Source organism: Hyperoodon ampullatus, assembly GCF_949752795.1.
Source record: "Hyperoodon ampullatus genome assembly, chromosome: 1".
Classification (NCBI taxonomy): Eukaryota; Metazoa; Chordata; class Mammalia; order Artiodactyla; family Ziphiidae; genus Hyperoodon; species Hyperoodon ampullatus.
The window spans coordinates 125,419,558-125,553,005 of record NC_136914.1 but is presented as its reverse complement, the minus strand read 5'-3'; the positions used below and the strand labels follow the sequence as shown (position 1 = coordinate 125,553,005).

The 133,448-nt window shown below is 50.6% G+C and overlaps 2 protein-coding genes, 1 long non-coding RNA gene and 1 pseudogene across 6 annotated transcripts; 2 read left to right on the top strand and 2 right to left on the bottom strand.

The window, feature by feature from the left end:
- Positions 1–15,107: 15,107 nt before the first annotated feature.
- LOC307048537 lies at positions 15,108–15,695 on the bottom strand. The gene is made up of 2 exons (XR_013810709.1): positions 15,629–15,695; positions 15,108–15,418 (listed from the first exon to the last, which is right to left on the bottom strand). It is a non-coding gene; the product is annotated as an uncharacterized lncRNA (long non-coding RNA).
- Positions 15,696–17,519: 1,824 nt separating this feature from the next.
- On the top strand, positions 17,520–42,543 carry NELFA (negative elongation factor complex member A; the record flags this gene model as incomplete). 2 transcript variants are annotated; one of them, XM_079709007.1, is made up of 11 exons in its annotated part: positions 17,520–17,737; positions 34,403–34,574; positions 35,916–36,077; positions 37,510–37,599; positions 39,086–39,216; positions 39,306–39,375; positions 39,560–39,648; positions 40,457–40,568; positions 41,337–41,620; positions 41,730–41,829; positions 41,940–42,543. In XM_079709007.1, the coding sequence occupies 11 exons, from the start codon at positions 17,528–17,530 to the stop codon at positions 42,122–42,124; spliced, it is 1,605 nt and encodes a 534-aa protein (XP_079565133.1). In that variant the 3' UTR covers positions 42,125–42,543. The 2 variants fall into 2 exon arrangements, with proteins under 2 accessions (XP_079565133.1, XP_079565132.1); XM_079709006.1 differs by lacking the exon at positions 35,916–36,077 and having other exon boundaries at positions 17,528–17,737.
- Positions 42,544–46,468: 3,925 nt separating this feature from the next.
- Positions 46,469–96,694, bottom strand: NSD2 (nuclear receptor binding SET domain protein 2; the record flags this gene model as incomplete). 2 transcript variants are annotated; one of them, XM_079707595.1, is made up of 21 exons in its annotated part: positions 46,469–46,722; positions 47,459–47,663; positions 48,460–48,566; positions 48,855–48,996; positions 54,369–54,485; positions 55,370–55,639; positions 57,021–57,124; positions 58,069–58,274; positions 58,406–58,562; positions 58,942–59,121; positions 59,948–60,148; positions 60,555–60,678; positions 60,834–60,965; positions 70,813–70,937; positions 72,047–72,128; positions 74,320–74,438; positions 76,775–76,919; positions 85,085–85,567; positions 86,067–86,233; positions 93,618–93,780; positions 96,104–96,694. In XM_079707595.1, the coding sequence occupies 21 exons, from the start codon at positions 96,692–96,694 to the stop codon at positions 46,469–46,471; spliced, it is 4,074 nt and encodes a 1,357-aa protein (XP_079563721.1). The 2 variants fall into 2 exon arrangements, with proteins under 2 accessions (XP_079563721.1, XP_079563722.1); XM_079707596.1 differs by lacking the exons at positions 46,469–46,722; positions 47,459–47,663; positions 48,460–48,566; ... (8 more) ...; positions 60,555–60,678; positions 60,834–60,965 and adding an exon at positions 68,361–68,423.
- A 32,158-nt stretch (positions 96,695–128,852) lies between these two features.
- Positions 128,853–129,334, top strand: LOC307053005 (small ribosomal subunit protein uS12-like; annotated as a pseudogene). Its single transcript has one exon. The product of its transcript is annotated as a small ribosomal subunit protein uS12-like (transcript).
- Positions 129,335–133,448: the final 4,114 nt, after the last annotated feature.

Genomic DNA, 133,448 nt, shown 5'->3' with positions numbered 1-133,448 from the left:
AAATATTTCCTGACTCATTCCGTAAAGCCAACATTACCTGATACCAAGGCCGGAGAAGCACTAGAAGAAAACTGAAGACCAACAGTCCTCACGAACATCGATGCAAAAATCCTCAACAAAATACAAGCAAACTGAGCAGCAGCATGTTAAAAGGATTATACTGGGAGGGGTGCAGGGGTGACTCCAAGGCGTGGGTAATGCTCTGGTTCTTGACTCAGATGTTGGAGACACAGTGTGTTTACTTTGTGGAAGTTCAACTGTATATTTATGATTTCTGCACATTTCTGTATGTATTTACTAAAAAAAGATTACTTATATTTTTAAACAAAGAATGAGACAAAATAAACACACGTTTACTCAGAGACAGAATGTCCTTAGGAAGGAAATTCTAAAGGATGTAGCTCAGGCTGAGATAAAGAGCTCCTAGATAGAAGATCTGGAACTAACTGGGGGGCAAAGTAAGAGGAAAATCTGGGGGTAAATACAGTATAAAGAAGCCATGACTCCACTAAACAACAATAAAAAGATAGAATTAAAATATGTGGCAACATAAATCAGGAAGAGGTTAATAGAGTTAAAGTGCTCTGGATAAAATACCCAAAGGGTCTGTATTTCTGGTAGGAGGGTGAAAGTATTATTAAATATATTTTGTCACCCTTTTACAGGTTCATTCAGGTGTGATTGACATGCAATACACAATTAGATCGATTTTGATGTATACATGTGAAAATTAATAAAGGGAAACCTCACTGAAATGGAGTCAGGAGGCCAGAAGGGGGAGCTCTCATGCAGTACCACTCAAAGTTGGTCACAGGAAGAATCATCAATTACAGGTCTCCACAGGAAAAGATGTACAGGGCATCTCCTACAAGAAATCCACTTCCCCAGAAACTCAACCAGAATCCATCACCACTCTGAACTCTCACTTTTCTCCAATGGACTTTGGTTCAAAACAACCCCTCCCAACTTCCTCCTTTTTCTCTGTGAAATAATGTTCCTCTCCTTTGTTAGACTTGCCTTTGGCCTTTGTGTAGCATGCTTGTCCCAAGTCGCAATTCTCTGCTATTCCCGAGTAAACCCATTTTTGCTGGTAAAACTACTGTTTCATTTTGAAGGTCAGCATGCACCTGTGATGCCATTACCACCATGAAGCTAAGGAACATACCCACTGCCACCCAAACACCCTCATCTCTCTTTGCAATCTCCCCTCCTGCCTCTCACTGGCACCTCTCCTCAAGATAACCAAAATGCTAGTTTGCATTTTCTACAATTTTATGTAAGTGGAATCATACAATATATTCTACTTTTTGTCTGTCTTCCTTAAATTAGTAAAATTATTTTGAGATTTGTCTATGTCATTGGGTGCATCAATAGTGCGTTCTTTTCATTGGTGAGCAGTGTTCCACTGTGTGGAAAAACCACAATTTGTTTGTGCATTCACTTGTTGATAGACATTTGGATAATTTCCAGTATTTGGCTATTACAAATAAAGCTGTTCTGAATATTCACATACAAGTCTGTGTATGGACATGTATTTTCTATTTTATTATTTATTTGTTTATTTTTGGCTGCTTTGGCTCTTCGTTGCTGCGTGTGGGCTTTCTCTAGTTGTGGCGAGCAGGGGCTACTCTTCATTGCAGCGCTTGGGTTTCTCATTGCAGTGGCTTCTCTTGTTGTGGAGCATGGTTTCTAGGCATGCGGGCTTCAGCAGTTACGGTGCTCAGGCTTAGTAATTGTAGCTCACGGGCCCTGGAGTGCAGGTTCAGTAGTTGTGGTACACGGGCTTAGTTGCTCCTCGACATGTGGACCAGGGCTCGAACACGTGTCCCCTGCATTGGCAGGCAGATTCTTAACCACTGTGCCACCAGGGAAGTCCCTGGACATGTATTTTCATTTGAGGTCTTTTATAGCCCTACTTAACACCTTTTAATCTTTCTCCTACTTTCCTGGATATTTCAGATAGTTATAATAAACTTTAATGCCCTTGTCTACTGATTCTATTATCTGTTTCATTTCTGATTCTGTTCCAATTGATTGATTTTTTCCCCTTTATTATGAGTTGTATTTTCCTGCTCCTTTACGTTTATGGTAATTTTTATCGGATGCCAGATATTGTAATTTTTATAGTGTTGGGTCATTGGGATTTTTTTCTTTTTTATATGTTTTTGAGCTTTGTTCTGGAATGCAGTTAGTTACTTAGAAATAATTTGATCCTTTTGGGTCTTCCTTTTAGGTTTCGTTAGGTTGCCTCAGAAAACTCCTTCGTCTGAGCCAGTTTGACCTTAATACTAAGCAACAGCTTTCTGAGCGCTCTACTCAATGCCCCGTGGCCATTGGGAACCTCTTTCTGGCCCGTGTGAACTCTGAGGATTGTTCCACTTTCCCTACTCCAGGGTCTTTCCCAGCCTCGGGGCACTTCTGTACATGCTGAGAACTGGAAGGGACACACTGCAGAGCCCCAGAGCCTTGCCTTTTCCCTCTGCAACCCTGCCTGAAAAGTTCTAGTCACCTTGGGATCCTCAGATGCTGAACTCTGTCTCTTCAAGCCACGGGCATACCCAGCTTTATTTGGGTTCTTCCTCCGTGTCCTGCAGCCTGGGAAATTCCTCCAGGGGCAGGCTGGCCAACCATGGAACTCACCTTGCTGTTTCCCTTCTCCCAAGGATCACTGTTCTGCAGTGCCTGTCGTCTACTGCCTGAAAACCTTTGTTTCATATTTTGTCCAGTATTTTTAGAAATTTAAAGTGATAGGCTGCCATGTGGGAGCCCTCCAGGTGACCAAAGCCACATAATGTCAATAGCTCGTTCATCTGTCCATGCCAAGTGCTGTCATGGGACAGCAATGCAAAAAACTGCTAAAGTGAGAGTGACCAGAGTTGTTCTGGATCCCTGTTTATTAAAGGTTGCTGAAGGAGAGCATTCTTGATTACATAAGACATTTGAGCTGAATCTACGAAAGGATTTTATCCAGAGGACCAGTATCATAATAAGCAAAAAACCTACTTTGCCCACGATGCTCTCCAGCAGTGCACCGTGGGGGTATTGTGCTTCTCAGAGCTCTACCTGTCCCGCGAACAAAGCATGTGGAGTGTGAACTGGCTGAGACCATTTTCAAGGTTGGACAAGTCATAGATCCAGTGACCGGAAAGCGCTGTGCAGGAACCACCTAGACCTGGAGAGTCTGGTCAGTCTGGAAACCACCCACCTAAGCAAAAACCTGGAAGAACTTGATCTCTCTTCAACACAGTGAAGGGGGATCAGAAAACGGAGCCAAAAGGGAAGGATTTCTAAATTTGCTTTATGGAAAACTTTTTCTCTTTCCTCACAAACCATCCAGTTTCTCTTCTGGTATTTATGACATAGCTAAAAGTAAATGAAATAAAGACCTTATTATAATTTCTCATAAAGGTTTATGGTCATGTTTCAAAAATTAAAAATAAAGTGGTAGGCCATATGACCATACATGGAAATTGGTATTATTCATTTCATTTTATTTATTTTTCTAAGATTTATTTATTTATTATTTTAAAAAATATATATATTTATTTATCATTTATTTATTTATTTTGGCTGTGCCTGGTCTTAGTTGCAGCACACGGGATCTTCAGCTGCGACATGCGGACTATTTAGCTGTGGCACGCGAACTCTTAGTTGCTGCATGCATGCAGGATCGAGTTCCTTGATCAGGGATCGAACCCAGGCCCCCTGCATTGGGAGCGCGGAGTCCCACCCGCTGGACAGCAGGGAAGTCCCTTATTTATTTATTTTTATTTTCTTATTTTTGGCTGCATTGGGTCTTAGTTGCGGCACGCAGGATCTTCGTTGAGGCATGCAAGATCTTTCGTTGCGGTGGGTAGGCTTCTCTCTAGTTGTGGCACACGGGTTCCAGAGCATGCGGGCTCTGTACTTTGCGGCACGCAGGCTCTTTAGTTGAGGCACACGAGCTCAGTGTAGTTGTGGTGCATGGGCTTAGTTGCCCTAAGGCATGTGGGATCTTAGTTCCCTGACCAGGGATCCAACCCACGTCCCCTGCATTATAAGGAGGATTCTTTACCACTGGACCACCAGGGAAGACCCAGTGTTATTCATTTTAGACTGTAATAAGTGAAACAGACCCATTGTGACTGCTGGTGAAACTACTCAAAATATATATATATATATATAAACAGAATGAATAACTTTTAAACTAATGTGTATGATAAAATGAATGGTAAAGAATAATCAATCCAGGGGCTTCCCTGGTGGTCCAGTGGTTAAGATGCCATGCTTCCAATGCATGGAGCATGGGTTCGATCCCTGGTCAGAGAAGACCCCACATGCCACGTGGTGCAGCCAAAATAAATAAATAAGTAAAAATTTAAAAAAAAAGAATAATCAGGGACTTTCCTGGTGGCACAGTGGTTAAGAATCTGCCTGCCAATGCAGGGGACACGGGTTCGAGCTCTGGGCTGGGAAGAGCCCACATGCCGTGGAGCAACTAAGCCCATGCGCCACAACTACTGAGCCTGTGCTCTAGAGTCCACGAGACACAACTACTGAGCCCACGAGACACAACTACTGAGCCTGTGCACGTAGAGCCCATGCTCTGCAACAGAGTAGCCCCCACTCTCTGCAACTAGAGAAAGCCCATGCACAACAATGAAGACCCAATGCAGCCAAAAATAAATTTAAAAAAAAGAAGAATCAATCCAAAAGAAGACACAAAAAGAGAGAACCAACATATTAATGATTTTTATTCAACGATAATGGACAAAATGTTCCACTTAACAGACAAAGATTGTCACCCTAAAAAACAACAACAAAACCAACACAACTATATGCTGTTTATATGGGACACAACTACATCATAAGGATACAGAAAGGTTGAAAGTAAAAGAATGGACAGAAGGTATATTATGTAAATACTCATTAAAAACAAGCCCAGGAGAAAAACCATATGATCATCTCAATAGATGCAGGGAAAGCTTTCGACAAAATTCAACACCCATTTATGATAAAAACCCTGCAGAAAGTAGGCATAGAGGGAACTTTCCTCAACATAATAAAGGCCATATATGACAAACCCACAGCCAACATTGTCCTCAATGGTGAAAAACTGAAACCATTTCCACTAAGATCAGGAACAAGACAAGGCTGCCCACTCTCACCACTCTTATTCAACATAGTTTTGGAAGTTTTAGCCACAGCAATCAGAGAAGAAAAGGAAATAAAAGGAATCCAAATTGGAAAAGAAGAAGTAAAGCTGTCACTGTTTGCGGATGACATGATACTATACATAGAGAATCCTAAAGATGCTACCGAAAAACTACTAGAGCTAATCAATGAATTTGGTAAAGTAGCAGGATACAAAATTAATGCACAGAAATCTCTGGCATTCCTGTACACTAATGATGAAAAATCTGAAAATGAAATCAAGAAAACACTCCCATTTACCATTGCAACAAAAAGAATAAAATATCTAGGAATAAACCTACCTAAGGAGACAAAAGACCTGTATGCAGAAAATTATAAGACACTGATGAAAGAAATTAAAGATGATATAAATAGATGGAGAGATATACCATGCTCCTGGATTGGAAGAATCAATATTGTGAAAATGACTCTACTACCCAAAGCAATCTATAGATTCAATGCAATCCCTATCAAACTACCACTGGCATTTTTCACAGAAGTAGAACAAAAAATTTCAAAATTTGTTTGGAAAAACAAAAGACCCCGAAGAGCCAAAGCAATCTTGAGAACGAAAAACGGAGCTGGAGGAATCAGGCTGCCTGACTTCAGACTATACTACAAAGCTACAGTAATTAAGACAGTGTGGTACTGGCATAAAAACAGAAAGATAGATCAGTGGATCAGGATAGAAAGCCCAGAGATAAACCCACGCACATATGGCCAACTTATCTTTGATAAAGGAGGCAGGAATGTACAGTGGAGAAAGGACAGCCTCTTCAATAAGTGGTGCTGGGAAAACTGGACAGGGACATGTAAAAGTATGAGATTAGATCATTCCCTAACACCATACACAAAAATAAGCTCAAAATGGATTAAAGACCTAAATGTAAGGCCAGAAACTATCAAACTCTTAGAGGAAAACATAGGTAGAACACTCTATGACATAAATCACAGCAAGATCCTTTTGGACCCACCTCCTAGAGAAATGGAAATAAAAACAAAGATAAACAAATGGGACCTAATGAAACTTCAAAGCTTTTGCACAGCAAAGGAAACCATAAACAAGACCAAAAGACAACCCTCAGAATGGGAGAAAATATTTGCAAATGAAGCAACTGACAAAGGATTAATCTCCAAAATTTATAAACAGCTCATGCAGCTCAATAGCAAAAAAACAAACAACCCAATCCAAAAATGGGCAGAAGACTTAAATAGGCATTTCTCCAAAGAAGATATACAGACTGCCAACAAACACATGAAAGAATGCTCAACATCATTAATCATTAGAGAAATGCAAATCAAAACTACAATGAGATATCATCTCACACCAGTCAGAATGGCCATCATCAAGAAATCTAGAAACAATAAATGCTGGAGAGGGTGTGGAGAAAAGGGAACACTCTTGCACTGCTGGTGGGAATGTGAATTGGTACAGCCACTATGGAGAACAGTATGGAGGTTCCTTAAAAAACTACAAATAGAACTACCATATGACCCAGCAATCCCACTACTAGGCATATACCCTGAGAAAACCATAATTCAAAAAGAGACATGTACCAAAATGTTCATTGCAGCTCTATTCACAATAGCCCGGAGCTGGAAACAACCTAAGTGTCCATCATCGGATGAATGGATAAAGAAGATGTGGCACATATATACAATGGAATATTACTCAGCCATAAAAAGAAACGAAACTGAGCTATTTGTAATGAGGTGGATAGACCTAGAGTCTGTCATACAGAGTGAAGTAAGTCAGAAAGAGAAAGACAAATACCGTATGCTAACACACATATATGGAATTAAAAAAAAAAAATGTCATGAAGAACCTAGGGGTAAAACGGGAATAAAGACACAGACCTACTTGAGAATGGACTTGAGGATATGGGGAAGGGGAAGGGTAAGCTGTGACAAAGGGAAAGAGAGGCATGGACATATATACACTACCAAACGTAAGGTAGATAGATAGTGGGAAGCAGCTGCAGAGCACAGGGAGATCAGCTCGGTGCTTTGTGACCGCCTGGAGGGGTGGGATGGGGAGGGTGGGAGGGAGGGAGATGCATGAGGGAGGGGATGTGGGAACAGATGTATATGTATGACTGATTCACTTTGTTATAAAGCAGAAACTAATAAAAAAAAAAAAAAAAAACAAGCCCAGTATCACTATGTTAATATCAGATAAAATAGATTTTAAGGCAAGAACAAAAGAAACATAGATGAATCCACTATAATGGTTGGAGACTTCGATACCCCTCTATCAGAAACAGGCAGATCCAGCAGGCAGAGGTCAGTAAGGACGTGGTGACGTCAGCAGCACTATCAATGAACTGCATGACAGGGACATCTATAGACTGCGTCATCCAACAACAGCAGGATACACATTCTTCTCAAAGTCACTGGAAACAATCATCAAGACAGACCACATTCAGGACCATAACACACTCCTTGACAAATGTAAAAGTATAGAAATCATACAGTGTCTGTTCTCAGACCACAGTGGAATTAAACTGGAAATCAGTAAGAGAAAGATAGCTGGAAAATCTCCAAAAACTTGGAGATTTAAAAACACACTTCTATGGATGCAACTAGAGATGATCATACTGAGTGAAGTAAGTCAGAAGGAGAGAGACAAGTACCATATGATATCACTTACATGCAGAATCTAAAATATTGCATGAATGAACCTATCTATGAAACAGAAACAGACTCATAGACGTAGAGAACAGACTTGTGGTTGCCGAGGGGGAGGGGGGAAGGAGAGGGATGAACTTGGAGTTTGGGGTTGGTAGATGCAAGCTATTATATAGAGAATGGATAAACAACAAGGTCTTACTGTATAGCACTGGGAAATATATTCAATATCCTGTAATAAACCATAATGCAAAAGAATATAAAAAAAAGATTGTCTATATGTGTATATCTGAGTCACTTTGCTGTACAGCAGAAATTAACACAGCATTGTAAATCAACTGTACTTCAATAAAAAACAAACAAATAAAAGAAACCCCACACATTTCTAAATAACACATGAATCAAAGAAGAAATCTCAAGAGAAATTAAAAATAATTTGAACTAAATGAAAATAAAACAACTTATCAAAATTTGTGAGATTCAGCAAAAGCAGTGCTTAGAGGGAAATTTATAGCATTGATTGCATATATTGGAAAAGAAGAAAGCTCTATAATCAACAATCTAAGCTTCTTCCTTGGGAAACTAGAAAATGAAGAGCAATCCAAAGTAAGCAAAAGAGGGGCTTCGGGCCTCCCTGGTGGCGCAGTGGTTGAGAGTCCGCCTGCCGATGCAGGGGATACGGGTTCGTGCCCCGGTCTGGGAGGATCCCATGTGCCGCGGAGCGGCTGGGCCCGTGAGCCATGGCCGCTGGGCCTGCGCGTCCGGAGCCTGTGCTCCACAACGGGAGAGGCCACAACAGTGAGAGGCCCGCATACCGCAAAAAAAAAAAAAAAAAAAAAAAAAAAAAAAAAAAAAAAAAAAAAGAGGGGCTTCCCTGGTGGTGCAGTGGTTAAGAATCCGCCTGCCAAGGCAGGGGACATGGGTTTGAGCTCTGGTCCGGGCGATCCCACATGCCGCAGAGCAACTAAGCCCATGCGCCACTACCACTGAGCCTGCGCTCTAGAGCTGATGAACCACAACTACTGAGCACACGAGCCGCAACTACTGAGCCCGCGTGCCACAACTACTGAAGCCCATGCACCTAGAGCCCGTGCTCCACAACAAGAGAAGCCACCGCAATGAGAAGGCCGTGCACTGCAATGAAGAGTAGCCCCCGCTCGCCGCAACTAGAGAAAGCCCGCGTGCAGCAACGAAGACCCAATGCAGCCATAAATAAATAAATAAATAAATAAATAACTTTAAAAAGCAAAAGAAAACAAATAATAAAAATTAGAGCAGAAATTAATGAAATTGAAAAGAGAAAATAATAGATAAAATCAATGTGACAAAATAAAATTTGTATTTTATGACAAAACAAGAAATATTTATTTATTTTTAGCTTTTTTTTGTTGTTGAAGTATAGTTGATTTACAGTGTTATGTTAATTACTGCTGTACAGCAAAGTGATTCCGTTATACATATATATATTTTTAATATTCTTTTCCATTATGTCTTATCATAGGATATTGATATGTGCTATACAGTAGGACCTTATTGTTTATTCATTCTATATATACATAAAAGCTTACATCTGCTAACCCCGACCTCCCACTCCATTCCCCCTTGGCAACCACCAGTCTGTTCTCTCTGTCCGTGATTCTGGATGAAACAAGAAATATCTAAACATAAAAATTTTCTCTGCCTATTTGGGCCTCCTCCCTCCCCTTGAGCGTGGGTTGAGCGTCTGTGTTAACCAAACGTCCTCAAGAGAGAACCTTTCTTCTTACTGTAGTAAGGAGTCACGATGACCCACTATTCGCTTTGTATGTGCAGACCTGGATTGTGTAACCTGTCAGTATGTTATCTGACGTACAGCCCTTTGTCTCAAAAACTTATATACCTGTGCTTTGACCTCTAATGGGCGAAACAGTGCTGAGAACTTTCTGAAAGACTGTCTCCCAAGTTATAGTTGTCAGGTTGGCTCAATTTCCCTTTCTTTCTTAGATCAACTATTGATGAATTTTTTTGTCAACATTAGTATGGTGTATCAGAGACACCCACCAGAGGACACATGGAGTCTCCCCCCAAACCCGTGCTCAGTACCAGCTTGAGCCCATGGACCCCACTGGCTTCTCCATACTCTTCAGGTGTTCTGGTGAGTTCTCCTGATATCCAGATCTCACTGCTTTTAAGGGATGATCCTAAAAATTTTATTCAAGCTATTTCTACTTGACTTGGAGCCTTAAGGGACACCAGTACATTTCCCAGGCAGGGACCTAGGAGGATCTGGAAGGGAGGTCCAGGGAAACATAGGTGGCTGGGTTTTTGTTAAATTTGGCTTAAAACAAACAAAAAACCATGTTGATATATGGTCTGAATAAACCCTTTGGTAGAGAAAGGAGAGGCTGAATTAATCCAGCTCCCAAGAACAAGGGACATCTGCTCCGTGAGGCCACAAGGTATTCCCAGGTGACTGAGAACCTCGAGGAAGTGTCTGAGGATCCATCCTCCAGATGTGTATCGGTCCCACAGGGGGTCCCACGACAGCCATTAGGTAAGTACTGCTCGGCCAGGGACACTCAATATAGACTGATCACCGAGTGGCCCGAGCACCCACGGCAGTTTCTGCCAGAGGGAGAAACCCAGACACATAAGATGGTCAACCGACCCAAGGGTCACTCCTTGGGGAGCTGGGCTCAGAAGCAGCACACATGCAATCCACAACACTGTCCTCAGAAAGTTGTTCAGGTCACATCTCATCTCTGTATTAGGCGACCAAATTGGACATGGGAAGTTGTGACTCAAAGGCCAAACAGCTCTTGTGCAGACAGCCACCTGTGGGGATGCCAGCTGGGCTTACAGATGCTTGCATTTGTATGTATGCCTGCATCCTTGACCAGGAATTAAAGGAAATCGGGCCCTGAAGTGGCCAAGCTGGGGCTCTTTTGGCATTCCAAAACTGATTTTTGCATGCACAGAGAAAGCCAGCAGAGGGTAAGTCCTCTCCCTGTCAATCAGTGGACCGCTGCCCACAGCATCTACTGGAAACAAGGGTGATAAGAGCTTTTCTCTTTTCTAAAATTAGATGAGCAGGAGAAAATGCTTGTAGGGCTAGCTTCTTGGATCTTTTGAATTGGAAAGACTTCTAAATTGTTAAAAAATTTAGAGGGCTCTCAATTTATTATTGTACCTATTTTAATTGGTATGCAAAAGCCCCAAAAGCCTTCAAAATTCCAAAATAGCTCCATTAAAGGATGTTGTAGAAGACTAATGAAAGGTTAATGATATAAAACGTGCCTACAACAAACAAACAAAAACCCTCTGACTCTGGCTGGCTACTGGTCCCCTCCGTGCTCCTTTGAGTGCTCATTTTCATCCTCTGTCTGAATTGCTTTCCACTCTGAAGACGCTATTCAGTGGTCACCTTTAGAAATGGGACCACCTGAGGCTGTAGGCAAGCCTCTTTGAGTCAAAGGTGGAACTGAGGGCCACAGTTAAAGAATTTCTTAAACCCAGGTAGGATCCTCCAAAGTTTTTGTAAATGGATTATCAAGATTAAAGGCCACTGGTCTGACGAAACTAAACATAGCTGATATTCAGAGCCTGGTAGGATTTTTTTTTTTTTTTTGACTTCTCCCCTAAGCTAGATGAAGGAAAGTAAAACATTCCAACAGGTGAATGGGTATGTCAGTCCTTTGATATTATTGTCATGGAGTTGGCACCCAATTCTTTGAGGAATTGAAAACAGCTGTCCTTGTTTCACAAATCTAGTCTTTACATGACCAGAGGTGTGGCTTCAGAAACAACCCAAAGTCCACTAATCCTTTTAACGCTCCCCAAACCTCCCCTATTTATCTTGAGGCTTATAAGAACATATATATTTTAAAAAATCTGGCCTTAAGGAAACAGAAATTCCTCCTAGGAGAACTTGCCTTTCTCCTCCTATGCTTTTGAGATGTAAATGTTCTACCTGGTCTTCTCCAGGAATACTTATCTAGGCCATCTTTTGAAATTGCAAATTTCAGGAAGGTAACTCTTATCAAAAGGAAAAACAGGGCTTCCCTGGTGGCGCAGTGGTTGAGAGTCCGCCTGCCGATGCAGGGGACACAGGTTCGTGACCCGGTCTGGGAAGATCCCACATGCCGCAGAGCGGCTGGGCCCGCGAGCCATGGCCGCTGAGCCTGTGTGTCCGGAGCCTGTGCTCCACAATGGGAGAGGCCACAACAGTGAGAGGCCCGCATATAGCAAAAAAAAAATAATAATAAAGGAAAAACAAAAGGAAGCTAGGTAATTTGGAACTTGTTAAGGACAGGACAAATCTTAAGTGTCTTCTCCATAAGTATTAGTAAAAAGCGTTTAGCCATCTAAACAGGTGACCTTGATTTGTTCCATTGGCCAGAAAACCAATTTGAATCCAACCTCTTTTGTTGGCCGCACCGTGTGGCTTGCGGGATCTCAGTTCCCTGACCCAGGATTGAACCTGGGCCACAGCAGTGAAAGCCCAGAATCCTAACCACTAGGCCACCAGGGAACTCCCCTGAATCCAACCTCTTCTGTAACTGATGGGTTTTGTATTACTGTACCTGATTCATGGCTGAAATTTTGGGATGAGAAGTGATGCCAAAACTCGGTCTCTGTGCACCGGAACTGAACTGAATCTCGGAGACATAGTTTTGGGTGAAGTAGAAAAGAATAGCTTTATTGCTTTGCCAGGCAAAGGGGGCCACGGTGGGCTAATGCCTTCAAAACTGTGAGTCCCATCCCTGGGGGGGTTTGTGAGGCATCTTATAGTCAAGGGGTGGGATTGCTGATAAGGATCAGGGTGCGTGCAGGGCCTGCATTCCTTCAATCCAGAGACCATCTGGCATCAGGGGGTCTCATGATGGGCTTCTGTGGATCTCGAGTTTATTGAACTGTGACCTTCTCTCTGGAATGAAGAATGCTTCATCAGGTAGTTAACATCTTCCATTTGTTGGGGGGTTTAGTTCTGTAATAAGCTCAAAGATATTGTTATGTGTATCCATTGAGGGGGAACCAGGACCCTGCCCCAAGGCTGCACTATTGTTTCCTGACTGCTCCTCCCTTGTCTCTGCATCCCCTCCCTTCCCTGATTAGCAACTGTTTGGACCTGCCTTTTAGGATTCAGGGAAGGTGGTGGAGGCTAAAGTCTATTTCCTACAAACAAGAAATGGGGGACACAGAAAGGCTTTCATGCCCAGGAGCCTCACAGGGTCCTGCTTGGTTTCAGAAGCACAGGGTCTCTGTTTGTATGTATCTATGCATGTGTGTTTTGTAGGTGTGTGGTATTGCCAAAACTAATTTGTAAAAGAGCTCTATTTAATTGGCTTAAGGGAAATTAAGTGCTTATGTAGATACTCAGAAATATAAGACTAACCTAAATGAATTTCAGGATCATATCATCTAGGATTAATTTTTAATGAATGAAAACAAGTTTGGTTTAATTAATACAGACATGTCTTTAGATGCATCAGCATTAAGTGTAATACTTTTATTGTACTTAGCTTTATTACAAGTCAAATTAAGATCTGATTATTCCTGTTACAAAACTTGTCAGCAAGAAAAATAACTTGATATGATAAAACTGAAACAGAGCAAGACCCTGTGAGACTCCTGGGCATGCAAACCTTTCTTTGTCCCCCATTTCTTGTTTGTAGCGATCAGACTCCAGCCCCCATGACCTTCCCTGAGTCCCAAGGGGAAGATTTGAACAGTTGCTAATCAGGGAAGGGAAGGGATGCAGAGACAAGGGAGGAGCGGCCAAGAAACAATGGTGCAGCCTTGGGGCAGGGTTCTGGTTCCCCCTCAAGGGATACACATAATATCTTTGAGCTCTTTACAGAACTAAAACCCCCAACAAACGGAAGATGTTAGCATTCTTCATTCCAGAGAAGCTCATCAAGAGACCACCTGAGGCCAGATTAAAGGAACCAGAGAAGCTCATCAGGAGACCACCTGAGGCCAGATTAAAGGAGCGCAGGCCCTGCACACACTCTGATCCTTATCAGCAACCTGCCCTTGAACCATTGCTATAAAACTCACCAAATCCTCCCAGGTTGGGACAGTTTTGAGGGGCACGAGCCCCTGTGTCCCCCTTTGCCTGGCAAAGCAATAAAGCCATTCTTTTCTACTTCACCCAAAACTCTATCTCCAAGATTTGATTTGGCACTGGTGCACAGAGGCCAAGTCAAAACTTTTTTTTCTTTTTTTTTTATTTAGTCAAAACTTTTAAGTAAATTAAATGTACATGAGGTAAGAGTTTTTAGATGAACTCTTTAGGAATAATTATGTTCTAGGACTGTCTTCTTAAAATGGTTCCTCCAGATTTTTAGTAACTTGGAACTGCTAAATTAAGTTAGATGGTGTAGACTGAAAAAAAAAAAAGCACATCCTAAAAGTTGAGTTGTTTTATTTGGTGGACAAAACTGAGGACTTAAGTCCAGGACACAGCATCTCAGATAAGGCAGAGACTGCTCTGAAGAGGTGAGGGAGGGGCCAGGATGCAGAGGGGTTTTTGCAACAAAGACCAGGTAGTCGGAGCTTCAAAGGATCACTGTTAATGAAATCATTCCTTTGCTACGCATCGTAGCCATCTGGGGCCAGTATCCCATGCTCTGGCAGCCTGAGTTTCCTCTGGGCGCACTGTGCAGGGCGGGGCAGATGCAGCGGCTGAGTTTGATGGTGGCGTCCTGTCTCCATCCTGAGCTCCCTTGTGGCTCACCGTCCGGGATGCGGCTGTAGTGACTGATGGCTACAACATCCTTTGTTTACTGACATGAAATATTGATAGGCAATGTCTTCCATTCACAGCGGGAATTCCTCGAGTACCCAGGTCATTCCCAAATAAGACACTGGAACATTAACTGCTAAACAAGCCTAAGTTTTGCTACTTTTGCTTTTCATTAGAGAAAAACTAAAGATGTTTGGGTTCACTGGACATGTACTCCACTGAGGAAAGAAATTAGGTTACAGAATATGTTTATATATCGTGTGTGTGCTATTTACAATGTAATGACTACAGACACAACATACTTTTAAGTTTAATCTTCATTGTTAGCATTCTATCACTTTAAGTCTAGACAATCAAGAAGACAATCAGCCCTGATCAGTGGCATTTGCCAATATCTGTGGTGTAAGTATTCCCACTTTTGCTGTGTTCGAGCTGCCAGTGTGTTATCTGTGAAAGTGGGGTTGGATGAGAAGTGCGGTATACAACGTTATACAGACCTCCGCCATCCCAGTCAGTTACAACAGACAGACAGAAATGGGTAATAGTGAATGAATACAATAAAATGAAGTTACATTTAAAATTTTTTTTATTTTATTTATTTATTTTTGGCGGCGTTGGGTCTTTGTTGCTGCGTGTGGGCTTTCTCTAGTTGCGGCAAGCGGGGGCTACTCTTCGTTGTGGTGCATGGGCTTCTCATTGTGGTGGCTTCTCTTGTTGTGGCGCACGGGCTCTAGGTGCACAGGCTTCAGTAGTTGTGGCACAGAGGCCCAGTAGTTGTGGCACACGGGCTTAGTTGCTCTGCGGCATGCGGGATCTTCCCGGACCAGGGCTTGAACCCGTGTCCCCTGCACTGGCAGGCGGATTCTCAACCACTGCACCACCAGGGAAGCCCTGAAGTTACATTTTTAACAATGGCAGTGTTTAATGACAAGCTTATAAAATTCCTGAAAATTCAGCAATTGGCTCTCGCAAGCCTGTGTCAACTGTGGGAGGTGAACCAGCACAGTCCACCTAGAGAACTTTTAGCAGCCCTCTTTAACACTATCTGGTGACCTTTGGCCAACACCCCAACTCTGGGGCATGCACCTCCCAGACTCTTACATGTAGTCCGAGAGGGCCTTGTAGGAGGGTCCTCACTGTAGACTGTCCATAGGGTGGGGCAACTGGAAGCAAGGTGAGGCTTTCATCCTAGGGGGATGGAAAGCTAAAATGTGGATACAAGATCAGCACAATCCCACCTGTCCACCGAAGACACCAACATACACGTAACAATACTTTATGTCTGACACACACATCAGGACACAGTTTCAACACATCGTAGTGTTGAGCTTCGGGATTGGTGGCAGATGAAAGAAAAACCGACTCAAGTAAAATAAAAGCAGAGTTGGGCCTCACTCCAATCTCGGAGGACAGCAGGCCCTGATGGGAAGGGTCTGGACTGCTGACCTCTCCACCGCCCAGGTACCTGAAGACGGGTGAGGCACTGGGTGCTCCCTGACCTTCTCCCCTCACAGGTCTGGATGAAGTGGAAAGGTTGGTGACCTGTGGTTCTGGTGGCAGAGGGGGACCTGAAGGGGGGCTCGTGCACAGGTACTCTTTCCGGAGATGATGAGGTCCGGGTCCAAGCTGTGAGCGGGAGGGGCTAGAGGAAGAGACATAGCGGCTGGGACGGGAGGAGCCAGGAGGCCGGGCTGGGGGCCCCTCCTGCACCACTGAGCTGCTCCCTGTCTGGGGCACCCTTCCTCCTGCTCACTGCATGCGACTTCTTTTAACTTGAGGGGCAGCGTGCCCTCCTCGGAAAAGGGCCCCGGCCACGCCTGGTACACCAGTCCCCACCCCTCTCGGTCTGCCAACAAGCTTGGGAGCACCTCCAGGTTTGCTGTCCTCATCCACAAGAGGTACTAGCCCGGTTGTAGGCGCTGGCCCGATTCTGGGCGCTATGACACAGATCGCTGGGCGCAGGCAAGGAAGCCGGCCTGGGGGGGGGGGGAACAAAGGGGTGAACAAAGGGGTCGGCCAGGCAGGAGCTCCCTCCCTCCAGGGAGAGGGCACCCGCTGTGGGCTGAAGCCCCGGTTCTGTGCTGTCCTTGATTATGCTCAAGCCTAGCTGGGGTCTGTGGCTGGTAAGAACCGCCCCCCAAGGCAGGGCTGACTCCCTGGGGGCCGGACCGCTGGTCCCCCTCCACCCCGTTCTGGCATCTGGAAAGGGCAGGCCCAGACCCGGTAGATGCGGGGCCACGGTACCTGGAGAAGGCCGCCTGCAGCTGAGCCCGAGAACGTGGAGCAGCCGCGGGCATCATCACTCAGTCCTGTCTTGGGACAAAGCACTGGGGACCAGAGAGGTTGCCAGGCTTGAGAAAGCTCGCCCAAAAGCCTGCAGGCCTGAGGTGCAGCGTATGCCGCACTCCCGTCACTCGGTCCCCCCGCCCGCCTCCTCTGGATCGCCGACCGCGCAAGGTCGAAGGTTTGGGGCCAACTCGCTCACCACTGTGTCCCCAGCAACTGCAACAGTGCCAGGCACGTCGCAGGTGGTCAGCGCACGCGGGCTGTCTAGGGAACGGACGAGAGCTGGACCCCACCCGACTCTATTTGGCAAATATTTCCCTAAATGTCTTTCTGACCTCGACAACCTCGCTCCCAGCGGCGCGGGACCCCGGCGGCCGTCCGTGGAGGCGGGGGAGGCCCTCGCCAGCCGGCGCGTCGGGGTTCTGTTCACTTCAGGGCCGAAGGGGGCGTAGGTCGGCCAAGCCAGCCCACCCCTCTGCTGACGTTATCTTCCGCGGCCCTCGAGATCCAGCCATGGACGCCGCCATGTTACGTTACGGCGGCCGGCGGCCGGTCCTCGCGCCGCCGTGAAGCGTCTCTCCGAGGCCCCGCCCCTCTGGTGACGTCACCGCCGCTCGCCCTGCGGGCGCCGCCATGTTGAGGGTCCTCGCCGCGGGCGCGTAGGTGTCCTCATAAGATGCCGGCTCGGCGGTGGCTGGCTTTTTCCCCCTCAAGATGGCGTCCATGCGGGAGAGCGACACGGGCCTGTGGCTGCACAACAAGCTGGGGGCCACGGACGAGCTGTGGGCGCCGCCCAGCATCGCGTCCCTGCTCACGGCCGCGGTTATCGACAACATCCGCCTCTGTTTCCACGGCCTCTCGTCGGCCGTGAAGCTCAAGCTGCTGCTCGGGACGCTTCACCTCCCGCGCCGCACGGTGGACGAGGTGAGGCGGACGGCGGTGCGGACGCGGGGCCGGCCTCCCCCTCGGGGCCGCGCCTCCCCTGGACCCGAGACCCCGGCCCTCGCGGACCCTCCCCCGCTCCCCTCCCCCCTCCTGCCCCTCGGACCCTCGCAGTTCGCGGACCCGTTCCCCCTCCTCACCATCCCCCCGCGGTGGACGCGAGCCCTAGCTGCCCGCCTGCACCTGTCGGAGCCGCGGGCGAGGTGCCCGGACGGGGGGAGGGGGGTCGGGCTGTCGGGGGCCCGCCTCGGGCTCAGCGCCCACCTCGGTTTTGTTGCTTTCACCTGTCGGGGTACCCACCCGGTTCGGTCACCCTGCGCTTTGGGTTCTTGCCACACGCTCGTGTTCTTGCATCGTTCTCATCAGTGGGTCTGTCCGACTTGTTCTCTTCTTGTTTTCCTTAACGGTAAATTGTGTCGCTTTTTGCGCAAAATAAGTAGTTTTTCAAAATGTTGAGGCGCCATAGTTGTTTAAACGTTCCCCAACTACTGTCGCAGTGACTGCCCTGTTATTATAGTTGATAGTTGTTTTTTATATATAACGTGTACAAGAGAAACAGAATAAAACTGTGTCCAGAGGCCTCCCCCACCTGTTCCGGATCACAACCCTTGCCCTCTCCCCTCGCTCACTTTGGGAGGTGATCATTTCTCTGCCATTCCTTGTGATTTATCAGTTGTATAGGCATTTTTCAGCAGTACAGTTTGGTTTTGCCTGGCTTGAACTTAATGTTACGGTATCATATCGTGTGTTTCGCGTGAGTGATGTGGGTGTGTCTGTCTTCTTCGTGTTGACACCTTGACACATTCATCCAACCTGTGGCCCCGCTGTGGTTTAATTTTCACTGCTGAATAGTGTTCCATTCTCTGAGTATGCGTATGGTTGGGCATCTTTTCATGTGCTTATTCATTATTTGATGTTCTTTTTTGTTAATAATTCAAGAAAAAAATTTCCCCCGATGTATTTTTTTCATTGCTTTGTAGGAGTTTTATTTATTATTATTTTAAAAATATTTATTTATTGCTGCACTGCATGGCTTGCAGGATCTTAGTTCCCCGACCAGGGATTGAACCCTAGGAGTGGAAGCGTGGAGTCCTAACCGCTGGACTGCCAGGGAATTCCCGCTTTGTAGGAGTTTTTAAAAAAATAAAATTTGAATAGCAGCCTTTTTTCAGTTGTGTATGTTGCAGATTTCTTCCAGTTGTGTCTTGATTTAGCTTTCTCCATGGAGCCTTCAGAGTCACAGAAGCTCTTAGCTGTATCTAAGCAGGTGTACTCTTCTTAGGGTATGCTTCCCTGCTGGGGGGCCGGGGGAGGGAACTCCCTGTTGTCTCGTCAGAGATGTCCAGTTTTGCCTTTCGCCTATACAGAGTCTTTCTCCTGTGCAGAGTCCTCCAAGAACCTGGCCTGGGGTGGGTGGAAGTTTGTCTCCCCCATAACCTGTTTATTAACCATACTTGTCCCGAGTTCATGGCCAAAACTTTAAATAAGAAAAAGCCATTTTTGGCCGAAGTCATGTTGGGATCGAAGCCTGGCCACAATGCTTGCCCTTGAACAGGTCTCAGTAATTAAGGATCTTAAGGGACGTGAGAGAATGCAGGAACAAAGGAAAAGCAGTTAAGAAATGGTAGTTCGGTGATAAAGCAGAATCCTAGCTCTTCCTCCAGGGATGTACGTAACAATCTGATACACATCTTTTGAGTTCTGCAAGAACTAAGACCCCCACCCAGGTGGATGATGGAATGATGATATTGACCCATGTGACTTCGGTCAACTAAAGCTTGGACTCTGTCAACCACCAAAGCCCCTCATGAATATGCATGTACCCTTAGCTTAAAACTTCCCCACTTTTGGTGTTGGGGAGACACAGCTTTGGGAAAGATCCTGCTGTTCCCCTTACTGGCTGCAAGGAATACATCCTTCCTTCTTTTTGGCTTGGTTGTGTCTTTTGGCTCAACACTCATCAAGAGGTGAACCCAGTTTTGGGGTAACAATTGTAGTAGATGTGAACATGAATGAATATTGAATTTTATCAAATGTTTATAATGTCTATTGACATGTAGTTTGCCACATTTACAGAATAGCATTGTGTTTTTTTTTTTTTTTTTGGCTGCCTTGGGTCTTCATTGATGGGTGGGCTCTCTAGTTGCGGCGAGCAGGGGCTACTCCTTGTTGCGGTCATGGGCTTCTCATTGCGGTGGCTTCTCTTGTTGCAGAGCACGGGCTCTAGGCACGCGGGCTTCAGTAGTTGTGGCTCGCGGGCTCTAGAGCACAGGCGCAGTAGTTGTGGCGCACGGGCTTAGTTGCTCCGTGGCACATGGGATCTTCCCGGACCAGGGATGGAGCCCGTGTCCCCTGCAATGGCAGGCAGATTCTTAACGACTGCGCCACCAGGGAGGTCCCAGAATAGCATTAGCTGTTAACCAACCTGGCATTCCTAACTTGGTCATTTTATATGTAGGATTATGTTGTCCTGATATTTTGTGTAGGAATTTTGTATCTGTGTTCATGGGTGAGATTAACCTCTAATTTTACTTTCCCAGACTGTCTTTGTCAGATATTGGTGTTGAAGTTATGCTACCCTTATAAAAGGAGTGGTAATGTATCTTCTATTTTCCTCTTCTTTGGAAAGTTTGTTTAACAATGGAATTACTTCTTTCTAAATGTTTGGTAGAACTTAGTAATAAAGCCATCTAGGGGACCTGGATTTTCTTTGTGGGAAGATATTTGAGTATTGATGCTTGGTTTTATGTTCTTCGTAAGTAAAATTTTCTGGATATTATATATTTTCTAGTGATTTGGCAGTTTCTATTAAAACTTCAAATTATTAGTATAAAGTAGATAATAACATTCTCTTATTTTTTTTTAATGTTCATTTATTTATTTATTTTAGCTGTGCTGGGTCTTTGTTGCGGCTTGTGGACTCTTAGTTGCGGCATGCATGTGGGATCTAGTTCCTTGACTAGGGATTGAACCCGGTCCCCCTGCATTGGGAGTGCAGAGTCTTACCCACTGGACCACCAGGGAGGTCCCACAGGTTATTTTATTTATTTATTTGGTTGCACTGGGAGTTAAGTTGCAGCATTCGGGCTCCTTAGTTGTGGCATGCGAACTCTTAGTTACGGCATGCATGTGGGATCTAGTTCCCTGACCAGAGATTGAACCCAGGGTTCGAACCCTGACCAGGGATCGAATCCAGGCCCCCTGCATCGGGAGCACGGAGTCTTATCCACTGCGCCACCAGTGAAGTCCTGGTTATTTTCTAATCACTGCATCCTACGAGTTTTGATAGTGTTTTCATTACCAAGTCACAATATTTTGTAATTTCTACGATGATTTCCTCACTGACCCCTTTGTAATTTAGAAATGTTTCTTAATTTCCATACATTGGAGGGAGGGAGGTTTTAGTTATGTTTTTACTAGTGATTTCTAGCTGGATTGAGTGCTTGTCAGCGAATATAGTCTATATTATTTCAGTCATTTGAAATTTAAGATTTGCTTAATGGCGAAATATACGGTCAGTTTTTGTAAACACTGCAAGTGAGTTTCAGAAGCATTTTATGATCTAGTTTTGTGATCCATTGCCCAGTATATGTTCATTCGGTCAAATTTGTTTAATCGTGCTGTACAGGTCTACTGTATTCTTACTGATTTAAAAAAATTTATCAGTTAATGAGGAGGGGGTATGTTTATCTCTATTATGATTATGGATTTGTCTAGTCCTTATAGTTTTATCAACTTTTGCTTTCTACATTTTGAGGTTATGTTATTAGGTGCATACAAGTTTAGAATTGTTATTGTTGCCTTGTGAACTGAACCATGGATCTTTTTATTTTTATTTTATTTTTATTTTTTATTTTTTGCTTTATGACAAATTTAATCAGTTATACATATACATATGTTCCCATATCCCCTCCCTTTTGCGTCTCCCTCCCACCCTCCCTATCCCACCCCTCCAGGCAGTCACAAAGCACCGAGCTGATCTCCCTGTGCTATGCGGCTGCTTCCCACTAGCTATCTACCTTACGTTTGGTAGTGTATATATGTCCATGCCGCTCTTTCACTTTGTCACAGCTTACCCTTCCCCCTCCCCATATCCTCAAGTCCATTCTCTAGTAGGTCTGTGTCTTTATTCCTGTCTTACCCCTATGTTCTTCATGACATTTTTTTTTCTTAAATTCCATATATATGTGTCAGCATACAGTATTTGTCTTTCTCTTTCTGACTTACTTCACTCTGTATGACAGACTCTAGGTCCATCCACCTCATTACAAATAGCTCAATTTCATTTCTTTTTATGGCTGAGTAATATTCCATTGTATATATGTGCCACATCTTCTTTACCCATTCATCCGATGATGGACACTTAGGTTGTTTCCATCTCCGGGCTATTGTAAATAGGGCTGCTATGAACATTTTGGTACATGACTCTTTTTGAATTATGGTTTTCTCAGGGTATATGCCCAGTAGTGGGATTGCTGGGTCATATGGTAGTTCTATTTGTAGTTTTTTAAGGAACCTCCATACCGTTCTCCATAGTGGCTGTACCAATTCACATTCCCACCAGCAGTGCAAGAGTGTTCCCTTTTTTCCACACCCTCTCCAGCATTTATTGTTTCTAGATTTTTTGATGATGGCCATTCTGACTGGTGTGAGATGATATCTCATTGTAGTTTTGATTTGCATTTCTCTAATGAGTAAAGATGTTGAGCATCCTTTCATGTGTTTGTTGGCAGTCTGTATATCTTCTGTGGAGAAATGTCTATTTAGGTCTTCTGCCCATTTTTGGATTGGGTTGTTTGTTTTTTTGTTATTGAGCTGCATGAGCTGCTTATAAATTTTGGAGATTAATCCTTTGTCAGTTGCTTCATTTGCAAATATTTTCTCCCATTCTGAGGGTTGTCTTTTGGTCTTGTTTATGGTTTCCTTTGCTGTGCAAAAGCTTTTAAGTTTCATTAGGTCCCATGTGTTTATTTTTGTCTTTATTTCCATTTCTCTAGGAGGTGGGTCAAAAAGGATCTTGCTGTGATTTATGTCATAGAGTGTTCTGCCTATGTTTTCCTCTAAGAGTTTGATAGTGTCTGGCCTTACATTTAGGTCTTTAATCCATTTTGAGCTTATTTTTGTGTATGGTGTTAGGGAGTGATCTAATCTCATACTTTTACATGTCCCTGTCCAGTTTTCCCAGCACCACTTATTGAAGAGACTGTCCTTTCTCCACTGTACATTCCTGCCTCCTTTATCAAAGATAAGGTGACCATATGTCCGTGGGTTTATCTCTGGGCTTTCTATCCTTGAACCATGGATCTTTATATAGCGGTCTCTAGTTGGTAATGTTTTGTCTATTTTTGTCCAGCATTGATATAGGTATACCAACTTTCTTTCACTGATATTTTTAAATATATAGTTTGTTCTTGGATTCTGTCTGTATTACAAGAAATTATAATGAAGAACTTGCTTAGCTAGGTTGAAAATGAACTAGGCCATTCTGGATAATTTAGTTTTCTGAAAGGCATTTTTATTATATATTCAGTGTTAAAAAACAAAGCAAAACAAAACAAACTTTCCAAAACATCCCAATTCACTTAGCTATTTTAATTATCTTTCTTTAGTTATTTAAGGGTCTGATACCTTAGGGGATAACATTCTGAAGATTAAGCTTTTTTACATAGGACCATAGATACGGGGGACTAGATGGCTGGGCTGTGTGTGTTCTGCACGGTATTAGCCAGGGTTCTCTAGAGAAACAGAACAAATAGGATGCGTGTGTACCTTATGTATACCTATATATAACATGGGGGGGGGGCGGGGAGAGATACTGGTTTTTATTGAAAGGAATTGGCTCACAAAAGCCTCCTGAAAAGTTCCAGGAGCTACAGCCAGAAAGTTTGAGACCCAGGAGAGCTAAAGTGTAGTTCCAGTCTAAAAAGCCAGCAGGTCGGAGACCCGAGAAGAGCCAGTGTTTCATCCAAGTCCCAAGATTGGAAAAGACCAAAGTTTCAGCTCAACAGTCAGGCAGGAGTTGCATCTTACTCAGCCTTTTTGTTCTGTTCAGGTCTTCAGTTGATTTAATGAGGGACATCCACATTAGGGAGGGCAGTCTGTGCAATTCAGAAGTTCATCTCATCCAGAAACATCCTCACAGACACACCAAGAATAACTTTTGACCCCTTGGCCGGGACATGTAAAAGTAAACATTGTACACAGCGTCTGCTACAACTTGTGTTTCTTAATGAAATCTCAAAACCAGTTCACTTGTTTTGTGATGCATTTATTTCTCTTAAAAGCTAAGTCAGCAACAGTTCTTAACTAATAGGAGGGAAGAGGAAAAGAGATTTTAATGGTCTGGCATTTTAGTTTATTCAGTGAGGGGTACAGAAGTGATTTAGGGCCCCTGCTCTCAAAGAATTTAGAATTTGGTCCAGGAAGTAAGAATGATGTCAGGAGGCAATGTACATGAGGTGTTTTGCTAACTACAGAGTGTTGTAAAATGTAAATACTGACTTCATAATGTTTTAGCTATATTTGAAAGGGCTTTGAGGAAACTGTAAATGCTGCTACTGATAAAGCCAGTGACCCCTCTTATCCAAGTCCTTAACATTGCCACCAAAGGAAGTTTTAGGGAGAGTTTTAGGGCTGCCTGAGGTAACTCTTTAATATGTAAAATTATCCAACTCATAAGACTGCTGTGGGAAGCCTAGGGATTCCAGTGATCAGTGACTGGGATAGCTACATATTTATCACCTGGGGTAACAGATCAGGCCAGCTGCCAAATGAATAAGAAACTGTTTCCCCAAGGACATGTCACAGTTGTGAATTGTCACAGCATGCCCTTTTATCACTATGGCTGCCTTATTCACTGAGAAACTCTGTTGTCTAAAAATCACAGACTTGGGCTTCCCTGGTGGCGCACTGGTTAAGAATCTGCCTGCCAACGCAGGGGACATGGGTTCGAGCCCTGGTCCGGGAAGATCCCACATGCTGCGGAGCAATTGGGCCCGTGTGCCACAACTACTGAGCCTGCGCTCTAGAGCCCGTGAGCCACAACTACTGAGCCCACGTGCCACAACTACTGAAGCCCATGCGCCTAGAGCCTGTGCTCTGCAACAAGAGAAGCCACCCCTCACCACAACTAGAGGAAGCCCGCGCACAGCAGCAAAGACCCAACTCAGCCAAAAATAAATAAATTAAATAAATAAATTTTTTAAAAAATGAAAATCACAGACTCTCGGAAACTGCTGTTTAAAGTCATATCGGTAATAGTGAAGCATCCCACTTTTGCTTGGAGGATCTAAGACACTTTGACACAAAGAAGCAGCCTCAGTTTCCAGCCCAGGTGCAGAGGCTCGGATAAGGAGTGTGTGAGCATGACACCCACGTCTCTCACTGTTGTTGTTTCTAAGGAAACTGGACCCAGGTCCACCTGACAGTTCTGACACTGACCTTTTACACACAGACTCGCCACTTCATTGGAATTTTACCTAAACTCCACTGTCCCCCAGAGTCAAGTACCTCAGTCATTTCCTTTCTGTGGTCAGGTGCCCATAGTGCCTCTGGCGTGGGACTCCGTGGTCCCAGCGAGTCAGTAACTTGACGTCAGGCCATAGGATTGCCCCTGAGGGCCTTGGGCCCATTGGCCCAGGACAGTGGCTTCACTCTGTAGTTCTGCAACTTCCTAGGATGTGTTTTGGTGAAGAAATTTTTAAAAATTTATCCTACAAAGTTTGTTGGGCTTCTTGAAATTGTGATTATCTTTCATCTGTTAATTCTTAACAATTTCCTCTATAGACCTTTCCTTGGTCCCAGTTTCTGTTCCCTTTCTCTCTGAATCTCCAGTCAGGTGTGTGGGAGACTTCCCTCTGTTTTCTGTGCAGCCTCTTTGGTATTTTCAAACCATTTTTTTTCCTGCCTGTTATGATCTGGTAGCATCGGACTTATTCAGTCTCTTTCTTATTCTGTTGTTAAACTTATTTACTGATTTCCCTTCAAAGTCTCTTCTGTTTAACTTCTCTGTTTTATTCCCACATCCTACTCCACTTTCCCCATAGGTAGCAACTTTCCCTGTTCTGTTCTATTACGTGTTTTTTTTGTGAGTGTTCTTTAAAAATGTGTATTGTTTTTAGGGACTTTTTTTCATTTGAAGTATAATTGACATAAATATATTGAAAGTGTACAGTGTGACATGTGCACACCTGTAAAACCATTACAATGAAGATCACATTCTCCTGCCTCTTTGTAATCCTCCTGCCCCTCTCCCTGTGCTAAGTAATCACTGATCTACTCTCTGTCTCCATAGCTTAGTTGGCATTTCTTGGAATGTTATATTAATAGTGCTTTTTTTGTCTGGCTTTCACTCAGCATCCTTATCTTGAAGTCCACGCTTGTGTTATGTATATTAGTAGCTCGTAACTTTTCCTGCTGTGTCGTGTCCCTCTGAATGGACATGTTTACATGTATGGACAGGTCCTTGTGTGGACTGTCACCATTTCTCTAGAGGAAACACCTGGGAGAGGGTGGCCAGGTTCCGTGGTAGGAAACTGCCAAACTGCTTTCCAGGGTGCTTGTATCATTTCAATATCCGGAGAGGAGTGTGAAGGTCATGGTGGTTTTTTTTAATGCAAACACTCTAGTAGGTTTCAGTTTACGTTTCCATGGTGACTAACGGTGTTGAGCCTCTCTGGTAAAGTGTTTGCTCAAATTGGGATGGGGGGGGTGCATGTATTTTTAATTGATATAAATTCTATTGTCTTACATATCTCAGTTTTTGTAAACAAAATGTGTTTTTAATATTCACTTGTGTTGCTCTTCATCTAACCCTAGGGTTGGCAAACTGAGGCCTGTGACTTGTTTTCTGTAGTCTGTAAACTAAGAATGTTTTGAGCGTTATTAGAGGGTTAGTGAAAAAAGATGAGACAGAGCTGCATAGCCCCCAGGGCCTGAAATAGTCTCTGGCCCTTTACAGAAAAGTGTGCCAGCTCCTGACCTGCTCAGCTGCACCCCGACTGTTGCCACCCCCAGGCATGCCACCCTCCAGCACTGATAGCAGGCTGCCCCCAGCTCAGCCACAGCAATCATGCTCTGACGCAAAGCTCCTTACCCGTGGATTGCTGTGAACATACACTTGGACTCTATGCCCAGGGGTGGGATTGTTGGGTCATAGAAGGTATTTGTGTAAGTGGCGGCATTGAGGTGCCCACACTCCCACGTGCAGTGCCTGTGGGCGCCTGTGCCATCTCCCTCACCCTCCAGCTCTTGGCCTTGTCCACTTTTCCGCTTTTGCAAATCAGTGGTTGGAAAGTGCTGCCGTGTGTTCATTTGGGGTGTATCTGGGGCTGGGATTGTTGCCGTCTCTTTGTACGCTGCCCATTAATAACACCTGCCTGCGTTCTATTGGGGTTGCTATCCTCTTGTTGATTTGCGGGGGCTCTTTGTATATTTTAATGTTAAACACTGCTGGTTTTGAACAGTACAGATCGCATCTGCCTGCTAAATTTTCCATTTGCTCATAGCCTTTCATTTTAATGCACAGTAATACGTTTTTTGGCTCATGGTTTGTGTTTTGAAGTTTTGTTTAAGAAGTCATTAAATGTGCTTCTTTTGTTTCTCCTCACTTCGTAGCTCTCCTGTTCAGAGATCCATCTCTAATGCCTCAGTACTACACCTCATTTGTGTGGTTGGATGGAGAGAAGGTGTTATTTTTCTCTGTTCTGAGCCCAGGGTTCCCAGCCATGCGTTGAAATGCAAGCCAACTCTCCTTTTCTTGTGGATTTGTGCCACGTGTGTCTGTGTGTGTGATGTTCCAGCAGCCCACGCCAGTCTGCCCTCTTGGCAAGAACTGAAAGCCCCTCACTTACTCTGCATCTGTCTCCCCCCAGAGACCCATAAAAGCTTATTACCATGAGAGTGCTGAAGGCAGGATTCTCACTGATGATTTTATTTAATGTAAAGGCTCAGGCTGCCATAACAAAAATACCATAAACTTGGTGATTTACATAATAGACATTTATTTTCTTACAATTCTGGATGATGGAAAGAAAGCCCACGATGAACTGAGCTGGCTGATTCAGTTTCTTGTGAGGGCCCTCTTCCTGGCTTGCAGATGGCTGTGTGCTCAGCTGTGGCAGGAGAGAGCGGGCCCTGCCCTGGGGGCTCTGTTATAAGGACACTAATCCCATCCATCAAGGCCCAGCCCTCACACCTAGTCACCTCCCAAAGATTAGGGTTTCAGCATATGAACTTGAGGGGGGACACAAACATTCAGCTCATACCAGTGGTCGTTTTTGTCTTTAACCCCCCCTTTTTTTCTCCTCAAACGTTTTTGTAAAATATTGTCCAGTTGCCTCATGGTAGTTGTATTAGTTTGCAGTAAAGTACCACAGAGTAGATGTCTTAGAACAACAAAAGTGTGTTGTCTCACAGCTCTGAGTGGCCAGAAGTCAAATCCGTGCCTCTCTCCGAACTTCTGGTGGCCTCAGGTGTTCTTTGGCTGGGGGGTCATTGCTCTAGTCCCGTGACTGGCTTCTCCACGGGAGCCTTCATGTCGCCTTCCCTCTGTGTGTGTGCATCTCTGTCCAGATATCCCTTTCTTATAAGGATGTTGGTTGTGTTGGATTACGACCCATTTGAATGACCTCATTTTAACTCGATGACCTCCATAAAGGCCCTGTCTCCAAATAAGGTCAGATTCTGAGGTCCTGGGGTTAGGACTCCAACAAATCTTCTTGAAGGGGCACAGTTCAACCTATAGCAGTAGGTTTTTGTGAACACAAGTGAGTTCTCGGTTTCTTTAGTGCTCACCTGTGAGCTTTTTTGAGACCAGGTCCTGTGTCTTGTGTGTCTCTGTATCCCTAACACCCCACTTTGCCTGGCCCTTAGTGGAGGGGGCCCCCGTGTTTGTAGGATGGATGAGTTATAGAGATTCACACTAATTGCAGATCCGTCTTGGTGATGCTTCCGTACCAGTGCCCACGCTGTAGCTGCATTCTTTTTCCTGCCTCACAGGACCTACTTTATCTACTTGGTCTCCCGTCCCGTTGGTGGACATGCAGCTGTTTCCTGTCTTTTGCTGCAGTGAATTCTCTCAGGTGTGCAAGGTAACTAGAGGATAAATTCTTCTTCTTCTTTTTCTTTTTTGTAGTTTTTATTTATTTTTATTGAAATATATTAATAATTGACTTAACAGTGTTGTGTTTCAGGTGTACAGCAAAGTGATTCAGTTACACATACACACATACATACATATTCTTTTTCAGATTCTTTTCCCTTATAGGGTATTACAAAATATTGAGTATAGTTTCCTGTGCTATACAGTAGGTCCTTGTTGGTTATATCTTTTATAATAGTGGTGTGTATATTTTAATCCCAAACTCCTAATTTATTTCTCCCTCCCCTGCTTTGGTAACCATAAGTTTGTTTTCTATGTCTGTGGGTCTGTTTCTGCTTGTGTATAAGTTCATTTGTATCATTTTTCTTAGATTTCACAAATAAATAATATCATATAATATATGTCTTTTTTTGACTTCACTTAGTATGATAATCTCTGGGTTCATCCATGGCATTATTTCATTGTTTTTATGTCTGAGTAGTATTCCACTGTATATATGTACCACATCTTCTTTATACATTCCTCTGTTGATGGACATTTAGGTTCCTTCCGTGTCCTGGCTATTGTAAGTAGTGCTGCGGTGAACATTGGGGTGTGTGTACCTTTTAGAATTAGAGTTTTCTCCTTATATATGCCCAGGAGTGGGATTGTAGGATCATATGGTAGCTCTGTTTTTAGTTTTTTGTGGAACCTCCATAGTGGCTGCACCAGTTTACATTCCCACCAACAGTGTAGGAGAGGGTTCCCTTTTCTCCACACCCTCTCCAGCATTTATTACTTGTAGACTTTTTGATGATGGCCATTCTGACCAGTGTGAGGTGATACCTCATTGTACTTTTGGTTTGCATTTCTCTAATAATTACCGATGTTGAGCATCTTTTCATGTGCCTTTGGGCCATTTGTATGTCTTCTTTGAAGAAATGTCTATTTAGATCTTCTACCTATTTTTTGATTGGGTTTTTTTTTTATATTGAGTTTTATGAGCTGTTTGTATATTTTGGAGATTAATCCCTTGTTGGTTGCATCATTTACAAATATTTTCTCCATTTTGTAGGTTGTCTTTTTGTTCATGGTTCCTTTATTTTTGTTTTTGTTTCCATTACTCTAGGAGATGGATCCAAAAATATGTAGCTGTGATATATGTCAAAAAGCGTTCTGCCTATGTTTTCCTCTAAGAGCTTTATAGTATCGGGTCTTGCATTTAGGTCTCTAATCCAGAGGATAAATTCTTGGAACTGCTAATTGCTCAGGCAAAAAGCACATACGTTATAAATTGTGATGAGTATCAGTAAAATAAAGTTAGTAGAGGGAATTCCCTGGTGGTCCAGTGGTTAGGCCTCCATGCTTTTGCTGCCGAGGGCGTGGGTTCGATCCCTGGTCGGGGAACTAAGATTCTGCAAGCTGCGCGGTGCGGCCAAAAATTTAAAAGAATAAATGAAATAAACTTAGTAGAGGTTATACCCATTTAAATTCTTGTCAGTGTGTGGTCGCCTGCCCCCTGGGGGGCGTTCTCGCTCCTGCCAGACGCTGCTCCGAGTGCTGAATCCTCAGGATGACCGCGAACCACTGCTGCTAAAGCACTCCCAGGCTGTCCTGGGAGTGGTGACAGATTCGGGGTTTGGCCTCAGATGGTTGGACTCAGGAGCGTGTGCCACAGAGCCCTTCGCCATCATGCCCGTCCTCCCAGGCGGGCCAGCAGGGGCTACCCCCCTCCGCCCTGCCCATCCCTGAAGTGGGAATTGTATCTCCTTCTACGTTTATTTTGCATTTCTCTTATGTTGAATGAGGCCGAGCATCCTTTGCATTTTTTTAAGTTTTAAATAATTTTTCTAATGGTAAACTTTTAAAAAATTGACATGTAAGATCAATCTCTATATATGTGTGTTTGTTCTTTATATATATAGACATCTATAAAATATACACACTCATGTATATGTGTGCATTTTTTAAAATTGCCTGTGATAGGAGCTGCGAAGTATTTTTTTCACCCAGTTTGCCATTTCTCTTGATTTAATATAGGGAATTTGGAGCTTTTTGGTGGTTTTCCATGGGAAAAATACTTAAGTAGTAAAATTCAAATTCATGTCTTTTATGGCTCCTTGGTTTAGAATCATAACTACAGAGGACTTCTTCCTTAGCAGTCATACAAAAGAAAGACTTCTATGGTTTCTTCTTGTGCTTTTACAGTCTCATTTCTCAAATTGAAATCTGATCCATTTGAAGTTTATCTGGGAATAAAGTGAGAGGTAAGGAACATATTTAATCATGTGGCATTTGTAATTTTAATATCTGGTAAAATTGATCTTTCTCTTGTTACCTTAAAAAAATTTTTTTTCGTATTTTTGTTTATTGCTTTTCTCATAGGAAGTTTAGAATCAGATTATCCAGTTCTGTGAAGAAAATATTTCTGCAACTTGAGTGGGGTCACCCTAGACTTACAGATTACTGAGGGAAAGTGTCCATCTTTATGGTATTGAAAGCACCATACACCTTGTCATCCATTCAAGCATTTTGGGGGGCTCCTTGTCATTGTAATGCATTCTTAGAGATTTAATGACGTCTTAAGTCTATTTTGAGGTATGGTCTTTTTATTGATTTTGTTACCTCTTGTTGCCTTGCTGTGTCTTGAACTCATTTCTCTGCTTTATGTCCTTATTTTAGAGAGTTTAAAAAATTCATGGCGCTATACCTGGTCATAAACATCATGTGCTCAGTAGAAGCATGTCTAGCGGATATTGGTGTTTTCTGTCCTGTCCTCTTTCCATTTGACGCTTGGTTCCTTGTCTTCTGGTTCCTCCACTATTGTGACTCCTCTGGACTGAAGCACATGCTTCCTGGCCCAGCTTTTACAGGAGCTCTGTGTCAGGGAGGGCCAGAGCCGTGTTCCAGGTGACAAGGACCATCCCTTGGACACAGGCCTGTCCTTGTCCTGCCCAGTCCCTGTCCTTGCCGGCCCACAGCCAGACTACCCCCTCCTGAGACAGCTCACCTGTGCTTCCTGGGCACCTGGACTTCTGACATCTGGGAACATGGTGCCCAACTAGGGCCAGGGACACTCCCGCCTCCAGGCAGGAGCCCAGGTGTGACGCCAACTTTGGAGACGTCTGCAGGCTTTGGCTAAGCTTGCCTTATGGCCCCCTGTTTTTTTCCTCATACAATTTTTCAAACTGAGATATTCACAGAGGATTCATTATTTTAAAGTGTACAAATCAGTGGTTATGGTACATCACAGTGCTGTGCAGTCATTGCCACTATCTGATACCAGAACGTTTTCGTCTCTCTGAGAAGGAAACCCCTAGCTCACTGGCAGTCACTCCCTGTCCCCGCTCCAGCCCCAGGACCACCGTCCCACCTCCCGGGCCTGTGGGTGACCTGTCCTGGACGTTTCAAACGCACAGAGCCACATGGTGTGTGCTCTCTCAGGTCTGGCTTTCACAGAGCTTCATGTTTTCACAGTTCACCATATTGTCACGTCGTGTGTCTTTTTATTGCCAAATAATGTTTCGTTGTATAGATAAACCACATTTTGGTCGTCCATTCATTAGATGATGGCCTTGGAGTTGCTTCCACTTTGGGGTTGTTACAAATACAGCCAGCCATTCACTGAGTATGAGTTTTTGGGTGGACATATGTTTTCAGTTCTTTTGGGTCTGTACCTGGGAGTGGAGTTAGCTCATGTGGTAATCTGTGTTTGTCATTTTTTTTTAAATTTTGGCCTTGCAGCCTTGTGGGATCTCAGTTCCCCGACGGGGGGGTTGAAGCCGTGCCTCAGCTGTGCAAGCACAAAGTCCTAACCACTAGACCACCAGGGAGCTGCCTGTTTGTCTTTTTGGGGAAGTGCCAGATGGTTTCTCTAATGGCCGCACCATTTTACAGCCTGCGCCCTGCCCCGGGCAGCGTCCGAGGGCTCCAGGTCCCCTGCCCCATGGCCGTCTCTGCAGTTCTGGGCTTGGGCGTGGGAGGTGGCACCTCCTGCTGGGCCACCTCAGTTCCATTTGCAGGCTCTCCTCCCCATCACCTGGGCGTCCCCTCACACACTGTGTGTGTGTCTCTCGTTCCTAACGCTTTGGGGTGACTGCTGAGGGCACAGCCTGCCATCTGTTTGGAGCTACTTAATTTGAGACTTAGGTATGAGGGGGGGCTTCTTTGTTATGTTTTTTACATAACTTTAGTTTGCCAGGGACACGTTTTCACTCTTTAACTCATAGTAAGTGACAGATAAAATTGTTTTTCATTTCGTGCCTTTTGTTTTTTGGGTTTTTTTTTTTTTTTTTTTTGCGGTACGCGGGCCTCTCGCTGTTGGCCTTTTATTTTTAATGTAGGAAAGAGTTGATAGCTCAGCTAAATACAAGCGGGAAGGTGGTAGACGGGCTCATTCTTCTAAAACATCAAAAAAGCCCCCAGCACAAATGTTAAAAAATAAATAAGCGTTTACCATTTTTGCCACACGTCAAAAGAACTTATTTCCATGGATTTCAAGAGACAGCCTTTTAGAGTTGGGTCAGCTGGCACCCGGCCCTGTGCTTGGCCAAGGGGAGGCACCCAGCCTCAGGCGGGAATGCCAGAGCCTTGACGCTTCGACCTCGGCTGCGCGTGCGCTTGGGGGGATGCGGGTCTCAGCCAGGCATTCTTTCTGGACCACCGCCGGCTGGGGCCTCCGGGGCAGATGAGGGGATCCTGATTCCTGAGGGCGGTGGGAAGCGGGGGATGAGGGTTAAGCCAGAGCGTGAGGGGATGGATGGGTCAGCGCAGGCGAGGGGGAGCTGCCAGGTGAGGGGTGACAGGTGGACCAGGAGCTTGGGTGGGAGAGGGCAGGCGTGAAGGGGACCGTGTTCAGGCTTGGGCCCGCGTCTGGGCCTTAAGCAGCGGTGACCGCGGGCCGCCGTGGCCACTCACACCTGTGGGAGGAAGCGACACCTCGCGCGCAGCAGACACGCCGGCCACGCCTGTCCCCGGGAGCCAGGTCCCCCTGGTCCTGGGGCGGGGGGACCGGCCTCCTGCGGGCTGTCCTCTGTCACGTGAGCCCGTCACGTGGCCGTGGGGCGTGCGGGGACTTGCCCCTGTTCTCCCGGCGGCCTGCCGGACCCAGTCCCTTCCCAGCCGCCGTAGGTGCCGAGCCACAGCGTTGGCCTGCCCACCCCGGTGCTCCCCGCACCCCAGACGCCTCAGTGGCAGGTTCCCCAGCAGGGGGCGGGAACGGCCCCCCGTCCTGGGCGGCCCTTCTGTTTGCCTGGCCGGTGCGCCAGGAGGCGATGGGGAGATGCGCGGGCAGCCGGCGAGGTGTGGGCACTGGGTGGGGCGTGGGCACTGGGTGGGGCGGGGGAGGGCTCTCCTGAGGGCGGGGCCGGCATGGGGGCGGTGGCTGAAGAGGCTGGGCCCCGCCCCGTGCGCGCAGAAGCTCCGGCGGGCTTGAAGGGGGCTCTTTTCTGTGTCTGAACGAGCAAAGGTGCGCTCGCGCTCCTGCTCAGCTGCAGCCCTGCAGGCCTGAGCCAGGGTTGGCAGGGTGGGGTCGGCGACAAGGACTGCCATCTCTCCTCTCCCGGCAGATGAAGGGTGCCCTCACAGAGATCATCCAGCTCGCCACCCTGGACTCGGACCCCTGGGTTCTCATGGTGGCCGACATTCTGAAGTCCTTTCCTGATACCGGATCTCTTAACCTTGATCTGGAAGAGCAGAATCCCAACGTTCAAGATATTTTAGGAGAACTTAGAGAAAAGGGTAGGTTGGGTGTGTTTGGTTTACGCTGGGAGGAGGGAGATGGGTCTTCCTTTAAACCCTCTTTTGTAACATGAGTTTGACTTTGAGAGTGTTGCACGCTGTACTGTGCAGTGCTGGCTGTATCCGTACCCCCCTGCCCCATGCACTGCTGGCTGGCTTTTGGCCAGTCTTGACAAGAGCAGCCCAGAGGCTCCCTCCTCACTGTACGTGCTTTATCTCAAGTGCGTTATTTACCCACTTTCACATTCACGCACCCTTCTCCCCACTCAGCTCCATGAGGGCACGGGCTCTGCCCATTCAGAGCCTAGAACATTCCCTGGCACAGAGTAGATGCTCATAACTGTGTGTTGAAAATATCAGCAGTTTACTTGTCTAGAGCACGAACTGAAAACCACTTAGAAAATATTTGCAAATGGAGTAAAAGAACATATAAAGATGGGAAGGTCTGTTCCTCCTTGAATTCCTCTCCTAGTTTGGAGAATTGGAACTGCAGCCCTTTAAAGATGGCGCCTGTGCCCCTGCGGTCCCGCAGGGACGGTGGCCGGGCTGTCCCCAGGGGTGGCTGCCAGTGCCTCTTCTCAACTGCGAGGTGACCGCTCTTACTCTGTAGGCCTTCGCTTGACTTGTAACTGCCCACAAGCTACATGGATGCTTCCAGAGCATTGGAACGCAAACCCAAGATGTTTCTGTCCTGGTGATTAGCTTGATGAGGGTCCAGACAGGTCCACACCCTCCTGGGTGTCCTCTCTCTGGTGGGAGGGGCCTGCTCTGTCTTCTGCCCAGGGGCTTCTGGGCGGGCCTCCCGGGGGCAGGAAGAACAGCGGTGGCACTGGTCTCTGCTCCCCACCCGGGGCCTTCTCCCGAGCTCTAACTGCCTGGTAAACCCACAGACCTGGGGAACGCGCCTGGGTGCTTCTTGTGAGGGCCAGGATTCAGAGGGTCCAGGAGAAACCATCCATGGGGGCCGTGGGGACTCGGGGAGATCCGGGATGGTCACGGGCTTCCCCTTCCTACGGCTTTGCTCTAGGGGTGCACAGAGCCCCTTCCAAACGTAGCTGTGCCGATGAACATCTGTGGTGGGGCCCGGGTGCTTCTGCCTTTAAAAAGCTCCACAGGGATTCTGCTGAGCCCTCCTGTCCTGTCCTTGACCTTTGGCCCAGATTGGTGGCCTTGATTGCTGGTCTATGGCAGGCAGGCAGTGGATACTTGTTTTCTGTTTTGAGATGAAAGCAGAAGCTCCACTGCTATAAACAGGAAACTGTGCGTTTTCATATTAGCAGTGAAAATTGGGCCTGTGTAAGGGAAATGCACCTCCTAACATGTTGGTTCTCGAACGAGCAGTGAACGAGTGTGAGGCGTCGGCCATGCTCCCGCTGGAGTGCCAGTACTTGAATAAAAACGCCCTGACGACCCTTGCTGGGCCCCTCACTCCCCCAGTGAAACATTTTCAGTTGAAAAGGAAACCGAAGAGTGCCACACTGAGGGCAGAGCTCCTGCAGAAATGTGAGTGCCCGCTGTCCGCATGCGGGTCTGGGGGTGGGTGCACCTGGCCTAGGGGGCGCACTGGGACTTGTCGGGACCCTCCTCAGCGGGGGCTGCCTTGCCTGGCCTGGAAGGTCCGGCAGATTTGGGAAAACTGACTGCCGAGCAAATCATGCTTTTGTCCTATGTCTGTAGTTTTTGTTTTTAGATTTCTTTTAGGTTTTATGGTACCTAATTGTCTTTTAAAGACAGAGTTCTACGTAGTTTTTTTTTTGTTGTTAGAAATTTATTGATTGCTACGCTAAACTGTGTGTTCTAAAAATCTACTTTAGAAACTTCCGAATTTTCAGGTTAAAGTATTTGTAATCTTTGTTCCAAAAATGAAATCTGTACCAACGGAGTCACACAGGTGATGAGACTGGCAGCCTGGAAGAGATTGGAGAGGCTGGGTCCGAACTCCTGTAGCCCTGCCTCATTCTTGCAGATGATCTCAATTTGACTTGAAAGATGTTTGGTCATTTTATTAATGTTTTTTTAAGTAGTGGTTTCTAAAATGTACATGGAAGATACTTGCTCGGAAAAAGGCCAGGAAATTGATTCCTTTGACTGATAGCAGAACTTTTTTTTTAAGTGGTTATGGTATTGGTATTAATAACCTATATAAATGCCCTGTTTTCAAAGAATCCAAATAAAACACAGCAGCCATCGTGACTCTCGGTTCCAAATGGACAGCGTCCTGGGGTCAGCACTACGCTGTGGCTTCATGGAGCTGGCAGTGCGCGGCCCGGGCCCCCAGCCCCCTGGGCAGCTCCCAGGCCCCTCCGTGCAGTCAGCAGTGGCACCTGCCCCCAGCCCCCCACGGCAGAACCTGGTGCCGGGTGGGCGTGGGGCTCCGTCCCTCCCCAAGCTTGTTTCCTGCCTCGCGTTGATGCTTCTGTGAAGGGAAGGGTGAGGTTGTGCCAGACGACCACCCACCAGTGAGGACGCTTCATCGGGGCCCCTCCCGCCCCCCCCACCCCGGAAGGTGCAGCCACCAGGGCCCTACTTTGCTGCAAGTGTAGTTCTCTACACCAGGTGTCCCCAACCCCGGGGCCACGGACCGGTACCACGGGCTGTTAGGAACCGGGCTGCGCAGCAGGAGGTGAGCGGCGGGCAAAGGAGCGAGCGGAGCTTCATCTGCCGCTCCCCGCCGCCCCCCGCTGCTCGCATTACCTCTTGAACCATCCCCCACCAACCCCAGTACAAGGAAAAATTGTCTTCCACGAAACCGAAACCGGTCCCTGGTGCCAAAAAGGTTGGGGACCGCTGCCCTACACAGAAAGCGTAGCTGTAACGTTTGAAAGCAGACGAGCGAGTGTTTGTGCTCGAATCCTTACAACTCGACCTTTGTAAATCCCACGGATGGAGGCGCTGTCATTGGGTGGGCGCTGACGCAGGCCACCTTGTCTTACAGCCACCGAGACCGCCCAGCAGCTGAAGAGGAGCGCGGGGGTGCCCTTCCATGCCAAGGGCCGGGGGCTGCTCCGGAAGATGGACACCACGAGTAAGGCCGGGCCGCTGCGGGGTCGGAGGGGAGGGCTCGCCCTTCCTTGGGAGCACAGTCGTTGAACTTTGACCTGACTGGGCCACGGGCCCTGCGGTGCTGCCGGCTCTGTTGTGTGAAATGAGGGGGGCTCTTCCGCTTACCGAGGGTCCAGAAGGCTCCGCCTGAGATGAGTTAAGACCGGGATTGGAGGGAGACGCTCAGTCTCGGTTCTCACTCGTCCTTATGGCCATGGAGGGCACGGGCCGCTGCCTCCGCCCCAGGTCCTGCCGCCTGCCAGCCCCGTGCCGGCCCCAGGTTCTCCGTGGGGCAAGGGCTCTACAAGCTCGAGGCTGACCGGGCCACCGTCGTGGCGTCGGGTCTGCTCCCTCGTCCCTCCCTCGGGGCCGGAGCTCATCTCTTGCTCCCTGCCCACCCCATGCTGCCCAGGCCCAGGGCTGAGCGGACAGGGCAGGTGGGTCGGTGAGAGCAGCAACCGGGCTGCCACTGGAGCCTGAGGGGGCTCGTGGGGGTCCTCCCTGTGGGGCCCACAGCCCACAGCACTCATGTGGGAGCTGCCGTCTTGGTGTCGGCCGACTCGGCACTGTGGGGCGGGGCAGCCCCTTCACCTCAGGGCCGGCTGTTGCCCTGGGTGGCCCTGGAAGTGAATCAGGTTGACATGGGGCCCTCACTGTAATGTCCCTGCCTGCCCCCCATGTGCCAGTCCCCCTGACAAAGCTCCCCTCACCTTCCTTTCCACACCCCGGCCAGGCGCCCTGACCCAGCGTGCCCACGGTGCGGTTCAGGGGTGCTTCCTGTTTCCCTGCCCTGTCCCATTGGCTGTGCCAAGGGGCCACCTGTGCACCGGGCCTGGGACACCGTACATGATCTTGGTGTGAGTAAGCCCTGGTGTCTGCACGCTGAGCACTGGGTCCCAGTGGCAGGGATGGGGAGGCACTGGATGCCTGGGGAAGGGCCAGGGGCCAGGCCCCCTTCAGAAGGAGCCATTCCTCACGCGTCAGGTGCCTTCCCTTTGAGAGATGAGGGACCAGGCCCAGGGGAAGAGGGAGGGTAATTCTGGCTGCAGCATGTGGGCCTCTAGCCTGTAACACATCTGTTAACCCCGAGGTGCAAGAAAGAAGTGGAAGCTGAGTCCTGTCTGTGGCGATAAAGGACTCGGTGTGTTAGGGTCGATGGATGCAGGTGTGGCGTCTTTGTTGGTTTGGCGTCTTGGGCAGAGACGTCAGTTTGGCTGTGGTGTCGCTGGTTGCCACGGTGTGCCCTTCTGGGCAGGCCGACCCGATGCCCTGGTGCTTGGGCACAGGGGGAGGGCAGGCCCCTGGCCTGGGGGCGTCCCCAGCACCTGCCCTCGCGGAGGCGCCACCCTTCTGGGGGAGCACCTGGCAGGCCGGCAGGGGCGGCTCTGGCGGAGACGGGCAAGCGGAATACGCAGCGGTGGCGGAGGAGCCGCTCCGCGAGGCCCCCTGACGGCCCGTCCTCTCCGCAGCCCCGCTCAAAGGCATCCCAAAGCAGGCGCCCTTCCGAAGCCCCACCGCCCCCAGCGTCTTCAGCCCCGCGGGGAACCGCACTGCCATCCCGCCGTCGAGGACGCCCCTGCGGAAGGAGAGGGGTGTGAAGGTGGGCATGTCCCCTGGCAGACCCACCCGCGCGGGACCAGCCGCGCTCCTTCCATGGGGCTGAGGGTGGGCTTCTGTCTGTGTCGGCAGCTCCTCGACATCTCCGAGCTGGATATGGTTGGGGCCGGCCGGGAGGCCAAGAGGAGGAGGAAGACCCTGGGTGCGTATTGGGGGCCGTCCGCCTGCGGAGGCCCTGGTCTCTCGTCTGCCGAGACCGAGACCGCCTCCGGCTGGAGAGGGGCGAGCCTGCGGGACAGCCCTGTCCTCAGAGTCGCCGCCGCCGCCGCCGCCTCGGGCCGGGAGGGCCGCCGCCCGGGGCGCTGAGGCCCGTGCTCTGCCCGCAGACGCTGAGGCGGTGGAGAAGCCAGCCAAGGAAGAGACGGTCGTGGAGAACGCCACCCCCGACTACGCGGCCGGCCTGGTGTCCACACAGGTAGGGCTGCAGGGCCACGGGCGGCCGGAGCACGTGCCTCCATTCCCATCGTTAGCCACGGAGGCGCATCCTGTGGGAGCACACGCGCGGACGCACACGTATGTACGTGGACACGCGCAGAAGAGGTGGCGCCGGCGGGGCGCTGGCGTGCCCATGGGCCCAGGTTTGGACAGCGCCACGCGCTCGGGGCTCCTCGGCGTCCCCTGTCCCGCAGGGGTGGTGGGGTGGCCTTGCGGGAGGGCGCGCTGCTCGGAAGGCCCCTCTCTGCCGGTGCTGCCTGCCTGGAGGGACTTGGCAGCCAGGCACCGTGTGTTGCCTTGTCCCCATCGGTCATTTCTGGGTGGTGGGAAACTTCTCATTGCAGAGCTGTGTTATCTCACTTTATTGAAAGGAGTGTCTTCCTTTTCTCATGCTTTTGTGGTTTAAAAAAAAAAAAGTTGAATTTCTTCTTACCCCGAAGATGGCTGGTTTGGGAGGGTCCCTAACCAAACAGGGACAGCCCCGCCCCGCCCCGCACCCTCCCAACAAGGCAGCTCCAGGATGGGGGTGGCGGCAGGGCCGGACGCTTGGGGTCCAGCACTGCCGAGCGCGGGGGCCCCTGGCCTGGAACAGTCTCCATCCCTGAGGACAGCAATGCCCCTGGTCCTGCTCCCGGGGGTGGGGGCCCTCCTGTGGGGCTGGAGGTTCGGGTTTGCGCTGGGCTGAGACGCTGAGGCCCACAGAGGAGCCGGCCCCATCCAGGACTGGGAGAGGCTCACGCTGAGCCCCCGGGCTGCTTTTGGGAGGAACCATGGTCTCTGTCTTCCAGAAACTCGGGTCTCTGAACAATGAGCCTGCGCTGCCATCCACGAGCTACCTGCCGGCTACGCCCAGCGTGGTCCCTGCCTCATCCTACATCCCCAGCTCCGAGGCCCCGCCAGGTGAGTGGGCACCCAGAGCGGGCAGCACCCACCAGGCAGGGAGCAGCATCTTCCCAGGACTCGCCCCCGTGGTGCCTCCTTGGGTGTCAGAACCTCTGCTGGTGCCGCCGGGGCTGGAAGACCCTCTTGCCCAGCACGAGCTTCGAGAAGTAAACCCAGGGGTTTCAGCTGCTTTGCCCTTCACGGGGCCAGACAGGCAGCGCCCCTTGTGCGGTGCCAGGTGTGAGGCCCAGTTTGTGAGCGGGAGGGGGGCAGCTGCGGTTACAGCGCCTCAGGGTCCAGGGGTCCTCATGTAGCCCTACAATTTGAGAAAGAAGGTGCGGAAGGAAAGGTAGAGGGGGATCCGAGGGTTCTGCTCCGAGGCGTTTGCTCCCTGGGCTCAGCGTTGCCTGCCGGTGGGGAGCTTGGCCTCGGGGAGGGGGTGGCCAGAGAGGGCCTGGGGGTCAGGCAGGCTTGCTGGGCTCCAGGAAGCAGCCCTCCGTCCCCTCTCGCCAGCGCCCAGGAGCCCACTAGTGCCTGGACGTCTTACCTGCTGGTCTCAGAAGGCCTCAGCCCTCTGGCTCCTGGCTGGGGCTCTCGGCGGCGTGTGCCCCGTGCCCAGAGGCGCTGCCCGGGGCTCGCACCCCAGCTGCGGGCAGGAGGGCCCCCCCGTGCCCTCGCCCAGCGGGCGGCGTGTGGGCTCCGGGGTGGGGCAGGGCCCGGGCACTTCTCTCGGAGGCGGGGTCCCTGGCCCTGCCGGCCTCCCCCCAGGCCTCGCTCTGCTTGCAGCCCCGCCTGCCCGGGAAGCCAGCCTGCAGACCAGCCGGCCCCCCGAGGAGCCCAGCGCCCCCAGCCCCGCGCTGCCGGCACAGTTCAAGCAGAGGGCGCCCCTGTACAACAGCGGCCTCAGCCCCGCGGTGCCCACGCCCGCGGCGCCCACCTCGCCCCTGACACCCACCACGCCCCCGGCCGTCGCCCCCACCACCCAGACGCCTCCGGTGGCCATGGTGGCCCCCCAGGCCCAGGCCCAGCCCCCCGCCCAGCAGCAGCCCAAGAAGAACCTGTCGCTCACGGTAGGTGTGCGGGGCGGGGTGGGGGGCGGTGGCCCCGGGGGGGGGGTGGCCCCGCCCGCAGCAAGGGCGCCGGTGGGGCCCCACACCCAGCCCTGCTCCTCCACCGCAGAGAGAGCAGATGTTTGCCGCGCAGGAGATGTTCAAGACGGCCAACAAGGTTACGCGGCCCGAGAAGGCCCTCATCCTGGGCTTCATGGCCGGCTCCCGAGGTGGGTCCGCGGCCGGCCCTTGGGGGTGGGGGGAGACCTGGGTCCTGCGGGGGTTGGGGGACGACCCCGCGCCCCCAGGCCCCCCGCCCAGCGGCCCCTGCCCCCCTCAGAGAACCCGTGCCAGGAGCAGGGCGACGTGATCCAGATCAAGCTGAGCGAGCACACGGAGGACCTGCCCAAGTCGGACGGCCAGGGCAGCACCACCATGCTGGTGGACACGGTCTTCGAGATGAACTACGCCACGGGCCAGTGGACGCGCTTCAAGAAGTACAAGCCCATGGCCAACGTGTCCTAGGGCCACCGCCCTTGCTGGCCTGACTCGGGCTCCAGGGGACCACCGGCCCCCAACGTGCCACCGAGTCCCAGCCCACTTGAGCTTTAGATTCAGTTTCTCTGGGGTGTTTTGGACTTATTTTCTAAATTTTAATATGGGTCCCTTTTGTGTGATTTAAAACACTTTTTTGCATTCAGTGTTACAGTTCTGAATGTTAAACTTAGCCCCGAAAGGTGTAACTTCCTAATCTTGGCAACAGCTCTGCCTGTTAGACTTCTGTCTTTTCTCATTTTTTCTTCAGTCCCACTGACCGCGAGAGAGGGTTCTTCTTGCTCGTGCAGCCCTCTCCCCGCCCACGCGGCTGAGGGACCAAAGGTGGCGCCTGGTGTGTCTGAGAACAGGGCGGGGACGGCCACCAGTTGCCAGGGATGGGGGATGACAGGACACGCTGCTCACCACCCACAGGTTTTGTATTTGTCTTTTGTACCGTTGTGAGCATTTAAGACCAGTCCTTGGGTACCTGTTTTCATTGTAAAAACTACCTAATTAAAGTTTAGCTTTTCTAAAGAAAAAGCACCAGAGCTGTGTTTCCAGCCAGCTCGACCTCTCTGCTCTGGGGCCCCAGCCCCTCTCTGGGGTGGGTGATGTTGGGGTCAGCCCAGGGGTCACTCCTGGATGATGAGGGCGTGGGGAGCACATCAAAGGGGCCTGGGGCTCAACCACCTGCGGGGCTGGGAAGAGTCTGCAGCTTCCTCTCCCGACTCTGTCACCTTTAAGGGGGGTTTGGGAACCAAATTATAATTAACAGGGAAAAAAAGCCCTTTCCCCAAATCAGAACGACACTCACTACCTACGATACTTGTTATACTTCCAAGGCCACGTTGGCCTCTCCCCATGTCAGGGGACTGTGCCAGATGCTTCAGAGTGACAGACAAAGTGACTGGGAACGGGACTTCCCTGGTGCTTCCACTGCAGGGGGCGTAGGTTCCATCCCTGGTTGGGGAACTAAGATCCCGCGTGCGGCACAGCGCGACCAAAAAAAACAAAAAAAGAAAAGGGACTGGGGAAATGGAAGTAAGCCCCAAACTTCAAAATGCAATCCCACATAAAGAAAAAAGCCTTTAAATTTTTTAATACAAAAATACTCATACACAATCTTCCAAACACAACTTCCGACCTTAAATCCTATTTCCCCACAACCAGCAATTCTCAAATCTACATTTCAGTATCTTCCCCCAGAAGTGAATTTCAAGTTTTTTAAGTCTGTCAAAATTGGCGGTAGCACCTGGTACACCCCCCCAAAGGCGGAGCCTGGCCTTGTTCCGTGCGATGCTGAGACACCATAGGCACGTTGAGGTTTCTGTTTGATTTCACATCTCGACAGTGCGGCGGACACGACGCCCACGGACACAGCACTTTACTCATTCATCAAACGCTACACGTCTCACAGGATCCAGAGTTCGGCAACTGACAGTCGTCTGTGTTACCTTCCATCAAAACAGGCTTATCTTTTCTTATTCCTGGACATACGGCAGTTCTAGAAGATGGCGCCGCACACACTGCAGTTTATGTGTCAAGGGAAACACTGGGAAGGTGCCGGGGCGCAGACCTGAGGGTGACGCAGGGGGTCCCGAGCATTCTCGGAGGACGGGACCCAGGCGGGGGTGCCAGGCGGCCTCCCCTTGGTGCTCGCAGCTTATCACCCGCTTTGTACGTGGGCCTGCGACCCCCACGGAGAGAAGCGTCCCCGTGTCCAGAGGCCTACACTGGCGTCGATGCAACACACGAGGGGTCCTGGTCAGCTCCTGATGGGGAGGAATCCTGAGGTGTTTGGGCGGTTTTCATTGTGTTTCTGCTTCACATTAACGACAAAGGACTGAAGCTGACATTCAGGAAAGCCCGACTCCCCTGAAGCAAGCTCCCCCCAGACTCGGAGCAAAGGCCTTGGCCCCGTCGGGAAGGCCCTTCCAGCCCCACGGCTCCTCCGATGCCTTGCTGTGCTCCTATCCGTAAACTGGTTTTCTGGAGATGCTCGGAGTTAGTGTTATTTGCTCATTAGTTTAACAGTTTTTGGAAAGAGGGCAACCATATCTAAAATAAGTTTTCCAGTATTTCCTTCAGAAAGGTTATAAAAGAATTTGGAAGTAATATCAAAGCGACTCCAAAATCGCACACAATTTTTACTACTGTCAAATACAAAAATAAGTTAATCTGCTCCCCAAAGTGCGCTGCAAAACCACTCCTGATGATCTGACTCGGGTGGAAGTCCCTTCCTGGCAGGAAAGGGTGAGTGACATCGGCCCACACCGAGGCCCCTGGCTCTGAAGGGCGGGGCTGTGACCGCGGCCGCTGTGCTGGCACCAGGCCTCGGTGCCCCTCGTGCCCAGCCCCAGAGCGCGCAGGCGCCAGGTTCAGGGCCTGAGGAGCATAAATCTACGTCAATCCAGTATTTTCTTAAAAGACCATTTGAGAGAAACGAGAGTTCTAAACTGAAATACCCCACGGCCCCTGCGTCTCACCGAGCAGGTGCATTTCCAGAGAGAACCGAGCCACCTGTGGAAGCACCAGCTGAGGACACGGCTTGTTTTTCCTTTGGTCCTACGTCACTTGCCCCAGGGTCACCAGAGAAGGGCCAGCGGGACGGCCTCGGTCAGCCGATTCTCCTAGTCTGTGCTCGGGGGGACCCGGGCGCCTTGCACCTGGAGCAGGTGCTTCCCTGGGGGTCCCGGCCTGGCCGAGACCGCTTCCCTCCCCCCACAGCTCCCATCGCAGGACCACGGAGCAGTAGTGAACTTGGGTCCAAGTGTTGGTATATCCTGCAATTCTCTGAGGCAAAAACGGTTAAGAGAGAGACAAGCAGGAGACCTCAGTGGCAATTTTCAAGAACAATTGTGTAAACTTTTCTGCAGAGATTTCTCCTCACGTTATTTTAAGAAGAAAAGGCCAGAAAAAAGCACCTGCTGCTGAGTGTCCCCTTCCCTCCCATCGTGAGTGGAGACAGGCAGGCACACGGGCTCCTGGCAGGGCGCTCCCAGCGTCCCGGGGTCCACGGGGAATGCTGTGCTTTGCAGAAGCTTCTCCCTGCGTGGGGCTAACGGTCCATGGAAATCTCCCAGGGGACAGTGTCAGCCGGGCTGTCCCCAGGCCAGGTGCCCACGCCCAGCAGGCCGGCCTGAGTCCCAGGACGAGTGCTCCTCTGAGGGGCCCTGGCCAAGGGCGTCTGCCCAGCACGGCTCAGGCTTCCCGGGAACAGGCCCACAGCACGCGTGGAGTCACTTAGGGTGACGATGCTCCTGACCTCGCTCTTTCCTCAGCCCGGAGGAGTGCCTGGACACACACGTCCCCCGCGAGCTCCACGTCCTGGGGTGGGGGTGGGGGGGCACCTAGCAGTGCCCTGCTGCGCGGCGGTCACCCGAGATGCTGCTGGGCAGGGCGCCGGACAAACCGTTTCCCTAAGTTGCCACGTCACACAGCTCAGCGGGTCACGCATCAGTAAACACGCATTTCAGTCGGTGGTAATTTGTGAAACAAGTTTAGCAAAAATATATTGAGAATAAAAGCCAGAAACTGGTAAAGAAAAGCCACCTGAAAAAATGTACAAACTCTTCCCCCAAGTGATGGGACCCTCCGGGGAGGCTGCCCCACGTGAGCCTGTGCTTTAAAGGCCGACGTGGCAGCAGCGCTTGGTTCAAGTCCACGGAGAGAAAAACTACAGGGGAAATCCCACAACAACACTACACTAGTCACCGTCCTGGGGCCGGCTCCTCACTAGGATGGAAAAGAAGCGTTTTGAGGAAAAACTTCACATTAGTACAAGAAAGAAATACAGCTGTTTCAAAAGAGCAAAATCATCAAAACCATGGTTCCCAGGGCACTCGGGGTCTGAGTCCTTGCCCAGGCCCCACCCTGGTCTCCTCTCCTGAGTGATGGCAACGGGGAAGCAGGCTGGGTGATGTTGTCAAGATTAAAAGAGGTAAGAGTGATCCTCCGAAAAAATACTACTCTATACATCTCAGGGGAGATAAAAACATTTCATATACCAATTACTTTTCCATCTTAACTTTAACCTAGGAAAGTAGAGCGGGAGGGCACCTTGACGTTCTGAGATTCAAGTGTAGCTGTAATGCTGCGTAGTCAGGCTTGTCTGTCCTGGGGCGTCCGCACCTCGCGGCTGGAACCACGTGGCTCGGACGGTCAGTGCGGCGCAGCGGGCGCTGCTGGGATGGCTCAGTGACGGGAGGCGCCCCCTCCCGAGGAGGCCTGTGCGTGCGTCCCGGGGGCTGCGGGCGGCATCCTCCGGCCCTCTGCCTGCAGGGCGGGCCGGCCACCCGGGGCCGCCCGATCTCACCCCACCCCGGCCTGGCGCTATTTGCCCTCTGTGACCCTCCGCCAGCACCTCCTCTTCTTCCTCCTCCCCTTGGACTTGGGCTCCGGGCAGGGCTGCTCGGCCGGCTCTGCCCGCAAGTCGTGCTCGCCACAGTACGGCCGCCCGTCCTGGGTGGAGCTGAAGGCTGCCCCGTCCTGGTGTTCCTTGCAAAACGAATTGGGGCAAAAGTGGCAAAATGAAGTGGAAGGTTTCCCACACACGTCACAGTGATGCCAAGGACATTCCCACTTCCCTGCAAGGAAACAAAGTATCACCAGACAGAAGAGAGGAATGGCAACTTGTAACATTTTCGTGGTTGAAAACTAACTTTAAAACTCAGATGAACACAAACTAAAACAAGACACTGCTTTCCAGGCAAGTGTCAAAAGGTAAAGAGAAGCTAAAGCTGGTGCTCAGAGGCCTGGGGGGCGGAGGGCGGCGAGCAGGCCCCACCTCCGAGCCCAGATGGCCCAGTGGCACCGGGGGCCCTGCCACCCCGGCTGCTCTGCGGCGACGGGTGTGCAGCCGGGCCGAGTGTTTTGGGGGCCCCAATCTTTCTGGGATCTTTCTGGTGTCCCCCTGCAAAGTGCGGTCTGGGAGAACCAGCACGCCTGCCGTGAGCCTCTCTGCCACCTGCCTGCTGGCCCTGCTGCATCATCTTGTGCCACACACAGCGTTTCTGCTTCTGTTTTACAGTCAAACACATTTGACTTCTCCTTTTCTAGCTTTTCCGCTTCTGTCTTTGGGTGAGGGCCTCTCGGCTTCCCTCCGAGGTGACACGGCCGCTCTGTGCACGCCGGAGCCCGTCATCTCTCTGAAGGGCAGAGCCCAGCCCCAGCCCCAGCCCCTCCCCGTCTTCCCAGCTGAGACCCAGGGGTGCGGGCCCCTCGCTCCCAAGCAGCTCCTCCCGGCACCTTCCCCCAGCCCCTGCCGGCCCCCAAGGGCTGCACCGGGTGGTCTGGCCTCAGCTGCCCGGGCTGGGGACCCACCGAAGGGCCGCTTGCCCAGGCCCAGGCAGGGCAGGTGGTAGGCCTTGGTGCAGGACTTGCGGTCGCACAGCACCAGCTGCCCGCCGTCGCCACAGCGGAAGCACTCGTCCTCAGACGGCTTCTTCCCGTCGCCTTTCGTTCGACGCCTCCTGGTTTTCTTCTTGGTCTTTTTGCCCTTTTCCTCCGAGGAAAGGGATGCTGAGGTCTAGAATGAAGAAATAAATGCAGTTCACTCAAGGGAACTGCGTGCACTGAGGCCAGCTGTCCCGAGGGGTCACCAGGGCCAAGGTCGAGGTCGGGAGCGCCAGGGACCCGAGGGTGGTCTCACAGGAGAAGAGTGGGGGTCTGCAGCCGACAGGGAAAAGGCAGGGGCCCGACCTGTTCCCGTTCACTGCCTGTAGGAAACAACACAGGCCGCCGGCCACAGCGCTGCTCAGGACGTGTGGCCCAGGGCAGGCTCTTTCCCCACGCGGCGCATCTCGTGAGAACAAATGAAAAAAGCCAGGTGAAGCAGCAGGCCCGCTGTGGACATCCCACCTCTGGGCCTGGATGCCTGCGGCCGTCCAGAGGCTTCAGGCCCGGGTTTTACCCAGCACGGGGAAGGGGCTAAGTGTGCTGGGTGGAGCCATGTCCCCCCCCGCAAAGCCATGTCCTTCCCAGAACCTCAAATGTGACTTTGCTTGGAAGTAGGATTGCTGCAGATGTAAAGCAGTGGGCCCTAACCCTGCACGACCAACCAGCGTCCTTGTGAAAGAGACACGGAAACAAACACGCAGGCAGAACGCCACGTGCCGCCAGGCGCTGGGGGCAGACCCGCCCCAGGGGAATACGGAGGCTCTGACTTTGGATTCCCGGCTCCAGGATGTGAAGCCCCAGCACCCTGTGGCCTCTGCAGGGGCAGCCACAGCCCGCGAGCGCAGCAAGCAGCCACGGAGTCTCGCGCCTGGCCTCCCCTGCCGTCCTCGCCCCGCCCGGCAGACTCCGCTCCCACCACCGCTCACCTTGGGCCTGTCCCCAAGGAACCCGCTGCAGTTGGAGGCCCCGCACCGGCAGACTGTTTTCTCGTTGCCCAGACAGTCGAGGTTGTAGTTGAAGGTCAGCTCTGTCCCTGGGTGAGGGAGACAAGCCACACTGGGACACTGCCCTTCTCCCGACCCTGCCAAGAAGCCTGCATCAGGTCTACGAGCCCTGCGCCTGTCGGCGCACCTGTACTATCCCCACACGGCTTTCGATTCCACGCTGCAAGGTGCACGTTCCAAACAAAACACAACTTCCGAATCGCCAGCCGCCCGCCCTCACCAAGCCCGGCGGTCCGCCCACACGCAGCATCGGACAAGGGCCCCTCCACCTGCCCGCTCGGCTGGGAGCCCTGTGGGGAGCCCCGGAGGCACCGTACCTGCAGGAATGTCACACACGGCAAACAGGCCCACGCGAGTGTCACCGTTCACTGTCCACTTGAGGGTCTCACAGTTGGGCTGGCAGCTGTGATTCATGAACCGGGAATAGTTTCCTTTGGGGCCAGCATCGATTATACGGTCCTGTAAGGCACAACTCAAGTTTCAAGCAGCATCTACATACGTGGTCAACTCTCAGCCATCACGTTCTCATTCAAACGGAACTGTCACCATCGTGCTGGACAACTGGTGCTGTACTGAGAACCGTGGTCTCCCAGGTCCACTCAGATGGGACACCCCCAAACCAGTCCTGTTTCTCTTGCTCACAGAGGGCAGGCAGGTCAGCACCACACGGAGGGACCGAGCGCTGGTGAGCGGGGGGCGGTGAGCCGAGCTCCCTGGCGTCAGATGGCAAACGAGGGAGCCGGACACCAACAGCCTGACGGGACAAGACTGACCGCTTATGACACAAACCAGCCAGGAAGTCGAGACAGACCAGCGGTGGAGGAAGCAAGGAGAACGTCCTGAGGCCATGAGGCCACGCCGGCTGATGGAGGGGGGCCAACCCCCGCGGCAGAAGCAGTCTTGAGACGCACCCGGGCAAAGCGATGAGGGTCCCACCTTCGTGCTCCCGGGACTCGACCCCCCGAAAGGCAAGCGCCTATGTGTACGTGGAGATGTACTCCTATTGTGGCAAAACCCAGACGATGCAATCGCCTGGCATCAGGGAGCGGTGACCTCGGCTTCCTCACCCTAAGGGTCTCTCGTCGACCGCATGACCGGAAGGGACGGGAGAAAGACGTACCGGAGGCGGGAGGGCACTTAAAACTAGGCCACAAAAAGCATCACGGGCACGTGGTAACGCCACACGGTGTCTGTGAGTGGGGGACAGGACGTGTGTAAACACAGGTACCCCAGGAGCGAGGCATCGAGATGCCTGCCAGGCTCCCCTGCCCTGGACGGGCGGCCCCAGGCGGGGGCCTCAGCCACATGCTCACACCCAGACGCTAGCTGCTCCTCTGAAGGTGGACACACCTCAGAAGTGCGTGCTCTGCAGCGTGCTCCTGCCTCGCTGAAAGGAACCGCTGAACTTGCTCTGAGCGGCTGCACCGGCTCAGTGCCGAGATGCTGGTGCCCGGCTGTCCTCTACTGATGAACCTGACGCCGTTTCCTGTTCCCGCTGTCACACCACTGCGGCCACGGGCTCTCTGCACGGCTGCTTCTCTTTTTAGTTGGTGCTTAGTCCATGCTGACTCTCTGCCTAGGACCTCTTGTTCCAAGAGGTGAATCCACAGTAGACTCTCCCTCACTTGGCTGTCTCCTGTGCCTCCCCGAATTGTGGCTCTGGGGGTGCGGCTGCTCTGTTATTTGGGCACATCCTGTAGGATGTGTCCTGGTCCCTGGCGGCGCTTTTGACGTTAAAAGGCCTTCCTCTGTCTCACTGAATGCACTGGGGCCCAAGTTTTGCCTTGTCTGAGAACAATTCTTTTTTAATTTGACTTCACCTGACACACCTTTGGGCACAATTTTATTTTCAACTTTCAGGATCTCTGTTTCTTAGATACAGCAGAGAAATAGGCTTCGCTTTATGAACCAATCTGGAAATCTTTTAATAGATGAGTTAATCCAACTCCCTTTTACATATACGACTCATACGTTGGGCACGATTCTATCAATCTAATTTGCTTGTTTATTTGGGTTTTAAGCCTTTTACTATGAAGTAATGGGGTTTTTTAAATACTGATGTTCCTGTTATGTTGGGAACTTTATTTCCCCTGCTGGTTGCCCTTTATCGAGGGCATCTCTGCCTGCATACGGCACCCGCACCTCCTCTTGCAGTGGTCTCCCCCAACCCACCTCCGTCCTTACAGCCCAGTTCTCAGTAGCATTCTTGCCTTAATACTTAACAACGCTGAGAACCACTCCTACTCGCTGTACCAGCTTGACTCGGGGGCATCAGCATCAGAGGTGAGTTCACCCCCCTCTGGCCTCCCCTCTCTGTCGCTGTCAGGAGTCACAGTTTGGCACAAGTTCCCGATACCTGTACCACCACCAGTCGCTTTGCGGGGTCGCCTGGAACCCATCCTTCAGCAGCTTCCCCCAGGGGACCGGTGCCCTTAGCTCCCGTGTCCACACCTGTCACTCTGACATCCACGTCTAAAGAACCAGTCGGCTGGAGAGAAAGTCTCCAGTTCACACTTTCCTTGAAGACTTTATCAGTGCTGCTCCTCTGTGCTCAGGCACTGGATTCTGCCATGAGAAGCCTCGAGACGGCCTTTCTTCCCCTTACAAGTAACTCAATTTTTTGGCCGAGCTAGCCAGAGGGTTCCTTGTTATGTCCAGTAATTTTAATAAGATATTTATTATGTTGACCATTTTGGATGGACTGCCCCTGAAACACAGGGTATTCTTTCAACATCTAGACTCCCATCACGCAGAGAGACCCTCGTGGCCTGTCCCCCTGGCCACGCCTTCTTTCTGACCTTCCTCTCTGCCCACCGTGCCGTGTCCGTCCTGCGTCTGCTCAGGCGCCACTCCAGGCGGTTTAAGCTTCAGAGATGCTCTGGCTGCTGCTCGTTTCACTCTCAGGGCTCCAAGTTCGAGGTCCAGCTCGGCGTGCTAACTGGCCGTCCCGAACCCCTCGTGCTTGAGAAACACACGTTGACCGCTGGGGCGCGATGGTCCCAGCTCTGGCCGTGTTGCCCCAGCCACAGGGAGGTTCTGTGGCCCTGTATCGTCAGGTTCTCCCGAAACGAGCTGGGGTTCCTGGAGCAGCTGCTGGCTGCGTGCTGGCTGTCCTGTCTCTGGGCTCCCTGCTCTGCGGTCACCTGATGGCCCATAGCTCCCCAGGCTCTAGAGCCTCGGGCGCCCTCTCTTTGCCTCACAGAAAGCTGCCTTACTTTGGAAGACGGTCCTTCCGAGGCCTGTCACCACAGGTCCCTGGGACCTCACCCACCCTTCTTTCTCTGAGGCCCCCTTCTGAGATCGCTGGATATACGTCTGCTAGTTCATCCTCTTGTGCGACCGTCAGCAGTGAGGAGGCGAGTCGGGACTGCTCAGTCCTGCTGGGGGCAGGCACCTCGGGGGCGGGGGGCCTAGAGGCGCCAGCTCTACAGCACCTCAGCCTCCAAGTCCCACTCTCAGACGGCGTCTTCCATCTGCTCGTGGGGGACGAGGCCCTTAGTTTCACTGAAGATGTACTTTGTGTATCTTTTTGTTGCTGCTTTGGAATTGAGCACCACCATCTTCTACCAAGATCCTATGTATAGACTTTTTAATTTTTATAGATCAAGGGGTTTTTTTGGCAGCGCCTTGTGGGATCTTAGTTCCTCGACCAGGGATCGAACCAGGGCCCTGGGCAATGAGAGCTGAGTCCTAACCACGGGACTGCCAGGGAACTCCCTACCTCGTGTTTTCTGATTACTATCTTTTCTCCTTTTTTCCTCCCTCTCCCTCCCTTTCTTTCTCTGATTGAGACCTTTCTTTATGCCCTTTTCCACTCTCTCATAAGGTGGAAGTTACACTTTCCATTTCTACTCATTCAGTCATTTCCTGTGTATGCCTGAAAAAGCACGAGTTAGTGAAGTCTCCCCTCCATCCACACCAAACACGCAGCTCACACTGGCCTTGTCTCTCTTCTGATGCCCTCTGTGACCGCCATCCCGGCCCCGCTGCCCCACATTCACCAGCAATCGGCACCTGTGACAACCACACCCGCACGCGCGCCACCTCTTGTCCACCATCCTCCTCACGCCTCACACGTAACTTCTGAAGCCCCTGAAGAACCTCCTTTACTATCTCCTCCGCCACGTGACGCTGATGGTCAGCTCGCTTGGTCCCGGTCCGGAGGGTGAGAGGTGCAGGGTCAACGGTTTTTTTCCCTGAGGAGCAGGAGTGTCCCTGGTTTCCATCATACTTGGAGGAGGCTGACCATCCATCCAACTGTCGTTCCCTGGAACATGCTCTATCTTTTTTTTCTCTGTTGCCTTTTTCTTTTTTGTTTTGGCTGCACTGCATGACTTGTAAGATCTCAGTTCCCGACCAGGGATTGAACCTGAGCCCTCAGCTGTGAAAGCACTGAGTCCTAACCACTGGACCCCCAGGGAAGTCCCTCTCTGTTGCTTTTCATCTTTGTAGTGTATGGCATCTTACAGGCTTTTTTTTTTTAAACAACATACCTAGGTATAGATTTATTTTTATCTATCCTGCACAGAACTTGTTCAGCTTCATCCATGAAATGATCCATGTCACAGAGATTCCATAGAATTCTTTTTCCACCTCGCCTCTCCCCCAGGTCTCCCGTCTTCCTTCTGGAACATCTACTTAACGTCTGTCTTCCCACCTCTCGGCCTCTTTCTCCGAGCCTCATCACTCTATCTTCCTGTGCCGCGTGTCCAGACGGATTCTCGGATGCTCCTTCTACTGTAGTCACTTCCCTGCTGCGGTCTAACTTTTCTTAACCCATCCACTGGGTTATTTTCAATGACTATATGTTAACTCCCAGTTTTAACTGTTGGTTCAAATCTGCCTGATTTATCCCTCAATGTCTTGTTCCTGTATCTCTAAATCTCCTTTTATGGCTTTAACCATCTGTAACATATTTAATCCTTTCTTTCAGATTTAATCTTATTCCCTCAGATTCTCACCGAAAGCTAAGCCTTCTATGTGAGGGTCTGCTTACGGAGATCCTGTTCTGTTGGATTTGTACACGTTTAGGGAGGTATGGCTTATCTTTTACTCTTGCAGGAAATGGATGAGGTATGAATTGTTTCAACGTCTCATGCATCATGGACTTTATCTTGGCTTCAGCCAGGTGCCCTCAGTGAATTATCATTTCAGGGACTAATCTGTATGTTAAGTGATCAACCTGGCATTTTTCACAACATGTAAGTAGTTCAAATTTAGACGCCTAAACACAGGAAGGCATAGGCCTAGGGTTCCCATTTCTAATCAAATAACCCCCCTCACCACCACCCCCAAAAATGAGGGGGGATGGCAGAGGGTACGTAAACTTGCCACCTCCTGGGGTTGTGTCTCCTTGGAGCGACCAGAAGGGGCCTGTCAGCTGGGCACCCGGTGTCCCGGATGTGCCCGCTCTTCTCCACCTGCACTCGTGACAAATCGTCTTACCCACCTGCTGAGAACGCTGACCCCTCCAGCAGACAAATGTTCACAAACCTGGGCTTCAGGCACCTAACAAGCACCCCAGAAGACTCCACTATGTACCCGGAAGGATGTGCAACTCCCCTAATCTTGCTCTTCCCTGACCCTGGGAAAGACTGTTCAGTGTGCCCGTCACGCGTCAGAGGGACACGTGACGCTCCAGGAGGCCCCACGCCGAGAGCTGCTCACCCTGGCCCTCGGGCGGTGGCCAAAAGACCTGTGCTTGAGGAGACAAGCACAGGTGCCCGAAGCACACCTACGCAGACGACACGACAGCACCACCTGGTGTGCAGTCCGACGCCACGGAAAGCCCCGTGCAGACAGAAACGGACCCTGAAGACGCACCACGTTACCTTGTCTATGGTGAGCATGTAGAAGTGGGTGATGTCGTTCTCATGTGCGCGTCGGATCCTCGCCATGCACTCCTCCTCGTCGATGAGCTCCCCCACGTACTCGTTCACGAACTCTCCCTGGAAACCAGAAGAGCGCGCTGCTGATGGCCAACGGCCCGGCCGAGCCTCGGCACTGGGGCCCAGAGCCCACGACAGGAGCAGGCGTCGGGCAGGGGCTCGCCAAGTCCCTGGACGTTACGGCCAAGGCGGGCGGTTCTATGCGTGTTTCGTGAAGGCTGTCACTGAAGCCTGTACCTGAGCCTTCTGGAAGCAACGCGCTAACCCTTGCTTCCCAGCACTCCCGTGTCTTGGGGGCGCTTGTAACCGTCAGCCCCCAGCTCCCACAGAACCCGCCCTCACCGCTCGACCTCCCCAGCAGAGACAGAGCAGGGGTGGAAACGCTCCCACAAGCTCTCCTGCAAGAGCCTGGATGAACCAGCAGGCAAGGCAGGTGCAGGAACAGGGCTGCTGGGGTTTTTCTCTTTCAAAGCAGCCTTCTTGACGCTGCTGGGATCAGCCGAGAACAGTCCTGGGTCTGAGGCTGCCTGCGCTCGCTGCAACAAGCACGCAGTTCCGCCATTCAGCCTGCAAGCGGAGACAGGCTGTGCGTGGTCCCTGTCACCTCCCGACAGCCTGGTCCCGCACTGTCCCGGGACGGCCCCCACGGGAGCCGCGTCCACAACGCTCTGCTTGGTGACCCTTCTGGCTGCCCTTCTAAGCAAACCTTTCCCTTCCCAACAGCAGCCGTCAGAATTCTGACTGAAGGCGCGTTTCAAGGAATTTAAGGGTTTCACTCTGATAGATATCTTTCACGTAACGTTTTACAATCCTCAGTTGTAACAACTCAAAAACCGTTTTTGAAATACTGTTCTCACATGAGTGCAAAAGCACCACGGGCAAAGCCAAGTCTGAGGAAGCAGCGAGTGAGCCCTGGGGACACACACACACACACACACCCCTACCTTCCTGATGTCCCTCTTGGCCACCAGGCCCCAGCCTTTGCCGTCTGTCTTGATGATCTTGGTCTCGGGGTACTGGCGCTTGGTGAAGCACTGGTTCTGGCAGAACGCGCCCGCCGGGCACACCTGCGGATGGCACTCGAACATCAGCATGCGGTTCAGACACTCCGAGTCGGAGCCACAGGGGTTCTCGTCGGTGGGCTTGCAGTTGCACTTGGGGATCTCGGACATGTCCGCCGTGTGGATCTGCACTTTCCCATAAGGCTTGTTCACCTGCGGGCGAGAGCCGCCGCCTCAGCCCACTCGCCCCGGAGCGCTGCCAGGGTCCCGGCTGCCGCGCCTACCCCACCAACCCATCCAAGCCTCCCGGTGGCCTTTCAGACTCAGGCCAAGCGGGGACACGGCGGGGAGGCAGGTGGAGGCGGGCCCAGCCCTGCGCTGGAAGCTTCGCGAGGTGGGCGGCAGGGCAGTCCCCGCAGCACCCCATGCTGGCTCATCTCAGCACTGTGTTCTTCATTCATCCGAGAGCCAGGCAGAGGAGAGAGACCGCGTGGGACCGCTCAGTGACGCGGGGCACCCAGCCAACGCCACGAGGCCTGATGCCCTCGCAGACCCCCTCACCCAGCACACAGAGGCGCCTAAGGAGGCGGGCACATGGCGGCCCCGCCCTCGTCAACTCACGGCTCCTTGTTAAGAAACCAGAGCAAACGATAAAGCAGCAGAGAGAATTGAAAAGAAGAAAAATAATTGAAAAGAATTGAATTGAAAAGAAGAAAAGCAGAAATGAGCAGCTCTAGGGAAACCGTGGTGAGAGACGCCCTCTTCCCCTGCTGGGGGAGAAACTGCAGTGATGCCAGCGTGTTGGGGGAAAATCTGGAATAGGCCTCAGGAATCCCAGTTTCATGCTCTCTGACCCAGTAATTGCATGGCTGGGAACTCATCCCAAAGAAAAGACTAAACACACATTAGTACAGGGAATGCTTCCTTCACACAGACATTGACCGCAGTCCAGATTTTAGGAGCAAAGACTGAGCCCTTGAGCTGCCAGAAGGTGGCCAGCACGCGTCGAGAGGCCGCAGGGCCCCGGGCGACAGGGCGCGGGTGAGGTCGGCTGCGGAGCGCCAGGTGCTGGCACTTCCTGCGGGGCTCCAGGCCCACGCACTGGGGAACACGGCCCCTGCCCGCCCTCCTGCACTCCCCACACCCCGAGGCGGAAGAGCGCTCTGTCAGGGGCTCCGGCCGCACACTGGCCTGGGGGAGCCACCGCTCCTCTGAGCCTGTCTGCAGCACTTGGTGACGGCGTGCGTGGTCCGGGGGGTCGGCCTGTCCCTCTGCTCCTCCTGCCCCAGGCAGCCTGGCCAGGACTGTAGTTCTAGTCCCCGCTGACCAGCAGGCTGAGCCTCACCCAGAGGCAAAGCAGAGACCGCCTGGGCAGAAACCCCTGCCCACACCCCGTGCCCCCGCGTGGCAAAGGTCACGCCGGGTGGCAATGGCATCTTCTCCCCGCCTAGGACGCCTCGTGCAGCTGTCCCGGGCACAGACCCTCGCTTGTGGCCAGCCTCCTGGCCGCCGAGCCCAGCCTGGGGAGGAAAAGTCCGCGGGCCTGAGAGCGACTCACCCCCACCCCCTGCCCCAGCCCCGCCAGGACGGTCACCTTGATGTGCTTGTAGGGCGGGGGCCTGCGCGCGCTCTCCTGCGTTTCTCGGGCTTCCCTTTGAAGTTTGATTTCACGGAAACGAGCTTCGGCTTCTTGCAGTGCTAAAAAGTCAACAAAGCGTGAGTGAAAGATTTTAGCAAATCGACACATCCGCCCTTTACGCTCTGTATTTTAATGGTTTAGTCTAAACTTCCATCTCACTGCTAAGTGTTGTCTGCGGTTTCCTTAAGACCAGAGGTGGGCCGCACGGCGTCCACACAGACGGGAGCTCGGGGACGCCCGCTGGCTAGAGAACCCGGGGGCAGCTCGGTGGGGCCTCTCGGCGAGGGAGCGCAGCGCGTCCGGCCTCCGCATCTGCCAGCCGACCCTAAGCCACCACGCCTCCGCGTCCGGCGACCTCCCTTTTGTAACAATCCTTGAGAAAGCTGATGGGTCAGCTGTGTGCGGAGGCCCCAGGCGAGCAGAGGGCCTGCGGCCACCTCCCCGGAAGGGGCGAGGGCACAGGCCCCACTTCCCCGCCGTCCTCACTTGCCGCCCGTCCCGTCCCCTCTGGTCGCCCGGGCGAGACCTGCGTGCCATCTTCTCTGTCCCCACCCAGGCTGTGGAGTCGGGGGCAGGGCATCCTGTCGACCTGCCCACACCTGCCCCTCGGGGCACCTGAGTGTCTACTCATGGGCAAAGGGAGCCCGCAAGCCAGTGCGCAAGGCCCGGACCGCAGGCCAGTTTCCTGCACGCCGCCATCTCACGTAAAGGCAAGCGGTAAGGGATTCCTGGAAATTAGTACGCAGATAATTTCTTAAAAATAGCTTTAATGCGTGTTAGTGAAAGTCACCACAGACCAATGTTAGAAAAGTCATTAAACAGTACCTCTTACCCTCTGCTTCAACAAACCAGTCTACAGACCTACTTTTTTCTAATGTAAAGTACAGCTGGAATGCTGAGTCCAGCGTTTTCTACAGAGGTCAAACATTTGGAAGCAGAAATCAGGACTAGCAAAGGCACCCGAGCGCGCTGTCTCCGACCACCTGGGAACCAGCCTCCGTACCGTTTTTGAAGACTCTTCCGATCCCTCTGACCCCCTGGTAGCGGCTGCCCCGGTCCCCCTCCATGTACGGGAACACTCGCGCCTGATGCGTCCAGTAATAATCTTTAGACCCAAAGAAAAACACAGGGAATTCTCCAATCTCGTGCTTCATTTTCTGAATATTTGGGGGAACATTTTTGGGATGGCAAACTTCTGCCGGCCACCATCTATTATAAATATTAAAAACAGGATTCACAGACTCTTCAGAGAGAGTGACAGTAATTTCAATGCGTTAAGTTCTGTAAAGTAAAAGAAGACATTTGAACAAGGAAAGAGGAGCAGGCGCCTCCTCCCACACCTGTAGTTCCCCAGCTTCACCCAGATGATGTCCTGGAAGTGCAGCTTCTTGCCAGCCCTGCAGTCGTTGCAGAACCAGCTGCCGTCGGGCATCTCGATGTTCAGGCAGTCGGGGTGGAAGGCCGCCGGGCAGGACTCGCAGCACAGCAGGCTTCCCCCTGCACAGAGGGCGCCGTTTAGCCCCACCCGCCCGGCTCAGCCCCACGGCCTTCCCAGTCTACAGCTCTTACCCTCTGACCCTCAGACAGTAGCTTAAAAAGAGTCACCTGCATGTAAACACAAAGCACGTTTTGTTTTCACCACTAACGAAGTCCCATAAGCCTGTGAAACGGTCACGGTTAACTCAGAGATACCACGTATGCGACTATGTGTGCAAGCAAGCACGGGGTGGCAGCAGGAGGGTGGAGAGCCAGAGCCTGAAAGGCGCTGCAGCCGGCCCCCCACCCTCGGCCCTGGGAGTGCCTGGAGGAGCAGTACTCTGACCATCCTGATGGACCCGACGGAATCACAGGGCTGGACGCGGGGGGTGCTCCTCACCTTTGGAGCACACGAAGCACCAGCTCACGTTGACATGGGCGTGATGCCTCTTGCCCTTGCGGGCGGTGAAGTGATTCGTGCAGATGACGCTGTTGGACGCGATCACCGAGCAGCCCGCCGCCAGACACGCGTCCCCACCATGGTAGGCGACCGGGCATCGGACACACCGCATCATTTTACCTGGAGAAGGGGAGACACCCCAGAGCCCAAGGCACTGAGCAGGGCACCCCAAGGAACCAAGCCTCCACAGGTTTGCAGGGCTGCTGTGGAAATACACTGGAAGCAGTTGATGAAAAAAATAACTAGAGTGGGAGGGTAAGGATATTTATTAGACGTCATGAAAACACATCTCCTTAAGGCGATGGTGCTTCAAAACGATGTCAGAAAACCGTCAGGCATTTAAAACGCTGTTTTCTAAAATGAGGTCAACCAGGGTTTCTCGGCCTGGGCACTGCTGGCCCAGCGGGGGCCCGCGGGGCCGTCCTGTACACGGGACAGTGTTTAGCAGCACCCCGGCCTCTACCCGCTGGGCGCCAGCAGAGAGCCCCGCAGCAACTCCAGACATGGCCGTGTGTCCCCTGGAGGGCCGGCTGAGAACCGCTGGCGTCAGGAAGCAGGGTCACCCGCCACCCCGAAGCCCACAGACCTAACGTGACATAACGTAGATGTGACTGAACTTTAAAATATTTTTCTCGCACGTGAAGGACCATTAAAGCCAGAACAAATAGAATCCATCAAAATGGCTCAAAGGCCTCCCGCTCCTAAAGCCAGGGATCTTTAAGACGACATTTAGGGCAGGAAGAAAGGAGAACATCAAGAAAGACCCTAACCACCAACCCCCCATCCCCACCCCGTGTGGAGTCAGTGACAGAAGAACCACCAACCGTTCCTCCAAATCCACATCAGAGGCAAAGCTCTCTGGTGACAAGCCTGACAGCCACTGCCTGCCCTCTATGCGCCCGGGGCCTTGTCAAACCGGCACGGAGGCTCTCGCTCGCGTCTGTACCTTTCGACGGCCTTGGGTTCGAGGGGTTGGAAGCATGGCAGCTCAGGCAGCTGTGCAGAGGGCAGCGGAAGCCCCGGCTCTCAAACACCGTCAGCGGGAACTTGCGCACGCAGGCCTCGTGGTAGAACTTCCCGCACTGTGACACGACGCAGCGCTTGACGTCGGTCTTGCTCTCCTTACACACGAAACACGAGTGAATCCCTGACGGGGTCGGAGGGGTGGAGAGAGGGGCACAGAACAGGACTTGAGCTGCAGCTCCTCGTGGCTGGAGCACTGGCTCCTCCTTCAACCCCGCCGGGATCTGAGCCCCGGCTCTGCCGCAGGGACAGGCCGGTCTGACCAGGCGGCCCAGGCGGGGCGCGTCCTCAAATGAGCCAGGAACTCTGGGGAAGGGGCTCATCCCAAGAAAGGCTCCCACCCTCCCTCTGAGGGCAGCAAACCAACTGCGGAGGTGCCCCACAGCCGGTCCTAGGGGCTCCCGGGAAGGCTCCGGGTGTCCTCCTGACACAGCACCAGTTGTGAAGAGTCCGGCCAGGGGACAGGAGGTGGATGGTAACCTCGGCCGAGAGCCGGAGCGCACGGTGGGGTGCGGCGGGGCGGGGCGTACCTGAGGTGCACTCGCTGCACGTGAACCTCCCCTCCGGCCTCCGGGAGAGGCCCAGGCAGGCCAGGTGGAAGGCGCCGCAGCAGGGGCCCTCACACAGCACCAGGCTGCCCGGCTTCTCGCACAGCTGCGGGCGACAGGGGCGTGAGACCAAGTGTGAGAAGCAAAACTCCACACGATCCCCCGACCCCCGGGGCTCTGGGGCCCTGGCTGAGTGGAGGGAGGAGGGCCGACGAGGCTGGGCTCCCCAACCGGCTGCGTCGGAGGCCGCCCACCCCTCACCTGACACACGTGCTCCTTCTTGGCGGTCACTCCTCGTTCAGACCTTTTAGACGAGACGGACACTTCGGTCTGGGTTTCGTCCGCACTCTCGTCTGGGGACTCCGGGGGCTCGTCTCCGGGGCCATCCGAGACCTGGGAGGAAGGAGGCGGACGACAGTTCACAGTGGCCGCCAGCAGCCCCGCCAGCTCCCCTCACACGCGGCACCACTGGTGTCCGTGACGACACACTTGCCGATAAGCTGTGTACAAATTCGGAAACGGGCTCCAACCCGCTTGATTTTTGGTACACAATGTGCGCAAGGGGCACAAGGCTTAACAGCCTCTCCCCATTCCTTAAAAGTGAAGTAACTTTTATGAAAACCCAATTTGGTCTAGTAGGTGACCTAAGACGGGCTTGGGGACCCAGAATCTTGGCTTTTCTTACCCGATCTGCTAAAGGTTCAACCACCTTAAGGGAAGGGAAACAAGTTAACCCCCAACACGCTTTTGTGTCAAGTGCAGGCCTTGGTGGCGCGATTGTGTCACTCCGGCCGTGGTCGGACGGTCGGCGACTCGGGACGCGCGTGCTCACCGAGGTCAGGAGCCGGTCTTCCAGACTCATCGCACCCGTAACTGACCACCCGCCCGTTCACCTCCCCCCCACGGGGCCAGGTGGGGAGGGGGCACAAGCTGCCGCCTGTGCCCACGGCAGTCCGCGCGACAGGCGGAGAGACGGGGACTCGGAGCAAATGCAGTGACTCACGGGCCGTGTTCCGTCCGTCTCGCCTTCATTTACCAGCGATGAGTGAGGCCGGGCTACAGCCTCCCCTCATCACTGTACACAGCTTTTTCCCTCACTTGACCAGCAATAGCAAATCTTTAAATAGAAATCAATAAATCTTTAGTCAGAAAACTTTCTCATATATCAAATTCAGGTTTGTTTTAAAGCCTAAAAACACATTTGGTATTTATCTGATGTTATCAAATAAATGTTGAAAACTGAATTTTTCAACAGAGCGTATAAGCTACATTTCCTGTACACCTCAATAATCACAGCAACCAGTAATTATGATCTAGGCTTGCTGCTTGCCAGTGAACACAAAGCTAGAAATTGAATCGGGCCACACTGTTTTTTTAAAAAAACCACCAAAAAACAAAAGAAACCCCAGCAGGCCATTCACCCAGTTCTGTAGCCTCACCAGTGAAATTTTCCCAGATTTACCTCCCTGACACTACAGGGAGCAGCAGAAGGAAAAACCCCTGATAAACAAAAGGGTTTTTGCTGACTTAAAACCTGGTGTTAAAGTGGGCTGACTTTTTCGAGGGATGTGTTGCTGCTGACTTGGCACCGGTGGCAGGGTGACGGGTGTGTGAGCCACCGTGCCAGCCTGGACGCTCTCCTAGGCTTGACAGCATGAACAGCACTAAAGCACAGGTCTCAGCCCGCTGCCGTGAGGCTACCCAGTGGAGCCCTCCCCTACGGCTCACCTCCTAGCCCTCCACACTGACACCCGAAAGAAGGCAGTAAACTGGAAGAATGCTCTGAGTTCAAACCCCAATTCAACGTGTCCGTCAGATGCAGGGTCACAGATGGGGGCGAGCACCTGAGGCGAGTCTGCAGCAGGTGCTGGGGCAGCCGGGCACCGGGAAGGGCAGCAGCCCCGCTGGCCCCGGTCCCACTAGGCCGCCTGAGAACCGAGGCCCAAAGAAAGGGCCTTCACGTGGGCTCCAGGGAAGAGCCCGGTGCCCGACCCACCAACCCAGGTTCTTCCCTCAACGTGGCTGCAACAAATTTAAAAGCTAAAAAAAGAAAAAAAAGAAAAAGAAAAAGAAAAAAGAAAAAAAAAAGAAAAAGAAAAAATGCACGGAGAGAAAGACAGAAAACACAGACCAGTCCTGGGTCAAAGGAAGGAACAGCACCTTTTATTTAAGATTTACAGAAAAAGTGAGCACGTTTCCACTTGGAGATATTTCCTAAATTAACAAAGTCTGGTTTGAGGAAATAAACACTGAATACATATTTTGAATGGAAGTATAAATGTTCACGACACACACGAGGCGCATGTCCTGATGGGTCTAAGATACACACACAGCATCAGACCTTACAACAGCACAGTCCGTGACGGGTGCGGGAGGGTCCAGCTTCCATCCCACCGCACCCCTTCCCCGCGACTCAGTGGACCCCTAGCACACGGCCGGCCGGGGGTCTGAGGGCAGAGCGGGCGGGCACCTGGCTCCAGCTGCAGGCTCCACCTCCACGTGCACCAGGGGCCGGTACTTACTCGGAGATGCGTTTGTGAAAGCGACACATTCACCTGCACGGTCCCAACACAGTCCCAAATCTCAGGCTACGACCTCTACGGTCTATTCCATATCCAATAGGATGCATTCGGAAAGAGAAAAACGCAGTGACTGAGTGGACGGACGCGGACTGCCGGGCACTTCCCGCCGCACCCGAATCCACCAGAGCCATGCCTGCGGCTGCTCGACCAGCAGCTTAGCTCCTGACTTTCCAGCTTCCTCCAGTCTGAAAATACTCTACTCTACTCAGTATGTGACAGCACGGAACTGCCCGTTTGCCTCAGAAATACATTCCTCTACGGGCAGAGAATGTGGTCTCCGTGATCATTACAGGGATTTTTCAGGATGATTATTAACGAACATAATGTAACCTAGTGAACACATTTAAACCGACTTCGAGAAGCGACTTATGCGAATCCCAGGCAGGTCCCTCCCTGCCGGGGCTGGAGAGCAGTCCCCTACGCCTCGGACAGAGTTACAGTGAGGTTCAAATCTTTTAACAAAACACATCCCTTCACAAGTTGAACACTACATCATTTTAAAAATACAATTACAGACCTTGAACAACAGATATTTCTATAAACCAACATTACTTTTATGTTTAAGTTACGCTTTTGTAAAGGAAGAAATAGATAACTAGAAGTGTGTTCACATAGGATTTTGGATTGACAAATGATACGAATCCTGTGCCCAAGAGATTTAATGAGCTTAAAGTCAAAAGACTAATCTCAAACAGGTCTTCCAAGTTAATATCACAGTGAAATACTAGGGTGGAATTAAAGTAATTTGTAAATTAGTCATTCATCACCTGAAATACTACAATTCAAAGAAAAGTTATTGAACTTGTATTAAAGCAACCCCTCTAGATGACACAGCTCGACCCTTCCTAGCTGCCCCCGAAGTCCAGGTCTGAGTCGTGGGAACACACCCTGGCACTATCCTCACACCCACCTTCTAACCAGGCAGCCCCAGGAGGTGCCAGTAAGAACCACGTGGTGGCCAGGCAGGCCGTGGGGCTGCTGTTCCAGACGCAAGGCCAGCCCTCGTCACAGATAAAATGAGTCTCTAAAATGTCCTATCAACCCAACGTTGTCCCAACTGTGTCCCCAGCGGGGGCTGTCCCACAGAGAGTGGGCTAGAGAGGGGAGCTGGGGAGGGGCCTGGCCGGTGGCTGCAAGTGCAGCGCTGAGTGACCCACCCCACTCCCACTGATAGGCCGGGCTGCCCTCCCCCACCTCAGCCGCTTCTGGAAGGTGCAATATGCCCCAGACGGTTAGCACATGCTTCAAAACACATGCCAAAGAATTATATGCAAAACCCCAACACCTACATTCAGGCCAGAAAAAACTGTAGCCGTGGATCTACCAGGTAACCAGGTAGCTACAAAGGCATCTCACAAGATGAGGCCTGTCTGGTTCCTAAACAGACACTGAGCAGGCGGGAGGGCCCCCCAGGGTGTCCTCGCTGGTGGAAATGCCCAAAGCGAGTGGCCCCTGACCCCGGCAGTACAAGCGACAAGATGGAGGGATGCAAGGCATGTGTTTGTTACCTGCAGAGGACACCCAACTTTCCATCACTGGCAAGTACATTAGTACTAATTTCTAATATTCTAGGTAAAACAGCAGAAACAGTACTTAAAAGGATGAAAATCAATTTCACTGACCAAAAATCCTAAAATATACAGGAGTCAGCGTATTTCTTTAAAAAAAAAATTGAAAGCCAATCATAGATTTGAGAGCATTTTGAGAAACCTTTTCTAATAAGATAGTGATATTTCAGTTCTTTCAGCAGAAGACTATAATTTAGATTCATAATCTAAAAGATAAAACTGAGTCCTCAACAATTACTACTTCTGTTCACAGGTTTCTAAAAGCTGAGGTGATGAAGCTATTGATTTTAAAAGCATAAATGCTAGTTTCACACTAAGTCAAGGCAGCTCTCACCCGGTCCACATACAAACGACTAGCTGACCAGAACCACCTTAAACGTGAATTAATACCTGAAAGGAGCAGATGCGCTTCAGAAGCGAGCTGAGTTAGAAACAACCAAATGGAAAAGGGATCAGGCACACTTGCCAAAGTCACAGTGACCGTACTCTCCAGCTCCCCTTTCAGACAGGAGTCCCTCCTGGGCGGAGGGGGTGGTGGTGGTTCTCGCCCACCTGGGCCCGCAAGAGGCCTCGCCCAAGCCAGCCAAGAGTCACCCGCCAAGCAAGCACTGCTCCTTCTACTGGACTCATCAAATGGATGGAGGATGCTCCTTTATTTAAAACACTTACACTGCTACTGAAATGATGAACAAAATCTCAGCTCTTCATCTGCCACAGCGGGCCCAACGTCCAGGCTTTTGGTGGAGAACCCTAATTTTAAGCCCACACGTGGACACCTTTTATGTTTTCGGAAGTAGATGCTAATTTACAGTCTGACTTTTCGTTAGAACATTTCTAAGACAGACTCAATAGGTATGAGAGTCGCCCCCAGTCTGGCCACACTCACACACCCCAGACCTAACCCTGGGTGAGCAGACCAGGGCCCAGGCGAAGAAGAGGGGCGGCAAAGCTCGCCTTTCCGCTGTCCCCTCCTCCGGTGTGTTCAGCTGCTCCTGTCCCCTACCACGGCAACCTCTTGAAATGGCCACCACCCCCCCCCGCCCCCACCGTCCCACTCCCTGGCCCTGAGCGCTCCACTTGAAACGTTCCTGTGGTTTTGCATGGACTTCCCACGAAAACCACGGCATCAGGCACAGCTAACGCTGGGACGGGGACCTCAAAGAGACCACCCTGGGAGCAGGCTAACCCTCCCACACTCACACACGGCAAAGAGCCACCCTTTGCCTTACGTTTCTGAAACTTTGCTTCCTTGTGAAACTTCACTTAGGTTTATTGTCGGTTTTTAGGAATATCCTCTTTAAAACAGCGAGGTTACTTTCAGTTGGGAGGTATAAATGTGCGAGGTACTGAAGAGAGGACTCAGAGGCAGCCTCACCTAAGTCCCCCACAGCTGAAGGCTCTGGGAAAGGTGCCCAAGGAGACAGGAGTCTGGGGCGGCAGTGGGAGCAGCTCTACCCGACGCGGCATGGGCCGGGGGCGCCGCTCCGGTACCGCGGGCTACCTTCGTCTCTGGAACAGCTACCATCTCAGCTTCTGTACACTCAGACAAGTCCGCCTGTGGCCTCCCGTTTTGTTCCAGAGGCCCTCCTCGCAGCCACCTCCCCACCAGGCCCTAGTGTGGCATGTGGAAGGGGCGGTCACGGCAGTAACTCTGTGCATGGCATAGCCAAAGTCACCTCAACAACTGTCAGCTCCAATGACCAAAGCCCAGGGTGAATCAGCATTACTCTGACCTTAGGAAATGAAGACATCCCGCGATAACAGCAGCATACTGAATCTGTACTCCTGCAGACAGACTACTGCCTGACCCTACGCTCTTTCAAAACAGCAGCCCCTTCCACTCCCCTCCTTCAGGAAGCTGTGGGCAGGCCCTCTCGGGAACTCTGCCCCCCAGCAGCGCTCCTCAGCGAGACCACAACAATGCTGACTACATCTGCCTCTGCCTGCTGGGCACCTTCCTGCCTCCCGTGGGATGAGGTCCCCCCAACCCCGGCACTGAGACACACTGCGTCGCCCCCTCCCCCTCTCCTGCACACACCCCTATTTACTCAGCTGAGGCTAAGTCTACGCTGCTCCTGTGGACACGGCATCGAGTCATCCCCATCAAAAAGGAAGGCGCCCCTTTCTCTGCTGGCTCCTAACGCACCCATCACGTGTCGGTCGCTGGCTGGCTACCAACTCAAAATCCATCATGCCATAATTTCAAACAAGTCTCCTAATCCTGACCGTCAAAGGCCTTCCAGGCTCGAGTCTTTACTTTGGGGAATGGCTTCTTGAACTAGGGTCACTTTTACACCACCGTTTTTTCACATTTTAAAATTTAGTGACTGGTGCTTTGAGAACCCTCATCAGTCCCGAGCTCCTCCACGTCCCTTAGGGACAGCGTGACTGAGGCCATCCTGGAGGCCCCGTGTCCACGGAGTCTGAGCAGAGTCGCGCCCCCAGCCACAGTCCAGTACCCGGAAGCGTCAGTCAAGCCCAGCGTGTGCCGCTTCTAGGGTTACTTTATCCCCACGCGCACAGTGCAGTCAAGAGGATTGCTTTTCATGCCGAAGCAAAATTTATACTTTTGGATAAAAATGGAATGATGGTGATTTTATTATTTTTATTGTTATAACCATTACTGTCACAATAGCGAACCACTAAGTCCTTGCAAGGCGCCAGGCACCCCAAGTGTTTTACATGCGTTACACTACTTAATGGTTTAGAACACAAGTATTAGTGAGAAACTCTCATTAAAGGAAAAACACACCTCAAGAGTCCACTCGGAATGAACCGAGTGTTACCGGCCTGGTAACTTGAAGAGCCCTCCCGCCTCTATGACCTGAAGGGCACGGAGGCCTTTCCTCACCATGCAAACATGCGGACACCCTGGGGCACACCATGTGGTCACCCAAGATTGAGACATTTAATATAATGGCTCATGTTCTACAAAAGCAACCAATGAAGAGGTTGGTGTAAATAACCTGATTATAGGACCCCCCCCTAGATAAGGGTTATTGAATCAAAAGAGTTAAATGGTTCACAATGTTACTGTAAATGACATTTTTTTTCCTACAAATTTACTATAGCTAGTGTCATAGTAAAACTGTTTAGTAAAAAAAGACAGAATCAAAAGTCTTCCTGCTTTTTATGTTGGAAATTAGTTTACTATCTACAGGATTGAATACATTCCATTAGCAATGAGAACAGTCGACGAGGACTCTGTTTAATGTGTGCTGTTTGTTCTTTGTTTTTGAAGGTACAGGTGCTGACATTTTTTTCAATAAAAATTCAGTAAGTTATGAACTAGAGGAGAACAATGACCTCTAACGGGATGGACCTCTTCAGTGTGCTGTCCTTGTCACACGCCCAGGACAGCCCCTGATTGAGGGCATCCTTTCAACTTGAAATCTACATTGACCACTGGAATATGAATGTGTTTCTGTTATGAGATGAATGTGATTGGTTAAATGGCCTTGATTAGGTATCTTACCTTGGTCTTAAAATTTGTTATCTGTTTTCTTCATTGTATGTGCTATTAAGACCAGTAAAAACAGATTATCACACATCTTCCATAACTGATTGTGAAAGCAATGCCACTGAGTGTGCACGATGACACGCCGCCTGCAGCAGACATCTTGGAAAATTACATCATTTTAAGTGCAGTACAGAGCAGCTGAGTTCAAATCCAACTTGGCTGATGTGGGCTCCCATAAAAGCTGTTACCAGTAAAGGCGAAAAAAATAAGAATTTGCTCTACTAAGGGAATAAGAAATGAAATTACAAAACACTTAAATCACATTAATTACTTCCCAGGCCTTTGTCATGCAAGTGTGTGATTTTAATCTGTCCTCCTCATTAGGGGATGCAGTACTACTGTGGAATAACTATTCTAATGTAAGGTTTTATTGATCACATATACCTTGTTTGAGAGGAATTTAGACCACAACACGACCTAAAATGTCTTGAAACACCAACCCTATGAAAATTCCTTATTTTAATCAATGGTATTGAAAGGAGAGAATATAAACATGCAAAGGGCATGTGACTCACCCCGAATAAGGGGCCAGTCTGAGCCCTGCAAACAGCAGCCCCATGGTCGCCCAGTGCCCACCAGAACCGGACCTAGCGGCTTCTAGAATGTTTCTTTATAACACTACGCTTTGTCTCCCGTGCTAAAAGGCACTTAGCCTGGCAGACGTTGTAAATGTGCACTGTAGTTCAGTAGTGTTAACACAGAAACAGACAAGCCTTCTTGTTCACCTAAAGCGGTTTTAATAAAAATGAACTCTAATGTGAGATGTATATAAGCCGCACAAAAGTGGCCTGATAGAAAAAGCCTAGTAATTTAAATGTTTTTTATGTAAGGAACAGAATGCACACTATGGAATCTATGTATCACCTTCAAACTGCAAAATGGTGTATGATTTTAACGTATTTAATATATAATATAAATGTATTTAATAATCTATTTCTGAAGTTCTAAAGAATTAAAAATCAATTAAGCCTAATGATTGTAAAATGCTTCATCTAAGTCTTCCCAAGTTCAGAACAAAGGTCTAAGCCAGGAAGATGAAACTCATCCTGGTCAAAACCAATGTCAGACCGTCAGGTGTGTCTGACAAACATGTTTTACCCTCTACCCGCCATCCTGGCCCCGCGGTGAGCTGCTCTAGATTCACGTCTCTAACCCACACGACTCATGACCAGGAACAACAGACAAGACAAGATCTCAGCGGCCTCAGTGTTTTTCTTTTGATGGTATCTGACAACAGTGGAAGTAAAAACTCCACCAAATAAGTGGGCCAAAATATGATGCTAGAAAAACTCATTAAAAAGTGTTTTAAACAAACTGCCTTAAGTGAAAGGGTCTATGGAACTGAAACTTTTACTATTCCTCTTTAGAATTGCAGACCACCTTTTATTTAACTTTTTAGGATGTTAATCTGAACTTGGACAAGAAAAATAGGAAAAATGTTTTGTATAGAATTTGCCTTTTCATGTTTCAGTAAGCTCCCAGGAGCTCAGCAAAGAATTCTTCCTGCATTGTCTTGACCACGCCCAAATTTAAGAAATGTTCAGTTACCTACACCCACTAAGACTGGCCGAGAGCCCCACCCCACACCGCCCCGAGGCCCCTGCACGCCTGCGAGAGCAGATGCCCACCCCCGAAGGCCTGGCCCCCTCTAATGGGCATAAGCACCTGATGCTGAGAGAGCAGGGGACGCCCCGTCCCCACCACGGACCACAGTGGAGACCGTGTCAGAAGTACCACCTTCTGACCCACTCCCTGCCTCACTACCCTGTTCCGAAAAAGCCCAAGGTGAGCATCTCTTCACAGATAGTCTAAAAACAGGACTCACGTCTACAATGAGAAAAAGAATCACAGGGAACAAAATAACAAGAAATTAAGACTCGACAATAAGCTCCTTGGGTAGTCTCTAAAGCTGGGAATCCCAGACTCCCTCTGGACAAAAAAGGGTCATACCTACATTCTGAGGCTGTTTTTCATTTTGTTTTTATTAACGGCAAAGACTTCAGATTTGATGATGCTCTAGATGTTACGATACAGTGATGTGTGAGAGCCTCAAACAGCTACAATTTCACTAGCGGATACTTTCGGAGTCCAGAAAAGAGGAGTCACATTACCACGGCAGTCCTGACTCACCTCGACACTCAGGGACCTAAAAACATGCCAGAATTTTAAAGGACCAAAGCTGTGGACCCAAAGTCACGGAATGCACAAGGCATGTGCACAGCATGTGGGCCCTGCCATCCCGCTGCGTGAGCACACCAGCCCCGTGGGCAGCCCCGCTGACACTGTCAGGTTAGGACCGGGTGAAAAATCACAGAACCAACATCTTGAAGACAGATTTCAAGCACAATTAAAAGCATCAATACTGAAGTACAGCCACGTACATTTACGCATACACCGTGTGCGTGTGTATTTCTCTCTGAAATAGACACGGCTCAGAGCACCTAACCTCCCTGTGTCTGTGGAGAACACCCGTGTCACGCTGATTAAGTCTGACCTTTATCACACTTCAATGTGGGTAACTAAACGGCCTTTGTGTGAGTGCGTGATGATCACTATTATTATGATTTTACCTCATTCTCAGTTAAGGATGCAGAAGGAGAAGAGCTTTTGCTAAAGGCGAGCGACGCAGATGCCGCTGCGGGGGCCCGGTGCCGCTTCTTCAGGGGTTTGCAGGCGTCAGACAGATGTTTTGTGGCTGTAAGATAATTTTGGTTTATAAAGTAAAGTTTGAAACCTTAAACCCTCAACCTCTTTCCTGCTTTAAAAGTACCCCGCTAATAAATGAAGTTTCTGAAGATGGATTTTCTGGGCTTAACTTTTTGTTGTGGAAAAATCAGGGCTGATGAGCTGGACAGTGAACTCCCACGTCCCCCTGCCCAGACCCCAAAGCCCCGCCTGGGCCACACCAGTCCACCCACGCCTGGTGCCACGTCCCCCTGCCACTTCTTCTGCAGCAGATCCCAGACATGTCATTTTACCCATGGGAAGCTAGAGCACCTCTGCATGGAAGGTTTGAATGCAGCCACAATAGCACTATCACACTTAAAAGTAACAACCCTTTCTATCATCAAATGTCCACTCAGTGTTCAAATTGTTCACAAACATCTGTTTTTTTAAAACAGTCTGTTCAATTAATTTTTAAAAACCAGTACAGCTCTTTATGCAAAATAAGGGAAACAGAGCCATTTCCAATCTTCACTTACTCTGATTTTTATTTTCCTTTCTTATTACGATTTGGAGATGGTAAGCTTTCTTTAATGAACTACCAGACAGATACATCAAAAAGATAATTAATGAAAAGGTAAAAAGTGACCTGATGCCCCCTTCATTGTTTTGACAATTATTTTTCACAAACATTTTAAGCTAGTTTCTTCAACATGTAAAACAGAAATAACCAGTCATTACTTTTACTTTTTAGCTAATATACATGGAGAATTGGGTACTAAAAATAGTGGAATTTACAGCAACAACTGGTATCATCAAGTCAGAAACCTGGACATTTCTGATTCGAATCACTTCTCTAATATAATTTAAACTGAAAACAATAAAGCCAAGTAGAAGTCAGCAGAAGAGTGACTTCAATGACACTTAGCTGACCATGAAAACAACTTCACACTAAAGCAGTTTACCTTTAACTGCATGAGAACCTCCTCCCCACCTCACCCTCTAGGTTCCAGCTTCCTGCTCACACGCTCACCCCTGGCTCCACCTCCCCCCTCCGAGGGGGGTGCTCCCCGAGGACAGGACCAGGCCGGCCGCCCACCGCCAGCCCAGGGGACCTGGAAGGAGTGCTGACCACATTACCTGCCTGGCTCTTGAGCGAGGAGGCTGCCTCGATGGCCTTGCAAGAGCCTGTGCGGGATGTTTTGTCTGTGAACGTCTCTCTCTGTTATAAAGGGGGGGGGGGTGCGGAGGGAGGAAAGAAGGAAGGGAGAACAAAGAAAAAGAAAAAGAAAGGGGAAAAGTCTCCAATGTGAACTCACACAGGCTGCTGAAAAGCCGTGTGACAGAAACGTCTTCCTGCGGAAGCATGCTCTGCGCAGACGGTTGGCAGCTGTGGCTGCCCAGCTGACACCCTCTTCGTCACTGGGCCGATTCTCCCCTGCCCGCCCCCCCCAACTCTGACAGCCGCTGGGAGGGAGGGGCAGGGGCCGGGCCAAATCTGACCTAACCAGCCACTCTGAGAACCTCAGATGCGACTCCTGGACAGGCTACCAAAGGTCCTCTGGGTTCAGAGCACAGCGACCTGGAGGGAGCCCAGCCCATGAGAAGTGCGCCCGGTTCACTCCAGCCCACCAGGCAGACCATTTCCAACCCTGAGACAAGCCCCAGACAAAGCTCACAAACAAAGATCATCCGAAAGCACATTTCACAACAGAAAAAGAGCACACACACAAAAATATCATGAACATTGGTCTGGCGCTCAGAATTCAAATAATGTAGTCTGGACAGCACTGGGGCACCCCTGCCTCACAGCCACCCTGCTGCCCAGGAGGCCGAGTTTGCCCCGGACTCCAGCAGGGATGGGTCACAAGACCGTGGACAAAGTAACAGGTGCCCAGCACTGGGAATGCTACCTGGCCCATCCAAGTGCTCAAAGCATATTAGGAATTATACCCGATATGGCTTATAAACTTAGGTTTATAAAAACCAAACCAAACACTACTCTCTTTAAAAATCATCTGCTATTTCCTGAGCTACTAGTTAGTAAAATTTCTGTCTAGCTACTTAATGTGAATTTTGATATTTCAAATGTCCAGGGTCACACACATTTTTTTTTTTTTAGGTAAATCCTTTATACAAATATTTCAAAGCAACCAGTGTCAGCATGACTGTCAGTAAAGGACCACTTCAACGGCAGGCGGCCAGAGGAGAAACTGAATATGTGCTCCCAGGTTATCTGCACACATCAGTGTTACCTAGCTCATTGCTGGACACCTGACAGGTGCCCCGGGAGAATGCTCTCCTGTCCATGAAAATGGGGTGGGGCCGCCTGCTCTCCTGAACTGCAAATATGCCTTTAAAGAAATAAGACAGATGACGTGATGGCCACATATTTATGCTTGAGCAATATGTGAGATTTATTTTCCATTCTTCGAAATAAAACAATAAAAAGAACTTCTTAATTTAGATCAGTAAAAGATAGTTCAGGGAATTCCCTGGCTGTCGAGTAGTTAGGACTCCACACTTTCACTGCCAAGGGCCCAGGTTTGATACCTGGCTGGGGAAACTAGGATCCCACAAGCCGCATGGTGCAGCCAAAAAAAAAAGGGAAGAGTTTGAAGTTATAATCAAAATCATAAATCAGAGTACAGCTACACTGCCAGAACGACTATTAAATAAACATAAACTCAAATGTAAGGTACAAAGTCTAACCTCTCAGTTCACAAAGAGGTTAACCGGCGTCCAAATCGGAGAGCGCACCGGCAGAGCCCACGTTCTCTACACACAGGGGCACGCACGCCAGACACAACAACACAGGTCCTCTGAAGGTCTGACCCTTGGTCAGTTTCATGCTCCTCCAGGTACCAGGCAAGCTCTGCCCCTTGACACTGGCTGGCACCGGCTAGAGCTGTGAGGTCCCGTGGCTGCCTTTACAAAAGCTGGGCCTTTGTATCAGTACTTTTTTGTTGTATCAAACAGGCCTACACAGCCTGCTTAGTATTCACATTAAGTAAATAATAATATGAATTACTAATAAATGGAATGAGTTCATAAAACCTATTTCAATGCCTTTAATGGATTTTTTAACTTCTTATGAAGAATAACATATAGTGGATTTTGATGTTCTCCTGTCAAGTCATTATTTACACACTGAATAATACGCCCTACATTCAAGAGTCATTTTAAGTATACAATTTTGTTGAATCTAAACATCAAGAATTATTCAGTGTTGGGATGTGTTAAATTCCCTGGCAGATAAAAACTCCCCCTCCTCAGCGGCCTTCTCGAAGAAGCTCCAAGGGGAAAGCCAGCCCCGGCCTCCACCTGACGCCTGCAGAGGACGCCTCCCCGCATCCCGCCTGCGGCCCAGGGGAACTGGTTCCTGCAGCCAGGCCCACCCAGGACGTAATTACCTTCCGAAGACTGTGCCTGTCGGTCCTGAGTCTCTTCCTGGGAGCGTCCTCAACTTCAGCATCTTCTATAGGGTCCTGTGTCCTCTTCGTGTGGTTTCTTTTTTTCCCATTTAAGTTACCTTGGAATGGGGATGGGGGAAACTTACATGAAAAACCCTCCACAAGCTGTCCTCTAGAGCACTGAGCAGCTGCCCAGCGCCTTCAGCATGTAGATCCAGCAGTGATGGGCCTCCTGAAACCCTGTTCATTTCCAGGGCCTAAGTACCACAGGTCAAATCTCTCTGCACTTTCCAAATGGCAAGTAGAAAATCCTTATCTCATCTAGGGATTATTATATTGGTATCTGTTACATTTTAATGTACTATAGCATTAAATCTAAATATAACCCAGTATTTTTACAAAATCCGTTAACACATTTCCTTAAAGAAGCATCTTAAGTGAAACAATCCATGTGCATCTGCAAAATAAGCGCCTTCTACATGTTTGCTTAACTGTGCCACATGTTAGGTGTCCTCAGGGAGACCACCTAATCTGAGACTTAAGGTGTCTGAACAGTACTGACAGAAAAACAAGACGTAAAGTAAGAATGCAGATTCTAGAGAGAGAACTAATTTGAACACGCCAAGGTTTATTTAATACAAATCCAGTGTCTCCATTTGCAGGACTGCTTTACAGAGGTTCAGGGTTTGCTCCTGGACTGTTCACCAAACATCTCCTGGGAGGGCAGTGTTGTCCTCAAACCCTACGGAGTGGGGCGGAGCACACTGGCCAGGAGGCTCGGGTCCCTGCATCCAGCAGCCCTGGGCTGACACGGGCCCGGGGCTCCGCCTCAGGTCCAGGCCCAACATTGCAAGAGAAGAGCAGAACCGGAGCGCTGGCCTCACCAGCTGCCAGTACCAGACTGGCATAAGCTGGCCTGAGAGTGGCCTTCACTAAGCTCTGGGCCGGCCTCAAGGGAACACCAGGAGAGGCCTGTGGAGCGGTGGCTGTGGATCCACGGACCTGCCAGCACCTCCTCGGCACGTGTGCACTAGGTAGAGCCCCCAGGGGAGGTGAAGTTGCAGTCCTTCGCCCTTTACGTAAGGACCTCCCCGTGCCAGGATGAGGCAGTGGTCATTTGTTACAGAGATGAGCAAGATGGGCATCTGTCTGAATTCCTAACACCGAAAGGATAGGACAGCTGACACCATGGCCTGACCCATCATCTTGGGGTCCCTGAGAGGGAGGGCTCGAGGCCTGCAGAGCAAACACACAGCTGACACACACTGGGGGCAGGGACCACCCATGCTCCTGTCTGCCAAGTACGCGGGGACAGTGACAAAGCGGGACACACAATCAAGTCACACTCACTCTTCAAGGGTAAGGTGAATCTGGCTTCAATAAAACCTGACTATTCTTAAATCAGCAGTCACTGAAAAGGGACACTTCTCTAGATTTAGCGTACTGATGAAGAGTCTGGTAAACTTTTGCCTTTTAAAGAAAATACACAAAATCCTAAACATCCTCCCTATTCTAAATCGTAGTATTTGCAACAAACCCTGAACAACTTGAATGAAATTCACTATTGATATCATTAGATGGTTGCTGTGGAGTTCTAGAAAGCCCTAAAATCAAGATGGGAACACGTGTGAACAGAACAGGAAGGCAACACGGATGGAGGCCACCTCGGTGCTGACCGAGCTCGTGCCCACGAAGCTCGTGCCCATAAAGCACCCTGTCAGGCAAGTCTGAAGGCCTCTCCACAACTCTTCAATGACGAGCCTTGAGAGATGCAGAATTCTTTTGTATACCCAAACTGATACCCAAACACGTCACACTTATCTTCCCATTACAGGTGTCAGTTTCCCACAGGCACAGAGGACACACCCAACCGTGGTGACCTGTCTTCCCCAGAGCTCACAGCATTAAGCTTCCCTTCTCTTACCATAGCCCAGGGCAGAGCGGCACTTTTTGTTTTTTCGCCCTGAAGGCCTAAGAACCAGAGGCTACCCACATTCAACGTCAGTCCACAGTCACCCTCCTCACCCTGCGAGCTCTCAGGCCCACAGGCTGTGAACGGCCAGCCCCAGGGCCAGAGCCCCTGCCCTCGGTGGGAAGCCCCCCACAAGGTGCAGGCGCAGCCCCAGCCGGGATGGCAGCCTCGCTGCAGGACAAAGGCCTGAGGTCTGACCCCGGCCCGTCACGCGAGCCTCCGGCCCTGGAGGCCGCCTGGATTCTGTGCCTCCCTTCTGCTCCCTCACCGCACCTCCCCCACTGGCTGCAGGGGCAAGAGAGCGAGGGGCCCAGAGGGCCACAGAGGATCCCACGGAACAGCTCTGGCGACAATGAGCAAGGAGACCAGGCAGCAGAGGTTGCTTTACTGTGACGGCTGCACTCGGGTCAGAGCCGGAGCGCAGGCCGCCACACGGCACACGCCACGGCTACGCAGAGGACATGAGCACAGAGCTACGGTTACCAGAGTCTTCTTCAGATGGGGACGGGGCCACGAGGGCGAACTTGGTGTGATAGCGTGCTTTCTGTTTCTCGTTGAGCATGTTCCACTGGGACCCAAGCAGCTCTTCGATCTCCTCGGCGGGGGCGTCCGGGTGCTCAGCGACAACCTGCGAACACGGGAAAGGTACGATGGGAAGGCCGGACGCCTGAACTCACACAACGCGGCGCACGGCCCCTGGCTACCCAGCACGTGGCACTCTCACTCCCACGTCATGGAACTACGTCCCATAAAGGCTTCAAACTAAAAATAGTGTTTAACTGATGTTGTAACTCATTGAAAACGGCGCTGGTGGAAACAATTCCAGCTGTATTTGTGTAAATGTGGGAAATGATAAGTGGTAAGAGAAAAAGTACACTTTTCCAAAATCACTAAACTGTTGGTAACTTGCAATTTCCTAGGCACCCTTGAGTAGCCAGCAGGAGGAAACACAGCCTCTGGGTACAGGGGCGAGCCCTTGGCTGGCTTTCTCGCCGGCCGTAGCACCAACTCTCCTTCTTTCGGGTCCGTGTTCAGGAGGGCGTAGACGTGGCCGAGGAGCCCCGCCCCGCTGCACCCTGAGACAGCCACTCCTCACAGCCGGGACACAGAGCTCCCCGGCCCTGCAGCACATGGGAAATGCAGATACTCAGGCCCCACTCCAGGGACGCGCATCTTCACAAGGTCTCCAGAAGAGCCCCATCACTGGGTTGTGAGGAGTGGGTCCGGGCCGTGCACTGTGATAATCGGGTGGGGGGGTGTAAAACTAGGGTGCTCAGGCCCCTGCCAAGGCCGTTCCAACCCAGCGGGCCCGGTTCTGCTATTTTAAAGGCTTCCCATGGGTTTCTAATGTGCCCCGACTTTGAGAACCACCAATAGCAGGGTGCGAGGTCCATAAACCACAGCCACAGAGCAGATCTGACCCACCTTCCTGTTTCGTATGGCCTATGAACTAAGAATTGAGTTAACATTTTTAAATGTTGAAAAAAATCGGGGAATCCCCTGATGGTCCAATGCTTAGGACTCAGCGCTTTCACTGCCAAGGGCGCGGGTTCATTCCCTGGTCAGGGAACTAAGATCCCGCAAGCCACACGGCGTGGCCAAAAAAAAAAAAAAATCAGAGGAAAAATATTTCATAGCACATAACAATTAGAGGAAATTCGAGCATCAGTGTCCACAGTAAAATTTTCTCTGAACTCGGCCGCAGGCATGAACTACCAAGTCCTCCGTGGCTGTTTTCAAGCTACGACAGCAGAGCTGAGGAAGTGCAACAGAGACCTCTGTGCCCCAGGCCCTTCCAAGAAAGCTTTGCCGACTGAGTCAGAGCACTGGCTGCTGGCTTGGGAGCCAGACCCCAGGTTCAATGTGGCTCATCCGCCACAGCTTTGAGAAGTAACTTGGGTAAGGGAAGGTGTGTCACCACTGCCCTCTGTGATGGACTTACCGCGACACTTCATCAGTGGGTTCCTGTCACCACCTGGACCTACTATTTGCCCAGCCAACACGGCAAGCTCTGCCCCCAAACGCAAGCCCCAATCCACAACTCCGCCCCACAGATGGCTTCGTACGGCCTCAAGGGTCCCCGCGCCTCACCGTGCCCACCTTGGCCTGCCGGACACCAGCACCCCAGCAACTCTGCACGTCGAAGCCCGGCTCCGGCTCCCGCACTCCCCCAGGGTCTCCTCGGCATCCCTGTTCCCATCCTGCGCCTGCCTGGGTGTCTCCAGCCCCACACACGCCTGCTCCCTCCTCTCAACTTGGGGCACCCTCCCCTCCTGCCCAGCCTGCCTGCCACCCCTCCCGCGGCCCCCAACACTTCCAGCATCAAGGATCTGAGACCCTCACGGCAAAGGCTTCCGTGCAGAGCTGCAGATCCAAGACTCCTGGAGCACAGCACATGCGTCTGCGGGGCTGTCGCCCAGCCCAGGCCACAGCATCCCCGATCAGAATGAAGGGTAATGTAAGTGCTCGCAGCTGCTTCCCCAAACAGGACTCCGAAGCCCCGGAGGTCACCCTTCCCCTCGCACCTGAAGCCCGTGCCAGGCTGGCCAGCTCCACTCCTGCACGTCCTGTGCCCGCCCACCCTTCCTGGCTCTCCATCCTGTCCGCTCCCTGCTGACACTCTATCCCAGAGGGCCTCCTTCCTGCAACCAGAGGGCCCCCGGCCCAGGCCGCCGCGGGTGGGACTCCTGCCGCCACGCGCCAGCCAGGCAGAGGTGCACCCACTCCTGTCAGCCCGCGCCCGTGCGCCTGAGCCACACGCCGGACGGCCCCCCGCAGGCTGGGCACACAGCAGGTTGGACCCCCTGACTGCACGGGCCCACGCTCCCAGAGACCTCCCCCTCCGCAGGCTGGCTGCAGGTATCCTTTCAGCTCTCAGCCCGGCGCTGCCCGCTTGCACCCTTGCAAGCAGTGCTCTGCCAGGACAGGAGATGCGCCGGCCACAGCCGCCGCCGGCCCGCGGTGCCCGCCTCCTGGGAGCGCCCAGGCGTTTTCACCCTCACCTCTGCTGGGCCCACGAGGGCTACGACTGCTCACCCCAACGCACAGGTCTCATGAGGACGTCACACAGCACAACCGCTACAGGCTCTGCACACGGGCACAGTCGGGGCCGGGTCCCGGTCTGCTTCCCGCCTGTGTCACTTCACCGCGGAGGGGTGGCTTCACCTCCTCACGCTCAGCCAGGAGACAGGGCTCGCTGTGCCATCACGAGAGCCGAACGGTTCCTCACGACAGCGTACTGGCAAGGTCTCCAACACGTGGAGCACTCCACCGCGGCCACCGCTGTGTTTCTGATAAACCGTTTCAGACACGCGACAGTATGGACGAGCAGCCTGCACCACGGCTGGCGCCCCGCAGGGGAGGAGGGGGTCAGAGGAAGCAGGCCCCGCATGCAGCAAGGCGGTGAGGCGCCCGTGCGGCGGGGGAGGCAGCGGCTGTCCTGGCAGAACGCTTCCGCAGGCAGGGGTCCAAGCGCAGCCTGGTCAGGAGCAAGAGCAGCTCCCGGAAGATGCCTCAGAAAGAGCTCCACCACGTGCCGACAGACTCGGCGGACCGCGAGGCTGCTCACAGCTCACCCAGAACCTGAGCACCAACTGCGACGTGCGCATCCGCTCCGACAAGTCCTGGACCCTGACAGGCAGCATCCCTAGCCCCGCTGCCAACCTCTTCGCCAACAGGAGCTGCAGGGCAGCAGCCGGAGGACCCGTCTACCACGCCCACGCCTGCTGCTCTTCCTCGGCTCCCTCGCAGCCTCCTCTGCCCACCCAGGCCCCTGTCCTCTCCTGTCCCTCAGACCTTCTCCTGACCATTGCTGAACAGGCGGAGGGGGGCTGTTCCTTTGTGAGGGTCTCGGGCCCTGGCCCCTCTGTGACGATGCTGTTTGGGGACCCAATGCCCCTCCTGTTCAGTCCATCTACCCTTCCAACCTCTGACTCCCCTGCCTGATCCTGGGCCTCCCCTGACCTTGGAGGTCGGCTGGCTGCCTCAGGCCTCCCGGCTCCGGCAGCACTCAGCCCCTCTGCGGGGAGGGGAGACGTGCAGGGACCGCCCTCCAGCTGCCCCTGGGCCTGGGAACAGCTAAGCAGGGTGGAGCCCCTCCCTCCTCCTCAGCCACTGAAATGGGCAACAAAGGCTGGATTTGGGGTTTGTGTCCCCCTCACCCAGTCCCTTTGTCATGTTCATTAAAGCCTTTCCACTCCTTGGGGAAAAAAAATATGGAAAACCAAATACCCACAAACCCACACAGCTAAAATGTCACCAGCACGACCTGGGACTCTGTGGGCTCCTCAGAGGCTGCTCTCCCTACCCCCGGCCTCTCACACGTCTTCTGAGAGCCTCCCACAAGCCTCGCCTCCTAGTCCTCAGGCCTCCCTCCTGCCGTCCGGCAGAGCCACAGGACGGTGCAGACACGGCCACACAGGACTTCCAAGTCTAGGGCGCAGAAGGCCTCCACCCTGCCTGCTGTGACCACCTGCCGGGAGCACGACTGGCCCGAGTGGAGTGTGGCACCTTGCAGGAAGGTCCCCTGGCCCACTCCGGCCTTCAGATGAGGCTGCAGCCCCAGCTGACACCCTAACTGCGACCTCATGAGAGACCCTGAGGCAGCACCACCCAGCTAAGCTGCTCCCAAACTCCCGACCCAGAGACACCAAGACAAGCAATGCGTGTTGTTGTCTTAAGGCACTAAGCTTTGCGGTGACCTGTTACGCGGCAACAGACACCTAATACAAATGTGCATGCAGAGCTGAGACCTAAAACAGGGGTGCAACTCTAATGAAGCTGTAAAAATCAGGGTCAGAGAAAGTGGGAAGAGGCTTCAGAAATCGGAAACAGGCAAAAAACATCTGCTGATAAAAGTGCTACCAACACTGGTGCCTTAGTCAACTCTCTCCCCTCGCGGGAGGCTTCACCCAGCCGCTCTCACCTCCTTGTGTGCAAACCACACACGGGCATGGCACAGCTGCTGGCAGCTGTCTACCAGCCCCGCCAGCTCCTCACGGGCCATGGGCCCATCTCCCAGCATGTGCCTCTCCCCCACCTCCATCCCCTGGAGCGGGATTCAGGAGCAGAGGGAGTTGCATGTCCAAGCTAAGCCTGCTGGACGAAGACGGACCATCAAAATGTGTTAACAAAGAGCTCAACCCGTTTCAAGAAGCTCTTCATTTTCAAGAAGAAAGCTGGAAATGCACAGCAAAAAAAAGTCGGCAAGTGGCAACCAAATGTCCTTGACAGTCACAGTCTTCTATCTAGTGACCCCAGAAAAGGAGGCTCCATCCACTCTGTCCCTCAAGGGCTGGCCAAGCTTTTAACCAATTAACAACCAAACAGAAACCATCCTTGGGTGCACCACCACTCTCCAAAAAGAAAGAAACCCCTAGAAAGACCCAGATTATTCTACAGGATGGAATCAGGGAGCAGCTCCCTCAATTCAAGTCTAGAATTACTCATTACAGAACCAGCGCAAACACGCTTGTTAATAACAGGTAAAGAATCCTAGTAGCCATCACTTTTCTGACAACATGGAATTATCAAAGCCCACCAGCACCCAAACCCAGATAGGAGGGGAAGGGCTCATGGGGCTCGCCCCCCACAAAGACTAGGGAGAGGCAGCAGAACTGAACTGTAACTGTGCACCTTCAGTTTGGTGTTTGAACTGAGCATGATGCCCACGGCAAAGCTGTGCAGAACGGGCTCTGGAGGGATGCTCAAAGGCAGAGAGGCTGTGCTGTGAGCTGCAGGGGGGTCTGGGTGCACAGCACAGCCCCACGCTGCCGCCTCTGGCGTACAGCTCATCAGCAATCTCCGCAGCAATAAACTCCTTGGTACGTATCGCAGTGCTGGAAGGGTTGATGGAGAGCAAGTTGGTTCCGCAAAAGTAAAAAGGGTGGTGGTCTTTGGAAAGTGATCTGAATTCTCCTTCACACTTTCAAACGAGTGGAGATTGCGCGGAGATACGCAGGAACCAGGAAGAGGCCGAGTGCGGCCGGCTGGCGGTGCTGAGCTGTCACGGCCACGCCCTGCTCCCGGCGTCTGAGAGCAGGGCTCCTCCCCGGGCGTGATGGGGGTCCAGCTGCAAACACGGGCGTCACACAGCCTGACCTTACAGCTCGCACCTCACCCACAGTAGGCCCAGCGCGGTAAGTGTACGCTGCTCCGTGCTCCGGCTGGTCCCCACCCACAGACCCCCACCAGGTGTCAGCATCTGGACAGAGGCACGGACCTGGAGCTACACCCAGACTCTGCGTGGATGCAGGTAGGCAGGTAGGCAAAACAAAGCAGTGGGCACGTTGCACTTTTCACACTTTCGGTGACGGGATCTGCACACCCTTCAGCAACGTGCTCTCCTCCTGGACGCCCGGTAAGTCTAGAGTCACGCGGCAGGACGCGCCACCATCTGCCATTACTTCCACAGCGTCGTACAGCTCTGAGCACTGTGCTGCCTCCTTGGGCGCGAGGGCAAGACTCTTCAAGGGTAAATACCTTGCGGTGAAATTACAAGACAGAGAATGTGCACCTTCAATTTCACTAGATATTGCCAAATTTCTCTTGTAACTAGGTGTAAGGAATGATCCTCTGCCAGCCCTGCATGGGGATTCCCACCACGGCTTCATCTCCTTGACCACAGAGGCGCTGGGCTTGTGTCCACTCGCCTCACTGTGACCGTGGCACGTGGTTCCCTGCTGTTCCTGGGCTCAGCAGCCTCTCTTTGTGGACTCGCTGGCCATCCAGGTTCTTCTGTAAACTGTCCTTCTCAAAGCCTTTCCACGCTGTCCTTCAAGGTCGCTTGAGCTCTGCACACACAGTTTTCATCTCATTTTAACCCAGCTCCTTTATGATCAGTCTGCCTTAAGAAACCCTCCCCCGCAAAGAGACAAAGCTCTTCTCCCGTGGCGGCCCAGTGCTGACCTCACCAGTGTGGTCCCAGTGCCTGTCCTAAGCAGCCGGCCCACTCAGCTGGCCAGCAGTCCTTTCCCATCTGCCTCCACACGCTTGCGAGTCTGCTTCTGGGTTCTGCTCTGTACAGTTTTCAGTAACAGAACTTCCTCTGTGTAGGGCAAGTCCCCCGGCTGAGCTTCTCCTCAAACGTGGCTTTGCTAGCATCTACTTAAAAAGGCAAAGAAGTTCCCGTTGGGAGTTCTCCCAGGACGATCCTGGGTTTACAGTCTAACAGAGGAGAGATGACAATTTCCACTTCAGAGCACCGTTCTGAACACCGTGCCACCCCCTCTTTACCTCAGTCTAGGTCTGCTAAAATATCAGCCATTTTTCTCCAAAGTTATACATGTTCTGTCATATTGATCCCTTGGTACCTTATTTTGTTACTATCACAGACACTACATTTTTGGCGTTCCACCTCCTCTCTGTGTGTTGCTCTCATCTCTCCCGGTGCTGGGAACTCTTCCTGAGTCTCAAGGTCTCCTGTACCCTCCCCTGAGCCTCCACATGGACCGCCTCCTTTACAGTCAGGCCTCTCTATTTTTTTCTCGTCTTACTGTACTGCCAGCACTTTCACTACAACATTTAATGTCAGTGGTGACAGAAGGGTATCCTGCCTTGTTCATGATTAGAGAGAGAATGCTTCTACAGTTCCTTCAATACATGTGATGCTTAAAGTTTCTGATAATCACCCTTCAGCAGATTAAAGGAAGTTCCCTTCTAATCCTGGCTTGATGTGTATCAAAAAGCAATGACTTGGGACTTCCCTGGTGGTGCACTGGTTAAGAATCCACCTGCCAGTGCAGGGGACACGGGCTCGAGCCCTGGTCCGGGAAGATCCCACATGCCACGGAGCAACTAAGCCCGTGTGCCACAACTACTGGCCTGCACTCTAGAGCCCGCGGGCCACAACTACTGAGCCCGTGCTCTGTGCTCCGCGACAGGAGAAGCCACCACAATGAGAAGCACGTGCACCGCAACGAAGGGTAGCCCCTTTCGCCGCAACTAGAGAAAGCCTGCGCGCAGGAACAGAGACCCAATGCAGCCAAAAATAGATAAATTAAAACAAACAAACAATGACTTCTGGAGAATTCCCTGGTGGTCCAGTGGTTAGGACTCTGCACTCTCACTGCCAACGGCCTAGGTTCAATCCCTGGTTGCGGAACTAAGATCCCACAAGTTGCGTGGCATGGCAGAAAAAGCAATGACTTTTATCAAATGCCTTTTCTCCACCTACTGAGATGATCATTTAATGTGCGACAGCAAATCACAATAACAGATTTTCTAACATTACACCTGCCTTACCTTCCTGAGAAAAGTCCCACCAACCCACTCACTTCAAGTAACAGTGAAGAACCAAAGATGGTGGCCTAATCCCTTTAGTTCTTTACAATGGAATCAAGCCCGGACCATGTCCAAAGAGACGGTTTGGCCTATAAAAATGATTAAGAATGCTAGTCAAATGTTTTCGCCACTGACACAGTACTGCCCTTCAAACGCCACGGCGCCAGTGGCTGCGTGAGGTTCTATAAGCGCCTCCTGGAGAAGACGCTAGCCCAGGACCAGATGTCCAGGATAAGGCCGAGCTTCCAGCAACGAGCAGCCCGCCTCCCGCTGTCCCTGTGGGAGGATGTTCGTAACCGGGAGTGCAAAGGCAAATATCTTTGCTCCCAAGTGTTAAAATGGCCATTCCCTAACAACACTTGCTTATTAGATGTAAAGTCTACAGAGGGCTTGCTACAGACTGTGCTGATAATGCTGAGAAACAGGTGATTCTGCACTGCAAGGGATGCCCCTCAAATGCAGAAACTCCCCAGAATGAAAACACAACAACTTAGAAGCCATCACAACACCGACCTCGTCCCTGTGCTTTTGACAGAAGACCAGAAACTGGGACGCCGCATCGCCCTTCCTGCTTCTCGGAGTGGAGGCCATGGCCTTCTTCCTCCCTGGAGGAGACCCGACTCCTCGCTTGGGCTCGGCCTCTGCTGTCTTTTGAGGAGTGTTCTTTCCTGTCCCCGGGTCACTGTCTTGGTTCTCAGCAGAGCAGGACAGCTGGGCTCTCCGTCTCCTCTTGACAGGAATGCCCTCTTCCCTCGTGGACTTGGGGCTGTCAGCAGCTTCTTCCCTGACTCCTGAGGACCCTACCATTTCTCCCAGAGACTCCACAGCAACGCCTGCCTCCTTGGCCACGTGGGGGTTGAGATGGAGCTGGTCCCCCACGTAAAGGAAGGTGAACTTGGCTTTCCTCTCCTCTACTGACATGCTTGCAGCTGCTTCTGCCTGAATGATGCCCATTGCCCACTGGGCCCTCAATTTCCCTGAAATAGGTTTCAACAGCTGAAAAGAGAACATAAGATATTGTAAGTTTCATTATATAAACATAAAAGTTAACCCACTTTAAAGAAGAATACTTTTAGAATTTCAGATAAATATAGAAATCAAAAACTACAAAAACCCATTAACTCGAAGGTTTTTGACAGAGTTCAGACCAGTAAAACTCTACTGTTTCTTTAAACTAGAAATCAATTCCAATTACATTTAACTAACACTCGTATATAATATTATATACATGTTTATATATAGATATATATAAAGGAAAACAAAAATTATAAAACAAATTATCTCTGGGAGTCATCAAAGGAGTAAAAAGGATAACCTGTGTCTCTAAAGAAACCTGCCATATTGTATAACACAGTACACTTGGCAAAAGTAAACAGTGACAGACATAAGAAGCCGTTACAACATTTCAACCAACCACAAGTTCAAAACAAGATAAATAATTAAGAATAAAAATAAAAGTTTTGATCTAAAATTATACTTAAGGAACATCTATCACCTTAATTTTCTCAGCTTTCGTGGGTGCCTGCTTGGCACTTTCCTGGCATAATTTTTCAAACTGTCCTTCTCCTTCAAAAGCTACAAGGCTCTTCTCAAATATCCAAGCTCTTTCTGGGGCATCACCAAAGAACTGTACGTGATACTGGCGTGCACTCTTTTTCTGACCTAGTTTTTAAAATAAAATGTTAGAACTTGAAAGTTGGAATTTGGGATGAAATTAGGCAAATCTATTAATAATTACTGATATAAAGTTAGGAGCTGCTTTGAAGTTGTTTTATTGGGTGCGGTTGGAATCCGTTAACCTCAAAATAAACCCTGCTCTTTCTCCCCACCACACTCCACCCCAAAAGGGGAAACACATTTACGAGACTTAGATGAGGTTCAAAACCGACTGGGAAAGAATGCTGACCAGATTCACTCCTCATCCCCTCCCTTCCAAGAGCCACTGAAGAAGACCCCAAATAAATAAGACGAGAGAGGACAACAGCAAAAGGGGACCGGGCAGCAGTGAGGGGACACAGGCTACTGTTCACAGCCTGGGTTCAAATCCCAGCCCTCCCACATACCAGCCAGGTGGCCCTGGGCCGGCCACCCACTCACAGTGCTCAGAGGGGGAATAAGGGCATCGATGACCTCCCAGGGCAGCCAGGAGGCCACAGAGTAACCCCTCATATGTGCACCGCTGTTACTCTTAGCAGGAAGAAGCCACATCCTCAGTGCAGACAGAAGGAACCTGAGTGAGGAAAGTGTCTACCTGGTCCCCAAACCCAAAAGGAGGAGTGCCAGATTCGGCTGGGGTGGAGTGAGGTTGAAAACAGCTGGTTCAAAGGTCAGATCTCTGTGCCAAGTTGGGAAAGAAAGGCAGATCTCCATTGGGGAAATGCCAGTCCCTGTTCCCTCACACAGAGCACTGGCCACAAAATATCACAGGACACTCCCTAGAGAACCAGCGCACCAGAGGAAAACCTCTCCACTGTGTCTTTTCTCCAAAAGTTGGAGATTCCCCCAACTAAACGACCACCAGCCAGCCAGACCCTGTAAGATAAGCTAACAGTCTCCCTACACACGGGCTGCAGGCAGCTGAGTGTAGCCCTCTCAGACACAAGCGCAGCACCAAGGTCTGCCCCCGCAGGACCCAGAGAAGCCTCTAACATGAATGATTCCAAAATACACAGAAATAAACAGCCTCTGCAGGACCACAGACACTACGCCAGGAAGAGATGACACCTGACAAAGAAGAACTCTAGTTTGCTATGAGAAGAGAACAAAGAAAAAGAAAGCGCTATGAGAAATTTTAAAATACAGTCATGAAAATAAAACTCAAGAAGAAAGCTTGGGGCTTCCCTGGTGGCACAGTGGTTAAGAATCTGCCTGCCAATGCAGGGGACACGGGTTCAAGCCCTGGTCCGGGAAGATCCCACATGCTGCAGAGCAACTAAGCCCGTGCACCACAGCTACTGAGCCTGCGCTCTAGAGCCCACAAGCCACAACTATTGAGGCCGTGTGCCACAACTACTGAGCCTGCGCTCTAGAGCCCGTGTGCCACAACTACTGAAGCCCGCGCGCCTAGAGTCCGTGCACTGCAACAAAGAGTAGCCCCCGCTTGCCCCGACTAGAGAAAGCCCACGCACAGCAACAAAGACCCAACGCAGCCAAAAATTAATTAATTAATTAATTAATTAATTTAGGGGGAAAAAGAAGAAAGCTTGGATGGAAAGTTAAGAATAAAATAACATTCAAAAAAAAAAAGAAGTTAAGAAATCTCCCAGAAAGAAGAAAAAGATTAAAATGAAAAAATCTACTCTCATAAGAAACCCACAGGGTCAATCCAGGAGGTATGATACCCAAATAACTGGCCTTCTAGAGAGAGAAACAGAGAAACTCATCAGAGAATTAACAACACAAGAGCACATCTCAGAACTAAAACCCCCCTAAGTGCCTCATCCAATGGGTGACCCACATCAGGGCACATCTTTGTGACATTCAAGCTATTGGGGGAGGGGAAGAGAACAGCTTCCATGTTCATGAAATGAGAAATAGAACGGCAAGGTACTTCAGGAGCAACTCTGGATGCTAGAAGGAAATGGAGTAATACCTTCAAAATTCCTAGAAGAATTATTTTCAACATAAAATTCTACACCTAGCCAAACCATTAATTGAGTGAGAGGATAGCGAAGTAGCATCCTCCGAACCACAGGAACTCAAATTTATCAACACCCGCCATTTACACTTTCTTAGGATGCCAAAAATGTACTCCAACAAAAAAGGAAAACTGACCAAGGAAGAGCACAATGTGGCACCATGGAAAACAATGCATGTAACTCAGTAAAGCATCTTAAAGAAAGTCTAAGATTACTACTATGCAAAAGACAGAGTGCCAGTAATACAGAGTCAGGTAGGAGAAAGGGAGATTCTAGGAGAGAGCTCCAAGGAAAGAAAAGATGAGAGGAAAGAATTCTTCCACACTGAAAGAAAACCTTGGCAGCAAGGAAAAAGGTTAAAAAATGAGATCCAAGAAGCAGAAAAGGAACACGGGAACCAAACATAGGTTTTCATTTTTTCTCCCAATCGGAAAAACTAACTACATAGTAGGATGAGTTTTAAGGACAAAGAAATAAATACTTGAAAAAAATTAAAGCTGTATGGACAGCAAAGTATACAATTTCAAAAGAAAGGCAATAATTAACTCCAGGAAAAACAAAAGGTTGTATAAGAAAGAAAATGCAATTAAAGAACACAGCTCAGTTTTTCACTGAATGATACTTACATAGTCAAAATTATGTGAACAACTACGTTTGATGTAATAAAAACAGTGAGTTAATTATATGGGGAGGATGAAAGGGAAAGAAACAGGAAATGATTGAAGAGATCAATCTTCATTTTCCATAACAGAAAGTCAAAAGAAAACACCTAAATGATAAATCAAAAAATAGTTCAAACTGGAAGAAAATGTTTACAGTTAAAAATAATTACTTCTGGGGAGGGAAGGGGACTATTTTTCACTATTAACCTCTCAGTACAATTTGACTTGTTTATAAGTGTGTATACTTCTTTGATTTTAAAACAGCTAAGATTCAAAAATATGTCAAGAGATTTATCTCTGCTTCAATTATTTTAATACTTTGAAAGAACTTCCCTTGGTCATAAAAATGAATATAAATATATGTCATAGCAATTTGCAAAATGAAGAAAAACCTATTACAGTACACATGATGAAATAATATGAACACACATCGTTTTTTAAAATAAATAGTTAATGGCACAGAAAAAATGCTCCTTACATGTCAGCTGGAAAAAAAAGCAGAGGAGAACATGGTAGGCTGATCCTAAGTTTATAAAATTAATTAAACGTTTCTGAAGTTCTTTCCTGCCTGGAAATTTGGTAACACATGTAACCCAACTTTCTTGTATTTTTAAGGTTTTTTTTCTAATCCATATGAATTTTCTTTTGGTCCAAAATTGACAGGTGAATCACTCATTTTTACCACCATAATTAACCAACTGTCCCAGCACCATTTATTAGTAACCCTTCCTTCCTGTGACTTCTGATGTTCATCAATCATGGTCGGTATGAAAACATTTATCACTGATGCCCCACCCACACTCCCTTCTAAGAGAATGTGGCCTCCACCAATAGTCCAGGAACCTAATTTTGTACTATGTTCGTTTCCTCCCCATCACAGCACATTAGACACAAGGTGGCCCCTGACCCCCTGGGCTAGACTGAGCCAGAGTCTCTGTCCAGATTCTGTGGGGCCTTTGAGTTGACAACAGCCATTCATGCATGCAGAATGGACCCCACAAAGAGATAAGGCTGCCTCAGCACTGCAGATACAGAGAGGAAGAGAAGCCACAACAATGCAGACGAGGCCAGGTGTCTACAGAAGCAAGGGTCAAAATCACAAGGACAAAAGGCCACAGAATTCCACAGGAAACAAAGAACAAGGATCACCACCTGAGTTTCCTGGTTCAGTCCCTGGGGGTCCAGAGCCCCCAAAATAGGTAAAGCAGAAACTGACAAAATTTCAAGTAGAAAAAGGCACATCCATTATCACAGTGGGAGATCTTAACACACCTCTCTTCGTAGCCGACAGAAAAGCAAAAAGGAAAAAATCATATTACAGTGTCTAATAACCTAGAACATGAGAAAATCAGAGTACCTACAATATTTTTAGAAAATGCTGGAATTTAGAAAAAAAGCAATGAGGGTTCCTTTCCATAACACAGAAAAGGTGAAAACAAAAATCTCCACAACAGAAGATAAGTTGACTCGATACCCTGGTACCTGAAGAGAAGACTAGTAGGATCCAGGTGCACCAGGGAGATGGTGACGTTCCCAGCTGCAAAAGAATCCAGTCTTTTTCATAGTATAATACCCAAAACACACATTTATCTTGTTTCCAGCTTAAGGGGTTAGGCCTCAAAGCTGCTGGTTAATCCATCTAGATGCCCTGGGAGACAGTCACCAAGACAAGTTCTGCTGCTACAAATCACGAAAATGCTATTAGATTTTTAAAGGAAACCTGAACTCTCCAAAGAGCTGTGCTCTCTTCTGCATGTAGATTATACTTAAATTTTTAAAGCTTAAGTGCATTACTGCTGATCCAGATTCAAGTAATCCCATGTATGATAAATAAAAAGAAGTACACATATGCAAAGAGAAAAAAAGAAAATCAGGGGTGGGAATCAGGGGTAGGGTGAGGGAGTTCCATCTCACAGGGAAAAAAAAGTTCCTGCTTCCCAAAACCCCCTGCTCAGCCAGCCCCATGCCAGAAGCCGACCCTCGGCCACAGCCCCGTCCTTCCCCAGCAAGGATGCCTAGCCCCTCGGGCACGCCCAGCACGGGGTGCTGCACAGGGAGCCGGGCTCAGCACCGCCAGGAGACCTGCCTCACACCCCGGCACCCCTGTGTCTCCCGTGGCCTTGGACACAACCAGAGCCCAGACCCGAGCTTCCGTACACCACTCTCTACTAAAAGGACCCAGGTTTCTTCTCAGAAACAGCTGGTTCCAGGACTGGGGCAAAGAAAGTTCAAAATGAGCCCAGAGTGTATTCAGTTGGGCGACACGTAAGGAAGTGCTCCAGGACGGATGGAGATGCGTCAGAAGGACACGGCTGAAAGGGACTTCACGGGCTCCCACCGGCCACATCTGGGACAATCTGCGCATTAAGAAGAGTGAAGGCTGTAATCCTAAGTAATTTTTTAGGAGGGAGCTCACCTTCACAGAACAACGCCAGCTCCTTGACCATGAAACGCATGGTAAAAACGAAGAGCTAGCGTTAAATAAGCCGATGGATCCTCAGGGAGGACTGAAACCAGAGCACGCAAGGCTGTCAGGGAGCCCGGTCCCAAGTGTGGCCATTGATCATTCACCAATGACAAGCAGGGCCGTGCCTTCCCACTGGAGAGCTCTTGGTCACCACCTCCTGGGCGGGCGCTGGCTGCACGTGTCCTTCTGCCATCCCCAGGTACACACAGGTTCCTCTGACCCTTTGCTTTTCAAAGGTCATCTGAATCCCCTTCCAGCTGCAAGGCCTGTATCCTGGCTCTCTTCCTACTGAGCTGCTTTTCAAATGCACATCATCAGTCTTCAGAAGTTGATCTGTGATTAGGAGGCTGTGCCTCCCAGCAACCCAAAACCATTCCTAGAGAAGCACACTGTTGGGCTGCACCCCTCCTTCCAAGTTTGGGCACCTTCCCACAACTCCTGCCTGGCTGTGCGCCCTGCGTCTGATCACGAGGCCAGAGCAGCCTAAGAGAGTGGGGCTGGGCGGCAGGTGCTGCTCGAGACCACAGAGGCTGGGAAGAGCACCCTGATTCAGCCTCAGGGTGAACACAAGAGCAGGGGTGCACCCTGGGACCCCTGAAGCCCTCTGGCAGGGACTCCCTGATGCTGGCAAGCTGAGGATGCTAAATGCCCTCCACTGAGTCAGAGCCAAAGCCAGCCCACAGGCTCCTCTCTAGCCACCGCCTTCCTGCAGAGTGCATGCGCACGCCTGGGCCTCGGGGCAGGGTCCAACCACCCAGTGGGCGGGAGGCCTGGCGCCTGGGGCTGAGGAGAGGTCCTCTTCATCCCGAACCTGCACCCCCTCAAGCCTGTTTGCCAGGGAGCCACCAGTGTACCGCACTCCCAGCAGCGCTGCCCCGGCGAGAGCTCAGGCCTCCATCCAGAGGCCAAGAGAGGCCACGCACTCATGCTGAGGCCATGCAAGGCCAGCCCACAGCTCCAGCCACCCACGCTCCTGGGGGGGCACAGGTCACTTGGGCACCAACTTGGTCACCTCCAGCTCTGTGTTACCACCTCTCACCTCCCTCAGACCAAATTCAAACTTTAGAGCAACTCTTCAGGAGAATCTCAAACCACCTGATTTTGGGGTTTTTTTCCCTCCAAAAACACATGAATTTTTATGTGTTTCATGAACTGTACAATTATTATTTAAATTAGCATCTGCTCTAATCTGTATCAATAACATACTACATTCTTAATATGTTCTTAACTGTTCTGTGTACTGATTTATATTCCCAGGTTTCATGACACCAAAGATGATCATTTCTAGTTTTTTTCTTTCTTCCCACAGATCTAATAAAATAAACTGGGACTTTTTTTAAACTAAAACTTAGTATAAAATACTAATTCTGGGGCTTCCCTGGTGGCGCAGTGGTTGAGAGTCCGCCTGCCGATGCAGGGGACACAGGTTCGTGCCCCGGTCCGGGAAGATCCCACATGCCACGGAGCGGCTGGGCCCGTGAGCCATGGCCGCTGAGCCTGCGCGTCCGGAGCCTGTGCTCCGCAACGGGAGAGGCCACAACAGTGAGAGGCCCACATACCGCAAAGAAAAAAAAAAAAAAAAACTAATTCTGAAAATCATGCTGAAGCAGTCACTGTATATCTAAGTAATAATAAATTATTTATCATAAAACCTGAAAAGCAATACAAGGCAAAGACTGCTTCTCTTTTAATACTAATTCAATCAGATAAAGTACGTATCTAATTTGGATATAAAAAGAAAAGGCAATGTGTCACGTGTGAATCACTAACTTTAGCAAAGTTGCAAAATGAGCCACAAAAAACTTAACAACCACCCACCCCACCCCCACCTCCAAGCCGATTCAAACCTTGTTGTATGAATGGCCACTAAGCACATGAAAAGATGCTCAACATCACTGATCACTAGGGAAATGCAAGTTCAAAACCACAGGCAGCAGCAGATAGAAAGTAGAGCGGTGGCTGCCAGGGGCTGGGGAGGGGGCACTGAAGACCTGCTACTTAACAGGGACAGAGTTTCAGATTTACAGGATGAAAAGAACTCTGGGGATGTATGGTGGTGACGGCTGCACGACAATATGAATGTATTTCATACCACTCAACTGTGCACTTAAAAATGGTTAAGATGGTACGTTTTATGTTTGTGTATTTTAACACAATAAAAAAAAAGAAAAAAAGAACCACAGTAGGGCTGTTTAAGGAAGAGTAATAGAGAAGTTTGGAGATGAAAACAATTAAGTGCAGAAGATAAAGATGGAAAAACAGCCCCCAAAACACAATACCTTTCAGTTTGGTGTAGCTGTGCAGGAGTGGATCGTCGGAGACCATGCATGGCCACCAGGGGTAACCGGACACCTTGGACCACACCAAATCCCCGACATTGTACTTCAACAGCTGGTCTTTGTCTCTGCTGCTATTTGGACAGGATTCTTTCTTAGCTGGAATCTGAAAATGAATAACAACAAAAGATACATCTAGTACCTACCCTGAAATCCAGCCTCCTATCCATAGAAGACCAAGGATTAGTCAGACAAGAAATTCAACACACACACACACACACACACAAACCCCTAAAAAGAAGCATGCTTTCCCTCACTGTTTTTCAGGTAACAGCCCTGCTATCACTTCATCAAAATCGTTCATCTCTTGCCTTCAGCTAAAAGGTCAGCAAGTACCTAGCATACTGTACGTGCACAACATTACAAAGATCTCCACATAAATCTATTTCCTTGGCCTGTGGGTGATCTTTAATGGAGCTTATTCGCAGGTCGGAGAACTGTCATGCAATTCATACCCTGACCCTCCCGCCCCTTCTGAGCCCTCGTCTGACAGTTAACCTGCTGGAGAGAGGACCCGGGGTGGCAAGGACACGGGGGCCTGGCAGCAAGTCTCAGCCCCACCACCCACCATCCAAGGCCTGGGGCTCTTGGAGTCTCGGTCTCTCCGACTTAGAGCCCAGGCCAATTAGGAGGCTGAAGGCTGGCCAGAACAACCTCCTCTCCCGGAGGACGAGCCCAGTCAGCACAGCCCCAGGCCTTCCCCTAAGACCGCCACCTACTTGAGCAAATCGCTTAACTTCTTTGGGCCTCAGTTTCCGCATCTGTAAGCCGAGGAGAACCCCGGTTGTTACACACATCAGGTGCTGAGGGCTGACACAGAGCTGTCACATTACACGCTTTTGTATATGTGCTGCCAAAGCGAGCACTCATTACACGCTTTTGAAAAATCCTGGCTCTCATGTTATTCCACAACATCCCAGTTTTACACTGACGGTGTCATCAAAGCCACGTGACAACCCTATCAGGACAAGTATAATATTATCGTCCCCACTCTGAAGAGTCAAATGAGACTCTGAGAGTCCAAATCAGGTGATCTATCCAAGTTTTACCAAAATCAAGTGTCAGAGAGCTAGGGATAACTTGCACCAGCCTCTTCCCCCATAAAAGAATGAGGTTCCCCACACCATGGGTGCTTCAGAAAAACCATTGTATCAGCCCAGGTCACTCAACTAGGCTTTTAAACAATTCACCATTATGATTACATTAGATCCCTTGAGCAGTCAAAAGACATTTTTTTTAACCCTCCAAGTTCTTCGTTATTTTAACTATTCAGGGAAATTTCAGTCCTTTCCCCTCCCACCTGTGGGGTTGTAACCAAGATTCCTCAACTGTAATGTTACACGAATTATTCCAACCTTAGTGATGATACAACCCAAACTGGTCTCGAGTCCCCTCTCCCCACTCCTGCAGGTGGGCCAGGAGCTTTGGCTGACCAGTGAGCACAGAACGTGTTCCAGACCCTGTTAATCTAGACCATCAGCCCCTCGGTGAACAAGGGCGGCTCCAGAACCCTCCCCAGTTCCCTCTGCCAAGGTCAAGGTTCCCGAGTGTCATTTAAGACTTGGTGGCATAAACCACCACGTTTGTCGTCCTACGCTGGGGGGTCTCCACCCCGGCCTTTGGTGAGTGAACACTCATTCACGCGCACTCAAGTGATGGGCTCTGCCCTGGAACCAAGAATGTGAAGGCCTGAGGCGCAGCCCCAACCCTCAAGGCAGCGGCCCATCTGCAGGGCCACCGGGGGAGGAGACCTGGGAGTGGACAGTGAACCGCAGGGTGGGAAGGTAGGAGCACACCTGCACAGCGCGGCCCGCTCCCCTCCTCGGGCAGCACAGACTGAGGAGGCCCCCACTCGATCCCCACGCTCCTCCACTGACCAGATTCAGGCTAAAGGGCATCTCTGGAGAGGAGATCCATGAAAACAGGACAGCCTGAAGGTCAAGGGCTCTGAAACGGGCCAGGCCTGGGGTCAGACACTCATTTAATCTTTTTTTTTTTTTTAATTAAAGTTTTTGTTTTTGGATGTGGACCATTTCCTGAAGTCTTTATTGAATTTGTTACACTATTGCTTCTGCCTTTTTCTTATGGTTTGGTTTTTCGGCCCCGAAGCACGTGGGATCTTAGCTCCCCAACCAGGGATCGACCCCGAACCCCCGGCACTGGAAGGCAAAGTCTCGACCACTGGACCACCAGGGAAGTCCCCCTGTTTAATCTTTATGCTTAACCTCTAGGCCTCAGCACTGCTCGGCAGGCTGCTGTGAGTGTCTGCCGTTACCACAGCCAGGGGCCCGAGCTGCAGAGCAGGCCTCGGGGGGCTCAGCCCACCTCCTCCTGCCCCCCGCGCACCGCGCGTCCTTCGGGGCCCTCCTGTGCCGGGAGCCAGGGCCGCCCTCTACCCCAGCCAGCCACAACTCCTCACTTGCAGGTACCTTTTCAGCCGAGGGGCTCGAGGCCCGGGACGCCAGGGCCGCCTCGGCGAGGCCCCGCTCCAGCAGCAGCTTCGCGCTCCTCTTCCTGGTCCGCCTCGCTTTGCTCGCTGGTCTCTGTCCATCGTCTTCCGACTGGGACACGGCGGCAGCACCATCGCCACATATGGAGGACTCAAAGAGAGGCTTCCCGTTCATGTATGTTTTGGTGATCTTCAGCTTGATCTCTGGAGAGCCATTTTTGACAGGGGTGGTGTCAGGCGGTGTCCCCAGTCCCTTCATTTCCTGGGACTCCAAGCGCAATCTGGCATCGCGAGCACCGGGGTCTCCGTTAAAGACGCGGGAGGTGAGGTCCTTCAGCCTCTCGGCCGGGATAAAAGGCAGCGCGTCGTGGCCGTTGAACTTCTGCACAGCTCCCTCCTGCAGGCCGGCGGAGAGCTGGGCTTTGCTCAGGAACACGGAGCACTCGCGACTCACTTCGCAGTTCGGAGTCTTTCCGTTCGCGTTGCCAAGGATCTCCGGTGCCTGCTTCATCTTCACGCACTTTACAACCTTCGGAACAGAAAGAGGACTTTTTTTGATGCTGAATTCCATTCAGCCTAGACGCCTCCGTTCTTAGAACACTGCAGCATTAGAAAAAGAGAAAGAAAAGAAAGGTATTACATTTCAAACCTAAGATGAGTATGCCAATGAAGCTCTCTATCAGTTTGTAGAGTTTGTGGGGGGGCGGTTCTGAGGCAATTTATGATGTTTCCTATAGTGATTTAGGTCACAGGAGGCAGTTCTAATATCACAAAAATGACAGGAATCACAAAGTGATAAAGTGAAAGGAACAGGACTAGTTTCTAACAAGAGAACACAAGAGTCAAGCAGGGACCGCCACTAATAAACTGTGTGGCCGTGCCCCCCTCGACCTCAGCCCTCGGAAGCGGAGGTCGCCCCCTGCCGCGAGGGCAGCGCCCAAGGTGGTCAGCACAAAGCCAGGCCCGGGCAAAGGACAAAAGGGAAGCACTTGAGACACAGCTGAAGAGGACCCCGGGCAGGGGCTCGGGACATACCCGCGATTACTGGTAGGCAAAGCTTCAGCCCAGACGGCCGGAGAAGGTGAGAACTGGACCTCTACCGCCCCCCCGCCCCTCCCCACCCAGGCCCAAGTTAACTGCCGGTGACAAGCAGCAGGGCAGCATCATCAAGTGCAGTCAGCTCTCCGGGACCGCACTAGATGGGCAGCAGGGCCAGGCCACAGCGCACCACCCACAGCGCCCTCCACGGGATGGCCGCCCAAGGTCCGCATGCAGAGGGGTCTCCTCCCCACACAGCCGCAGCCCCTCGTTGGGGACGCCCTGTGAAGGCGGCTCAGAACAGGGAACAGGCAGGTGCCCACTCCGCTGGGAAGACGTCCCAAGAGTTCACCACGGCCCCGAGGGGGCCAACGGTGAGAGAGCAGGGAGAAGTGGGGCGCCGGGACCGGGAGCCCAAGGACGTAGGTGCTCAGCCACTGTCACCGCCTGGGGGCCCGCTGGCTACATGCCCTGGGGAGAGGCCAAGGATGCAGCCCTGGACAACCCTCCCAAGAGAGCCTCGGTGGAAAGGGCCCAGTCTCCGAGGACGCCAGGCCGGGGTGGGAGCCAGGCAGTGGTGGAGGGTTGGCCCCGGACACCTGGAGCACCGGGCACACACCAGAGCATTCGGTGTTCCCCACACGGTGTTTTTTTCAGATAAATCAGAGTGGGTTCCCAGTCCCGCTTGCATCAGACCAACTGGACAAAAAGAGAAGACAATGACCTAAAGGCACTGGAGAGAGCCCAGAGCAGGGGGCGCGGGGGCAGCTCGGGAAAGCACCCAGCAGGCCAGGAACCAGGTGAACAGGGAAAGGAGAGCCTTCAACGGGGGCCCCCGTGCACCGCAGACTCCCCGCCAAACCCTGGAGTCCATGCAGCCCAGCCTACAAGACAGCTGAAGCGAGACAGAAACAAACTACAACACCACTCTGAGGATGAGAAGCAGACTTCCAGGGCTAGCCAGCAGTTAAGACTCTGCGCTCTCACTGCCGGGCCTGGGTTCAACCCCTGGCCCAGGAACTAAGATCCCGCAAGCCCCACGGCAAGGCCAAAAAAAAAAAAAAAAAAAAAAGTATCAAAACCACAATGAAATGCCACCTCACACACACCCCTGAGGATGGCTACCTACTACAAAAAACAGAAAACAGGGCTTCCCTGGGTGGTTGAGAGTCCGTCTGCCGATGCAGGGGACACGGGTTTGTGCCCCTGTCCGGGAAGATCCTGCGTGCCGTGGAGCGGCTAGGCCCGTGAGCCATGGCCACTGAGCCTGCGCGTCCGGAGCCTGTGCTCCACAACAGGAGAGGCCACAACAGTGAGAGGCCCGCATACTGCAAAAAAAAAAAAAAAAAAAAAAAAAAAAAAAAAACAGAAAACAGGGGTTGGCGAGGATGTGGAGAAATTGGAAACTTCGTGCACGTGGGTGGGAATGTAAAATGGTGTGGTTGCTGGAAAATAGCAGGCGGGGGGGGGTTCCCCAAAGAATCAAAAGGACCCAGCAATTCCACTCTGGATACATACCCCCAAAGAACTGAAAGCAGGGACTCACAGAGGTATCTGTACCCAATGTTCACAGCAGCATGTTCACAACAGGCAAAAGGTGGAATCCACACAGTGGAATATGATTCAGCCTTTAAAAGGAAGGAGATTCTGACACCTGCTATGACATGGATGAACCCTGAGGACGTTACAGCGAGTGCAATAAGCCAGTCACAAAATACTGTAAGACTGCACTTTTATGAGTAGTCAAATCCATAAAGACAGAAAGTAGGATGGCGGGCACCAGGATCTGGGGGAGGGGAGAACAGAGAGGTGTTGTTTTAAAGGGGGCAATGTTCCAGATTCGCAAGACGAAAAGAGTTCTGGTGATGGCTGCAACAGCGTGCATGTACTTAATACCACTGAACTTCACACTTAAAAATGGTTAAGATGGTAAATGTGATGTGTATTTTAACACAATGGAAAATAAAAGACCACTTAAGAACATAACGGAATAAAGAGTGTCTACAGCACATCATTCACATTATCCAGAAAAGAAGTTACTAAATATATGATGAAACAGGGAAACAGCAGAAACCAACCCCGAGATGGCCCAAATATTGAAATTCAGCAGGATTTCAAAGCATCTATTATAACCATGCTCAAGGACATAAAGGAAAATATACTCATAAAATAATAAATTGGAAATGGCAACAGAGAAACCAAAACTATGAAAAAGAGTCAAATGGAAATTCTGTATCTGAAATTTAAAAAAAAATCATTGCATGGCCTTAAAAGCGTATTAGATATGAGTCAGGAAACTTGAAAATAGATCAGTAAAAATTATCTAAAAAACAGAGTAAAAATTATTAAAAATAAAAAGAAAGAAAAGAAACTGAGCCTCAATGATCTATAGACCAGCATCAAAAGGTCCGGGTTCCCACTCCCACCCAGAAGGAAAGGAGAGAAACAATGACACAGAAAAAATATCTGGGGGGCTTCCCTGGTGGTGCAGTACTTAAGAATCCACCTGCCAATGCAGGGGGCGCAGGTTCGAGCCCTGGTCGGGGAACTAAGATCCCACATGCCATGGAGCAACTAAGCCCGCCCGCCGCAACTACAGAGCCCACGCACTCTGGAACCCACGCGCCGCAACCTGAGAGAAGCCTGCATGCTGCAACAAAAGATCCCACACGCCACAACTAAGACCCAATGCAGCCAAAAATAATATAAAAAATAAATATTCTTTTTAAAGTTAGTCATTTAAAAGAAAAAAAGAAAAAATATTTGGGAAAAAATAACCAGAAAAACTCCCCAAATTCAGTGAGACATCAATTTACAGATTCAAGAAGCTCAGCAAATCTCAAGCAGGATATATATAAAAGAACCTACACCCAGGTGCACATCAGTTGAAATGCCTAAAAACCAAGATAAAGAGAAACCCTGGAAAGCAGTCAGAGGGAAAAAAGACCCATTACATACAAAACAATGATATGGATGATTATTTACTTCTCATGAGAAACAGAAGCCAGATATGATTTGAGTAATGGGGGAAAAAAAAACCAACTGTCCAACCGGAATTTGATATCCAGAAAAAATATCCTTCAGAAGTGATGACAAAATACATTCTAAGAGAAATACAAGCTAAGGAATTGTTGCCATCAGATTTTCACTATGAGAAATGCTAACAGAAGCTCTTCAGGTTGAAGAGAAATGACACCAGAGACTGAAACTGGGATCTTTAGGAAGAAATGAAGGGCACCAGAAATGGGGAATATATGAGCAAATATAAGAGACTACTTGTTCCTCTTAGTTTCTTTAAAATTCAAATAATTAAAGCAAAATATATAACACTGGAGTTATAACTTAATAGATGTAATACATATGACAACTGCAGCATGGGGAAGGGAGTAAATCAATCTAGACAGTTGCAAGATGCTTGTATTTTATACCAAGTGGTATATTAACTCTAAGTAGCCTGTGGTGAGTTAAGGATGCAAACTGCAGCCCTAGTTAGAGCAACAGCTAAGAAAATAATATTAAGAAGTAGAGCCAGTAGACAGATAAACAAGACACTTTAGTTGCCAACAATTAAAGTTTGGGACATTTTACACAAAAATTCAGGTTTCTGGCTTCTCTTAAAACACACCCAGGGTCACAGGGTTAGGATCTAACTCCAAGCCTAGGTCCGTGGTAATCATGACCTGTACGTGAACCATATTTTCAAGGTTGCTTGTCCCTGTTGGAATTTTCAGGTTTCTTTTAAATCTTTGAATATATTAAACATAACTGTTTTAAATATCTGGTTTTTGCAGGCCTGTGTCTACTGCTGTTGCTTTTATTTTCATTCATGGTACCTGTTTCTTTGGGCGTTTGGTCTTTTTTCCCTTCCTAATCTGACTGTGGGCTGCTTACTTTCCAGGGTTCCACCTGCGACAACCCTTGAAGGCAGGGGCCCCGCAGAGAGGGTCCACCTTGACTTCCAACACGGCACTGCACGCCACTGACCATTAATTTGATCTTTCTAGGAGTTTTTGGTTTTTTTAATTAAGGTTATACCAATAAATCAGAAAATCTTTCACTTTGTCTAGCATTTCAAGAAAAATATAAAACCTAACCAAGAGGTAGAAAACCTACAGAGCCCACGATAACCATAAGAGAAAGGCCCAGAGGGCTTCACTAGGCTCATGTGAGGATCTCTCAAAGGCCAATCGTTCTTATACTGGGTAGCGGGGGGGGGGGCAAGTTTCAAAAGCAGAAAAGTGCAAAGAACAACAGGACACACTTGTATACTCACCACTCCAAAATGACAGTTTTCAGCATGTTGCCACATGTGCTTCATGTCTTTTTGACATGAAAAAAAGAAGACCTCCGGACAATGGCAACTGCAGATGCATGAGCCGAGGACGGGCACGGCTGGCGCACGGCACCCGAGGGCTCCCAGACGGGAGAAGCCAGGCTCACCCCCACAGGCCGCCCACGGCCCACCACATGCCCGCAGCAGCATCCCGGGATTCTGGTTCTCCACGCCCACAGTACCCACCGGGAGCCCCAAGTCCAACAGTGAGAAGCCAAACACAAGCTCCCGCTGCAGCTCCCACCTCCCGCAAGCCTTGCTCCGGGTGAACGAGTAAAACAAGGATGACACCTGCCTTTCAGGAACCCTAAGTTCCACTTACTCTCCCCGTTGCCAGTTGACGACGCATCCTTCCAGTCCATGGGATGTACCCGGGAACAGAGAACTGCTGTATGGGGTCTGCATGCCAAGCAGCAATGCTACCATACTGGACTTGTGCTCTGCGATTTCATCAATCAACACAGCTTGATTTCCCCCATGTGGATATAAACAAGTGTAGCTCAGTCTTTCCAAATGCTGTGTATTATTCATCACATAAATACAGCATTCCTATTGTTTAAATTATTCCAGAACATGGAAAATGATGGAGAGTTTCCCAAACATTATATAAGGCTGGCGTAACTCTCACACCAAAACCAGGAAAATGAGTACAGAAAAGAACTACAGACCAAGATCAGTAGAGTATGATTGTAAAAAAAAAATTACAAAATAGAAATAAATCAAACCCAGTCATTACCATATTAAAATAAAATATCACAGCTAAAGAGGGTGTATCCAAAAATGAGGATTCAACATTAGGGGCTCTATTAACGTTCCGTCACCATTTTAACACATTTCCGAAGATTTCTGGTGAAGGTAGCCAAATTATTATTTTTTAACAAAAAAAGTTAGCTACATCACTTAATTCAAAACAGGAAAGGGCAATCTCCAGGTCCAGAGATGAAGAGGGAAGGGCAGTCAGCCTTACAGGGCACGGGCTGCACGGGACAGGAAGACAAGCTTCAAGAGCTGGGCCTGGCAGCCAGAATGCAGAGCTGAGGCAAAGCCAGGGCCTGGCCTGCCTGGGCTCCCGCACAGCTGCAGTGGGCTGGAGGGCGTGGAGAGCTGCAGGGTCCCGAGCACAGAGTGTGGAGGCCACTGCTAGGGTTGGAAGCTGGCCCTACCACTTACCAACTGTGGCAAATGACCACACCCTCTCACCCACACTCCAGCTCACAGGCATCACCCAAAGCAGACCAGAGTGTCAGCTGTGACAGTGCTGTCACCTGAGCCACACCTCCAGCCAGCCCAGGGCTGGGCCCTCAGCAAACACCCACCAGAGACCACTGGGAAGACAGAATCACCTTCGAGAACTCTGCCTCAGAGGCTGTGGTGCCCCAAATCCTGAGCCAAGAAATATACATAAAAATGGGTCTAGCATGAGTGACGCTGGTAGAGCCCTGCAAAGGCAACTGGGAACCTGCTCAGGGGGCGGTTCTACAACCCAGAGCCCTCCCGCAAGACCTACTGTGAAGGCACGGTAATTAAGACAGTCACTCCACACCTGTCAGAACGGCCAGGCTCCATAACACGGACAGCGCCACGTGCTGGCGAACCCTCATCACTGCCGGTGGGAACGCCGAGTGGTGCAGCCACAATGGAAGACAGGTTGGTGGTTTCTCACAAAACTAAACATACTCTTACCATATGATTCAGCAATCCCACTCCTTAGTATTTACCCAAGGAAGGTGAAAACTTATGTCCACACAAAAACCTGCACACAGAGGTTTATAGCCGTTTCATTCATAATTGCCAAAACTTGGAAGCAACCAAGCTGTCCTTCAGCAGATGAATGAATTGATAAACTGTGGTACCTCCAGATAATGGAATATTGTTCAGCCTTAAAAAGGAATGAAGTATTGAGACATACTGCAACATGGATGAACTCTGAATACATTATGCTAAGTAAAAGAATCTGGTCACAAAAGGACAAATGTGTATCATTCCACTGTTTTTCTTTTTGGCCTCGCCACATGGCATGCAGGACCCTAGTTCCCTGACCAGGGGTTGAACCCACGCCCTTGGTAGTGAAAGTGCGGAGTCCTAACCACTGGACCACCAGGGAACTCCCTGATTCCACTTATATGAGATCCCAAGAGTAACCAAATTCATAGAGACAGAAAGTAGAAAGGTAGCTGCAAGGGAATGGGGAGGAGAGGATGAAGAGTTAAGTGTTTAATGGGGAGTTTCAGTTTCACAAGATGAAAAAATTCTGGAGTGGATGGTGGTGACGGCTGCACAATAATGTGAACGTACTTAATGTCACTGAACTATACACTTAAAAATGGTCACGATGGTGATTTTTCGTTATGTATATGTTATCACACATACACACACACAAAGAATACTCTGCCCTCAGGGAGTTTACATTCCAGTGGAGTTCCAGGAGAAACTAGGGAGGATGGGGGTAAGGTAATTTTCAAAGGGATAATAATGGAAATTTTCCAGAGATGAAAGGAAGCTCAAGTATTCAGATTTAAAAGGGTACCCAGGGTTCTGAGCAAGATAAATAAAAGCAAATCAATACCTAGACACACCATTTCTGAAACCGCATAACATAAAGGATAAAAAGAAAATCTTAAAACCTAAGTACCCATAAAGAATAAGTTAATTCACAGACTTCAGCATGAGACAAGAAACAGAAACACAGACCTCTGTGCAGCCTCAACAGATAGGAGTAGATGACGGAGCCTCTCTAAAGTGTTAAGGGAAAAAATAATTTCTCATCTAAATTATCACTGAACATGAGACAAAATGTATTTTCAGACATGCAAAAACTAAGGGAGTTTAATATACATATCCCTTTCACAAATGAAATGCTAAAAGAGGTACTAGAGCAAGAATATAAACCCAGAAGGAGAACAGGATGCAAAAAATAAGGGGAGAGTGGTAATTCTAAAACAATTTTTATATTTAAAAAGAATGTGAGGCCTCCTTTCTCACATTTACCTACACTCCGTGCAGAAACCCCAATTAAAATGACAGTAAGGAATTTCAAAGGAAGGGTAAACCCGCAAGGACAAAGACAACAGAGGAATGAGTTAGAGACGCCAAACGCCAACCGTGGGGAAGCCGACTGGGAAGAGTCCCTCAGCGAGAGGCACGCTGCTGCAGGAGTAAGGCCCGTGGCTCAGGGCTCCTCTTGTCCACAAAGCCTTTCCCTCTTAAAATGTCTAAAATAACAAAAGGTGGGGGCGTCCCTGGTGGCGCAGGGGTTAAGAATCCACCTGCCAATGCAAGGAACACGGTTCGAGCCCTGGTCCAGGAAGATCCCACATGCCGCGGAGCAACTAAGCCCGTGTGCCACAAACACTGAGCCTGCGGTCTAGAGCCCGTGTGCTGCAACAACTGAGCCCGCGTGCCACAACTACTGAAGCCCATGCACCTAGAGCCCGTGCTCTGCAACAAGAGAAGCCACCGCAATGAGAAGCCCGCGCACAGCAACAAAGAGTAGCTCCCGTTTGACACAAGAGAAAACCCGTACGCAGCAACAAAGACCCAACACAGCCAAAAATAAATAAATATTTTTAAAAAGACCCAATGCAGCCAAAGAGAAATAAATAAATATTTTTTAAAAACTAAAGGTGGGGCTTCCCTGGTGGCGCAGAGGTTAAGAGTCCACCTGCCAGTGCAGGGGACGCGGGTTCGAGCCCTGGTCCAGGGAGATCCCACATGCCGCAGAGCAACTAAGCCCGTGCGCCACAACTACTGAGCCTGCGCTCTAGAGCCTGAGAGCCACAACTATGGAGCCCGTGTGCCACAACTACCGAAGCCCACGCGCCTAGAGCCCGTGCTCCGCAACAAGAGAAGCCACTGCAATGGGAAGCCCGCCGCACACCACAACAAAGAGTAGCCCCCGCTCACCACAACCAGAGAAAGACTGTGTGCAGCAACAAAGACCCAAAGCAGCCAAAAATGAATACATTAATTAATTGATTTTTAAAAAATAAATAAATATAACAAAATGTAACATACAATCATTGTGAAAAGGAAAGAAAACACTGACACACTTAAAGTGAAAAATGAAAATGTGGAAGTTAAAACAGAAAGTAACAGCTCAGAGTTATCAGTGGTTTTCCAAGGGGAGCAGGAACAGGGTGGGGAAAGCCGAGCATCATCTTGCTGCTTCCTGTAATAAGCTTTAAGAACTATATAATTAATCCCTTACATTTCACAGGCCTCCTACAACATGAGCTGACACAGTAAGTGGCTGGGGGCGGGGCTAGGCAGCCCCTGCAGGGCCACATGGAACAGAGAGGGGTCTGCAACATAAAGGGAAAGGCACCACTCTCAAAAGAAGGGAAAGGTGACCTGAATGACAACACTCAACCCTGAAAACTAGTCAGTGAGCACAGGCCCTGTCCCAACATTTGGAGACAGAGCAGTAAACAAAGTGTGTACCTTATTCTTGTGGAGCTAATATTCCAGAGGGGAGAGACAGAGATTTTAAAATACAGATATAACATTAGGGAAAGAGGAAGGAGAAAGATGGGGTGGAGGATGGAAAAGTGGCAGGAAGAGTCACTGGAGCAACCCCCAAACTCCTTTCCCCGGGGCTCCAACCTCGGACACACGAGGCCCCACATTCTCTCGGCTGCTCAGAAATCCAGCTGCAGCCTGCTGAGTCCATCTGTGAATCTGAGCAGAGTCACCAGGGAGAAGTCTCAATGCTGGGACAGCAGGAAGGGCTTCAGGATGTCCCCCAGAGCCCAGCCAGGACAGGGACCAAGCTCCAGTCCTTCTTCCGGAGGCAGAAGAGAGACTTAGATGGAAAAGTCAAGTTTGCAAGTATGGTTAAAACACACACACACATTCCCTAACATTCCCTTTGTTTCCAACATTTCACACTAATCTACCTGGAATAGATCTTGGTCCCACCTTCACTGAATGATGACAGGACCTCCAGTCTTACAGCAAAGAGCTCTCTGTGAAGAACAATAAGATCAGTACAGAGTCTGCTACAGAACAGGGGCTGAGGGCAGTGACGGCTCCATTACTCCATAAGAACTCTCTACTGAGAAGCTTTATTTTATGGAATTTAGAATTGACTCACAGCAGAAGTCTTGCTTCTTCTGCAGAAATGCACCTATGACAGTAAAGAATTTATAACTGACCTGTTCCTTGTTTTGTTTTGTTTTCACTGCAAAGAAGCTTGGAACCACAGATAAGCTCAAGGTCAGCCTCGGGCCCACCACCTGTGTGGCTCTCTCCCCACGACCCTAACCTTAACCTGATGATGATGCATGAGTTGTTATCTTCCCTGACTCCATGCCTGTCTGTTCTCTCTATCTTCTCAGTGTAATATGACGAATCTTTGGACCCCTCACACACTGCCGGGGGTATGGAAAGTGGTGCAGCTGCAGCTGGAAACAATCGAGAAGCTCCTTAGCTGCCATGTGACCCAGCAATTCCACTCCTAGGATCTACCCAAGACAGAATTGAAACATGTGCACACAAAAACTTGTACAAGAATTTTCACAAAATTATTCAAAAAAGCAAAAAACAACCCAATGTCCAACAACTGATAAACAGATAAAAGAAGAAGAAGTGATCTGGACTTCCCTGATGGTCCAGCTAACCGCTGGATACACCTAACCGCTGGTTAGGACTCCACACTTCTACCGCCAGGGGGCCCAGGTTCAATCCCTGGTGGGGGAACTAAGATGCCACATGCCATGTGGCAGGGAAAAAAAAGAAGTGTGATCTATCCGTACAATGGGAATATTCAGTCATAAAAATGAATGAAGTGGGCTTCCCTGGTGGCGCAGTGGTTAAGAATCTGCCTGCCAATGCAGGGGACACAAGTTTGAGCCCTGGTCCGGGAAGATCCCACATGCCTCGGAGCAACTAAGCCCGTGCACCACAACTGCTGACCCTGCGCTCTAGAGCCCGTGAGCCACAACTACTGAGCCCGCGTGCCTAGAGCCCGTGCTCCACAGCAAGAGAACACACCGCAATGAGAAGCCCACGCACCACAACAAAGAGTAGCCCCCGCTCACTGCAACTAGAGAAAGCCCATGCATAGCAACGAAGACCCAATGTAGCAAAAACTTTTTAAAAATTTTAAAAATGAATGAAGTATGGAGACATGATACGACATGGATGAACCTTGAGAACACTGTGCTGAGAGAAAAAAGCCAGTCACAAAAGGCCACATACTACATGATTCTATTCATATAAAATGTCTAGAATAGGTAAATCCAGAGACAAAGTAGAATGGTGGTTGCCAGTGGCTGGGGGACAAGGGGAAATGGGAAGTGACTGCCCAATAGGTACCAGACTTCTTACTGAAATGATGAAAATATTCGGGAATTGGATAGTGGTGATGGTTGCATTAACACTGAGAATGTACTACAAAACCAATGAATTATATACTTTAAAATAGTTTAACTGATGAATTTTATGTTAATCTTATCTCAGTTTGTAACCTACCAAATCTTCTGTTGAATAGGAAAGGTATTAAACATATTAAGTTGTATCACTCACATGTCTGTAATGTATTTTCCTATTTTTATTCTAACACATGCCTAATACATAACGATAAGTCACTGCACATAGCAGGGGCATGAGCTGCACACACTGGGAACCCTAAGTCAAAAGAACTGGATCGAAGTCCACATAATGCGCAGTCACCGACCCACCCCACCCATGGCCTGGCAACCAGCCCCACCCCAGCGGGAGAAGAACCGGAGTGTAGTCTTAAGGACAGGGCACACCGTAGGGGGAGCTCAAGGCAGTGAAGTACAAGACACAGCCAGCAAGAGGACACTTGCCAAGATCCAGGGAAAACACCTGCTGATACTGACGGTGGGTCCTGACCAATCGGCCCTCAGTGAAGCCTCCACCCAGGACCTGCCGTCAGCTCCCAGACCTCCATCTCAACAGTGGGCCTGCAGTCGAAGGCCATCAGACGTGTGAGGAAAACTTACCATGAGAGACAAGAATTTAAAAGCAGGGACTTCCCTGGTGGTCTAGTGGTTAACAATCCACCTTCCAATGCAGGGGACGCGGGTTCAATCCCTGGTTGGGGAGCTAAGATCCCACATGTCACAGGGCAACTAAGCCCGTGCACCACAACTACTGAGCCTGTGCTCTAGAGCCTGAAAGCCACAACTAGTGAGCCCACATGCCGCAAGAAGATCTTGCATGCCGCAACTAAGACCCGATACAGCAAAATAAATAAATATTTTTTAAAAAGACGTTGCAAGAAGAAAGGCAACTGGAAATTCTAAAAAGTAAAAAAAATAAATAAAGATGGCCAAAAATTCATTGCAATTCCCCCACCAAGAGATAAAATCTATTTCTCCACATTCTTGATTCTGGCCTGGGCCTGTGACCACTCCCACCAATTGAATATGGCAAAAGTGATGCCAGATCAGAGCCAGCCTCGCCTTTAAAAGGACTGGCAGGGCTTCCCTGGTGGCGCAGTGGTTGAGAGTCCACCTGCTGATGCAGGGGACACAGATTCATGCCCCAGTCTGGGAGGATCCCACATGCCGCGGAGCGGCTGAGCCCGTGAGCCATGGCCGCTGGGCCTGCGTGTCTGGAGCCTGTGCTCCGCAACGGGAGAGGCCACAGCAGTGAGAGGCCCGCGTACCGCAAAAAGAAAAAAAAGGACTGGCAGACAGGGAGTTCCCTGATGGCCCAGTGGTTAGGATTCCGGGCTTTCACTGCCATGGCCCAGGTTCAATCCCTGGTCGGGGAGCTGAGATCCCACAAGCTGTGCGGTGCGGCCTAAAAGTAAAAAAATAAAAATAAGAAAAAAAATAAAAGGACTGGCAGCTTCACTTCCTCCTTCAGGAACCAGCCACCATGCTATGAGGAGGCCCAAGCAGCCTCATGGGAGGCCTATGTTGGGGAGAATGGTGGACCGTGGCCAACAGCCAATTCCAACACACAGCCACAGGAATGAAACAAACTGACACCACAAGAACAGAAACAAGCTAACCCTGGCATACTATGTCCAAACTGCAAAACTGTAAACAAGTAAATGTTGTTGTGCTTTCAGCCACTAAGTTGTGGAATAGCTTATCAGGGAGGAATAGATAACCCAGACGCCACAACACTGGGAAGAACTGGGGAAGGGGAAGGGGGAGGCCAGGGGGCAAGAAAGCTAAATCCTTATCTCCTGTAGACAGAACTTAACACATAACATAGAAACCACAAAGTTCTCAACTCAGCAAAATTAGAAAGTTATTTTTTTAAAGTACAGATAGATACCACAAGAAACAGCTGAAAGAGTAGAGCCGTTGTCTCCTTGGAATAGTTACCTAGACTGTTACCGTTTGTTATGACCCTCACAGAGGAAACTGTCTTTAGGGCACCTGGTTCAGTCTGACGAATGAAAAGGTAAACTGGAAATACACCTTAACATTTGGTTGGTAAGACTGTAGTTATTACAGATTTTCCATAAAATATACTTTCTGATTATAAAATTAATAATAATTAAGCTTTCTATTTTGCCTTGATGATATATCAAGAAACTGCACATCCTTGAAAATAAGATTTCTATAAACTCTAGGCTGGAATTCACAACTCAGTTTCTACCACATCATTCCCGTGCTGGGAACTCACAAAGGGAGAGAGGTGAGAAGGTGCCAGGATCTGGGCACCAGCTGAAGGACCAGTTCCGAGACCTCCAGCCAATAGCAGAGACCAAGAGAAGCATCTGGTACAGACCCCAGGAAGCAGCAATGGCTTCTAGGAGACAAGGACAGCCCACAAAGAGGGCACAGCCAAGAACAGGGGCCAGGCTCCTCCCCAACACCCAGGGTGCTGTGCCCGGCCCCAAGGAGTTACCTTGGAGTCCTCGAGAGGCAGAGCTGTAAAGCCAGGGCACGGTCCTATGAAAACACGTTTCATTCCTAGTGGGCCATCAAGACACAGATTTCCTCTATCTCAGAGGTCTTTCAACCTACAAAAATGAACAGGGTCCCTCTCCAAAGGAAGTAGAGATGTGTTCTGACCCTTTGCTGATATAACTGCTAATTTACAGAAATCCCTAAAGCAGCCAAGAGCATACTGGTATCTGAGAAATGCACACAAGCTTAGCCTCCACATTGGACAAACAAGAACCACCAATATTTTTTTCGAAGAAGTTATAAGAAGTTGAATTTTAAGAAATAAATACTTTCTTATATAGATTTCAGAACTCAACAGAAAAGAATCCAAAAAGCTGTTAACATGATGCTCAATCCCAACTCATCTTCCACAAATAAGGTACACAACTTCAGATGCAGAACAAAAGGGAGAAAACCCTAACACGCACCGTCCTCCATGCCTCCCCTGCAGCTCTCCTTCTGGGCGGTGCGGCTCCCCCAAAACAAGCCTTCCCTCCCCACCTGAGGAAGAGGAAGCAGCCTGAAGCCCGCCAGCTCCTCCCCGCGCTCAGGCCAGCTCCCGCCTCCCCCCGCCCCAGAAGGAATCCAGCAGCTGAGAAGCCAGGGGCCTGGGGCAGGGCCCAGCGCCCAGGTCACAAGGACGGACCGCACACCCCTCCGCGCCACCCGCAGGCCAGGAGCGGGCTGCCTGCTCCCCGACACGGCACAGGGGCGGCCGCGGTGCCGACACGCGGGCCAGTCCAGGCGGCGAAGCGCGGGCAGGAGCCGCGCAGTCCTGGGGGCACCGCCAGGAGCAAGAGCTTCCACTCAAGTGGGGGCAGGTGGGGGACAGCAAGACAGGGGGTCAGGAGAGCAGAAAGGGCACAATGACAAGTGGGGCGATCAACGTAAGAAACTGATATGTGAGTCAAGGACTCAATGAAAATTTTTTAAATTCCTCAATAGGCTTTTCCTTGCTCCCAAACCTCGAAACCCAAGTAAATGTAACGCTTACAAAAATATTGTCTAGACGGTGAGTGGCGCTTCTACCTGTCTGCTTTCGTCAGACAAAACTCAGGGCCGTCACCGACACCCTCCCTGGGGCCGTCCCTCCCCCCTAACCCACAGGCCTCAGCCCTTTTCCTGCAGAGCTCTTGCCCCAGCTGACGAGGCTGGGCTCCTCCTCGTCACAGCCAGAAGCCCATCGCTGGCGGGCCACCTCCACCTTGCACCAGCACCACAGGCCCCAAGCCGGCTGACCAGCCAGCAAACGCGAGGCAGCAGCGCTCCACGCCGCGGGCATCGGAGGCCGCCAGCCCCACCCCAGAGCTTAGGGCTCAGTAGGTCTAGGGTGGGCCTGAATATGCGTTTCTAAGAAGTTCCCAGGTGACAGATGCTGTCAGTCTGGGGACCACTGAGAACCACTGGACTAGATTATGGGGCCGTAACCTGACTCAACCCAGAGGTTTCCCTCTTGCTCACAGTGTGTATCTATCCGCTTCCACAATGAGAAGGAAAAAGGGAACATCATGAAAGCACACGACTCTTAGCCCAGTCAGAGATGACGCGTCACTTTTCATTGTCCAAAGCAAATCACATGGCCACACCAAATTTCAAGGGGGCAGAGCTGTTCAGTCCTACAAGGCACTCAAAGCAGGGACAGCTGGAAAGATTCTAACCCGAACACACAATGAGCACAGGCCGGTCTCCTGCACCCTCTTCCCTCTCCGGAATCCTCCCACCACCAACTTACAGAGGACTCCAAGAAACGCACTTCCCAAAGCAAATAGATTCATGTCAGTCTCCCTCTCCCTCTCCCCCTCCCCCTCCCTCTCCCTCTCCCCCCCCTCCCTCTCCCTCTGTCTCTCCCTCTGTCTCTCCCTCTCCCTCTGTCTCTCTCTCTCTCTCTCTCTCTCTCTCACACACACACACACACACACACCCCGCTTAAAACCCTCAAGGGCCTCACGTTGCTCTCTGGACGAAAAGCCTTACTACAGCCTCAGAGAGCCTGGCCCGCCCCACCCCTGCAGCCTGGGTCTACACACAGCTCCCTCACCCTCTGCTCCAGCCTCGTCAGCCTTCTGTCCACTCCCGTCACAGGCTCTCTGCACTGCCTGCTCCCTCATCTAGAACAGTCACACCACCCTTACCAAGCCCACCCTCTACCAAGGCCTCTTCTGCTCTCTGCTCCAGCCTCAGTCCCGTCAGGAAGTCCTTCCTGACACCCAACCCACAGTTAGGCATAATCTCCTTACAGATGTACTAAACATACCCAACCTCTCCTTCGTGACTTTTCTTCCTTCGTTACGGAGAATTCTGAATACACATAAAGGTAGAGAGAACAAGCAGGGCCCTTGTACCGCACCACCATCACCCCACACCAGCCCTGATCCAGCCACACCCTCACGGCTCCCTTTCCACAGAACTGTGAAGCAAATCGCAGATGGTGTATCATTTCTTTGATAAACTCTGTATGCATGCCTACAAGGTACAAATTCTTTTCTTAAACAAAACCAAACCACTATGGCAGCTAAAAAAATATAAGAATTCCTTAATGACAAATTGAGTCAGTGTTCCAATTTCTAATTGTCCCAAATATCATAAACAGTTTAGTCACATCTCTAACTAACTGGCCCGTCTTGGATGCACATAAGCCCTCCGTAGTGCCGTCAGCCTCTTATCCACATCCCCCTTCTTTTTCCTGTGGAAGAGACCTGGTCACTGGTCCTGCAGGTTCCCACGTTCTCAGTTCTGCCGGTGGCAATCCCACAGTGTAGTTTAATGTGTTCCTTTCCCCACCCTGTATTTCCTGTTAATTGCTTGTGGGAGGTAAAGGCCTGATCAGTTTCAGGTTCAGTTATTTAGCAAGACTATTTCACAGGTTTTTCTTTTTTTTCTTTTTATTATTTTTTAAAATTTATTTATTTATTTATTTTTGGCTGTGTTGGGTCTTCATTGCTGCGCGCGGGCTTTTCCCACTTGCAGCGAGCAGGGCTAGTCTTCGTTGTGGTGCGCAGGCTTCTCATTTTGGTGGAGCACAGGCTCTAGGTGTGCGGGCTTCAGTAGTTGTGGCTCACGGGCTCTAGAGCACAGGCTCAGTAGTTGTGGCGCACAGGCTTAGCTGCTCTGCAGCATGTGGGATCTTCCCGGACCAGGGATCGAACCCATGTCCCCTGTTACAGGTTTTTCAAAGGTGCAATCTTTCGTCCACCGTCTCTCCTGTTTCATCCCTCTCACAGGTCTGTCAAGTCCATGAGACCAAGGACATGCGTGTTTTGGCTCATCACTGAAACACGGCTAATTTCTTAACTCTCAGTGAATGAAGAAATGTCGCCAGAAGTACAGTGCCATACTAACTAACAAAATACACTGGTCCACCCTCTATTTGTATAGAGACAGCACAGACAGTCTTATGTGCAACATGCTGCCATGACAGGGCCTGGTCCTCAGAGGAACAACCAACCTGGGAACAGAAAACCAAACACACCTAGTGCCATGGGCACAGCGTCGGCAACACTGGAGGAAACAAATGAAGGTGGAGCTGTAAGAGCAGCTCAGCATGGCCAACCGGGACGCCTTAGGAAGGAGCCACAGCAATGCAAGGACCGTGAGATGGAGCACAGTTCATCCAAGAGGGGCAGCAGCACGGCGATGAGATCTCAGAGCAGCTACAAGGGGCCAGGCAGCAAAGATGCTAGAAAACACAAGGGGCCGCATGCCACGCTCAAGACCTAAGGCTTCCTCTTCTGGGTGAACAGGAAGGCACCAGAGACACATTTTCAGCTGGTAGGTGACATCAGTTTCTTTTTGGAAGAAACCAAGGTAGATCAGAAACAAGGTCCACCTTCGGTTTCACTAGTTCACAGGGAGATAAAAATGGTGCCCTCTCCACCCAATCTTTCAAATTGTGAATATTAGGATCACCTGGGCCAACCCTCCCCTCTTTTTAAATTTTATTTTATTTATTTTTTTTGGAGGTGTTCGGTCTTCCTTGCCGCGCACGGGCTTCTCATTGTGGTGGCTTTTCCTGTTGCGGAGCACGGGCTCTAGGCGCACAGGCTTCAGTAGTTGTGGCACGTGGGCTCAGCAGTTGTGGCTCTTGAGCTCTAGAGCACAGGCTCAGTAGTCGTGGCACACGGGCTTAGTTGCTCCACGGCATGTGGGATCTTCCCGGACCAGGGATCGAACCCGTGTGTCCTGCATTGGCAGGAGGATTCCTAACCACTGCGCCACCAGGAAGTCCCCAACCCTCCCCCCTTATTCTGAGCCCCCATGCTGTACCCCAGCCCATCAGTGCTGCTCCAGCCCTCTCTCTTGCATCTGTCCACTCTTCCTACCCCACCTCCTGTGCCTGGGTAAGGCCACCGCTCTCTAGCAGTGGTCTGCGAGCCTCCTCTCTGACCTCTCTCACCTGCCCATGGCCCTCCACCTTGCCAACCTCACACTAGGGCAAGCACGCCTACGCCACTCCCCTTTATCCACACCACTTCTTATACGTGAGCCAGCACACAAGGGGCTGAGAGTCTGTTCATGCAAACAGTCACTCAATGTCTGACAGTCATTCGGGTACTGTCCTAGGCATTGGGGGTATCATAGTAATTAAAGCCAAAAGGAGAAAAATCTCCACCCTTATAGGTATCTTGATGCAGTCAGGCAGGCAGACAAATAAGGAAAACACCCAGAATGTCAGAGGATAAGAGTTATGGAAAAGAAGCTAAGGCAGATGGGCAGAGCCAGACAGCAAAAGGGTGTCTTAAATCAGTGGTCAGGGATGGTGCCTGAGAAGGGGAAGTTTGAGCAAAGACTTAAAGGCAGGTAAAGAGGAAGCCAGGCAGGTGTCCAAGTAGAAGGAATAGCAAGTACAGCAGCATGGCTGCAGTACTTGAGGCAGGCCAGAGGCCAGAATGGCTGGAGCAGAGTGAGAATGCAGTGTGTGAAGGTGAGCGAAGCACAAAGTGTTCAAGACATACCTACAAGGGCTCCCAAGACTGGCAGGGAGTCTGGGGTCGCTTTCTAGGTGTGAGGTGCAAGCTGAGAGCTGAATGAGAAGGAATTAATACGAAAAGCCAGCTGTGCCCACACATGCACTGAAGTGTGTGTAAGTGTGTGTATGGGGGTCACAGGGGAGAGCAGGGGCAAAAACTGACCATGTAAAGGCCCAAGGGAAAAGCATGGCAGCAACAGATGGGCTGAAGAGGTCAGGTGAGATCAAAATAAGAAGTGCAGGGGACTTCCCTCATGGTGCAGTGGTTAAGAATCCGCCTGCCAATGCGGGGGACACAGGTTAGATCCCACATTCTGCAGAGATACTAAGCCCAGGCACCACAACTACTGAGCCTGTGCTCTAGAGCCCACGAGCCACAACTACTGAAGCCTGTGCACCCTAGAGCCTGTGCTCCACAACAAGAGAAGCCACCACAATGAGAAGCCCATGCACCGCAATGAAGAGCAGCCCCCGCTCACTGCAACTAGAGAAAGCCCGCACGCAACAACGAAGACCCAACACAGCCAAAAATATATATATAATAAAATTAAAAAAAAATAATCTTAAAAAAAAAAAAGAAAAGAAGCGCAGTGAGGGAATTCCTACCGTCGTCCAGTGGTTAAGACTCCACGCTTTCACTGCCGAGGACCCAGGTTCAATCCCTGGTCGGAAAACTGAGATGCCGCAAGCTGCGCGGCATGGCCAGGAAAAAAAAAAGAAGTGCAGTGAGAGGCAGAAAACCCAGTGAGAGATTGGTCTTGAACCCCAAAGGGCACTGGAGCTCCTGGAGGAGGGGCCTCACATGATCACACGTGCGTTTTAAACAGACTAGGCAGGGTGTGGAGAGCTGAGCGAGGGTCGCACAACTGGAATCAGACACACTTTCTGATCTGTCCGCCTATGTAACCAGCAGCACAGCCCAAGGGAAAAACTCACCAAGATGTGAAAACTGCTGACATAAACATACCCTTAACAGCATGACACACTTCATCCAGATCATCAATTCTTTCTATGACAACCCAGTCAACTTAAAAATTGAGCTCCCAGGACTTCCCTGTGGTCCAGTGGTAAAGAATCCACCTTACGATGCAGGGACGTGGGTTCGATCCCTGGTCAGGGAACTAAGACCCCACATGCCGCAGGGCAACTGAGCTCGCGTGCCTCAACTACAGAGCCCGCGAGCCACAAATTACAGAGCTCACACGCTCTGGAGCCCGCACGCCCTGGATCCTGCACACCAAAACTAGAGAAGAGAAAACCCGCGCACCACAACGAAAGATCCCGCATGCCTCAGCGAGGATCCCATGTGCCACAGCTAAGACCTGAGGCAGCCAAAAATAAATAAAATAAATAAATAATAAATAAATCTCTAAAAAAAAAATTGAGCCCCCAACTCCTCCAATAAGATAAAACACTGTTTCTCTACACACCCACTAGGGAAGTCTCACTACTGGGGCTTTTGAGCTGCAGGCCAGCACTCAGCTCAACCGCTACTTAGCAGTTTCCATCCTTGTATGTCTTGTTGAAACTATTAGGTATTACAGACACTAAGATGCTTTGAAAACTCATCTTTGGCCGTTTGTTTCCTGGAAGACAGACTCAAGAACAAAACTACTTCAAGACAGCTTGAATTTTTTAAGTAGCAAACCAAATCTCATCAAATCAATCAGTTTCTTCACAAGCTATATTGCAACCAACAGACAAATGCAAAATGCTGTCGAGTCCCTGGGGTAACTAATTTAAGTCTTTTTCTCCCCAAAAGAAATACGTTTTATGTAAATAACAGTTCCTAAAAAAAATGAAATTAACAAATCACATAAAGGCAGTTTGTAAAGTATAAGCACAATCCTGGGGAATTTCCATGTCACCTCTTGCTTTTGTGTACTTTATATTCTTTTTACTTTGCCCAGGGATACAGAGAAGTACAGTAGAAACATCACTGCTTGATTCATCCTGGTGGTGGATACAGGTCTACTCTATTATTTGTTTGCAATATTTCATAGTTAATTTTTATTTAACATTTGAGTTACCTATGATGAGAAAAGGAAAAGAAACAGCACTGCCTAGCAAACAGTGTCTTAGCTCCCCAATTAAAGTAGGGTGACCTTAGGCCAGCCCCTTACTTTCCATACTCAGCTTCTTCCAGAGGGTCCCTTTCTGCTAAAACATGACTTACAAAAAAGAGAGGCAAACAGGCCACATGCTGGCATTGAAATGGGTTGTTTATCCCAAGTCATATGCCCATTTATTCAGCATTCATTCACTGAGTGCCTGACATGAGAAGGCACCAGCAGAGGCCAGGCTGCCCAAGGCTATAAGAGTCCTACCTCAAGAGCTCTCCAACAGGGGAGAAAAGTCACATATGGCCATTTAAGGGCTGGGTCCTCTGTGCTCAAAAGGGAGGACAAGCAGTGGTCCACACCCAACAACAGTCCATGCAGAGGCCTGGGTCAGTATAGGGCACCACATATTTGGGGAACAAGGACACATTTAGTGCAGTCCAGCAGAGATAAGAGTGAAGCTCAGAAGACTAAGATGCTTATCCAAATCTGCATACATTCTATAGCCAAGCAGTCCAACCAAAAAAAAAAAAAAACCACCAACCAAAAACTGTATACTAGAATATGTATGTTAAAAAAAGCCTTATATCTTCAGTTCCCACTGATTAATTAAAGTGTTTACTTAGAAAGGTTATTTGTGTAGATTAAAAAGGGCAGGGCAAAATAAATTTGGAACTTCAGCATCATCTTAGCACATCCATTTGTGTGTGCTCAATGGCAATCCTATATCTCATATAGCACACATTTTATTAGTGTTTTCTATCCTCTCACCAGCACTTCTTAGTAAGTATAATTCCACCTATTTTTACATGTTTTACACTGAAACATCAAATCGTAAAAAATTAATTAGTTTATATTCTGCCATATGAGTAAACCTTTTAAAATTGTACTACTTGTAGGAGGAGAAGTCATCCGAATAAATGGAAGGCTTGACCCCCTCTTCCATAACTAGGCCACAGGGTCTCTAATTCCTAACTTCTAATTCTCACAATTCTGACTTATTCTTCCCATTTGATTCTTCACATTTGAGCAGGTACTATTTTAACAGCCGTTTAAATCAGCTGAATAAAAACCATAAGCCTAGTAGCCACACGTGGTAGCCTGTTTACCTTACTGTTTTGTTCTGTGTCTCCACAAATTTCAAATTATGTTAGTTTAGACGTTACATATGAATGTATCATAAAAGTGCACACAGAATAAACTGCCATCACTTTTTATTTATTTACTTTTTTGGCCGTGCCACACCGCGTGCGGGATCTTAGTTCCCCGACCAGGGATCGAACCCGTGCCCCCTGCACTGGAAGCACAAAGTCTTAACCGCTAGACCGCCAAGGAAGTCCCATGCCCATCACTTTTTGAAACTCAGAAAGTTATTTTTCTAATACTCTTAAATTGGAATGTTTACCACTGGAATCCCAGGCCAGCCTGATCTGTAGTAATGCCGTCAGGAGGGGAGGATTTTTGTACTACATAGATCACAGTTCTTCACAAAAGCTTACACAAACTCACAACCCTGCAGAAAGTCCTCACTTTACCAACCACTGGCCCAAAAATGAAGGCTGCTGGGCGTCTGAGAAAATGGAAGAAAAGGAAAGGAAATGACTCAAAGTAATCGTGCTTAAGGCATGAGTCCTCTTCACTTCCAGTCGGCAGTTTAGATTTGAACTACGGTCGGTGGTGAGGCACAGGAGCACACACCAAGCACACCAGGAAAGGACTGTGCTCCCAGGACTTGTTTCCTTCGTGGTACTGATTAGAGTTGTGCTTTTTTAATGGTGCTCTCGTCACATTTAAATATGTAACGAGGATATTTAAAACATTTGGGAAAATAAAAGTTAAATTCCCAGCTTCATACATGAGATGGCTCCTAACTTATTTTCCATCTTGATAATCTCATTTTAAAATACATAAAGTAAGAGTCGGTATAATCGACGCGTGGTAGCAACGTGAGGTTTTTAACTTGTTTAGTGATTAGGGAACACACATCTTGGCGTTTAAGTCATTTAAAAGTCAAGGCCTTGAAAGTCTGAGCGCGGGCTGTCAGTTCTGAAGAACTTCCCTAACCTCGCTCTGAAGTCACCCTAACCGAATGGGTCCCCTGTTCTGCTACACGCGCACACACCCCGGAGCCCTAATTACCTGCCTAAGAATGATTAACGTCCAGTGAGACCAAGTTTCCCCCCGCATGTCAAACCTGTGACCACTCACGTCCCGGACCGGCGAGAGGGAGAAAAAACTAAGGCTGCACCGGGTCCTGCGCCTTCTGCCCAGACTCGAGACCAGCATCTCTTAAACGCCGAGATTTTAAACCGCCCTTCTGGCGAGTGGGGAAGAGTCGGCCGTGCGGCCGGGCCGCTCCGCTGCGCGTCCGGGGCCTCGGGGCCGCCGTCTGGCCAAGCTTGGGGGCCGAGGGCCGGCAGCCCCGGGCGGGGTCCCCGCGCCTCCACCTGCCAAGGCCCGGGGCTCTGGGCGCCCGCGCTGACCAACGGCCGGCGTCCGAGTGTCACCCGGACCCTCCGCAGACAAAAAGCGCCTCCCCGGCCCCGGCCGCCCCTCCCACCGCCGCCCGGCCCCGGCCCCGGCCAGCGCCTCACAAAGGCCGGCCCGGCCCGCTGGGCGCCGCAGCGAACAAAGGCCCCGGCCCGCGGGCCGGCACAGGTGCAGCCGCCGGCCGCCGGGCCCAACATGGCCGCGCCCGCCCGCCCGCCCGGCCCCGTTAGCCCGCCCGCCCGCCCGGCCCCTCAGCCCCTCAGCCCTCCGCCCCTCAGGCCCGCGGCGGTTGGGCCGGCGGCGCCAGTGACCTGTTGTGCGGCGCATCCTCCGGCGGCGGCGGCTCTCCGGTGCGGCGGCTCCGGCGGCGGCGGCCGGGGAGGGGGCCGGGGCCGGGGCCGCGGGGGAGGGAGGGAGGGAGGGCCGAGGGAGGGGAGGGGGCGGCGGCGGCGGCGGCGGCGGCGGGCGCAGCGCGGCCAGGCCGAGGCTCTCCGCGCGCGGCGCCGACCCCGCCCCCGCGCCTCCCGCCCGCCGCCGCCGCCGCCGGGCCGCCGCCGCCTCGCAGAAGCCGCGGGAAAGTGCGCGCCGCTGATTGGCTGCCGCGCTCGCGGGGCTGCGGCCGGGCTTTTCAAATCCGCGCGGGGCGGGGCGGGGCGGTGGTGGCGGGTCCGTGGCGCGGGCGTGTGCCGGAGGCTGGGAGTCGGGGGCGCAGGCCGGGGCCGGTGATCGAGGGCACGGGCCGGGGCCGGGGGCGCGGGACCCCGCGGGCCGCCTCAGACTGGCGCCGGGAGCGCGCCCCGCTCCCGCTACTCGGCCGGGCGCGCGCCAGGCGGCGGCTCAACCGAAAGCCCGGAGCCTGGAGCCAGAGTCCGGAGCGCGCGCGCGTGGTGACGTCACGGCCGTGCGCCCAATCGCCGCCGGCGAGGCCGCCCCGCGCGATCGCGGCCCTGGAGCCGGGAAGTGGGAGGCGGCTCCCTGCCGGCCGCACCGCGGGCCCTGCTCCCGTAGCACCACGCGCAGGGTCAGCCCGCGCTGGCCGCAGGGCCCTCACCCAAGTGGTCACCCACGCCCCTGCCTCGGGCCGGAGAGAAGGCTCCCGGGTCAGGAGGCGCTCTGCGCGGGGCCTGGTCGAGCCGCTGGGATCCGGGAAGGCGGAGGTCAGGTTGAACTGGCCCTGCACGCGAGGCCCAGCTGGAACTCGCAGGGGAGCACTGTGGAGGGAGCTCCAGGGACTGCCGAGCAGGGTGCAGAGGTACCCGCCGTGTCTGTACTCCTGGAACGCACATTACAAACTTGGCATAGATGGTCACAAACAACGACAGGGAGCGGGGATTGCAGGCCGGAGAGAGACTGGCCGGCGCGGTGCGGGCAGGGAGGTGGGGCGTCTTCTGCAGAATATCTGCAGGGCGAGGATTCAGCCGTTTCCCCACCTCCCAGGCTCGGGTCTGGCCTGGATCTGGGAGCAGTGGGGTAACCGTGGTCAGAGGCAGGGCTCCCAGGCCCTGAAACTGCTGGGGCTTGTGCCATTCTAGTGAGGCTGGGGTGGGGAAGAGGGACAGGGCAGGCCCAAGAGTGCCAGCAGCTGCAAGCTTCAGCTGCTTCCCACCAGAGCAGGGGGTGGCCTAGGGAACGCTAGAGCCAGGGGGAGACCCTCCCCCGTGTCTAGTTGAAAGGGATTACAGAATTTTTCACCCTTCCATCCAAGAGCTATACGGTGAGGTCCTACTGTGTGCTGCACCCTTGCAGCATTCTGGGGAACCTGAGCAACCAGAAGAGACGCCCTTCCCCCATCATTCACTGCCAGGACTCACCTCTGGCCACCAGGAGCCCCTGGAAGGTGTCTAGCTGGGTGCTGGCCCATTCACATTTGCATTTTGCCATGTCTCTTGGCTGTGGGGAGGAGAACAGGTGCCCTTTCTGGGCCCGGGATCCCTCTGGGGCACAAGTCTGAAAACTGTCTCCCTCCCCAGTACCTTTAAATCCCTGCAGTGCAAGACAAATACCACCATATCTCATTTGATTTCACAGATTTGGAATTAGGGCTCCTCTTCAAAACCAAAAAAATCTGCATTTAGAATAGTGCAATCAACATGTAAATTTATTCAAAACATGAAAGTGTGTGTTTGGATTTTCTTGAAGAAAGTTATTTGGGGCAGGCTGATCTTTTCCCGCCCAGGGCAGGCCTCCCTGGTCCCAGCCCTGCTGTCTTGTGGGGTCCTAAGCCCTTTTCATCGAGTCGGCCAGCTGGACAGCCCCAGTCCTGCACACACTGGGGGGCTCTCCCGTGGAGAGTGGATTTCCAATGATTGGGTCTCCCTCAGTGCATAGGAAAAAGAGGTCCTCACAGGACTGAAGGAGGTCCTGGGCATGTAGATTCCTGGGTGGGGAGGCCCTCATCTGCACGTTTGTGCCCCTTGCAGGTTGGGGAGGGCCATGGGAGTGGAAGCCCCAAGTCCGGTGGGCCCAGAGGGCTGCGGGGCACTCAAAGACGTCAGCAGCTGGGGCTGAACCTTGTTTCCATCTCTTTGAGGCTCTTATCACTTCTCTAAATGAAACTCTGCACTCAGAGAGGAGAGACTGCAGAAGACCAAGGGACTGGGAGTCCACTCCCGGTATAAAGTAGTGAGCACAGAGGAAAGGCGTTTCAGGGGGCAAGGGCAGCCTGCCGGGGTTCAGCTGCCCTCCATCTCAGCTCCCCACTGCTGCCCCCCACCCAGCCTCTCAGGCCGAGGCTGGACTGGGCAAGGCATTTAGGACCAGGGTATCCCAGGCCTTCCTGCTAGCTCGAGGACCAGCCCGGCAGCCGCAGATCAAGGGGTCAAGCGGAGCTGGGAGTCCCCTGGCCGAAAGGTCTGTAGCCACGCCACCTCTGGCTGCCTGCCGTCTGTTACCACCCACGGGGCATATGGCTCTAGGAGGCACGGCCCACTCCATGATCTCTGTGTGGCCCAGGCTGGAGCCCACTCTGCCGCCCTGCTCCCCATCGACACAGGTCCTGCAGCTCCTGGCCCAGACCTCCCTGTAAGAGCTGCTGCCAAGGCAAAACCCAGGCCCCTTAGTCAAACGAGCCCCCGAGCTCTGGCTTGGCCTCCGCATCCCCCACCAGGGCCGGGGTCCCCCAGGGGCCAGGCTCATCGCTGTTTCCATGGGGATGTATGCACTCTGACCCCAGCCTTTCTCCATCCCTGACCAAATAAAGAGGGCTTCCAAGTGGAAACCAGCAGTCTCAAGCTGCCCCTCCTCCCGTGCCCCAGGTGGCCCCTCTCTCCAAGTGGGGGAGGAGAGAGGCCCCCCTTCTCAGCCCAGGACAGGCCCAGAGCCAGGCCTAGCAGTGGCAGGGGCCTCCCACCCCCAGACCTTCTCAGCAGCCCCTTCCCAGCCCAGACCGCTCTGTTCCCCAGGCTGGAAACTTGCCTTTCTAAAGGCCCAGCTCTGCCTCAGCTCCTGCCCAGCCCAAGGACGACTGCAGTTCACCGGGCCAGCCCACAGGAGCCAGCAGGCTGTAAAGCCCCTCAGGTCACATGGGCCGACCCTCCCCTGAGCAGGGCTCCCTGTCAGGCTGGGACATAGACCTGGAGACTGAAGCCCTGCTGAGAAGCCCCCCGTCCAAGTGCTGGCTGGGAGGCCTGAGCAGGAGGCCTCCCCACCTTCTCTGCCCACCCCTCTCTCCATCCGCCTTGGGGCTGACCTACAGGAGCCCCTGAGAGGCCTGAGGTGTCTGTCATCAGTCTTGGTGGTCACCTGCAGGAACAAACCACAGCCCAGGATCATGCCCTCAGGACCATCTTCCCCACCTCCCCCACCCCCACCAAAGGCTGCTGCCTGGAGATTCCACCCAAGCCAGCCTAGGGCTCACCCCTCCTCAGGATTCCACTTCCTAAACCCTCCTCTAAGCCAGCCTCTCCTTCCCTGTCATTCTGCCCGCCCCCCCCAACCAGGGCCTTAGTTCAGCTTCTTACTTGGAAATAAGAGACAGTTTCGGGGGGCTTCCCTTCCCTGGTGGCGCAGTGGTTGAGAATCCGCCTGCCAATGCAGGGGACGTGGGTTCGAGCCCTGGTCCAGGAAGGTCCCACATGCCGCAGAATAACTAAGCCCGTGCGCCACAACTACCGAGCCTGCGCTCTACAGCCTGTGTGCCACAACTACTGAGCCCACGTGCCACAACTACTGGAGCCCATGCTCCGCAACAAGGGAAGCCACCACAATGGGAAGCCCACGCCCCACAACGAAGAGTAGCCCCCTCTCATCACAACTAGAGAAAGCCCGCATGCAGCAACGAAGACCCATCGCAGCCAACAATAAATAAATTTTTTTTAAAAAACAGGCAGTTTTCTACTCACTGATTCCCCGCCTGCTTTCTCCCCCTTTAGTTCATTCTCCGCACCCAGCCAGGGGAATTTTTCTAAACCACAAAATTGACCATGTAACCCACCTGCTTAAAATTCTGCTATGGCTGCCCAGCGCCCCTCACACCAATCCCACTCCTCAGTGAGACTTGCATCCCACTTTCAGAAATGCGGAGGCCATCCAGCTCTGCCTCTCCAGCCCAGCCCTCTCCCCAGAGCTCCTGGCCAATAAAGTTGACTCCTCACTGGATGTGTCCCCTTGGACAGCCACATGGACCCACCCCTGGACAGTTACCAACTTGAACTTCTCCCCTTCTCATCCCCATGCCAGGTCTTAGCGGGGATACTACTTTCTCCAAAAGCCTTCCCTGATCCCTTCTCAGGCTGGCTGAGTCCCCTGGGGGTACACACAGCCCATGTTCATCTCCAGGTGCCAGGGCTGCCTGGGATGGACTGCCCGGCCTCCGGTCCTGGTTCCCCCTGTGCTGGTACCTGAGGACTGCTGGTAAAGTACCACAGAACAACACAAAGTTGTTCTCTCACAGTTCTGGACGCCAGAAGCCTGAAACCAAGGTGAATGCACGGTCATTCTTCCCTCCAAAGGCTCTCTGGAAGAATCTCTCCTTGCCTGTCCCTAGCTGCTGGTGATGCCGCAGTCCTTGGTGTTCTTTGGTTTGAGTCAGAATCACTCCACTCCCAGGCTCTGTCTTCACAGGGCCTTCTCCCTGTGTCCACTGGTCTCTGTTTTCTCTTCTTGTAAGGTCACCAGTGATTGGATTAGGGCCCACCTGATGACCCCGTCTTAACTTGATGACATCTGCAAAGACCCTGTTTCCAAATAAGGTCACATTCACAGGGCGGAAGTTTATGAACACACCTTTTGGGGGGGACACAGTTCAACCCACAGCCCTTTTCTTCCTAGTTGCACGACCTTGGGCAGGTTGCAAGGCCTGTGTGTGTGTGTGAAATGGTGACACTGCTAGGGCAGTGTCCCCTTTGGGAGAGGCTGCTAGGCAGGAACGGCTGCGCCGGGTTAGAGCCCGCCTCCCCGGAGGGCGCGAGCTCGCACCTGACAGGCTGCCCTCCTCCGGAAGCCGCAAGGTGGGGACAGTGGGAACCAGGCGCGGCAGCGGCTGGGGCTCCAGGGTTAGGGACCTGCGGGGCCGGCGGGCCGGCCCCAGGGGTCCCTCCGCCCTGGCCCCGCCCCCCGCAGTCCCGCCCCTGCATTGGCCACGCGCCGCGAAGCCACGCCCGCCGCCCCCGACCGCACTCCACCCGGCGGCCAGCCGGGCTGCTCGTTTTTTTTGCAGTTCCGGGTCTCTCGGAGGGGAGGAAAGGACACCCGAGAACGGAGAGCGATGGTGAGAAGACGAGTGACCTCCACCTTGCCCAACACCCCGCCTGCGGCCCCTGCACCCCCATTCTCCACGGGACTGCCCAGATCCAGGACCAGCCAGGGCAGGGCCCTCCGCCAGCGCTCACCACTCGCTCAGGCTTTGGCTAAAGAAACATTGTTTTGTGCTAAAGCAGCGCTTCTTTTTCTAATTGTGAAAATTGCATGAAATTAAAACCCAGAACAGCAGAAAGGAGAAAATAAAAGTTCTTCCTAAGTCCTGGGCCTGCAGCGAGAGATATAAGCGCTGGTAACAGCTTGCGGAGCGCTTTGGACCGCTTCTGTTCTGGACAGATGAGGGGCTTCACCAGCCTGAGTTGGGGACTGACCAGGAACAGCAGGAATGGCCACTAGGAGCCACTCTCCTTCCCCTGCCGCCCAACCAGAGAGGTCCTTTTTATTTATTTTACTGGAACAATTTTACATTTACAGAAAAGAGGCAGATATAGTATAGAGTCCCCCCCACCTGCTTCCCCTAGTGTCAACACCTTACATTTCCACAGCTTTGTCAAAACTAAGACACCAAAATTGGTCATTACCGTTAACTAAATCCCAGACTTGAGTCAGAGCTCACCAGTTTTCCCACAAATGTAGAAGACTCTCTTAAAAAGCAAATCTGATTGAGACTTCTGCTGTGGGCGATAACAGAGAAGCTGGGACCTGACTGCACCTCCCACTGTAAACAACCATAATACGGACAAAAGAGATGAGGCAACCGTTTTCAGGTGGTGGGGAAAGGGAAGGGCAGGACTGCGCTCCCCAGGGAAGAGAACTTTATGAGGCACGCCTTGACCGCCCCCTACCCGCCCACCCAGCTCTCTACCCCTCCTGGCACAGAGGGACAGAGTCCAAGTGGGGCAGCCCGTACCACTGAGCCGAGGGCCAGTGACGCGCTGGAATCTGTGGGGAGGACACTGGAGGAGAGGCCACTGTGTAGAGGGGAGTCTAAGATGTTCCACTGCCCTTGGCTGGGGTGAGGACCCCAGACGGACCAGAAAATGACTGCTGTGGGAGCTCTGGCCCGGCCCGAGTGGGGGCCTCATCAAGCCCTGTGAACGTCCCTGGCTGAGCCGCTGAGACACCAGGATCCATGCCCTGGGAACTGGGGTTGCACCCTGGAGGAAGACATCCTCCAGTCTCACCCTGTCTCACTACCTATTGCTGCATATAACATGACCCCAAAATCCAGTGGTTCAAAGCACCAGTGAACACTGATTATCGCATGCAATTGCTTTGTCAGGAATTCGGGAGTGGGGGAGCTGGAAGGTTCTGGCTCAAGGCTCAAGGTCTCCCATGAGGTTGCAGACAAGATGTCACCCAGGGCTTCCATCATCTAAAGGCTTGACTGGGGGGACTTCCCTGGTAGTCCAGTGGTTAGGACTCCACGCAGGGTCATGGGTTCGATCCCTGGTTGGGGAACTAGGATCCCGCATGCCACGCGGTGAGACCAAAAAAAATTTTTAAATAAAAAATAAAGGTTTCACTGGGGCTGTGGATGGGCTGCTGAAATGCTTTACTCAGGTGGTGCTGGTCATTGGCAGGAGGCCTCGGTTCTTCCCCACTTGGGCCTCTCCGGGGACTGCTCGAGTGTCCTCCTAACATGGGGGCTGGCCTCCCCCAGAGCAGGAATCCAAAGGGGAGGAAGGCAGAAGCTTCAGTCTCTGGTGATCTGGCCTTGGAAAGCACATGTTTTCATTTTCAGAAGAAAATAACAGAATCTAGAGACTGTAACATATCATCCACAACAACCAAAATACAATAAAACATCTCTAGGCATGCAAAGAAAAGAGAGAATGTGGCCAAAATCAAGGGAAAAAAGCAGTCAATAGAAACCACCCCTGAGCCCAGTGTTATTATATTTGACAGATAAAGACTTCAAAGTCATTGTTTTGAGATATTCAATAATTCAAAGAAAATTAGTGAGTGAGTGAAAAGGTCTAGTGAGTGAAAAGGAATCTATCTCAGTAGAAAAAATGGAAGCTGTTAAAAAAAAAAGATGAAAGTTCTAGAAATGAAAAGTACATAACTGAAATGACAAAATCACTGGATGGGCTTGACAGATGATTGAAGGTGACAGAAGAAAGAGTCAGTGAATTTAAACACACACCAGTAGGACTTCCCTGGTGGCACAGGGGTTAAGAATCCACCTGCCAATGCAGGGAACACGGGTTCCAGCCCTGGTCCAGGAAGATCCCACATGCCCCGGAGCAACTAAGCCCGTGCGCTACAACTACTGAACCTGCACTCTAGAGCTCATGAGCCACAACTACTGAGCCCATGTGCCACGACTACTGAAGCCCGCGTGCCTAGAGCCTGTGCTCTGCAACAAGAGAAGCCACTGCAATGAGAAGCCTGTGCACCGCAACGAAGAGTAGCCCCCGCTCGCCGCAACTAGAGAAAAGCCTGCACTCAGCAACAAAGACCCAACGCAGCCAAAAATAAATAAGTGAATAAATAAATTTAAAAAAAAGACAGACCAACAGTAATTATCCAATCTTTTTTTGGCACGTGGCACGTGGGCTTCAGTAGTCCTGGCACACTGGCTCAGTAGTTGTGGCACACGGGCTTAGTTGCCCCGCGGCATGTGGGATCTTCCCAGACCAGGGAACGAACCTGTGTCACCTGCATTGGCAGGCGGATTCTTAACCACTGTGCCACCAGGGAAGTCTCAGTAATTATCCAATCTGAAGAAGAAATTATCCAATCAGAGAGGAAAACGTTGAAGAAAATAAACAGTCTCAGGCACTTGGCAAACAATATTAAAGGGTTTAACAAATGTGTGTTGGAATCTGAGAAGTAGAAAAAGGTAGAAATGGGACAGAAAAAAAATATTTGCCAAAATGATGACCAAAGGTTTTCCAAAGTTGACAAAAACATTGACTTACACATCCAAGAAGCTCAGTGAGCCCCAAGCAGGATTCAGCCTGTTGGGATGCAAACCACACGTAAGCATTTCATAGTCAAACGAGAGGGGCAGGCAGGAAGGAAAGAGACAGTGGACTTAAACAATAGCAATCCAAATATCACTCTTTTGCCCACTTATCCAAAAAAGAAAAGAGCCGTGTGAATACACTGACTTGTCTGGGTCTCATGCAGGGGCCTCCTTAGCTTCCGGGTGGCTGTGCCTCTGACGGGGACCCACCATGAGCAGCGTAGTGGTACAGGGAACAGCTGACCAATGAAAGAGAAGGACAGCTTTCGCTCAGACCCGTGGCACCTATAGGATGTGCAAGTGTCGCGGTCTTCGTACCACCAGGAAGCTCCGTAGCCACCGACAAGTCCAGAAGTGGCATGATAAACAGTACAAGAAAGCCCATTTGGGCACAGCCCTGAAGGCCAACCCTTTTGGAGATACTTCTCATGCCAAGGGAATTGTGCTTGAAAAAGTAGGGGTTGAAGCCAAACAGCCAAATTCTGCCATCAGGAAGTGTGTCAGGGTTCAGCTAATCAAGAATGGCAAAAAAATAAAATAAATAACAGCTTTTGTACCCAATGATGGTTGTTTGAATTTTATTGAGGAAAATGATGAAGTTCTGGTTGCTGGATTTGGTCGCAAAGGTCATGCATGCTCTTGATGATATTCCTGGAGTCTGCTTTAAGGTTGTCAAAGTAGCCAATGTCTCTCTTTTGGCCTTATACAAAGGCAAGAAGGAAAGAACAAGATCATAAGTTTTGATGATGAAAGCAGGATAGTAATAAATTTCCATATGCCAAAAAAAAAAAAAAGAAAGAAAGAGAAGGACAGACGGAACTTGGGTACATGACAGAGGGCCACAGCCGATTGGGGGAAAGGAGAGACCATTCAGTAAGGAGGCCTGGGAAAATGCTGCATTATCTGTAGGGTAAGAAAAACGAAGTTGGGCTTGTACCTCACACTACATGCAAAATTTCCTGGAAACTCTTGATGGATCAAGGTATTAAATAGTAAAAGAAAATCTTTAAATCTTTTGGTAGGAGATATAAGCGAATACCCTTCTGACCTTAGGTCAGGGAAGATTTCGCTAAAAGGACAGGGGTAAAACCTGTTAGCTATCAAAGGAAAGATGTGACTGTACTAAAATGAAGAACTTCCGTTCATCGAAGGACATCAAGAACATCCAATTTTCAGAGGGCCCCTTAAATATCTCAAAGAGAGATATTAAACTAATTAAGCTTAATTGGCATGTTAAATTACAGGGAAGCATTATCAAACAAGTGATAATAAAACTCCTAAAGTTATATTGCGGGACTTCCCTGGTGGTGCAGTGGTTAAGAATCCGCCTTCCAATGGAGGGGATGTGGGATGGATCCCTGGTCAAGGAACTAGATCCCACATGCATGCCACAACTAAGCGTTTGCATGCCACAACTAAGGAGCCCGCCTGCTGCAACTAAGACCCGGCGCAACCAAAAAAAAAAAAAAACTACTTAAGTTATATTGCATATATGAATGCTATTACTATGTGTTCTAAAAATTAAATTTCTAAAATCTGATTTTAAAAAAAAACATCCAAAACAAGCTTGAAGAAGAACAAGCTGCTGGTCTGACAGCACATTTCAAGCCAAGTTATAAGCTACAGTAATTAAAACCACTTGGTATTGGCTCAAGTATCAAAAAGCCACAGAATAGGGCTTCCCTGGTGGTGCAGTGGTTGAGAGTCTACCTGCTGATGCAGGGGACACGGGTTCGTGCCCTGGTCCGGGAAGATCCCACATGCCGCAGAGCGGCTAGGCCCGTGAGCCATGGCTGCTGAGCCTGTGCGTCCGGAGCCTATGCTCCGCAACAGGAGAGGCCACAACAGTGAGAGGCCCGCGTGCCGCAAAAAAAAAAAAAGCCACAGAATAGAGTCCCATGCACACGTGGCCACCTGATTTATAACAAAAGTGCGAGTGTAATTCAGTGGGACAGATTAGTTATTTGCTTCTGTAACAAATTCTTGTAAACTTAGTGGCTTAAAACCACCCAAATTTATCATCGTAAAGTTCTGTAGGTCAGAAATCCGCTAAAAACTGGCTTCCCTGGTGGCGCAGTGGTTGAGAATCTGCCTGCTAATGCAGGGGACACGAGTTCGAGCCCTGGTCTGGGAGGATCCCACATGCCGCGGAGCAACTAGGCCTGTGAGCCACAACTACTGAGCCTGCGCGTCTGGAGCCTGTGCTCCGCAACGAGAGGCCGCCATAGTGAGAGGCCGGCGCACCGCGATGAAGAATGGCCCCCGCTTGCCACAACTAGAGAAAGCCCTTGCACAGAAACGAAGACCCAACACAGCAAAAATAAATAAATTAATTAATAAAATCCTACCCCCAACACCTTCTAAAAAAAAAATCCACTAAAATCAAGGTGTCATCAGGGTTGCATTCCTTTCTGGGGGGTCTAGGAGAGAATTCATTTCCTTGCCTTTTGCAGCGTCTAGAGGCTGCTTGTGTTCCTTGGCTCAAGGCCCCTTCTCCATCTCCAAAGTTGGCAATGGCTGCTTGAGTCCCCTAATACCGTGTCACTCTGATCTCCTCCTTGTGGTCAGACCTCCCTCTGCCTCTCACTTCTTCCTCCCTCTTCCCTTCCTAAGGACGCTCATGGTTACACTGGGCCCAGCAGGATAATCCAGAGCAAACTGCATCTGAAGATCCTTCATATAATCCCTTTTTCTGTGTAAAGTTGCATAATCACCAATTCCAGAATTAGGATGGAATGTGGACATCTTTGAGGACCATTATTCTGCCTACAGAAGGGGAAGGAAGATACTCTTTTCAATAAACGGTGCTGGATCCATTCTGTAACCACAGGGGAAAAATAATCCTTGATCCCTGCCTCACAACACACAAAACAAACACCATTCCAAATTATCATAAGCCTAAATGTGAAAGAGAGAACAATTAAGTTTCTAGAATAAAACATGAAAATATCTTCAGGACCTTGGGGTAACAAAGACTTCTTCAATCACAAAAAGCATTCACCATATAAATAAATAAATAAATAAACAAACCCCCAAACCAAAAAACAGAAAGCATTCACCAAAAAAGATATTAAAGCATTAAAATCAAGAGTTTCTCTTCATCAAAAGACACCATTAGGAATTTAAAAGGTAATCCTGAATGGGAGAAAATGCTTGAAATGCATATAATCTAAGGGTATACAAAGAACTCTTACAAATCAAAAAGAAAAAGGCAGATGACCCAATGGAGAAAGGGATAAGAAACTAGCCTTACACAGGCACCCCATGAAAGAGGATGTCCAAATGTTCAAACGCAAATGAAAAAGTGCCTCCAAATTCTCAGTCATGAAAGGAATGCAAAACGAAGCCACACTAGGCCCCCACCTTCGGGAGTGATTACCATCACAGTAACCACAGCACCAGGGTCTGTGGGGGTGTGGCCGAGTGCTGCTCCCGCTCTGCTGGTGGCCGGGTAAGCTGGTAGGAACACCCTGGAAACCACCTGCCAGTACTTACTAACATTGAACTTCAGCACACCCTCTGACCAGCAGTTCTGCTATCAAAGGCATACGTGTGTGCAGCAAAGCCACGTGTGAGAATAGTAATGGCAACGTTAGTCAGAATGGCCAAAAATGGAGGGTCCGTCAACCACGCATTGATAAACTGTGGTATAGTCATACAATGGGACATTGCATAGCAATGACGAACAGCAAACTAACGTTACCCAGAGCGCTGAAGAATTTCAGAGACATAATGCTAAGTGAAGGCAGCCAAATTAAAAGAAAAGTACACACTATTTGATTCCATTTATATAGAGTGAAAGAACAGGCAGAACTGATTTTTTTTTTTTTTTTTTTTTTGCGGTACGCGGGCCTCTCACTGTTGTGGCCTCTCCCGCTGCGGAGCACAGGCTCCGGATGCGCAGGCTCAGTGGCCATGGCTCACGGGCCCAGCCGCTCCGCGGCATATGGGATCCTCCCGGACCGGGGCACGAACCCGTATGCCCTGCATCGGCAGGCGGACTCTCAACCACTGCGCCACCAGGGAGGCCCAGAACTGATTTTTGAGGTAGAAGTCGTGGTAGAGTTTATCTCTGAGAAGGGGGGACGTCGTGGGGGGTGTATGGGGAGGCTGCTGGAGGGCTGGCAGCCTTCTGCTCTGACTGGAGTGAGGGCGGCATGGGTGTGTGTACAGTGGAAAAACGCTTCAGACTGCACACCTGGGACGTGGCCACTTCACTACACACACATTGAAGTAACATTAATTTTAATTTTAAAACTTTTAATTTTAAAGGTTTGCAAAAAGATTTTTCCGTAAACCCAGGGCTCCACTATGAAGAGGCAAGGAGAGGGTGGGTGTTGCTGTGAGGAACCAGTAGGCGCAACCTTGGTCCATGGACCCCATCCTTGGGTTCTCAAGACTCAAATGCATGTCCCTCCCATATCCAGCCCACAGCCACCATCTTGCTTGATCAGGGTGCTCCATGCACCAATGTGGTTGAAGCTGCTGGGGGAAGGCACGCCTCTCCCCGTGGTGCTCAAAGGCACCTGGCCCCTCTCCTCAAGGACCTTGCCCTCCAGCCTCACCTCAGGCTCTTCTTCTGGGCTCACACCCTACCCCTTGCCTCAGCCCACAGGTTCAAGCCACGCTCACCACCCCTGTTGTAAGCATCCCTCTCTGGCCAGCTCACTTGCTCTGGTACCCACTCCAAACTCCCTTCAGGCCAAGCAGGCCCCACAGGCTGATAATCCTGCCACCTTCCACTGTCCCAAGCCGCCTCCACCTTCTCCCCCTTCCCCTCCTCCCCAGTTTGAGCTTCCTGATCAAGCCTTATATAAGCCACTCTATTGCACACACACCTTGACCCCACTGTCCCTTTCTTCCTTCATCACACCTCTGGGCCAAACCC